The following is a 143,286-nucleotide window of genomic DNA, read 5'->3' on the forward strand; positions in this document are numbered from 1 at the left end:
CCAGGACTTGCAGTACAGAGCCAACAACCTTATGCTCCAACTTCAAGTCAGCCATCTTGTCTTCATCCAACTTCAAGTCAGCCATCTTGTCTTCATCCAACTTCAAGTCAGCCATCTTGTCTTCATAGTCAGCCATCTTCAAGGCATCCAGATGTCAAAGACTCTTTAGCACCATCTAGTGGCTCATCATTTGGAAAGCATCAAGAAGATTTAAACTCACTGATGCCACCTACAGATCCTACAGCAATGCAGCCCATCTGCAGAACCCAAGCTTTGGAAGCAGCTTTGGGACAAATAGACTTTAGTGCTGATCCAATGCACATCTTTCCAGTGATTCGTGCTAATGGAGGACAACCTGCAAGATATCAAGCCATTCCTTTTGAAACACTACGTGAACTGCGAAAAGCCATACGCGAAAATGGACTTCAAGCTCCTTATACTAGAAGTTTACTTGAAGGACTGTCCACTAGTAGACTTCTGCCATCTGATTGGAAGTTGATACTTCGCACCTTTCTGTCGCCTACAGATGCTCTTCTGTGCCTGCAAGAGTGGAAAGAAGTAGCAGCCAGACGTGCAACGCCACTTGCCACAGAAGATATGCTCACAGGATCAGGACATTACTCCAATCTCAATCAACAGCTAGCCATACCTGATGCTGCACTTGTCACCATAGCAGACATTGTAGTCAAAGCTTGGCGCAGACTACCCAATCGCACAGATGCTAGCTCAGTATCAGGATTCGCTGCAGTTAGGCAAGGTCCAAAAGAACCTTATGGGGACTTCGTGGATCGCCTGATTGTTGCAGTGGAACGCCAGATAGAAGATCGTCATGCCAGAAACATGCTGACAAAACAACTTGCCTTTGAAAATGCCAATGATGACTGCAAGAATGCCCTAACAGCAGTTGCAGCTCGTCCAGATGCCACATTGACTGAGATGCTACGCGTCTGCCAGAATGTCGGTACCCACTCCTACAAAGCACAGCTCTTGGCAGCTGCGGTACAGATGCCACGTCAAGACAGCTCTACGCCAGTCAAGAAGTGCTATGGGTGTGGAGGCGATGGGCATTTCCGGTCGCAGTGCACAACAACGCCAAGGCCTTCTGCCAAGCCGCCAGAGAGATGTCCCATCTGTCAGAAAGGATTTCATTGGGCGAATGATTGTCGCTTGAATCCACAAAACACATCACCTACCTCATCTCCAGTTCAGGGAAACGGTTCTGCGGGCCGCGCCCCGGCCCCGGTAAAACAATAGGGTGCAAGTTCAAGAACATCATGAAGGTCAACCATCCCAGAAAGGTGAACAACGCTACTCCTTATCCAGGTCATCAGGAAAAAAGAGTGATCCAGAGAGATATCTACTCTTCAGATGTCCAGAGAAAAGATGTGACCTCATCAAGCATTCAGGTTCCAGAGGTTTCATCATCTGCCTTACCTATTCAAAGGGTTCCAGTAGAGAACACAGCATTCAGTTCACCTTCTGCTGACCGCCCTTCAGTTCCTGCTGATGTTGATCCTGCTTCACAGCAAGCAATCACAGTCAAGCCTCTGATCGCAGAATTGCCTTCAACGTTGAGAAGACATCCTACTGAGATCAATCTCGCAACTCCTGAGCTTTATTCATCTTCAAATCAAGGTCAATCTGTCATTGAAGGACATTTGCCCTTGATGAAACAGCAGTGTTCAAGTTGCAACCCAGCTGATGATCACTTTCCATGTGGCCAAAGAATGCAAGTGAGTGAGCCAGCTCCCTCTTGTGGGAGCTTAAACATCACTCCAGTTAACAATGTCCACACCTTTGTGTCACCTCCAGCTTTTAAGCTCAGCCCGCCACAACCAAACAACTATCAGGAACAACAACTTCTACTGCCTCGTGTCAAAGAAGAAGCTCTATCCTGCCAGTTTGATGCACAACTGACTGAATGCCAACAGGTTCAACAGCATCAGCAACTTTTACCAACAGAGGAACCTCAAGTTTGCCAACTCAACGCCAAGCAGCTTCAGAGTTGCCAACTTCAGCAGTGCAAAAAACCCGAAGCCAAAAAGATATCTTCAAACACTGCCAACGAAGAACAAGAAGAATCTTCTGTCCCAGGTATACCACTCTTCTTAACAGAGGACTGTTACTTCTCAAATCCATGGTTTGCTCAGCAATTGCCAACATCCATTCGTGGTCCATTCCCAGACACCTCAATTTGCCTTATCCTGCCTAGGATGGATCGCCTCCCTGCCACAGTCACACTGACTGCAGGCCTAGTTCGAATCACAGATTCATCGCAGTTGCTGATTCCAGGATTTTCAACTGTTCCTTGTGTCCTAACAAAAGGTTTGGAAATTGCCAGACTCTATTTGCTTACTTCTACGCCTACAGCTCCTGTAGACTCTTTGCCTCCTCAGGCAGCAATGGCGCTAATCAAGATTACAGAAGAACGCCCTCATCTCGTCTTAGAAATGGGTGGACGAAAGATCAAGGGTCTTCTTGATACAGGCGCAGATGTTACAGTGATCGCCAGAAAAGATTGGCCTGACCAGTGGGCAACGACTGTCACCCAGGAAGTCTTCGGAGTCGGAGGTTTCGAACCCGCCCACCAGAGCGTGCATCCGATTACCTTCCAGTCAGACTCAGGCTCCATGGTGCAGCTCCGTCCACTTGTTATGGATGTGCCTATCACCCTTTGGGGTAGAGACTTATTGTCTAAAGCAAGAACTGTTGTCCATACGCATTTTTGATGTGGGCCTTTGCATCAGCGCCAGTACATGCTCTTCCACTCACATGGAAGGAAGGACCCCCTGTATGGGTCGACCAATGGGCGCTGACGTCAGAAAAGCTCGCTGCAGCAGAGGCCCTAATCAAAGAGCTGCTACACCAGGATCGTGTGCAACCCTCTAATAGCCCTTGGAACACTCCAATTTTCGTCATCAAGAAGAAAAGTGGAAAATGGCGTTTGCTTCAAGACCTGAGAAAAATCAACGAAAGAATTGTTCCAATGGGTCCCCTTCAATGTGGACTTCCTAACCCTAACCTCATTCCTAGAAACCATCAGCTTGCAATCATCGATCTTAAAGATTGTTTCTTTACCATTCCACTGGCACCTGCAGATCAAGAAAAGTTCGCTTTCACTCTACCTGTGTTCAATAACACCAGACCAGCTTCCAGATACTCTTGGAAGGTACTCCCTCAAGGAATGGTGAATTCGCCGACTCTCTGCCAGAACTTTGTAGATAAAGCATTACAGCCTTTCAGAGCACAATATCCAGCCTTAGAAGTTTGTCATTACATGGATGACATCTTGATCCATGGAGAAAAGGTCTCAGAGCATCATATTGAGCATCTTACGCGCATCCTGAACTCTTTTGGGCTTTGTATTGCCCCAGAAAAGGTACAGCGCACTGCTCCATTTCATTACTTGGGTCACAGACTGCTTCAAGATACAGCCCTGCCGGAGATGCCGAGCATAGTCATTCCAGAATCCTTTACTTTAACACAATTGCAGCATCTCTTGGGACAGATAAACTGGGCTCGAAAGTCTCTAGCAGTTCCAACATCTGAACTCTCGCCATTGTTTTCTGCTCTTAAGGGACATACATCTCCTTCAGATGTTATTCCATGCACTTCTGAGATGCGTCTTGCTTTACAAGGGGTAAACACAAAACTGCACCAAATAGCTGTAGATCGTGTGCCAACAGCCAACTGCGCTCTTTCATGTGCTATCTTCACTACACCAAGATTGCCGACAGCAGCCTTATACGTTCCGGATACTTCCTCAAAGGTGGCAATCGTGGAGTGGATTCATCTTTCGCACACGCCTCAAAGGAATGTGTACCCCAGTATGGACGCTGTTGCTGATCTCCTTGTTAAGTGCAGAGGCCGTGCAATTCGCCTGAGTGGAAATGATCTGCTTTCCATCTACCTTCCTTTCTCTCAAGAACAAGTACTAACTTTGATTCAGTTTTCAGATAGTTTCCAAATTGCTATTGCAGATTTTGTCGGTTCATTCTTGTATAATCCTCCTAAGGACAAAAGATTCACTTTGTTGCAACAAGTAAACTATCACCTTTCATCCATGTTGGTGCTTCAGCCTATTCCCACTGCAAAAACTCTGTTCACAGATGGCTCCTCTTCCTATGGTGTCCTTGCATGGAAGGAGGATGGACAATGGAAAACTGTGTTTACAGAGAAACAACTTTCAGCACAAAGATCGGAACTGGCAGCAGTGATTCTCGCTTTTAAAACTTTCACTACAGAAGCATTCAACCTCGTTGTAGATTCTCAGTATGTATATAGACTGTTATCATCGCTTCCAGTTGCTTATCTGTCTCCGTCCATGGACGAAAATCTCTTTAATCTGTTCGCACAGCTTCAAGAACTACTACAGAGACGTTCATTTCCCTTTTTTGCTGCACACTTGCGCTCTCATTCTAACCTTCCAGGATTCCTGGTGGAAGGAAATGCAGTAGCAGACGCTGCCCTCAGGACTCTAGCTTTCTCCTTGTTCGACAATCCTGTGACAAGCCATGAAACTTTCCACCAATCAGCAAAGGTTCTACACAAGACCTTCAACATTCCAATGTCACAAGCAAGGGACATTATTTCATGCTGCCCTTCGTGCTCCAAGTCTCCTATCTGCTTGCCATTTGACGCTGTAAATCCTCGAGGCACGGAGGCGAATCAGCTGTGGCAGATGGATGTGACACATGTCCCAGCCCTTGCTCCAATGTCTAAGTTGCATGTCACAGTGGACACCTTTTCAGGTTTCATTTGGGCTACAGCACTGAAGGGAGAAACTACGAGGCACGTCATACAGCACTGCATGAGAACCTTTTCAGTTATGGGAAAACCTCAAGCCATTAAAACAGATAATGGCCCGGCCTATGCTTCTCAGGCCTTTAATGACTTTTGTGTGCAATGGAATATTTCCCTATCCCACGGGATTCCGTTTAATTCGACAGGCCAAGCTCTCATTGAAAGGACACACCTCACTTTCAAAACTCTGCTCCACAAACAGACCGCAGGACGTCACCTTCCAGCCTCGGAGATCCCTTTGGCAGTTGCAAAGGTGCTGTTCACCTTAAATTTTCTTCTCTTTCCACATAACAAGCCTCATTCCCCAGTGGATCTCCACTTCAAGAAAGAAGAACAGCTTCCTCGACCTTTGGTCTCTTATCGCCTCTTGCCTGACATTGAATGGCGAGGACCAGTTCCACTCATCACTTGGGGTCGTGGGTATGCTGCCGTTGCCCTTGAAGAAAAGGCTGTTTGGGTGCCTGCCAGATGTGTGCGCCCTTGGAGAGCTAAGGAACCAAGTTGAGAATATCCACCTCGTTGTTTGGCTGCACTAGTTTCCAGTGTCAAATGCAGCAATTCTTCAAAAGTGCTCAACTAACAGCACCAGTTGAGTTCTGGGCAGTTTGCCTTACCCTCCTACTGCCTATGCCTTTTGTTTGCCTCTGGGCGGCCTCTGGTTCCTGGCTGCCTAGATTTGTTCCAGTTATTCCCATACCTGCACTCACTAGCAGATTACCTTGATTTGCTTGCTTAACCTCCTTTCTTCTACAGGTATCGTTGTTTCTTCAGAGCTCGATGTTTCAGTACTTTCCTGAGCTCCATGAACTTTTCCTGAGTTCCAGGACTATTTCTTCTACATGGTCATGTGTAGTCGGAGAAGAAGACGACCGGCAACTCATTCATCGTCTTCATCCTCCTCTCCAACACCATTTTGCAGTTCTAAACCTGTCTTGTACTTTATATTGTACTTGTAAAAATTGCATATTTGCCTTTGTATGCTTCTTGAAATATCCGCCTCGCATATTACATGTGTTTTCCATATAGCTTGGTAATTAATGATATGGGTGTTTATATATATGATAATTTTTCTGAAATAATTTCCATTTAGAGCGTCACAACTTTGATGATATGGAAATGTTTATGTAAGGTTAAAAACATCATCTTTGTGCAGTTCTAGTCATAGACATATTTATACATATATGTTTTATTTCAGTAATCCTAAATCTCCACGTTGTGCTTGCAAAAGTTGTAGTTCAAAATGTGGTAACACTATTATGCCTTATTTGAAATATTTCCTTTGGTCAAAGAATTGGTCATTCTCGGATTTGTTCAAGATATATGTGTCAAGTCTGGTGGCGTCCTACCCTTTTGGTACCCCTATTTTCTTTGAAGAATACCCCTCTATATGCTACCTTTTGGCAGTAAACCAGGTTCCCAGCTTTTCCCTTCACTCTGTTTCCTGCTGTTGATGGGAGACCTTTATGTAGTTGGTTTAATTCCCATCTCGTTTCGCTGGAAACCCTTGCGTAGATGGTTTAAATCCTCATCCTGGCTGGGACACCTTTATATAGGTAGCTTAAATCCCCTCTTGTGGCAAAAACCACTTGTACTTAGGTGCCTTAATCCCCTTTCTGGAATCGGACCCTAGTTCCCCGTTACCTGTGGTCGCTGTGGTAAGTCCAGAATCTGTCTTCCTGAAAGTTCCCTCGATTCTGTAGCCTCAGAGCCACAACCCTTTTATGTTTCCTTATCCATTTCTCTTAGTTTCCAAATAAAAAATTAAAAAAAATGGGGGAGGGGTCTGGGTAGGCCATGTAGCCCCAGCTCTAGTTATACTTTAATTTTGGGTCCCGGATCGGGACCTCTCTTATGTTTGGGCAGTCGTTATCCGTTATTCTTAATTTTGGACCTGTATCAGGTCCTCTCTTGTGTTTGGGGAGTAATTTGTTGTTTTACGCTGCACGCGAAAGTATACATGCTTATGAGGTGATTTGTTGTGTTACACTACATATTGAAGTATTTATATATGCCTAGAAGGTTTATAGTGTATCGGATCGATCATTTTTTATGTTCGGCTAGTGGTTTGTTATTTTCATGACTTTATTGCTACATTATTGTACAAGTATTTCCTCCGATGAAGGGGATGAATATTGATGGTGTTGCTAGTGTTTATATCACAGTTTTGATGTGGACACTGTTGGCACTGTTGATGCTCTGCCCTTTCATGTCGAGTTCTATATCTAAACAAATGGTAATGTTTGTGTCAGATAAATGCTTATGATATTTCTAACCTTCCTTTTTATATAACTAAATCAAAAATAATTTAATTTAAAACAAAAAAAGAAAGATGATATGTCGGAATACGTTTCACGGATCCGCCATGGATTCATAATTAATTGGTTATTTTATGGGTTTTTTAAGGTCTACTTTTGGTATAATTGCGCGCAAAAGTGAAAGTGAAAGCATGAATGAATAGTGTGATTCACTTACAAGATTAATCCGCCTTTATTTTGTAGATCCGGTCATGTTCAAAGTTGTTAATGAGCGTTAAACTTGCTTCCCGCCCTTTTGGAGGGCAGCAACAGTGATTTTATTGGTTAAAGTATTAATGATGATGTCACGTTTGTTCCCTAATAAAAGGCAGAGGCACCCCGCTTAGGCACGAGACCGCACGTTCTTTAGGGGAAGTTCGTTTATGTCTTTTAGTTGGGTTTTAGTTGAAGTCAAGTTTAGTTTAAGGGACTAGGAGCGGGCTGGACGGGTTGGATGGGTTTTTCTTTAGTTAGAGTTAGATCGCGGAAGATCATTCGGTTTTAGTTTTAGTTAGGTTCTTTTAGGTTAGCCTAGGGATAGGCCCGCGGAAGATATTTCGGTTTTAGTTTATTTAGTTAGCCTCGCGGAAGATTGGGCGCGCAGGGTCTTTAAGCTTAGGAGAACTTAGCTTAGGGGACGAGCCTACGCGGGTTCTGCCGAAGCCACTAAAGATACAACCGGTGTCTGTCTTCCTTTGGGGTTAAAGGGGGGAGTAAAGTAAAATTTTTATTTCTTTAAACTGGTCCGTCTATTCAGAGTCAGGGTATATATTTTATTTCACGAGGCAACTTTTCTTTAAAGAAAGCAACTAGGAACTCACACACCATCAGAGTCTTCAATTGGCTTACTCATCATCCTTCAGACTGTGAGGCTTGGCCGGCGACCGTGCTCAAAAGCACGCGGAACGCTGGCCGCTTTCCCCGCAACTGGTACCTCGTGCATAACCAGTCCAAGGCCGTGCACGAGGAGCTCCAGCACCCATACCCCGACAAACATGTTTTCTTTTTCATGTCTCAGAGAACCTAGAAGCCTGAGTAGTGATTATTTTTCCTCTAATTACCAGGTTAACTGTGATAACATTTTCTCCAATTCCCTGGATACCTGTAGTGGGCACTAGCAAAATTACAAACCAACAGTGAAATATACAGGAGGTTTGTATTAATTCCACTTAGAACTAAGGCTGGAAACGAACACAACTTCATCAATCTGTTTGCTGCAACTTCACACTGCATAATATTTGCTTGAATCGGTTCCATACCTAGTGAGTTGAAATTAGGTCCCATGGAGAACAAGATGACAAACTCGTAATTATTTAAGTCCGTTTCAGTTTAGTAGCCACTAGCTGTATATTCAATTAGTCTAGATCAACTGAACATTTTCATGGAGAAGTTGCAGTTCTGAATAAGTTTATCATATCCTCTGTAATTATCAAATCAACTATGATTAATTCTCCTTGTTTTCAAGGTTCCATGGGGAATGTCCATGGCCATGAGCAAAACTATCTGCTGGCACTGAATAAACCATCCATATCCCTTCCACCATTCAGAAAAGAGAGACAGGCAGGGAGAACTCCGTCATTCTGAAATTCAAATCATCGCATCTGCTGAATAAGTAGCCATTTGAATCTAATTCCAGGATTCTCAGCGCCTTCAATCAGAATGCTGAAATAGGTGGAATTCTTTCCAGAAATCAGATTTTAATAGAAAATGATGGTGTTAGTTGTATTAGTATTTGTGCTGTTGCCTCAAGCAGTGTGCAAGCTTCCAAATGCAGCTAAATGTAGTATCAGGGACCCTCTCCCTATTCTCCACAAGTATTATCAGCCTGGAGATCTCAATATTGCTGGCATTTCTTCGCAAAACTTTGTGTTTTCAAGTCCAATGACATTTGAAAAACCTCCCACTACTGAGCTCTTTGGTGATATCATGTAAGGAGATATAAAATGTACCTGTTCCGATAATCGAAACAAAATAGGAAACAAAATAGGAAATTCTTTCCAGTAGCACCTTAGAGACCAACTGAGTTTGTTCTTGGTATGAGCTTTCGTGTGCATGCACACTTCTTCAGATACCAAGTCTGTACCTATGCCAGTTCTTGGTGAGATTGATGGACTTCCATTTCATGCGGCTCAATGTGGTGCCTTCCATAGTTCCAGTTACAGGTGGGTAGCTGTGTTGGTCTGCCATAGTCGAAACAAAATAGGAAACAAAATAGGAAATTTTTTCCAGTAGCACCTTAGAGACGAACTGAGTTTGTTCTTGGTATGAGCTTGGTATGAGCTTTCTTGGTATCTGAAGAAGTGTGCATGCTATGGCAGACCAACACGGCTACCCACCTGTAACTGTTCCGATAATATTACTGCAAGAATGATTTTGTGGATAAGCATTTACATTCACCATAACCTTCTTTTGAATTGTCTGCTGGAGGGTAATCTATTTCCTAATCTGCTACAGCAGTTCTCTATCATACAAGGTGCAATAACTGCCGCACCCAAGGACTGGGTCAGTACTGTATTTGCACTTCTGAACTGACTGCCTGGAACAGCCAATTAAATTGTAGAGGAATGGTATTCTAAACTGCATTGTCTATTAGATATTCTGGATGGGATAACAACTTACAGGCAATACTTACCAACCCTATGGTTTTAAATTCATCCTACTACTTTCAGTATATCTTCTTTTGTTAAATATATGGTATCTGATAACTTCAAAAATTGGAATAGACATGATTTTAGCAATACAAAGCCCCCCAAATTTCTATTCTAACTTAGCCTTCTTTAGCTTCTACCAAATCGGGCTCTACTCTGAGTAAGAGCACGTGTTGCGGTCGGGGCCTGGCAAGACACTAAATTGACCTGTAGAGAGTGGCTGGACGCTGGTCTTAGTCAGGATTGGTCAGGCAGAGTTACTGGGCAAAGTTAGATGTAGCAATTTGTGATGGACAGGTCAGCGTCCTTTATAATCCTCTGCACGCAGGGTGATCCCTCTCTTGGCTTCGAGCTTTGGATCACCCCCCACCCCCCGTTTTCTTAGGCCTCTGCTTTGACCTTGCAACTGCCTGTCATGGGGTCGTCTGCTTTGTAGCAGGGGCCCAGTAGGAATTTTTCCATCTGGCTGATTGGATGTTGCCTTTTGGTTTTCGCCTACTGCAGTAGCAACCTGTCACAACTTGTAAGGTTGGCGGTTAGGCATTGGTTATGTTTTGGATTGCTCGGATGGTGAGGCCCCACCTCCGCAATCATGTTTATGTTGGTACAGGGAATTCCGTTAAAAGAATCCGGCGGCTCTTATGCTTTGTCCGAACCCCCGGCCGGGGGCTAGGGCCGTAGTCAGAGCCCCCGGAACCGCTGGGGAGGGGGAGGTTTCGTCCCCAGCCTCCTTAACTCTCCCCAGCTGCATTCTCCTGACGCTGACTGAAGGTCAGCAGCTGTCCCATTTGGACAGATAGTCTGAACCAATGCCTACGCAACCACTCACCGAATTTGTATTTTAATAATGTTGTGGCCTAAATTATTGCCAAAAACCCAAACAAAAAAATCATGTCTCTGTGTATAATTCTTGGGGGGTGGCTTGAGGACCTCGACACGCAAGTGCCGTCATTAGATGCATATTGAGAAAATGCCAGAGGGTACATTACCATAGTCAACTCACTCTTTCCTGTATATGAGCTGTAATACATAGCTTGATGAAATGCCACAGTTAAGTATGTATTGTATAGGATTGTGCCCAATATAACCTGAAGCAGATGAACCATATTGTCTCCTTACAGGGTACTGACCCAGCTCTACCAGCACATTGTGGCCTTGGCATTTGCTGTAAGGGAAATCAATTTAAACCCCCGACTCTTACCCAACATCACTCTGGGCTTCCAGATCTATAATAGCCAGTTCAGTACAAGCACAACCTATCAAGCTTCAATGGAACTTCTCTCGACTCAGGAAAGATTAATCCCAAACTACAAGTGTGACACCCGGAGCAATCCAGTAGCAGTTATTGGGGGACCTGATTTCAATGTCTGCCTCCATATGGCAACCATCTTGAGCAACTACAAGATACCACAGGTAAACTTTGCTCATGAGCAGGATATATGAGCAAACCACGGGTTACTTCTCTTCCTTTTCAGATGTGGTTTGGAGGTTAAAATGGATGTGGCTGAAATCACATTGGAAGCCTTGCAGGAAAACTTGACTATGGGGAGAATGCCTACATTATCTCAGATCCATTTGGCATAAATAGAGATTTCTGTTGCAGAGCCTATATATGCCTTTATGTGAATTTATTTATTTTTTAAAACCCATCCCAGTCTTCAGACGGCGGTGAGTTTTCTGTACCTTTGGGTCACTACAAACAATAGCACTTAAGTTGGTGGGACAGCTGTGTATGTTCCAAGAGGTGTCAGGTCACAGAAATGTCTTAGCTGCAGGGCTGGTGGATCCCCTCTGATTTCTGAAGCACTCTCAGGTGGATTGTGAGAGAGGCTTTTTTGTGCAACCCAAGGGGCATGCTGCAGGCTACACAGAGGTTGAGAGAGACACAAAGTCCTGTTGCATGAGCAGCAAACCCCTTTGCCATTGATCGATGCAACCATGAGAGTTTAAGATGAGGTTAGATTGGCAGAAGGTTCAAAAGAAAACGTTGATGCTTCTTAGGTCAGTGTTTTTCAACCTTTTTTGGGCAAAGGCACACTTGTTTCATGAAAAAAATCACGAGGCACACCACCATTAGAAAATGTTAAAAAAAATAACTCTGTGCCTATATTGACTATATATAAAGTAATTCTCTTGAATAGGAATCAAATAAACACAAAGAAAGTATTTTAAAATTACTTTTCAATTTTTCCCACGGCACACCAGGCAACATCTCGCGGCACACTAGTGTGCCGCGGAACAGTGGTTGAAAAACACTGTCTTAGGTGATATTTTGTGAGAAGCATTATGGTTTGGTAGTATCTGTATTGCCAGAAATACACACATTCACCTACAAGAACATGGTGATATGAGAACTTACCATTTTGTTTTAATGTTTCTTTAGCTTGCATATGGTTCCGCACCAGTACTGGATACTGAAAAACAAGGTGCTTTCATCCAACAGATGTTCCCAAATGGGGCTCACCAATATATGGGGATTCTCCAGTTACTTCTTCATTTCAGGTGGACATGGATTGGGGTGGTTTATCTGCATGATAACAATGGAGAGAGGTTTGTGCAGAATGTGCTTCCCATCTTCTCCCAAAGAGGCATCTGCTTTGCCTTCGTAGAAAGTTTACCAAGACAAGGATCCTCCAATACTTTTGGTGTAATTGCAGACAAGGGGATCAACATGACTGCGGGAATCATGGCAAGCACTGCCAGTGTGGTGGTTGTGCACGGTGAAATTCAGACCATGCTAGTCTTGAGGACATTGATTGAGTTTTGGGAATTCAGTAGTGGCCTAAAGAATGCAAAACTCCTGGTTATGACAGCTCAAATGGATTTCACATCATTTCATTTGCAAAGACAGTGGGACACAGAATTCATCCATGGTGCTCTATCTTTTGCAGTCCACTCCGAAAGGGTATCAGGATTCCATACATTTATTCAGAACAGGAACCCCATTTCAGAAAAAGAAGACAAATTGCTTAGAGTATTCTGGGAACATACATTTACCTGTCTTCTCCCTGACACCAAAGTAGACATGGCAAATGAGGAATTCTGCACGGGGAAGGAGAAGCTAGACACTCTTCCAGAATCAGTTTTTGAAATGACTGCAACTGCCCACAGTTACAACATGTACCTTGCTGTTTATGCTGTGGTTCATGCCCTGCGATCCATGGATTTGTCAAAGTCCAAAAAGGAAGCGATTGCAGGACGGCAGAGAAAGAAGTTTCTCATTGAACTGCCTTGGCAGGTAAAACAAAGAGAAGAGTGGTCACTCCCTGTGCCAAGTCTGGATTTGGGACATCTGCAGACATGGTTTGTCACTGATCCATTTTTCAACTTGTTTTCTGGTGTTTCTTTCTCACAGTAAACACATTAAACGCTGGTTTCTTTGAAAATACCTAAGCATATCAACCTGGCGACCTGTCGTGCTGCAAGATTTCCTTGATTTTATTCAGGTGCCTATTAAAAATAGTGAAAATAATAAAATAATAAAAATTCTGTTTCATTCAGTGTCCAGGATCCTTTGTTTTAAAGCCTGTTTGAACTAGTCATATCCCATAGATATTATCTGGTGCGATGAAAAGCTCAGGCCCACAAGTTTACTCAGGACCATCTTTAACCACAAGGACTGAAAGGCATCTGAGAGGAGCAGTGAAGTCAAGCCACGTAGGGAATAGCAGATTCTAACCCGGCAGCTCATGGAAGTGAGACACACTTTACTTTTCACTCTAAGCACCCTGTTCTCCAGCTGCAACATGGCATTTGATACACATCTAGGGACTTGCAACACTGCTATTGGATATTGTCAGTGAACTCTCTCTAGATAGATGAAAAGCGAAGATGATGGTCCTATGATGGTACTGTATAAGAACTGGGTCAAGATTTTAGCTTGATATAGTTTTAGAGCTTGAAGAGTGTATTGCAACATCGTCTGCAAATAGGAGAACCGATACCCAATGTTGGTGTAGCTTAGGAGGGTGGTAGACTTGTCTGCTTAGGCATTTGACCAGGTTGTTTATATAGAAATTAGATAAAGTTGGGGCTAAAACACAGACCTGCTTCATGCCTCTTTAAATAGGAATGGTGTTCATTGTCGAACCATGGTTTGAATGCTTTTCCAATTCTTGATTGGGCTCAGGGATCTAACAATACAGTAATAGGTAGAGACTCTGTATTATCTCATTATGAACTCTGAGAAAGTCAGCCTGTGAGTTGAAATTTATGAAGACTGGATATAGATTCTGGAGGGTGTTTCGAGACACTCTTTAATTTGATTGTTCAGCTGCAACAACGATTTCACATGGCGGCCGGCCCACCTGGTCTGGGAATGGAGAATGCCAACTAGTTAATGATCTCAGACATGCTGGCCACAATAAGCAGAAAAAGCTCATCTTTTAAAAAGAATAAGTAAGCAAACACCACACCAACCCACCCACTGAAGCATGCTCAGTAGCCTCCAGAAGACAAAGAACATGGTGGAACAAGGGGGTTTCCCTGACTGAGCTCATAGTACCGTAGAGGAGAACATCACTGGCTTCCTGCTTGGAACAATGAACTGCCACTTCCAACACTGATCATTTAAAGAGTCCATTGATCCTAGTTTGAAGTGTGTTGTATTATTGCCTTGCTTCTCTCTTAAGATCTCTCTCTCTCCCCCCCCCCTTCTCTCTCTCTCTCTCTCTCTCTCTCTCTCTCTCTCTCTCTTTCCTTTAGCTCCAACGTTTTCTACGAAATGTTTCATTTAACAACAGTGCTGGGGAAAAGGTTTCATTTGATCAAAATGGGGCCTTACAAGCTGGATTTGACATTATAAATTGGGTCACATTCCGAAATCAATCTTTTCTTAGAGTCAGAGTTGGACATATAGACCCAGGTGTCCCCCAAGCATTCACTATTGATGAGGAAGCCATTGTATGGCCTAATATCTATTACCAGGTAAGGATCCACAAAACATTTCAGATTGTGCCCATTATTTCCCCAAAGTTTAAAAAGTGGCTTATTCTTCAGAATTGGAACCCACTTTGCCTCTTCCTCATGTCAGCTAGATGAGGCTCGTTTATCTTAAGCACAACCAAGGTGGAGGTTCAATCAATCCTACTGCATAGAAAGTAACTCATAAGACTCAAGGAAATTTATTATGCCATGCCAACATCAATCTCATTCTCAGCTGTAGATTAAACTATATCATACAAACTATCTAAATCTAATTTTTGAATGCTAAAATATTCTGTGCTTTCTTTTGTTGACAGTCACTTCCCCTTTCTCTGTGCAATGACAATTGTCATCCAGGTTATAGAAAGGGCAAGAAGGAGGGGAAGCCACCTTGCTGCTACGACTGCCTTCCATGTCCAGAAGGAAAGATCTCCAATCAGAAGGGTAATCATGATAATGTATGAAGTTCTCAGAAGAATTGCATATACTCCACTGGATGCATGTCAGGCTGACACTCATTTATCTAACGATTCTAAAAAACGTTTGCAGCTCAGTTTTCCATATATATCCATACTGATTTTTGGATTAGAACTTTATAACAAAGCTCAGAAAAAAGTAAACTCTGAAGGTCAGCAGTGTTTTCAGTTCTCGTATTATTTCAGGAAGAATTAATAAGCAATTTTTATTGGAGATACTAATATTGAACAGTTTGAAGTGACTGGATACATGAAAACAGAGTCCTTTTGGAATAAAAATGTTGTAAAGGCCCACACGTTTAATTAAAAAGTTTACCTGCAGAACATTCTTCAAAACAAAACAAAAACATCAATGATACAGTAGTACCTCAGGTTAAGAACTTAATTCATTCTGGAGGTCTGTTCTTAACCTGAAAATGTTATTAATCCAAGGTACTATTTCTGGGTTATTGGAGTCTGTAACCTGATGCATATGTAACCTGAATCGTCTGTAACCCGAGGTACCACTGTACATCAAAAATATCCACACAATACCTTGTGCTGTGCAGCTTAGAAATAACTTTAATTTATATTCAAAGCTGACAAACATAGCTCTCTCACACACAGGCTCAGCTGCCTGCCATCCAGCTGCTTTAGCCTGGATCTACTTGGAGAGCTTCACTTACATCCTCACTCCACAAAGTTTGAAAACAAAGAAAACCAAATGCAACTCCATTCAAAACGGAGATTTGCAACCAAAAACCCTTGTCACCTGATCTAATGTTAATCACTAATATGTTAACTGCTAGAGAAAAACAACCAGTTAATTATCAACTTGGTTAAATCTCAGAGGGATCTCTTCTTGCTGTTCTATAGTTTCAAGGGATGTGGGTGGCATTGTGGTCTAAACTTCTGAGCCTCTTGGGCTTGCAGATCAGAAGGTTGGTGCTCAAATCTGCACAATGGGGTGAGCTCCCGTTGCTCTGTCCCAGCTCTTGCCTACCTTGTAGTTTGAAAGCACGCCAGTGCAAGTAGATATTGGTAGTGTCAGGGAAAGAGGGATTGCTCGGGAGGAGCGGGGGGAGAGAAAAGGGGAAACTGCAGAGGAGAGAAAAGATTGTGATTCAGCCAGTAAGGGGGAGATGCTGAGATATCGAGAGCAGTTGCCTATAGTCAGTACAGATTCCTCTAGCTCTCCCAGCCCTCATCAGCAAACGTCTCCAGAAGAGGGAGAGATTTCACACACTGTCAGTAGCCAACAAGTGGGTGAGCAGAGGGGGAGACAAAAGTGTCGACGTCATATTAGAGGGCCGAGGGGTTGGCTCTGCTGGCGTGCGGGGGAAGATTCTAGTCCAGAAAACTGAAAGTAATGGAGCAGTCATGATTTCAACACTCTGTAACTTTTAATGATTAATAAACAGCTTTTTAGCTCACCACTGGAGCTGGCCGTTACTCATGAGCAACATCAAAGGCTTGTGAAGCCGTGACAGGTAGGAAGGTAAACAGTGTTTCCGTGCGCTATAGTTTCCATCATGGTGTCCCATTGCGCCAGAAGCGGTTTAGTCCTGCTGGCCACATGAACCGGAAAGCTGTCTGTGGACATATGGCGGCTCCCTCGGCCTGAAAGCGAGATGAGTGCTGCAACCCCATAGTTGCCTTTGACTGGACTTAGCCATCCAGATCCTTTACCTTTAGCTTTTACCTTTAGCTTCAATGGAATATTCGAGTTAAGCCCTTTCACCAATACAAACAGGCAGTCCCATTTCAGTATGAATTAAACCAACTATACTAAACAAATCTGTATTACAATGCAAACTGAATGAGTCCTTCCACAACAGATCCTTACAGTTTGAGGGTGAACGTTGACAAGGGAATACAGACTGATTTAATATACAGCAGTATATGATGCCACTTGACTAAAACAAAACAAATATTTTGATATATACATTCAGGCAAGATGGCAGCAGAGGCATTACTCCCATGGACAAAAAGCAGCGCTGATATTTCCCTGTGCCTCTGAGCTCTTAGCATTTGGGTGCAAGATTTTGTTTCATGTGTTGACCTATTTGCTTTCATTTGGGTTTTTCCCATACCGGAGCATGTACAACAAAATGAAATGTTTCTTGAAAACTACATTTTCTCTTTTTCAGACATGGATGCCTGCTTTCAATGCCCAGATGGACAATATCCAAACAATGGCCAGGATTCATGCTTTCCAAAATATATGACCTTCTTGTCTTATGAAGAAACATTGGGTCTCGGTTTGGCTCTTCTTGCTCTTTCCTTGTCTTCCATCACAGCTTTGGTTCTGGGAATCTTCATTATGCATAGGGACACTGCCATAGTCAAAGCCAACAATCGGAGCCTCACCTACACTCTCCTTGTCTCCCTCTTGCTCTCCTTCCTTTGTGCTTTGCTATTCATTGGCCAACCTGGGAAGGCAACCTGCCTCCTCCAGCAACTTGCTTTTGGCTTCATATTCACTGTGGCTGTGTCAAGTGTGCTGGCTAAAACCATCCTTGTTGTCATAGCTTTCCGGGCCACCAAGCCAGGGTCTAAACTGAGAAAATGGGTGGGGAAACACCTGGCCACCTCAATTGTTCTTTCCTGCTGCCTGATTCAAGCCATTATTTGTACTGTGTGGTTGTCCACCTCTCCTCCATTCCCCTATTTGGACATGCACACAATGCACGATGCAATTGTACTGCAATGCAGTGAAGGTTCCCCTCTCATGTTCTACTCTGTGCTGGGCTTTTTGGGCCTCCTGGCCATTGTCAGCTTCAGTGTGGCTTTCCTTGCCAGGAAGTTGCCTGACAGCTTTAATGAAGCCAAGTTCATCACCTTCAGCATGCTGGTTTTTTGCAGTGTGTGGTTGTCTTTTGTTCCAACCTACCTGAGCACTAAGGGGAAATACATGGTGGCTGTGGAGATCTTCTCCATCTTGTCCTCCAGTGCAGGCTTACTGGTTTGTATCTTTTTCCCGAAAAGCTATATAATTATGGTGAGGCCTGAGTTGAACAACAGAGAGCAGCTAATACAGAGGAAAAAATAATCATTGTAATGTGGTACTCAACCCAACTAACGTTATTCATCATTTAACCGCATAGTAAGCAATGGAAATTGAGTCAAAGTTAAGATCTACCTTGTCGTCCATTAAACTCACAATGCAATCCCAACCAAATATACTTATTTCAGCTAAGTTGCGGGAAGCAGTGAAAGATAGGCATGCCTGGCGTGCTCTGATCCATGGGGTCACGAAGAGTCGGACACGACTGAACGACTGAACAACAACAACAAAAAGTTGCACTACTTTTTCAGCCTCAATCATGAGAAGAAAATGAAAGAAGGAGAAAAGGGAAAAAGAAGGAGAGGAAAGAAGAAGAGAATGAGAAAGAAGCAGAAAGAAGACGGGAAAGAAAGAAGAGAAATAATTGAGAAAAGAAAAGAAACATTTTAGATAAAGAAAAAAAGACTTAATGATTTCCCATCTACTGTTTACATAAAAAGAGGAGGGGGATTAAAACATTCAGTCCATCATAGCACCATCTTCCCTACTTTCTGTTAAATAATATTTCTTTTAAGTCAAAGTGTTTCAAAGTCATTCATTTCTTTCTCCCATGAAAAGTCCAAGAGGAGTTCCCAAATTATTATTATTATTATTATTATTATTATTATTATTATTATTATTATTATCATTACTATTATTATTAATAATAAATGTCAACCGTGCTTTTTCCTAGTTATCAAATTTACTTCATTAATCCCCTACGCCATTTCTCCATACTGAGTAATAGCATATTCTCCCATCTGTGTCCACAAGTCTCTCCACTTGTGATCACATATTGGAATAATATTCCATAATTCTTGTCCCATGTCTTTAAGAACTGTGTGGCTCTGCACGCTTTGCTGTTGGTTTGCACCTTTCGCTAATAAAGGATTAGATCTGGCTATTCTCATGGTTTTGCTGAAACCCTCCTTTGGGCCTTCGGTTCAGGACAACAAGCTTGGCTTGCCTTGTGTTAATGTCTTGATTGGATTAGGCCAAGAAGGCTCACCAGAACTTTGGCAGCGATCATCTCACCCTAAAGGCCGAGGGAGCCGGTGTTTGTCTGCAGACAGCTTCTGGGTCATGTGGCCAGCATGACTAAGTCGCTTCTGGCGAAACCAGAGCAGCGCACGGAAACGCCGTTTACCTTCCTGCTGGTGCAGTACCTATTTATCTACTTGCACTTTGGCGTGCTTTTGTACTGGTAGGTCGGCAGGAGCTGGGACTGAACAAAGGGAGCTCACCCCGTTGCAGGGATTTGAACCACTGCCTTTCTGATCGGCAAGCCCTAGGCTCAGTGGTTTAGACCACAGTGCCACCCGCGTCCCTATAGGGTGGTATGTAAATTCAATAAAATCATCCTCATCATCGTCATCATCACTATCCTGAATTAGTGATAGGATTTTTCCTGGAATCCGACCACAATCCTGTCATTTCATAGAGCTGAAAGGCCAACACAACTTTGTGTTAGTCTTTGTTTGTTTCTTAATGCCTCTCTTTTTTGGTGTCCTTGTAGATGCTTTGGAGTTTATTGTTGCCACAGTGGGGAGGGCTGTGAAGCCTACTGACTTCTGCTGATATGTCAGGGGGGGAATATTCTTCTGCACCTCCACAGTAAATGCTAAACATGTCATTAAATCCCCAGTAATTAAAATTTAAAAAAGCTTCATTTTGGCAGACATAAGTGATCACACATATGAAATAACATGAGTTTGGGGGGGGGTAGGCCCCCTTTTAGATGAAAACTGAAGGGAGACTGCTTTATGTTGGACAGAAAAAGTTTTGACATAGTTCTACATATAAATATATTGCAAAATGATGTTTATTTGAAAGACTCTTTTTTGAATACTTCATTTTTCTTGTAGAAAAGAAAATTATGCTGAGTTAAACATGTTTTCTTTTTCATGTCTCAGAGAACCTAGAAGCCTGAGTAGTGATTATTTTCCCTCTAATTACCAGGTGAACTGTGATTACATTTTCTCCAGTTCCCTGGATACCTGTAGTGGGCACTAGCAAAATTACAAACCAAAAGTGAAATATACAGGAGGTTTGTATTAATTCCTGTTCCACTTAGAACTAAGGCTAGAAACGAACACAACTTCATCAATCTGTTTGCCGCAACTTCACACTGCATAATATTTGCTTGAATCAGTTCCATACCTACCGGTAGTGAGTTGAAATTAGGTCCCATGGAGAACAAGATGACAAACTAGTAATTATTTAAGTCCCTTTCAATTTAGTAGGCACAATATTCAATTAGTCTAGATCAACTGAACATTTTCATGGAGAAGTTGCAGTTCTGAATAAGTTTATCATATCCTCTGTAATTATCAAATGAACTATGATTAATTCTCTTTGTTTTCAAGGTTCCATGGGGAATGTCCATGGCCACGAGCAAAACTATCTGCTGGCACTGAATAAACCATCCATATCCCTTCCACCATTCAGAAAAGAGAGACAGGCAGGGAGAACTCCGTCATTCTGAAATTCAAATCATCGCATCTGCTGAATAAGTAGCCATTTGAATCTAATTCCAGGATTCACAACTCCTTGAATAGCAATGCTGGAATAGGTGGAATTCTTTCTAGAAATCAGATTTTAATATAAAATAATGGTGTTAGTTGTGTTAGTATTTGTGCTATTTCATCAAGCAGTGTGCAAGCTTCCAAATGCAGCTAAATGTAGTATCAGGGACCCTCTCCCTATTCTCCACAAGTATTATCAGCCTGGAGATCTCAATATTGCTGGCATTTCTTCGCAAAACTTTGTGTTTTCAAGTCCAATGACATTTGAAAAACCTCCCTCTACTGAGCTCTTTGGTGATATCATGTAAGGAGATATAAAATATACCTGTTCCGATAATATTTCTGCAAGAATGATTTTGTGGATAAGCATTTGCATTCACCATAACCTTCTTTCAAATTGTCTGCTGGGGGGTAATCTATTTCCTAATCTGCTATAGCAGTTCTCTATCATACAAGGTGCAATAACTGCCACACTCAAGAACTGGGTCAGTACTGTATTTGCAATCTGAACTAACTGCCTGGAACAGCATATTAAATTGTAGAGGAATGGTATTCTAAACTGCATTGTCTATTAGATATTCTGGATGGGATAACAACTTACAGGCAATACTTACCAACCCTATGGTTTTAAATTCATCCTACTACTTTCAGTATATCTTCTTTTGTTAAATATATGGTATCTGATAACTTCAAAAATTGGAATAGACATGATTTTAGCAATACAAAGCCCCCCAAATTTCTATTCTAACTTGGCCTTCTTTAGCTTCTACCAAATCGGGTTCTACTCTGAGTAAGAGCACGTGTTGCGGTCGGGGCCTGGCAAGACACTAAATTGACCTGTAGGGAGTGGCTGGACGCTGGCCTTAGTCAGGATTGGTCAGGCAGAGTTACTGGGCAAAGTTAGATGTAGCAATTTGTGATGGACAGGTCAGCGTCCTTTATAATCCTCTGCACGCAGGGTGATCCCTCTCTTGGCTTCGAGCTTTGGATCACCCCCCACCCCCCCGTTTTCTTAGGCCTCTGCTTTGACCTTGCAACTGCCTGTCATGGGGTCGTCTGCTTTGTAGCAGGGGCCCAGTAGGAATTTTTCCATCTGGCTGATTGGATGTTGCCTTTTGGTTTTCGCCTACTGCAGTAGCAACTTGTCACAACTTGTAAGGTTGGCGGTTAGGCATTGGTTATGTTTTGGATTGCTCGGATGGTGAGGCCCCACCTCCGCAATCATGTTTATGTTGGTACAGGGAATTCCGTTAAAAGAATCCGGCGGCTCTTATGCTTTGTCCGAACCCCCGGCCGGGGGCTAGGGCCGTAGTCAGAGCCCCCGGGACCGCTGGGGAGGGGGAGGTTTCGTCCCCAGCCTCCTTAACTCTCCCCAGCTGCATTCTCCTGACGCTGACTGGAGGTCAGCAGCTGTCCCATTTGGACAGATAGTCTGAACCAATGCCTACGCAACCACTCACCGAATTTGTATTTTAATAAAGTTGTGGCCTAAATTATTGCCAAAAACCCAAACAAAAAATTCATGTCTCTGTGTATAATTCTTGGGGGGTGGCTTGAGGACCTCGACACGCAAGTGCCGTCATTAGATGCGTATTGAGAAAATGCCAGAGGGTACATTGCCACAGTCAACTCACGCTGTAATACATAGCTTGATGAAATGCCACAGTTATGTATGTATTGTATAGGATTGTGCCCAATATTACCTGAAGCAGATGAACCATATTGTGGCATGTAACTCTCCTTACAGGGTACTGACCCAGCTCTACCAGCACGTTGTGGCCTTGGCATTTGCTGTAAGGGAAATCAATTTAAACCCCCGACTCTTACCCAACATCACTCTGGGCTTCCAGATCTATAATAGCCAGTTCAGAACAGGCACAACCTATCAAGCTTCAATGGAACTTCTCTCGACTCAGGAAAGATTAATCCCAAACTACAAGTGTGACACCCGGAGCAATCCAGTAGCAGTTATTGGGGGACCTGATTTCAATGTCTGCCTCCATATGGCAACCATCTTGAGCAACTACAAGATACCACAGGTAAACTTTGCTCATGAGCAGGATATATGAGCAAACCACGGGTTACTTCTCTTCCTTTTCAGATGTGGTTTGGAGGTTAAAATGGATGTGGCTGAAATCACATTGGAAGCCTTGCAGGAAAACTTGACTATGGGGAGAATGTCTACATTATCTCAGATCCATTTGGCATAAATAGAGATTTCTGTTGCAGAGCCTATATATACCTTTATGTGAATTTATTTATTTTTAAAAACCCATCCCAGTCTTCAGACGGCAGTGAGTTTCTGTACCTTTGGGTCACTACAAACAATAGCACTTAAGTTGGTGGGACAGCTGTGTATGTTCCAAGAGGTGTCAGGTCACAGAAATGTCTTAGCTGCAGGGCTGGTGGATCCCCTCTGATTTCTGAAGCACACTCAGGTGGATTGTGAGAGAGCCTTTTTTGTGCAACCCAAGGGGCATGCTGCAGGCTACACAAAGGTTGAGAGAGAGACAAAGTCCTGTTGCATGAGCAGCAAACCCCTTTGCCATTGATCGATGCAACCATGAGAGTTTAAGATGAGGTTAGATTGGCAGAAGGTTCAAAAGAAAATGTTGATGCTTCTTAGGTGATATTTTGTGAGAAGCATTATGGTTTGGTAGTATCTGTATTGCCAGAAATACACACATTCACCTACAAGAACATGGTGATATGAGAACTTACCATTTTGTTTTAATGTTTCTTTAGCTTGCATATGGTTCCGCACCAGTACTGGATACTGAAAAACAAGGTGCTTTCATCCAACAGATGTTCCCAAATGGGGCTCACCAATATATGGGGATTCTCCAGTTACTTCTTCACTTCAGGTGGACATGGATTGGGGTGGTTTATCTGGATGATAACAATGGAGAGAGGTTTGTGCAGAATGTGCTTCCCATCTTCTCCCAAAGAGGCATCTGCTTTGCCTTCGTAGAAAGTTTACCAAGACAAGGATCCTCCGATACTTTTGGTGCAATTGCGGGAAAGGGGATCAACATGACTGCGGGAATCATGGCAAGCACTGCCAATGTGGTGGTTGTGCATGGTGAAATTCAGACCATGCTAGTCTTGAGGACATTGATTGAGTTTTGGGAGTTCAGTAGTGGCCTAAAGAATACAAAACTCCTGGTTATGACAGCTCAAATGGATTTCACATCATTTCATTTGCAAAGACAGTGGGACACAGAATTCATCCATGGTGCTCTATCTTTTGCAGTCCACTCCGAAAGGGTGTCAGGATTCCATACATTTATTCAGAACAGGAACCCCATTTCAGAAAAAGAAGACAAATTGCTTAGAGTATTCTGGGAACATACATTTACCTGTCTTCTCCCTGACACCAAAGTAGACATGGCAAATGAGGAATTCTGCACGGGGAAGGAGAAGTTAGACACTCTTCCAGCGTCAGTTTTTGAAATGAGTGCAACTGCCCACAGTTACAACATGTACCTTGCTGTTTATGCTGTGGTTCATGCCCTGCGATCCATGGATTTGTCAAAGTCCAAAAAGGAAGCAATTGCAGGACGACAGAGAAAGAAGTTTCTCATTGAACTGCCTTGGCAGGTAAAACAAAGAGAAGAGTGGTCACTCCCTCTGTATTTGGGACATCTGCAGACATGGTTTGTCACTGATCCATTTTTCAACTTGTTTTCTGGTGTTTCTTTCTCACAGTAAACACATTAAACGCTGGTTTCTTTGAAAATACCTAAGCATATCAACCTGGCGACCTGTCGTGCTGCAAGATTTCCTTGATTTTATTCAGGTGCCTATTAAAAATAGTGAAAATAATAAAATAATAAAAATTCTGTTTCATTCAGTGTCCAGGATCCTTTGTTTTAAGGCCTGTTTGACCTAGTCATATCCCATAGATATTATCTGGTGCGATGAAAAGCTCAGGCCCACAAGTTTACTCAGGACCATCTTTAACCACAAGGTCTGAAAGGCATCTGAGAGGAGCAGTGAAGTCAAGCCACGTAGGGAATAGCAGGTTCTAACCCGGCAGCTCATGGAAGTGAGACATACTTTACTTTTCACTCTAAGCATCCTGTTCTCAAGCTATAACATGTCATTTGATACACATCTAGGGACTTGCAACACTGCTATTGGATATTGTCAGTGAACTCTCTCTAGATAGATGAAAAGCGAAGATGATGGTCCTATGATGGTACTGTATAAGAACTGGGCCAAGATTTTAGCTTGATATAGTTTTAGAGCTTGAAGAGTGTATTGCAACATCGTCTGCAAATAGGAGAACCGATACCCAATGTTGGTGTAGCTTAGGAGGGTGGTAGACTTGTCTGCTTAGGCATTTGACCAGGTTGTTTATATAGAAATTAGATAAAGTTGGGGCTAAAACACAGACCTGCTTCATGCCTCTTTAAATAGGAATTGTGTTCATTGTCGAACCATGGTTTGAATGCTTTTCCAATTCTTGATTGGGCTCAGGGATCTAACAATACAGTAATAGGTAGAGACTCTGTATTATCTCATTATGAACTCTGAGAAAGTCAGCCTGTGAGTTGAAATTTATGAAGACTGGATATAGATTCTGGAGGGTGTTTCGAGACCCTCTTTAATTTGATTGTTCAGCTGCAACAATGATTTCACATGGCGGCCGGCCCACCTGGTCTGGGAATGGAGAATGCCAACTAGTTAATGATCTCAGACATGCTGGCCACAATAAGCAGAAAAAGCTCATCTTTTAAAAAGAATAAGTAAGCAAACACCACACCAACCCACCCACTGAAGCATGCTCAGTAGCCTCCAGAAGACAAAGAACATGGTGGAACAAGGGGGTTTTCCCTGCTTGAGCTCATAGTACCGTAGAGGAGAACATCACTGGCTTCCTGCTTGGAACAATGAACTGCCACTTCCAGAACTGCTCATTTAAAGAGTCCATTGATCCTAGTTTGAAGTGTGTTGTATTATTGCCTTGCTTCTCTCTTAAGATCTCTCTCTCTCTCTCTCTTCCCTTGAGCTCCAACATTTTCTACGAAATGTTTCATTTAACAACAGTGCTGGGGAAAAGGTTTCATTTGATCAAAATGGGGCCTTACAAGCTGGATTTGATATTATAAATTGGGTCACATTCCCAAATCAATCTTTTCTTAGAGTCAGAGTTGGAAACATAGACCCAGATGCCCCCCAAACTTTCACTATCGATGAGGATGCCATTGTATGGCCTAATATCTATTACCAGGTAAGGATCCACAAAACTTTTCAGATGGTTCCCATTATTTCCCCAAAGTTTAAAAAGCGGTTTATTCTTCAGAATTGGAACCAACTTTGCCTGTTTCTCATGTCAGCTAGATGAGGCTCGTTTATCTTAAGCACAACCAAGGTGGAAGTTCAATCAGTCCTCAAGCTAATTTACTATGCCAGGCCAACATCAATCTCATTCTCAGCTGTAGATTAAACTATATCATACAAACTATCTAAATCTATTTTTTGAATGTTAAAATATTCTGTGCTTTCTTTTATTGACAGTCGCTTCCCATTTCTCTGTGCAATGACGATTGTCATCCAGGTTATAGAAAGGGCAAGAAGGAGGGGAAGCCACCTTGCTGCTATGATTGCCTTCCATGTCCAGAAGGAAAGATCTCCAACCAGAAGGGTAATCATCATAATGTATGAAGTTCTCAGAAGAATTGCATATACTCCACTGGATGCATGTCAGGCTGACACTCATTTATCTAACGATTCTAAAAAACATTTGCAGTTCAGTTTTCCATATATATCCATACTGATTTTTGGATTAGAACTTTATAACAAAGCTCAGAAAAAAGTAAACTCTGAAGGTCAGCAGTGTTTTCAGTTCTCGTATTATTTCAGGAAGAATTAATAAGCAATTTTTATTGGAGATACTAATATTGAACAGTTTGAAGTGACTGGATACATGAAAACAGAGTCCTTTTGGAATAAAAATGTTGTAAAGGCCCATACGTTTAATTAAAAAGTCTACTTGCAGAACATTCTTCAAAACAAAACAAAAACATCAATGATACAGTGGTATCTCAGGTTAAGAACTTAATTCGTTCTGGTGGTCTGTTTCTAACCTGAAACTCTTCTTAACCCAAGATACTATTTCTGGTTAGCGGAGTCTGCAACCTGAAGCATATGTAACCTGAAGCGTCTGTAACCCGAGGTACCAGTGTACATCAAAAATATCCACATAATACCTTGTGCTGTCCAGCTTAGAAATAACTTTAATTTATATTCAAAGCTGACAAACATAGCTCTCTCACACACAGGCTCAGCTGCCTGCCATCCAGCTGCTTTAGCCTGGATCTACTTGGAGAGCTTCACTTACATCCTCACTCCACAAAGTTTGAAAACAAAGAAAACCAAATGCAACTCCTTTCAAAACGGAGATTTGCAACCAAAAACCCTTGTCACCTGATCTAATGTTAATCACTAATATGTTAACTGCTAGAGAAAAACAACCAGTTAATTATCAACTTGGTTAAATCTCAGAGGGATCTCTTCTTGCTGTTCTATAGTTTCAAGGGATGTGGGTGGCATTGTGGTCTAAACTTCTGAGCCTCTTGGGCTTGCAGATCAGAAGGTTGGTGCTCAAATCTGCACAATGGGGTGAGCTCCCGTTGCTCTGTCCCAGCTCTTGCCTACCTTGTAGTTTGAAAGCACGCCAGTGCAAGTAGATAAATTGGTAGTGTCAGGGAAAGAGGGATTGCTCGGGAGGAGCGGGGGGAGAAAAATGGGGAAACTGCAGAGGAGAGAAAAGAATGTGATTCAGCCAGTAAGGGGGAGATGCTGAGATATCGAGAGCAGTTGCCTATAATCAGTACAGATTCCTCTAGCTCTCCCAGCCCTCATCAGCAAACGTCTCCAGAAGAGGGAGAGATTTCACACACTGTCAGTAGCCAACAAGTGGGTGAGCAGAGGGGGAGACAAAAGTGTCGACGTCATATTAGAGGGCCGAGGGGTTGGCTCTGCTGGCGTGCGGGGGAAGATTCTAGTCCAGAAAACTGAAAGTAATGGAGCAGTCATGATTTCAACACTCTGTAACTTTTAATGATTAATAAACAGCTTTTTAGCTCACCGCTGGAGCTGGCCGTTACTCATGAGCAACATCAAAGGCTTGTGAAGCCGTGACAGGTAGGAAGGTAAACAGTGTTTCCGTGCGCTATGGTTTCCATCATGGTGTCCCATTGCGCCAGAAGCGGTTTAGTCCTGCTGGCCACATGAACCGGAAAGCTGTCTGTGGACATATGGCGGCTCCCTCGGCCTGAAAGCGAGATGAGTGCTGCAACCCCATAGTTGCCTTTGACTGGACTTAGCCATCCAGGTCCTTTACCTTTAGCTTTTACCTTTAGCTTCAATGGAATATTTGAGTTAAGCCCTTTCACCAATACAAACAGGCAGTCCCATTTCAGTATGAATTAAACCAACTATACTAAACAAATCTGTATTACAATGCAAACTGAATGAGTCCTTCCACTACAGATCCTTACAGTTTGAGGGTGAACGTTGACAAGGGAATACAGACTGATTTAATATACAGCAGTATATGATGCCACTTGACTAAAACAAAACAAATATTTTGATATATACATTCAGGCAAGATGGCAGCAGAGGCATTACTCCCATGGACAAAAAGCAGCACTGATATTTCCCTGTGCCACAGAGCTCTTAGCATTTGGGTGCAAGATTTTGTTTCATTTGGGTTTTTCCAATACCAGAGCATGTACAACAAAATGAAATGTTTCTTGAAAACTACATTTTCTCTTTTTCAGACATGGATGCCTGCTTTCAATGCCCAGATGGACAATATCCAAACAATGGCCAGGATTCATGCTTTCCAAAATATATGACCTTCTTGTCTTATGAAGAAACATTGGGTCTCGGTTTGGCTCTTCTTGCTCTTTCCTTGTCTTCCATCACAGCTTTGGTGCTGGGAATCTTCATTATGCACAGGGACACTCCCATAGTCAAAGCCAACAACCGGAGCCTCACCTACACTCTCCTTGTCTCCCTCTTGCTCTCCTTCCTTTGTGCTTTGCTATTCATTGGCCAACCTGAGAAGGCAACCTGCCTCCTCCAGCAACTTGCTTTTGGCTTCATATTCACTGTGGCTGTGTCAAGTGTGCTGGCTAAAACCATCCTTGTTGTCATAGCTTTCCGGGCCACCAAGCCAGGGTCTAAACTGAGAAAATGGGTGGGGAAACACCTGGCCACCTCAATTGTTCTTTCCTGCTGCCTGATTCAAGCCATTATTTGTACTGTGTGGTTGTCCACCTCTCCTCCATTCCCCTATTTGGACATGCACACAATGCACGATGCAATTGTACTGCAATGTAGTGAAGGTTCCCCTCTCATGTTCTACTCTGTGCTGGGCTTTTTGGGCTTCCTGGCCATTGTCAGCTTCAGTGTGGCTTTCCTAGCCAGGAAGTTGCCTGACAGCTTTAATGAAGCCAAGTTCATCACCTTCAGCATGCTGGTTTTTTGCAGTGTGTGGTTGTCTTTTGTTCCAACCTACCTGAGCACTAAGGGGAAATACATGGTGGCTGTGGAGATCTTCTCCATCTTGTCCTCCAGTGCAGGCTTACTGGTTTGTATCTTTTTCCCGAAAAGCTATATAATTATGGTGAGGCCTGAGCTGAACAACAGAGAGCAGCTAATACAGAGGAAAAAATAATCATTGTAAAGTGGTACTCAACCCAACTAATGTTATTCATCATTTAACCGCAATGGAAGTAGGCAATGGAAATTGAGTCAAAGTTAATATATACCTTGTCGTCCATTAAACTCACAATGCAATCCCAACCAAATATACTTATTTCAGCTAAGTTGCGGGAAGCAGTGAAAGATAGGCGTGCCTGGCGTGCTCTGGTCCATGGGATCACGAAGAGTCGGACACGACTGAACGACTGAACAACAACAACAAAAAGTTGCACTACTATTTCAGCCTCAATCATGAGAAGAAAATGAAAGAAGGAGAAAAGGGAAAAAGAAGGAGAGGAAAGAAGAAGAGAATGAGAAAGAAGCAGAAAGAAGACGGGAAAGAAAGAAGAGAAATAATTGAGAAAAGAAAAGAAACATTTTAGATAAAGAAAAAAGGACTTAATGATTTCCCATTTACTGTTTACATAAAAAGAGGAGGAGGCGGATTAAGACATTCAGTCCATCATAGCACCATCTTTCCTACTTTCTGTTAAATAATATTTCTTTTAAGTCAAAGTGTTTCAAAGTCATTCATTTCTTTCTCCCATGAAAAGTGCAAGAGGAGTTCCCAAATTATTATTATTATTATTATTATTATTATTATTATTATTATTATTATTATTATTATTATTATTATTATTATTACTATTAGTAAATGTCAACCGTCTTTTTTTCCTAGTTATCAAATTTACTTCATTAATTCCCTACGTCATTTCTCCATACTGAGTAATAGTATATTCTCCCATCTGTGTCCACAAGTCTCTCCACTTGTGATCACATATTGGAATAATATTCCATAATTCTTGTCCCATGTCTTTAAGAACTGTGTGGCTCTGCACACTTTGCTGTTGGTTTGCACCTTTCGCTAATAAAGGATTAGATCTGGCTATTCTCATGGTTTTGCTGAAACCGTCCTTTGGGCATGTGGTTCAGGACAACAAGCTTGGCTTGCCTTGTGTTAATGTCTTGATTGGATTAGGCCAAGAAGGCTCACCAGAACTTTGGCAGCGCTCATCTCACTCTAAAGGCCGAGGGAGCCGGCGTTTGTCCGCAGACAGCTTCTGGGTCATGTGGCCAGCATGACTAAGCCGCTTCTGGCGAAACCATAGCAGCGCACGGAAACGCCGTTTACCTTCCTGCTGGTGCAGTACCTATTTATCTACTTGCACTTTGGCGTGCTTTTGAACTGGTAGGTCGGCAAGAGCTGGGACTGAACAAAGGGAGCTCGCCCCGTTGCAGGGATTTGAACCACTGCCTTTCTGATCGGCAAGCCCTAGGCTCAGTGGTTTAGACCACAGTGCCACCCGCGTCCCTATAGGTTGGTATGTAAATTCAATAAAATCATCCTCATCATCGTCATCATCACTATCCTGAATTAGTGATAGGATTTTTCCTGGAATCCGACCACAATCCTGTCATTTCATAGAGCTGAAAGGCCAACACAACTTTGTGTTAGTCTTTGTTTGTTTCTTAATGCCTCTCTATTTTGGTGTCCTTGTAGATGCTTTGGAGTTTATTGTTGCCACAGTGGGGAGGGCTGTGAAGCCTACTGACTTCTGCTGATATGTCAGGGGGGGAATATTCTTCTGCACCTCCACAGTAAATGCTAAACATGTCATTAAATCCCCAGTAATTATCAAATCAACTGTGTTGTCCCATGGAAAACAAGGTGGCAAACTAGTAATAATTTAAGTCTCTATATTGAATTAGTCAGATCAACTAAACATTATCATGGAGAAGTTGCAGTTCTGAATAAGTTTATTATCTATATGTTGGCACTGAATAAACCATCCATATCCTTTGCACCATTCAGAAAAGAGAGACAGGCAGAGCTTTGTGATTTACAGGAGCTTGGCCTATAAATCACAAAGCTACACCGGCAACTTTCACTCCCACCATATGGGAAACTTTGCAAAAAAAAAAAAAAGCTTCATTTTGGCAGACATAGTGATCACACATATGAAATAACATGAGTTTGGGGAGGTGTAGGCCCCCTTTTAGATGAAAACCGAAGGGAAACTGCTTTATGTTGGACAAAAAAAGGTTTTAACATAGTTCTACATATAAATATATTGCAAAATGGTGTTTATTTGAAAGACTCTTTTTTGAATACTTCATTTTTCTTGTAGACAAGAAAATTATGCTGAGTTAAACATGTTTTCTTTTTCATGTCTCAGAGAACCTAGAAGCCTGAGTAGTGATTATTTTCCCTCTAATTACCAGGTTAACTGTGATTACATTTTCTCCAATTCCCTGGATACCTGTAGTGGGCACTAGCAAAATTACAAACCAACAGTGAAATATACAGGAAGTTTGTATTAATTCCACTTAGAACTAAGGCTGGAAACGAACACAACTTCATCAATCTGTTTGCTGCAACTTCACACTGCATAATATTTGCTTGAATCAGTTCCATACCTAGTGAGTTGAAATTAGGTCCCATGGAGAACAAGATGACAAACTCGTAATTATTTAAGTCCCTTTCAATTTAGTAGGCACAATATTCAATTAGTCTAGATCAACTGAACATTTTCATGGAGAAGTTGCAGTTCTGAATAAGTTTATCATATCCTCTGTAATTATCAAATCAACTATGATTAATTCTCCTTGTTTTCAAGGTTCCATGGGGAATGTCCATGGCCACGAGCAAAACTATCTGCTGGCACTGAATAAACCATCCATATCCCTTGCACCATTCAGAAAAGAGAGACAGGCAGGGAGAACTCCGTCATTCTGAAATTCAAATCATCGCATCTGCTGAATAAGTAGCCATCTAAATCTAATTCCAGGATTCACAGCTGCTTGAATAGCAATGCTAGAATAGGTGGAATTCTTTCTAGAAATCAGATTTTAATAGTAAATAATGGTGTCAGTTTTGTTAGTATTTGTGTTGTTGCCTCAAGCAGTGTGCAAGCTTCCAAATGCAGCTAAATGTAGTATCAGGGACCCTCTCCCTATTCTCCACAAGTATTATCAGCCTGGAGATCTCAATATTGCTGGCATTTCTTCGCAAAACTTTGTGTTTTCAAGTCCAATGACATTTGAAAAACCTCCCACTACTGAGCTCTTTGGTGATATCATGTAAGGAGATATAAAATGTACCTGTTCCGATAATATTATTGCAAGAATGATTTTGTGGATAAGCATTTACACTCACCATAATCTTCTTTTGATTTTCTGCTGGGGGGAACAGCCAATTAAATTGTAAGGAATGATATTTTAAACTGCATTGTCTATTAGATATTCTGGATGGGATAACAACTTACAGGCAATTATTACCAACCCTATTGTTTTAAATTCATCCTAGTGCTTTCAGTAGATCTTCTTTTGTTAAATATATGGTATCTGATAATTTCAAAAATTGGAATAGACCTGATTTAAGCAATACAACCCCCCCAAATTTCTATTCTAACTTGGCCTTCTTTAGCTTCTACCAAGTGCCGTCATTAGATGCATATTGAGAAAATTCCAGAGGGTACATTGCCACAGTCAACTCACGTTGTAATACATAACTTGATGAAATGCCACAGTGAAGTATGTATTGTATAGAATTGTGCCCAATATAACCTGAAGCAGATGAACCATATTGTGGCATGTAACTCTCCTTTCAGCGTACTGACCCACCTCTACCAGCACATTGTGGCCTTGGCATTTGCTGTAAGTGAAATCAATTTAAACCCCCGACTCTTACCCAACATCACTCTGGGCTTCCAGATCTATAATAGCCAGTTCAGTACAAGCACAACCTATCAAGCTTCAATGGAACTTCTCTCGACTCAGGAAAGATTAATCCCAAACTACAAGTGTGACACCCGGAGCAATGCAGTAGCAGTCATTGGGGGACCTAATTCCAATGTCTGCCTCCATATGGCAACCATCCTGAGCTACTACAAGATGCCACAGGTACGCTTTGCTCATGAGCAGGATGTATGAGCAAACCACAGTTACTTCTCTTCCTTTTCAGATGTGGTTTGGAGGTTAAAATGGATGTGGCTGAAATCACACTGGAAGCTTTGTAGGAAAACTTGACTATGGGGAGAATGCCTACATTATCTCAGATCCATTTGGCATAAATAGAGATTTCTGTTTCAGAGCCTAGATATGTTGTTGTTGTTTAGTCTTTTAGTCACGTCTGACCCCATGGACCAGAGCATGCCAGGCACTGGTGTCTTCCGCTGCCTTCTGCAGTTTGCTCAAACTCATGTTTGTAGCTTCGAGAACACTGTCCAACCATCTCGTCCTCTGTCGTTCCCTTCTCCTTGTGCCCTCCATCTTTCCCAACATCAGGGTCTTTTCCAGGGAGTCTTCTCTTCTCATGAGGTGGCCATCTCGCCCTCTGTCGTCCCCTTCTCCTTGTGCCCTCCATCTTTCCCAACATGCTGCATGCTACACAGAGGACAAGAGAGATACAAAGTCCTGTTGCATGAGCAGCAAACCCCTTTGGCATTGATCGATGCTACCATCAGAGTTTAAGATGAGGTTAGATTGGAAGAAGGTTCAAAAGAAAATGTTGATCCTTCTTAGGTGATATTTTGTGAGAAGCATTATGGTTTGGTAGTAGCTGTATTGCCAGAAATACACACATTCACCTACAAGAACATGGTGATATGAGAACTTACTGTTTTGTTGTAATGTTTCTTTAGCTTGCATATGGTTCCGCACCAGTACTGGATACTGAAAAACAAGGTGCTTTCATCCAACAGATGTTCCCAAACGGGGCTCACCAATATATGGGGATTCTCCAGTTACTTCTTCATTTCAGGTGGACATGGATTGGGGTGGTTTATCTGGATGATGACAACGGAGAGAGGTTTGTGCAGAATGTGCTTCCCATCTTCTCCCAAAGAGGTATCTGCTTTGCCTTCGTAGAATGTTTACCAAAACAGGGATCCTCCGATACTTTTGGTGTAATTGCGGGAAAGGGGGTCAACATGACTGCGGGCATCATGGCAAGCACTGCCAGTGTGGTGGTTGTGCATGGTGAAATTCAGACCATGCTAGTCTTGAGGACATTGATCGTTTTTTGGGAATTCAATAGTGGCCTAAAGAATGCAAAACTCCTGGTTAAGACGGCTGAAATGGATTTCACATCATTTCATTTGCAAAGACAGTGGGACACAGAATTCATCCATGGTGCTCTATCTTTTGCAGTCCACTCCGAAAGGGTGTTAGGATTTCATAAATTTATTCAGAACAGGAACCCCATTTCAGAAAAAGAAGACAAATTGCTTAGAGTATTCTGGGAACAAACATTTACCTGTCTTCTCCCTGACACCAAAGTAGACATGGCAAATGAGGAAATCTGTACGGGGAAGGAGAAGCTAGACACTCTTCCAGCATCAGTTTTTGAAATGAGTACAACTGCCCACAGTTACAACATCTACCTGGCTGTTTATGCTGTGGTTCATGCCCTGCAATCCATGGATTTGTCGAAGTCCAAAAAGCAAGCAATTGGAGGACGGCAGAGAAAGAAGTTTCTCATTGAACACCCATGGCAGGTAAAACGCAAAGAGAAGAGTGGTCACTCTCTGTGTGAAGTGTGGGTTTGCGGCAGCTGCAGACATGGTTTTTTCACTGATCCATTTTTCAACTTGTTTTCTGGTGCTTCTTGTTCACAGTAAACACATTGAATGCTTGTTACTTTGAAAATACCTAAGCATATCAACTTGATGATCTGCCTTTCAGAGCCACCCTTCTTTCTTTCAGGACCAAGACTTGCAGTGGTCTCTAATTTGAATGCACAATATCTACCTATTACTAGATATTTGGCCATCCAAGTTTTTTGGAGCATGATAAAGTCAAATGCTTGATGAAATAGTTATCCACACTGTTGGGAAGGTAGGTGAACTAGCCTGTCATGTTCCAGGAGACAATTTCGAGGGGCATAAGCGCCCAATGAGTATGCTGGTCTTTGCACCTTCATAGCATTTGGTTAATGCCACTGTGGTTGAAGATTGTTTTTCATGTTGGTGAACTCCACAATAAGCAGAAAAAGTTCATCTTATTAAAAGAATAAGTAAGCAAACACCACACCAACCCACCCACTGAAGCATGCTCAGTAGCCTCCAGAAGACAAAGAACATGGTGGAACAAGGGGGTTTTCCCTGCTTGAGCTCATAGTACCGTAGAGGAGAATATCACTGGCTTCCTGCTTGGAACAATGAACTGCCACATCCAGAACTGCTCATTTAAAGAGCCCATTGATCCTAGTTTGAAGTGTGTTGTATTATTGCCTTGCTTCTCTCCTAAGATCTCTCTCTCTCTCTCTCTCTCTCTCTCTCTCTCTCTCTTCCCTTTAGCTCCAACATTTTCTACGAAATGTTTCATTTAACAACAGTGCTGGGGAAAAGGTTTCATTTGATCAAAATGGGGCCTTACAAGCTGGATTTGACATTATAAATTGGGTCACATTCCCAAATCAATCTTTTCTTAGAGTCAGAGTTGGAAACATAGACCCAGATGCCCCCCAAGCATTCACTATTGATGAGGAAGCCATTGTATGGCCTAATATCTATTACCAGGTAAGGATCCACAAAACTTTTCAGTTGGTTCCCATTATTTCCCCAAAGTTTAAAAAGCGGTTTATTCTTCACAATTGGAACCAACTTTGCCTCTTCCTCATGTCAGCTAGATGAGGCTCGTTTATCTTAAGCACAACCAAGGTGGAAGTTCAATCAGTCCTACTGCATAGAAAGTAACTCCTAAGACTCAAGGAAATTTATTATGCCATGCCAACATCAATCTCATTCTCAGCTGTAGATTAAACTATATCATACAAACTATCTAAACCTATTTTTTGAATGTTAAAATATTCTGTGCTTTCTTTTGTTGACAGTCGCTTCCCATTTCTCTGTGCAATGACGATTGTCATGCAGGTTATAGAAAGGGCAAGAAGGAGGGGAAGCCACCTTGCTGTTATGATTGCCTTCCGTGTCCAGAAGGAAAGATCTCCAACCAGAAGGGTAATCATGATAATGTATAAAGTTCTCAGAAGAATTGCATATACTCCACTGGATGCATGTCAGGCTGACACTCATTTATCTAACGATTCTAAAAAAAACATTTGCAGTTCAGTTTTCCATATAAATGCATACTGATTTTTGGATTAGAACTCTATAACAAAGCTCAGAAAAAAGTGAACTCTGAAGTTTAGCAGTGTTTTCAGTTCTCGTATTATTTCAGGAAGAATTAATAAGCAATTTTTATTGGAGATGCTAATATTGAACAGTTTGAAGTGACTGGATACATGAAAACAGAGTCCTTTTGGAATAAAAATGTTGTAAAGGCCCATACGTTTAATTGAAATGTTTACTTGTAGAACGTTTTTAAAAAACAAAGCAAAAACATCAATGATACAGTGGTACCTCAGGTTAAGAACTTAATTCATTCTGGAGGTCTGTTCTTAACCTGAAACTTTTCTTAACCCAAGATACTATTTCTGGTTAGCGGAGTCTGCAAACTGAAGCATATGTAACCTGAAGCGTCTGTAACCCGAGGTACCACTGTACATCAAAAATATCCACACAATACCTTGTGCTGTCCAGCTTAGAAATAACTTTAATTTAAATTCAAAGCTGACAAACATAGCTCTCTCTCAAACACTCACACACACAGGCTCCACTGCCTGCCGTCCAGCTGCTTTGGCCTGGATCTACTTACTTGGAGAGCTTCATTTACATCCTCACTCCACAAAGTTTGAAAACAAAGAAACCCAAAGGCAACTCCTTTCAAAACAAGGATTTGCAACCAAAAACCCTTGTCACCTGATCTAATGTTAATCACTCACATGTTAACTGCTAGAGAACAACAACCCGTTAATTATCAACTCCGTTAAATCACAGAAAGAGCTCTTCTTGCTGTTCTTCAGTTTCAAGAGATGTGGGTGGCATTGTGGTCTAAACTACTGAGCCTCTTGGGCTTGCCGATCAGAAGGTTGGTGCTCATATCTGCACAAAGGGGTGAGCTCCTGTTCCTCTGCCCCAGCTCATGCCTTACCTAGCAGTTAGGTCTCTCTTTCCAGGCTCCCTCAGCCTGAAAGCAGGATGAGCGCCGCAACCCCATAGTTGACTTTGACTGGACTTACCGTCCAGGTTCTTTACTTTTACCTTTTACCTTTAGCTTCAATGTAATCTTTGAGTTAAGCCCTTTCACCAATACAAACAGGCAGTCCCATTTCAGTGTGAATTAAACCAATTATACTTAAAAAATCTGTATTAGAATGCAAACGGAATGATTCTTTCCACTACAGACCATTTCAGTTTGATGGTGAACGTTGACAAGGGAATACAGACTGATTTAATATACAGCAGTATATGATGCCACTTGACTAAAACAAAACAAATATTTTGATATATACATCCGGGCAAGATGGCAGCAGAGGCATTACTCCCATGGACAAAAAGCAGCATTGGTATTTCCCTGTGCCTCTGAGCTCTTAGCATTTGGGTCCAAGATTTTGTTTCATGTTTTGACCTATTTGCCTTCATTTGGGTTTTTCCAATACCAGAGCATGTACAACAAAATGAATTTTTCTCTTTTTCAGACATGGATGCCTGCTTTCAATGCCCAGATGGACAATATCCAAACAATGGCCAGGATTCATGCATTCCAAAATATATAACCTTCTTGTCTTATGAAGAAACATTGGGTCTCGGTTTGGCTCTTCTTGCTCTTTCCTTGTCTTCCATCACAGCTTTTGTGCTGGGAATCTTCATTACGCACAGGGACACTCCCATAGTCAAAGCCAACAACCGGAGCCTCACCTACACTCTCCTTGTCTCCCTGCTGCTCTCCTTCCTTTGTGCTTTGCTATTCATTGGCCAACCTGAGAAGGTAACCTGCCTCCTCCAACAACTTGCTTTTGGCTTCATATTCACTGTGGCTGTGTCAAGTGTGCTGGCTAAAACCATCCTTGTTGTCCTAGCTTTCCGGGCCACCAGGCCAGGGTCTAAACTGAGAAAATGGGTGGGGAAACACCTGGCCACCTCAATTGTTCTTTCCTGCTGCCTGATTCAAGCCATTATTTGTACTGTGTGGTTGTCCACCTCTCCTCCATTCCCCTATTTGGACATGCACACAATGCGTGATGCAATTGTACTGCAATGTAGTGAAGGTTCCCCTCTCATGTTCTACTCTGTGCTGGGCTTTTTGGGTTTCCTGGCCATTGTCAGCTTCAGTGTGGCTTTCCTAGCCAGGAAGTTGCCTGACAGCTTTAATGAAGCCAAGTTCATCACCTTCAGCATGCTGGTTTTTTGCAGTGTGTGGTTGTCTTTTGTTCCAACCTACCTGAGTACTAAGGGGAAATACATGGTGGCTGTGGAGATCTTCTCCATCTTGTCCTCCAGTGCAGGCTTACTGGTTTGTATCTTTTTCCCAAAAAGCTATATAATTATGGTGAGGCCTGAGTTGAACAACAGAGAGCAGCTAATACAGAGGAAAAAATAATTATTGTAAAGTAGTGCTCAACCCAACTAACGTTATTCATCATTTAACTGCATTGTAAGCAATGGAAATTTAGTCATAGCTAAATATCTACCTTGTCGTCCATGGAACTCACAGTGTAATCCCAACCAAATATACTTATCCTCAGCTAAGTTGCACTATTATTGCAGCCTCAATCATGAGAAGAAAAAGAAAGAAACAGAAAAAAGAAAAGAGAAAAGAGAAAGAGAGGAAAGAAGAAGAGAAAGCGAAAGAAGCAGAAAGAAGACGTGAAAGAAAGAAGAGAAATAACTGAGAAAAGAAAAGAAACAATTAAGAAAAAGAAAAAAGGACTTAATGATTTCCCACCTACTGGTTACATAAAATGAGATGAGAAAGAGAAATGAGATGAGAAAGAGAAAGAACCAGAAAAAGACAGGAAAGAAAGAGGACGCGGAGAAGGAGGATTAAGACATTCAGTCCATGATAGCACCATCTTCTCGACTTTCTGTTAAATAATATTTATTTTAAATCAATGTGTCTCAAAGTCATTCATTTCTTTTTCCCATGAAAAGTCCAAGAGGAGTTCCCAAATTATTATTATTATTATTAGTAGTAGTAGTAGTAGTAGTAGAAAATGTCAACCATGCTTTTTCCTAGTTATCAAATTTACTTCATTAATTCCCTATGCCATTTCTCCACACTGAGTAACAGCAAATTCTCCCATCTGTGTCCACAAGTCTCTCCACTTGTGATCACATATTGGAATAATATTCCATAATTCTTGTCCTGTGTCTTTAAGATCTGTGTGACTCTGCACGCTGTGCTGTTGGTTTACACCTTTCACTAATAAAGGATTAGATCTGGCCATTACCATGGTTTTGCTCCAACCCTCCTTTGCGCCTGCGGTTCAGGACAGCATGCTTGGCTTGCCTTGTGTTCATCCACATTTGAGTGGAGAAAAATGATTGGTGAAAAAAGGTAATGTCTTGATTGGACTAGGCCAAGAAGGCTCACCAGATCTTTGGCTGGAGCTATCCAAACACCCCAGCTAAATTAGAAAACTGCCTCTGTACCAGGCCTTGCGTTTTGATATCTGAGGATTGGGTCTGTTGAAACAAAAATTTTACAACCACCAGAATAAGTCTAGTGTCATGAAAGAAAAGCAGGATTGTTCTCCCCCGCAAAAAAGGTTTTAAATGTTTTAAAAACATCTGGCTTAAAGGAAATAGTGATGGTGGTGAGAATGTTACTATATTGTGAACACACACACACACACACACACACACACACACAAAACAGCAGGATTTAATCACTAACATAATTTAATGTTTGGCATATGTATCTATGGAATAAGTCTCCTTTTCTTGGGCGCTGAATGCCAGAGAAAATGCCCTGGTTCCTATTATCTGATGGTCCCATGGGCTGAGATTAGGAAATGAAACTTTTTAAGGTACCATTACCATTTAATGCCAGATTATTCTGTGAACCGCCCTGATATTCTGTGAACTGCTCTGAGACCCCCGGGTATAGAGTGGCGAGGTACCCTTAACCGTTAGGCCCAGTCGCGGACAACTCTGGGGTTGCAGCGCTCATCTCACTCTATGGACCAAGGGAGCCGGTGTTTGTCCGCAGACAGCTTCGGGTCATGTGGCCAGCATGACAAAGCCGCTTCTGGCGAAACCAGAGCAGCACATGGGAATGCCATTTACCTTCCTGCAGGAGCAGTACCTATTTATCTACTTGCACTTTGGTGTGCTTTTGAACTGGTAGGTGGGCAGGAGCTGGGACCGAGCAACGGGAGCTCACCCCATCTTAGCGGGGATTTGAACTGCTGGCTTTCTGATCAGCAAGCCCAAGAGGCTCAGTGGTTTAGACCACAGCGCTACCCGCGTCCCTATAGGGTGGTATGTAAATTCAATTAAATCATCACCACCACCATCATCATCACTATCCTGAATTAGTGATAGGATTTTCCCCGGAATCCGACCACAATCCTGTCATTTCATAGAGCTGAAAGGCCAACACAACTTTATGTTAGTCTTTGTTAGTTTCTTAATGCCTCTCTTTTTTGGTGGCCTTGCAGATGCTTTGGAGTTTATTGTTGCCACAGTGGGGAGGGCTGTGAAGCCTACTGACTTCTGCTGATATGTCAAGGGGGGGGGATATTCTTCTGCACCTCCACAGTAAATGCTAAACATGTCATTAAATCCCCAGTAACTATCAAATCAAATGTGATTACAACCACTTCTGCAAATATCATGGGAAATTCTATTGGCCACTAGCAAAATAGTAATCTCAGACTCAAGCTAGATATTAACATCCGCTGTGCCGTCAGTCTGAGTGCTAATAAACTGCACTCTTGGAAGTCCCAGCTTTCGAGCTCAGCTGACTGAGTGATTATTTAGCTCAGATGATGAAAATAACAGGCACTCAAATGATAATGTGGGAAGTGATAAAATGGTTTCTTACTGGATGGTTTTCATCCAAGATTATTCTATTTGGAATACTGGCATTAGTGTGGCTGCCCCAAGCTGGTTGCAGACTTCCTGTTCTTAAATCTTGCAGGGATGGGCATGCTCCTAGCCTTCACAACTATTATCAGTCAGGTGATCTCATCATTGGGTACATTATTTCGCAGATCTACATTTCTTCTTACCAGATAACATTCACAAAACATCCTTCTCAGGACGTAGTTGATGAGCTCATGTACGGAGCTAGGTTTTGATGATGGTGTTGATGATGATGATAGTAATAAGAATATAAAAATCTTTTCAGATAATATTCTCAGGATGGTTCTATGAGGATGAGTTTGAGCTTCAATAGTTAGGGGGATGAGCTCATTCCTTACTTCCTTTTCAGAAAGGCATCCTGCCTCTACCGCTACCTTTTGGTATATTCTTATTTGCTGTGCTGGTGTAAATGATAATATTAGTATTAAAAGTAGTAATGAATGCAGATATTCTGTAACATTACTTCTCTCAGTAACGATGTGGCTGATTTCTGATGCTGAGTGTGCAATTGCTAAGCCCAATCCTATTATTTGTAAGTACTGTATGATCAATCCTGAGACCTCACTGTTGCTGGCATTATTTCTCATATTTACATTATAGTAAGCTTTTAATGGATTTTATGTCTGTTGAATTTCTTGAACTGGCTGCACACTGCTGAGAGACTCTTGTCAAAACATGTGCTACCCCCCATGACATATTTAGAAGGCATCTGGGCTGCTACTGACTTTAGATAGCTTCCACTTGATGTTAGAAATGCACTTACTTCTTAGTTTTCATGGCCACTATTATCAGTTCCTGTTGTTGATCATGTGATCTTGAGGTATCTTTTTACCTGATTTTTTAAAAACCCAACGGCAGCTGGATTTTCTTGATTACAGGTGACAGCCAAATAAATCATACTGAGAGTAGACCCTTTGAAATCCGTATCTGTTTATTCTAATGGATCCGTTCTGAATATGATCAGCATTGTCTCTCACCCCATATATTTACTAGATATTGTCTTGTATTTTCATGATGTGACCGCCTTGATATTTATCATAGAAGTGGAAAGCGGTCTAAAAAAATAATCAAATTGCCATTGTAGGTTTCTGACTCAGAATTACCAGAACATCCTGGCCTTTGCATTTGCTGTTAGGGGGATAAATTGCAACACTCATATCTTACCCAATTTCACCCTGGGTTTCAACATCTATGAGAACTATTTCCAGCCAATATCGACACTTCAAGCCTCTATGGAACTTCTCTGCACAAGGGGAAGATTTATCCATAACTACAAATGTGAACCCCAGAACAGTTTGGCAGCGGTCATTGGGGGACCTGACTCTAATGTCTGTCTCCACATGGCAGTCATTCTGAACAACTATAAGATTCCACGTGTAAGTTGGCTACCCAAGGAACTGGGAGCTTATAAATCTGGGGTGGGGGCAGGAAGAGGAGTGTCATAGAGAGTCGGACTGCAAGCTGCATAAGGAACAAATTTAGACCAAGGAAAAATAATCCTTAAACTGGCTTCATGTGCAGTTCCAAACTGCCAGCGTTTGTGTCCCCGCTCCTCCACATGCAGCTGCTGGGTGACCTTGGGCTAGTCGCACTTCTCTGAAGTCTCTCAGCCTCACTCAGCTCACAGAGTGTTTGTTGTGGGGAGGAAAGGAAAGGAGATTGTGAGCCGCTTTGAGACTCCTTAAGGGGAGTGAAAGGCAGGGTATCAAGTCCGAACACCTCCTCCTCCTCCTCCTCCTCCTCCTCCTCCTCCTTCTCCTCCTCTTCTTCCTCTTCCTCTTCTTCCTCCTCTTCTTCTTCTTCAAACTAATGTTCATTTTATGACCACTGTAAGTCCAACTCCCTATTCACTGCAAGAACCCACAGCATTCCTGGCAAGTGGACACCGAGCTCTCCTTAAATGCCTCAGATGATTGAGAAATGCAGAGGCAGTGCTGGAGAGTCAGGCAGGAGTGCAGGTCAAACATAATTGTGGAATCTTTACTGCCAATCCATAGGGGTGGGGAGTCCTCTGCATCAACATTTATTTTTTTAAGAGGGTCCCTTAGACATAGTAACACAGTCATAGGAATTGGGGTGGGGTGGGGAAGAAAGATGTGTGAAAATGGCGTCTTGGGCACAGCAGCTGTGTTGATAGCCTGGTCACCATTTTGCAATATGCACAATGCCCCAGATCCAGCATTGTTCCAGGGATTTGCAATGATGTTGGGAACAGGAGAAGAGGATGGTAAAAAATAAATATTCTGAGGAAAACCCTGCAAAGTTGTTTTCTCTTCCTACAGGGATAGATGAGGGGAAGAATAACTGTGTTTTGATAATGTCCAGGTCCTCTCTAGAGGGGGGGGGGGAATCCTTTCCTTCTGCTTAATAACTAGCCATCAAAGACACAAACATTGAGATCTGTTTATGACCCCAGTGGATGACTGGAAATAAGCATTACATTTTGGCAAATGTATCACTATATTTGGTGTGGGAAATCAGGTAATAGACATCAGGGGAAGACATCCCCTCTCTCTCTTTGATCTGTAAAGGTAAAGGGACCCCTGACCATTAGGTCCAGTCACGGACGACTCTGGGGTTGCGGCACTCATCTCTCATTAATGGCTGAGGGAGCCGGCGTACACTTTCCGGGTCATGTGGCCAGCATGACAAAGCCGCTTCTGGCAAACCAGAGCAGCTCACGGTAATGCCTTTTAACTTCCCGCTGGAGCGGTACTTATTTATCTACTTGCACTTTTGATGTGCTTTCAAATTCCTAGGTGGGCAGGAGCTGGGACCGAGCAACGGGAGCTAACCCCGTCATTGCAGGGATTCAAACCGCCAACCTTCTGATCAGAAAGTCCTAGGCTCTGTGGTTTAACCCACAGAGCCACCCGCGTCCTTCCTTTGACCTGTACAGCAATATAAAAATGCAGCTCAAAACACAGCAAGGAGAACTGACTTCACTGCTTTTTCAAACCACTAATGTGTACATAGCCAGAAAAAGAAAGTTGCAAAATCAACATTCAATTTTTTTTATTTTTGAAAAAAACCTTTTCCACTCTTCTTGGTTTTTCTTGCTTTTCTTTAGCTCACCTATAGCTCCGCTCCAGAAACCAACAGCAACCCCCAGGCTGCTTTTGAGTACTGGATGTTTCCAAGTGCATCCAATCAACACAAGGGTCTTCTCCAATTACTGCTGCATTTTGGGTGGACGTGGATTGGAGTGCTTTATTTCAGTGTTGCAAGTACGGAGATATTTGTACAGAACATGCTTCTCATGTTTTCCCAGAACGGTATCTGCTTTGACTTCATCGAGAAATTACCCCAAATAGATTTTTCCAGTCAGATTGAAAAAATGTTGCAGAAGGCGATTGAAACATTTAGAGTCATCATGGGGAGCGAAGCCAATGTGGTGGTCTTCCATGGTGAGACTCATACTATGATAGTTTTTAGAAATTGTATTCAGTATTTACAGTTTTATGATATGTCGGTGAACACCCAGGGTAAAGTATGGCTTATGACAGCTGAGATGGCTTTCACGTCCCTTCCTCTTCAAAGAAGATGGAATGTAGACATCCTGCATGGTGCGCTGTCCTTTGCTGTCCACTCAAAAGAGGTGCTGGGGTTCCATGAATTTCTTCAGATGAGAAATCCTGCTTTAGAAACAGAAGATGGCTTCATCAGGGTCTTCTGGGAAAAGGCATTTGAATGTTTCTTCCCCATATCCATGGTTGACAACGAGGTTGATGAAATCTGCACTGGAGAGGAGAGGCTGGAAACTCTCCCTGCATCTGTTTTTGAAATGAGCATGACTGGCCACAGCTACGGTGCCCACAATGCAGTCTATGCTATCGCTCATGCTTTGCATGCCATGCATTCATCCAGATTCAAGCGCAGAGCAACAGCGGGTGAAGGAAAATGGAAGTTTCTTAATCTACATCCGTGGCAGGTAAAGTTCTGAACTTAAAACTATTCTAGATCTCACCCTATCCATGGGTGAAGAAACAAACCGACCTTGATTGTTTAGAAATTAGTGGTGGGCAATCTGGCTCTGCCTTAATTTGCAATTTCCTCAATGAGTTCAGAATCTGACATTATAAACTCACACAGAAGTTGTATTTCATAATTACACTAGAATTAAAATTTGCTCCAATATGAGGTGGCCTGTGGACCTTTTAAGCCAGGCATAGGCAAACTCCGGCCCTCCAGATGTTTTGGAACTACAATTCCCATCACCCCTAGCTAACAGGACCAGTGGTCAGGGATGATGGGAAATGTAGCCTCAAAACTTCTGGAGGGCTGGAGCTTGCCTATGCCTGTTTTACGCATTCCACTCTTCATTTTCTTTAACTTTCTTAATTGTAACTGTCCTTGGGTGTCACTGGAATGTTTTACCAAAAGTAAGACAGCTTTCATTTATTATTGTATATGTATATTAGATTTCCCCCCCTTAAGAATGCATCCTTGACATGTTCCCTTGACATGGTCTTCTCCATGGTACTATGTGCATTGGCTCACAAGTGATCATCGCCATTGGCTTCATACCCCAGGCACCTCTCTCTTGTTTGAAGATATATGAAGCTTAACAGGTGAAGGCTTCTCTGTGCAACTGGGAGCCCTGGTCATGAAAGTCTTCCAAATTATATTTGACTGTATGTCCACAGCTGTATGTCCACACTATAATTTTGCCTAATAAGTGGAGGTTTTTGGAGGTAGAGCTTATTGGAATGTTCACACAGTTGGAAGAGTCAGCAGAGGGTAAACCAGGGTTTCCCAAACTTGGGTCTTCAGCTGTTTTTGGACTACAGTTCCTATCATACCTGACCACTGGTCCTGCTAGCCAGGGATGGTGGGAGTTGTAATCCAACAACAGCTGGGAACCCAAGTTTGGGAAACCCTGGGGTAAATGAATGGAGGCATACAAATGAAGATTTTTGGTTTAGCACAGAATTGGTTAAGCAGACATTGAGTACATGCCCTCCTCTTCCCCTGCAAGTCTTCACCTTTTTATTGGTCCATGCTTACATAAGCCCAATGATTGGATCAGGGAACAAATCTACAATAACAGCACCTCTTTTATTTGCTCTTCTATATTGCCTCTAATTTGATCGTCGGCATTTTTACAGCATAAATGTGTTTCTCCCCTCTGTTTAGATGCTCCACTTTCTGAGAAGTGTTACATTTAACAACAGTGCCGGGGAAACGATCTCCTTTGACCAAAATGGGGAATTATTAGGTGGACTTGATATTATCAACTGGGTTACTTTCCCCAACCAGTCTTTCGTTAGAGTAAAGGTGGGAAAGATAGACCCTAACGCTCCCACAGACAAAGTGTTCACCATTTCAGATGGTATCATCATATGGCCTGACAGATTTAACCAGGTAGGGCCAGTGGCAACGCTACCTGCTCCGACAGTGGGAGTGGCGTACATCTGGGGGCGTGGCTGATGCGCATCCCAGGGGGCATGGCATGCGTTGGGGGGGGGGGTTGTGCGGTGAGCACCGAGCATCCCAGGGGGGTGGGGTGTGTGTGAAAATGTTGGGGACTTATGGAATCTAGGAAAGGGGATATTTGAGGAATTTCATTGATAAACTTATCACAGTAGTGTTTGAAACTCTGTCCAGCCAGCAGTCACTAGACTAATTTTTCACAAAATGCATTGGTAGGCACAAATAAATGGCAACCCCTTCTTCTTCGGTCGCCCATTTCTTAAGAAAACATCACGAGGCTTTCAAAACACTATTTCCCCATAACGGTTAAAACAAGCCCCTCTTTCATTTATCAACAGGCCCAACCTCTTGCTCTATGCAATGACAAATGCTCTTTGGGTTACAGCACAAAGAAGAAAGAGGGAAAGCCACCTTGTTGCTATGATTGTCTTCCATGTCCAGAAGGAAAGATTTCAAACCAGATAGGTAAGAAATGGTTTGTTTGTTTCTTTAATGGAATATGTCAAGCATTTGGGCATACGGTTGTATTAGAAATTCATTTCACAGGTCTAAAAATTCATTCAAAGTCCAGAAGGAGTGGGGTTTGCTGATGTGTCTATACCAGTCCTACTGTTCACAATAGGGAAAAAGTATTATAGGCTGTACAGAAAATATGGTTGTTTCAGAATGGCCAGGGATGACGCACAAAAAAGGATACCCATAATTTGGGAATTATTTGTGTGTGTAGCAGGGTTGACCAAAATGCTCATATCAGCCATATCTCTCTCTCTCTCTCTCTCTCTCTCTCTCTCTCTCTCTCTCTCTCTCTCTCTCTCTGTGTGTGTGTGTGTGTGTTTCTGTCTGTGGTGATGACAAAGAGTATACAGTGGTACCTTGGGTTAAGTACTTAATGCGTTCCAGAGGTCCGTTCTTAACCTGAAGCGTACTTAACCTGAAGCGCCACTTTAGCTAATGGGACCTCCTGCTGCTGCTGCACCGCCAGAGCACGATTTCTGTTATTAAGCAGAGTTCTTAACCTGAAGCGTACTTAACCCGAGGTACCACTGTATAATGATGATTACGCATAACAAGGTCTGGTTGTGCTGGTAAGAATCTGTTTAAACTACATGCAGATTTTGTAAGGTCTAAAATCAAAGTAGAGTTATTTATCACTATCTATTTATGTATGCTATATTGTTACAGCAAGGAGAATATAGATTTTACATATTTGGGTCTTCCTGGTGTTTTAATTCTTTTTTGGGAGATCCTTATTGTATTTAGGAATCGTATCTACAGTATATCTATATACATACACATTATACTCAGGTTTTCAAAAGCCCAAGGTAGTTGAATGTGCATGTGTACTCTGTCAATTTCCCTCCCTCCCTCCCACCTGCTCAATGCTGCCCCGGGTGCTGGCAACCCCTGCTACGCCACTGAAGCACATTGAGCCAAATGCACCTGGAATACCCCTTTGCTGTTCAATATATGATGTAACAGTGAGTGGGCATGGTCAACATGCACTGGGAGGTGGGAGCAGTGCATTCATGACCAGTCCCCTACATATTTTAAGCCCATAACTACATCTGTAAGTAGACATTGCATGTTAGGAAATCAACTCTATGAAACCAATGTCATCATTTGTATGCTAGGCCTGAAGAAACAGAAGAACATTCACTGGCTTTGTTTTACTTTTCATTTTCAGACATGAACGACTGCTTTCAATGTCAACAAGATCATTATCCAAATAATAACAAAACTTTATGCATTCCAAAATATATAACTTTCTTGTCCTATGAAGAATCTTTAGGCAGCAGCATCGCCATTTCTGCCCTCTCTTTTTCTTCCACCACAATCTTGGTGCTTTGGATATTTATTAAGCACCGAAACACTCCCATAGTCAAAGCCAACAACCGGAACCTCACCTACACTCTCCTCATCTCCCTCATTCTCTCCTTCCTTTGTGCTTTGCTATTTATTGGCCAACCTGGAAAGCTGACATGCCTCCTTAGACAAGCTGCATTTGGCATCATCTTCTCAGTGTCAATTTCTTGCATCTTGGCCAAAACTGTCATTGTGATTCTCGCTTTCATGGCTACCAAGCCAGGATCCAGTATGAGGACATGGATGGGCAAAGATCTGACCAGCTCCATTGTCCTATCCTCCTCCTTTATTCAAGCCACCATTTGCACAGTGTGGCTAGTAACTTCTCCTCCATTCCCAGATATGGACATTCACTCCATGACTAAAGAAATTATACTGGAGTGTAATGAAGGTTCCACTATCATGTTCTACTGTGTCCTTGGCTTTATGGGCTTCCTGGCCATTGTCAGCTTTGCTGTGGCCTTCCTAGCCAGGAAGTTGCCAGACAGCTTTAATGAAGCCAAGTTCATCACCTTCAGCATGATGGTCTTCTGCAGTGTTTGGTTGTCTTTTATTCCAACCTATCTGAGCACCAAGGGGAAGTACATGGTGGCTGTGGAGATCTTCTCTATCTTAGCCTCCAGTTTGGGGCTACTGGGTTGCATCTTCCCCCCAAAATGTTACATCATTTTGATAAGACCCGAACTGAACAACAAAGAACAGCTTATGAGGAAAAAGTAAAGAATTTTAAGCCCTAATAATCTCAAGCCAGCTCTTTGGTTCAAATTTATGATTCAAGTCTATTTTCAATGAAAGCCTAATCATACCTGTAAGGGAGTCATGTTGAACTCAAAGCAATTTACTTCCTATTAAACATAGGTTGAAATGGTGCATTCCCTTGTAATAAATGGGACTTTATTGTTGGCTCAGTTATTTCCATTAAAAATCATGATTAATTTTAATTGAACTGGCAGCTAAGTTTTCTTACTTACTTACTTAATTTGGTGACTTCGTCCACCTTTCATCTGTTGATCACAGGGTGGGATGAAGGTTGGTTGGCATCGATCTGTTTGAGAGACAATAGGGTGTGCATCCAGAGGTGAAATCAAACCACTGCATTAGCAGCACCAAAGCCACTTCCCTGGGGCACGGACCTGAATGGTGTGCATGGAGGTCCTGGGCTGCCCAGAAGACAAAAAACCTCTCTCAGCCTCACTGATGTGATCCAAAGGAATGGAAAGCAATAGATTTGGCATCAGCTTGCCTGCAGTCGTTGCAAAAAGGAGGAGTACAAGGTGCCAGCCAACCACCTTAGGGACTCCACTCTGGATTTGTGTAGTGTTTACTCCTTAGCCTTTTCTTCAGCTGAAGATATCCTGCAAGGCAATGCAGGTTGATGAGCCCTATCTTCCTCTCACTTCTCTCTGCAGCCCATAAGCTCATACCAAGAACAAACTTAGTTGGTCTCTAAGGTGCTACTGGAAGGATTATTTATTTATTTTATTTTGTTTTGATTATGGCAGACCAACACGGCTACCTACCTCACCGGGTTTATCCAGATAGTCGAAGGGACACAACAATACATTTTTGTTGTTGTTCAGTCGTGTCCGACTCTTCGTGACCCCATGGACCAGAGCACGCCAGGCACCCCTATCCTCCACTGCAACCCACAGTTTGGCCAACAATACATAAGATGCTACATAAAATATAGACAAGTGAATCCTAAAACCCTTGATATAGAATATTATGCAGTGGAGTCCCTCAATACATTTGGAACATCAGATGTAGTTCAAACAGATTTAATAAATAACTGAACATAGTAAATAGCAGTGTGTAGCTTTGTCTTATGTCTGGAGAAAATAAACACTTTGTTACTTTGAACTGTGAGGGAGAGGAGTTTACCGCTTAACCAGGGACTCTGGAAGAAACAGTCTGCTGTTAAAAATGTCTGCTCACCTTCTCTGGTGGGCACCATTGTGGGCTGGCATTCCCCCACATGCTGGGGTCCGATGTGGGAAGTTTCCCAAGCAACAAATGAAACCTCTGGGCCGAGCTTGCTGCCTGGGTAGTTGGCCCCACCTGCTCACTTAATCAATGAATCATGAGTGGGCATGGGCCACCAGTAGATTACATAAGCACATGGCTTGCTCTGCAGCCACTTTTTCTTGGTTCTCCCACCTTCCCACCATTTATATATTGCACTTACATGTTGCTCTGCCCAATCTTGCTATGGCATAGCCGGTCGCCATATTCAGGGCCAGTTGGAATTTTCCCAGTTGGCAAATTGGCTCCATCCCTCTTGTTTTTGCCATCTTCATAGCAATCGCCACAACTTTGGTGGTTTAGGCATTGCAATAGCATAGTGTTGGTCAGAGGAGAATTGGGGTATCCAGTAAAAGAGATGCCTTTGTTCGGACAGCCAGGCAGGGGTGAGTGACCACAGCACTCCCCAGGTGCAATCCATTGGGGGAGTTACCCCTTGATGTAGGTCAAGTACTCCCTCATTTCCAGTTCACCACAAAATTCAAGTTCTTCCGGCAGGCAGGCCAGAAGGGGTGGGGTCTTCCCAATGCTTAGGGCAAACCTCTTACATCTGTTGTCAATAAACTTGTGGTCTGGCTTCACAAAAATATTGGTTGTCATGTCTCTTATTCTTGGAATTGGGAAGTACAGAAGAGTAGGTGGGGGGAATGCCTTGATACACAATCATACATTTCCCACAAAAGAGACACAAAACCTTTGAATTGAACTCTGGAAGTCTAATGATTAAGTGAGATTGTATCTCAGCTAGATCTGTCGTAATGTGTTTAGCTTAGATCACATGAAAAAAGGATACAATTACAGATCTGTTTTTATATGCTGTTTTATTATTGGTTATAAATTTCCCCCAGTAATATAGGGTTGTTGTTTTTTGCATTGTACACCACATACGAATCACAATAAAGGTACAATAAAAGCTCCCCCACACACAAGTGTTTCATTGTAAGGAAAACTTGGTGGCATGGTAAACGTTTTAAATTGCTATTTCGACACTTTCTTATTTGATGCATGTGAAGAGAGTGGATCAAATGTTTCAACAGGATACAACAGAGTCATACTTTATATAAAGCCACATATGAATTTATCGGATATTTTACAGGAAACAAAAATAGAAATGAAGGAAATATTTGAAACGTTAATGTTTCCTCCTCATTAACTGCTCCTTTTTGTTCAGATCAGGCCTAAAAATAATAATGTAGCATTTAGGAGTAAAGATGCAGCTCAGTAAACCTGAGCCAGATGACAGGATGGAGAAGACCTCCACGGCCACCATGAATTTCCCCTTGGTGCTGAGGTAAGTTGGAACAAAGGATAGCCACACACTGCAGAAGACCAACATGCTGAAGGTGATGAACTTGGCTTCATTGAAACTGTCTGGCAACTTCCTAGCAAGGAAAGCCACCGTGAAGCTGACAGTGGCTAGAAAGCCCATATAGCCCAGGACACAGTAGAACATGGTGACGGACCCTTCATTACATTCAATTATGGTTTCTCCGTACACTGAGTGATTGTCCACATCTGGGAACGGGGGAGAAGAACCCAACCAAAGAGCACAAACGGCGACTTGGACAAGGGAGCAACACAATACGACAGAATGTGCCAATCTTTTCCCCACCCATTTCTGGAAAACGTTTCCTGGCTTGGAGGCCATGAAAGCCACAACCACTGTAATAGTCTTAGCCAACACGGAAGAGACAGCAATTGAAAAGATGATGCCAAAAGCTGTTTGTCTGAGGAGGCAGGTGGTTTTATTGGGTCGTCCGATGAATAGCAAAGCGCAGAGGAAGCAAAGGAGGAGAGAGGCAAGGAGAAGGTAGGTGAGGCTCCGATTGTTGGCTCTGACGATGGGAGTGTCCCGCTGCTGAATGAAGACTGCAAGCACCAGAGCTGTGATCAGGGCACAGAGAAGAGCCAGAGAAGTCAGAGTAAGGCCCAAAGTATCTTCAAAAGAAAGAAAACTTTGGATCTTGGGGATGCAGTGATCTCTACGATTATTAGGGAAGTGATCTTCGGGGCATCTAGTACAGTAGTCCAGATCTGAAAGAAAAAGATAATATGCATACTGCAAAGATGCCCATAATTGTTCTCTCTTATAAGAGCCACTTTTCTTAAACAATCCACCTAAATCCAGTGTTTAAATCTTCTGGATTCAACATTGTCCACCAGTGACCTTTATCCAGCACTGAAGTGAGAGAATAAATCTACTGAGTGAATGGACATCAAAATGGCAAGTGAAATTCAGCGTTAGCAGATGTAAATTGCAGCAAAAATCCAAATTTCACATTTTCAGAATTTCAGTCTGATCTGGTGGTTATTGACTAGTAGTAAGATCTTTAAGTTGTGGAGGATAGCTTGATTAAGAATCTAACCTAGTATGTGGCAGCTGTGTGTTAGGGAGTGTTAGGAAAATTATTGGGAAAAACCCAGTCAGCATCATTATATAAATCTATAGTGTGACCACTTTTGGAATATTAATGTGGTGCTGTAAAAGTTTCAGAAAGGGGCAAGTAGAATGGTCAGAGGGTTGGAACAACTCCTTTTTGAGGAATGTTACAATTGCAGCTTCGAACTTCAAAGAAAAAAAGGCATGGGAAGGTGGACACTACAGTGTTTTGATTATGCATGGTGTGAAGATTTGGAAGCCCACTGTGTTTACCTGTAAGGTTTCTTTGCAGGTAGTTATATTATTATTGTTGAGTTTTTGGGTTTGTGTGTGTAGTTTTTTTATCAATTTTCTGAAGAAGGAATTAAAAAGTAAATTATTTAATTGAGTACAAAACAAAAAAGCAGAGTCAAGGATTGTCAAAGATAAATACTCCACAGCTAAGCAACCCATTGGAAGAATTGTACAGAAAAATAAATAAAATCTATCTTGTTGACAATTTCAAATTAATATTCAATGTTCTTGCATGCTCCGGGATATTGTTTACTCCCTCCCAAACTAGATGTTATTACTCTAACCACAAATGAGAATATTCTGCAAGTGGCAGCAGCTAAATCTGAAGAAATCAGAAATGGTTCTTGTTTACACTACTACTATCCATACTTTTCATGACAAACATATTTCTTAAAAATATTTCTCCTACCCTCCTGGTTCGAAATCATATCCTCTGGACATGGAGAACAGTCATAGCAACAAAATTTCTTTCCCTCCTTTTTTTCCCTGCTGTACCCAGGGTAGCACTGATCGTTACATAAAGAGAATGGAGGTACCTATTCTTGAACAAAGGAAGGATCGAGTATTAAATGTTTGGATTTCTTTTCTTTTCCAAATAATAACCGATAAACAAAGGGCTGATGAAATGAAATATTAACACCTGTGATTGCACAAATGGCAAGTTCAGTGTAAGAAATGCTGTACCAAGGGTCTTTAGGTGGGGGTGGGTCTACTCCACCACAATGAAGGAGGAAATCTATGCTGCTGCCTCCACCCAATTACCATGAAAATTATCATTCGATATAAAGTGAGAATTTTCCACACCTGAGACAATTCTCTGTGCCATTCAAGTCTCTCTGCATTAATAGTGAGCACTTCACCATGGGTAGCCTGAGGATCCAGCCTTCCCACTTTGACTTTGACATAAGAGTTATTTGGGAAAGTGACCAAGTTGGTAATGTCAAATCCAGCTACTATTTCTCTGTGTTCATTAAACCTGATTTCATCACCAGCGCTGTTATTGAATAGAAAGTCTCTAAACAATGAATGAATCTGGACGGGGGGAGAAAAAGAACGGAGGAAATACCAAGACGTCAATTATTTTCAGAAACATTACTCTGGGACACCCCGCCACTGTACCAGAGAGCTTGCAGTCACAAGGACACTTTCCTTCATGTGTGGTGGGAGTGCGAAAAATGAACAGCTTATTGACTATATTCATGAATATTTCTCAATAACAAGCCAATCTATAGCCCTGCACTTGGCTGTTAAAAGTGATCTAAATTTCACCCTTGTTTATAAAGAGCTGCTAACTCTGCTGCTGGCTGCAGTCAAACTTGAAATTGGAACAAAATAGAAAATTCTTTCCAGTAGCACCTTAGAGACCAACTGAGTTTGTTCTTGGTATGAGCTTTCGTGTGCATGCACATTTCTTCAGATATCTTCTTCAGAGTATTGAAATTGATGAGTGGTACCAGGGGTTTAGACATGTTCTAAATGGATTTCAGAGGCATTACCTTCCAGGGTTCCACTTTCCAAGGATGCAGCTTGCCTCCATTTTCCATTTGTTTGTAATTTAAACTGTTTGAATGCATGATCTGCAATACATGTGCCACAGCATACACAGCATTATAGATACTGTAGCTGTGACCTGTCATGCTTAATTGAAAAAATTGCCCAGGAAGGCTCTCCAGCTTCTCCTCACCACTACATGTTCCATCAATATCTGTGAAGCCATCAGAACTTGGAACAAAGCAGTCAAATGCTTGTTCCCAGAAACCTTTGATAAAACCGTCTCCTTTGGCTTGAGTAGGTTTTAAAGTTTGAATATATTTTTGGAATCCTTGAACCTCATTTGAAGGAATTGTGAAGGAAATAGCACCATGGAACATTTGGATATCCCAGGTTTTTTGTACTATAAAGAGTGCAAAATCAATCTGTGCTGTTGTGATCCATACTTTCCCAAAAGATGCTGTCTCATTGTACTGAGACTCAGCTGCTAGTGACTTCTTTATCCCCAAGATAATGGCTGCCAACCATCTAATATTTGCAGTTTCTCCATATAGAACAATCACATTGGCTTTGCTGTTCTTGAAAACTGGCACACTCTTCATAATGTATTTGTTCATTTCACTCATTTCCAATATTCTCATATAAATTGGAACTTTATTTGTGAAGGCTGAACAGATTCCATTCTTGGAAAGGATTGCTTCCATGACCTGCAAGAAATGTTCTCCACCAGCATCGTCAAAAGTCATCAGCCCAACCCATTTCCATCTAAAATGCACTAGTAGCTCAACAATTCCTTGGTACTGGAGGGCTTCATTGGGGACCATGCGGTAAAAGGAAGGGAAAGCTACTTGATCATTCATTGCTGGTTGAAATGAGCCGTATGAAAACTAGCACAAAGAAAGAAACAGATTTTAACTGTAATAGCATCCTGAAAAATGAGCCAGGTTGTATTTTCCCCTGCCTCTTTTCCAAAGCAAACTATTGGTCCAAAGAAGCAAAACAATATCCATCGCAACACCAGATCTAAAACCTGGACGGTACCATTTAATTGGATCCATTCCTGGAAGTCACAGTCCTCTGCCAAGAAATCTAGGCACAAACAGAAGTGTGGGTAAGCCCTTAGACTCCTTCCAGGAAAAAAAAAGATTTTATTGTTGTTGTTGTTCAGTCGTTCAGTCGTGTCCGACTCTTCGTGACCCCATGGACCAGAGCACGCCAGGCACGCCTATCCTTCACTGCCTCTCGCAGTTTGGCCAAACTCATGTTAGTAGCTTCAAGAACACTGTCCAACCATCTCATCCTCTGTCGTCCCCTTCTACTTGTGCCCTCCATCTTTCCCAGCATCAGGGTCTTTTCTAGGGATTCTTCTCTTCTCATGAGGTGGCCAAAGTACTGGAGCCTCAACTTCAGGATCTGTCCTTCTAGTGAGCACTCAGGGCCGATTTCCTTGAGAATGGATAGGTTTGATCTTCTTGCAGTCCATGGGACTCTCAAGAGTCTCCTCCAGCACCATAATTCAAAAGCATCAATTCTTCGGCGATCAGCCTTCTTGATGGTCCAGCACTCACTTCCATACATTACTACTGGGGAAACCATAGCTATAACTATATGGACCTTTGTCGGTAAGGTATTGTCTTTGCTTTTTAAGATGCTGTCTAGGTTTGTCATTGCTTTTCTCTCAAGAAGCAGGCGTCTTCTAATTTTGTGACTGCTGTCACCATCTGCAGTGATCATGGAACCCAAGAAAGTGAAATCTCTCACTGCCTCCATTTCTTCCCCTTCTATTTGCCAGGAGGTGATGGGACCAGTGGCCATGATCTTAGTTTTTTTGATGTTGAGCTTCAGACCATATTTTGCGCTTTCCTCTTTCACCCCCATTAAAAGGTTCTTCAATTCCTCCTCACTTTCTGCCATCAAGGCTGTATCATCAGCATATCTGAGGTTGTTGATATTTTTTCCGGCAATCTTAATTCCGGTTTGGGATTCATCCAGCCCAGCCTTTCGCATGATGAATTCTGCATATAAGTTAAATAAGCAGGGAGACAATATACAGCCTTGTTGTACTCCTTTCCCAATTTTGAACCAATCAGTTATTCCATATCCAGTTCTAACTGTAGCTTCTTGTCCCACATAGAGATTTTTCAGGAGACGGATGAGGTGATCAGGCACTCCCATTTCTTTAAGAACTTGCCATAGTTTGCTGTGGTCGACACAGTCAAATGCTTTTGCGTAGTCAATGAAGCAGAAGTAGATGTTTTTCTGGAACTCTCTAGCTTTCTCCATAATCCAGCGCATGTTTGCAATTTGGTCTCTGGTTCCTCTGCCTCTTGGCAGGGATACTGGAGTGGGGCAACCCACTCCAGTATCCCTGCCAAGAAAAGTCCATGGACAAAGACAACAGGCATATAAAATATTTTATTACCCCCTATGAATGCTACACATCAATCCTACCTGTGGAATCTTGTAAAGTCCTAAAATATCTGCCATCTGTGAAGATGTATCAGATCTAAGTCCACCAATGATGCCCATTAGATGTGTCTGGGTGTCACATTTGTAGTTGGGGAAAAACTGATGGAATTTGAAAATAAGATCCAGTGTGGTGCGGTAGGTCATCCTTGCATCATAGTAGCTATCATAGATGTGGGACCCAAGAGTGACATTGGGCAAGATGTTGGAATTCTTGTTGATCTCATGTACAGCAAATGCCAAGGCCAGGATGTGCTGGTAGAATTTTGGCACCATCCTGGAAACAGATTTACAAGCTCTTCTTATGAGAAAAATCAACATTAAAATATGGTTCCACTCTGCTTTTAAGATCATTTAGCTGTCCAGTGAAAAGGAAAAGCTACAATTCCCAGAAGATGGTTGTGGTAAATAATTTTAGTTGGACAGAAAATGAAATTAACATTGGCTCACTTTTACTGGATTGCTTTCTTTATTATTTACATTAATAGAAGATCTTGAAGTGTTTTTTTTTAATCACCCACTATTCCACCATGCAGCCCAAAGCTTCCAAACAAAAACATGGCAAGCCAAAGGCTTACACCGCCTAACAGACTTCTACAAAAATGACAAACCCATACCAACAAAAGAAATACAAGAAAAAACTAGCAGACACGCAAATACCCTAGCTGACCCAACAACAACTGCACGACTTCTTAAATAATCCACCAATCATAGCAGCAGCCATTAGGCCTCTGACAACCTTTGAAAAACTTCTCCTGACAACAGAGGGACACAGCAAGGGGATGGTATCCACACTATACAAAAGACGACTCCAAGACCCTACAAAATCCCTCACTACAATTAAAGACCAATGGGAACATGATAGAGGTTACAAAATAAAGGTAAAGGTAAAGGGACCCCTGACCAGCTTACGAAATAAACCCTACCAAATTATCTAAACTGTGGTCTAAACCACCCTTTAAGTCCATCTCAGCCAAAAGAAGGAACCTCACTTTGAAATTAATTTATAGATGGTACCTAACACCTCGGAAGCAGGTGCTGACACACCCAGGAACTTCACCTAAATGCAGGGGAGGTTGCCTCACTAGAGGAACATACCTACAAATGTGGTGGAATTCCCACCAAATTCAATCCTTTTGGACATCAGTCCTACAAGAAATATGCAAAATAGCAAAACAGGTATTAGAAGCCACTCCAGAACTGGCCTCACTGAATATCTTCCAAGACAACAATGCACACTCACACTACAAAGAACTCATAAGCCACCTGCTCTCGGCAACTAGGAGCATCATAACTAGACACTGGAAAGACCTTGCTAACAACAAGGCCAGTGGAAGTGATGATATTCCAGCTGAACTATTTAAAATTTTAAAAGATGATGCTGTTAAGGTGCTACATTCAATATGCCAACAAGTTTGGAAAACACAGCAGTGGCCAGAGGATTGGAGAAGATCAGTCTACATCCCAATCCCAAAGAAGGGCAGTGCCAAAGAATGCTCCAACTACCGCACAATTGCACTCATTTCACACGCTAGCAAGGTTATGCTTAAAATTCTACAAGGCAGGCTTAAGCAGTATGTGGACCGAGAACTCCCAGAAGTGCAAGCTGGATTTCGAAGGGGCAGAGGAACCAGAGACCAAATTGCAAACATGCGCTGGATTATGGAGAAAGCTAGAGAGTTCCAGAAAAACATCTACTTCTGCTTCATTGACTACGCAAAAGCATTTGACTGTGTCGACCACAGCAAACTATGGCAAGTTCTTAAAGAAATGGGAGTGCCGGATCACCTCATTTGTCTCCTGAGAAATCTCTATGTGGGACAAGAAGCTACAGTTAGAACTGGATATGGAATAACTGATTGGTTCAAAATTGGGAAAGGAGTATGACAAGGCTGTATATTGTCTCCCTGCTTATTTAACTTATATGTAGAATTCATCATGCGAAAGGCTGGGCTGGATGAATCCCAAACCGGAATTAAGATTGCCGGAAAAAATATCAACGACCTCAGATATGCTGATGATACAACCTTGATGGCAGAAAGTGAGGAGGAATTAAAGAACCTTTTAATGAGGGTGAAAGAGGAAAGTGCAAAATATGGTCTGAAGCTCAACATCAAAAAAACTAAGATCATGGCCACTGGTCCCACCACCTCCTGGCAAATAGAAGGGGAAGAAATGGAGGCAGTGAGAGATTTCACTTTCTTGGGTTCCATGATCACTGCAGATGGTGACAGCAGTCACGAAATTAGAAGACGCCTGCTTCTTGGGAGAAAAGCAATGACAAACCTAGACAGCATCTTAAAAAGCAAAGACATCACCTGCCGACAAAGGTCCGTATGGTTAAAGCTATGGTTTTCCCAGTAGTGATGTACGGAAGTGAGAGCTGGACCATAAAGAAGTTGCAGCCAATCAGCAGCTATGATCTTCTTCTCTACCAGCAATTTCAGTAAAGCAAAGGGTTGTGGCAATTCAATGTCTATTTGCTCAGAAGGAAACTGACAGAAGTTAAGAAAAGTTACACACTGATTTTTAAAGCGCTTCTTTAACTTTGATCATTGACCTGTTTTGTATAGATTTTAAAAAGAGAGAGAAACAAGCCAATAAAGAAATCCATGCTTCTTCTTTGTTTAAAATGGGAAGCCTCAGCAGGCAAGACCATCACCTCAGCTGAGTGAAATCATCTCACAATATTTGAATGATTCAAGTGGGTTTTTAAAAGAATGATATATCTAGTTAATGTGTTCTGGTCCTTATGAACATTCACTCAGTCACAACAATTGATACTGTTGAATATAAACCAACCTTTGGTGATTCTAAAAGGATATAAACACCAAAATAAAAGCAAAGCTCACTTTTATGCTGTGTGGAAAAAAATAATTTCTTACAATTGGACACCAATCTCCTCCTCCAAAGGGTGTTTCAGGAAATCAACATCAGTTAAAAGGAAGTAGATATGAGACATTATTCCTCCAATGTGGATTTCACTTGACGGGTTCCATTCATGCGGAACATGTACTGGATCATTCCCAGTGCAGTTGGAATTTTCTACTTTGCAAGCCATGTGTGGTAGCAACAGCAAGAAGAACATCTCAAACCTCATCCAGATGGCCATGGGAATCTCTGAACCTAGATTCCTCTCTGATGCTCTAGAGTCTATGGTATAGTTACTACTGCTAGCTTGGATTGAACAAATTACCAGTAGCTCTGATGCCAGTGTGGTGTAGTGGTTAAGAGCGGTGGACTCGTAATCTGGTGAACCGGGTTCGTGTCTCCGCTCCTCCACATACAGCTGCTGGGTGACCTTGGGCTAGTCACACTTCTTTGAAGTCTCTCGGCCCCACTCACCTCACAGAGGGTTTGTTGTTGGGGAGAAAGGGAAAGGAGAATGTTAGCCGCTTTGAGACTCCTTAAGGAGAGTTAAAAGCGGGATATCAAATCCAAACTCCTCCTCCTCCTCCTCCTCCTCCTCCTCCTCCTCCTCCTCCTCCTCTTCTTCTCTTTTGAAAATACACTTTTAGGGACCTGTAGCTCGTATCTACCTTGCATTTACCATCGAGAGGGTGAATGTCCCTTCACATCAATTGCAAGATAATAATCTGACTCTTGACTTGTTAGATCTCAAGCCCTGCCTCTCTCCAACCACCCTACCTGTAGCTGGCAATTTTACAGTGGGGTGATATAAAATCATTTCAGGTATGCTTATTATCTCCATCACCACCCCACTGAAAAGTCCCTGCAGAGTTGGCCCAGCTGAATAAAATACAGTAATTTGGGTAATTACAGGGTGACATCACCACCTGCTGATTCAAGCATGTTTGTGAGATGTCAAATCAAACTTCTTCAGCTCTCTAGTTGGTCTTCAGCTGGGTGGTGACTTGAAAGTGACCCACACTGACCACAAGGATGCAAAAGGTCTGGATACATGGATATTTCTATTAGATATGTCCAAGTTACAGTTGAACTCCTCTCCAATGGCACTATGGCAAATAGCAAAGCACCCTTGGTGATGAGTCATTTCCCACACACCCTGCCCTGTCCCTTGTCCTCAATTTCCACTGGTTATCACAAGATAATTCCTCATATCAAATTAATATGTATTTTGGAGTGATATATGATCACTGGAGTCCTCTAGGCTTTTATTAGTAGATTTTGTATTTGTAAAAGTACATGGAATGTGAGCTATAAGCTATGAGCCAAGGGAGCTATGATTTTGAGAATGTATATGAGCACAAGTAACAAAATAGCAACCATTCTATCCTTCACATGATACACAAATGGCTTCCAATAGAGGGCTGGCATGACATGAAATATCTGTTGTGGTTCTAAAACACAAGTGCAATTTTGTAGTTAAAGACTCACATATACACAAAAAATAAGAATGGGGAAATAAGGACACTATGGATTAGTCTGTTCAACATTTTACTTCCAAATTCTATGGTTTACTATACTTCACCAAGCAAACAGGAACAAAATTCAATGCTGAGGAAGGTATTACTCAAAAAATGCACATGAAGGTTTCATTCTACATAAATTTCACCTGCTGTTTGTTTTGTGTATGTGAGAAGAATGCTTCAGATATTTCAAAAGGATGGTCCAAAATCAGACATTGCACAGGGAAACTGACTTTCACAGAAAACAAATTAAAATGAAGAAAATGATTTGAATATTTGAAAGTTTAAAATTTCCTCCTCATTAACTGCTCCTTTTTGTTCAGATCAGGTCTAAAAATAATAATGTAGCATTTAGGAGTAAAGATGCAGCTCAGTAAACCTGAGCCAGATGACAGGATGGAGAAGACCTCCACAGCCACCATGAATTTCCCCTTGGTGCTGAGGTAAGTTGGAACAAAGGACAGCCACACACTGCAGAAGACCAACATGCTGAAGGTGATGAACTTGGCTTCGTTGAAACTGTCTGGCAACTTCCTAGCAAGGAAAGCCACCGTGAAGCTGACAGTGGCTAGAAAGCCCATATAGCCCAGGACACAGTAGAACATGGTGACGGACCCTTCATTACATTCAATTATGGTTTCTCCGTACACTGAGTGACTGTCCACATCTGGGAATGGGGGAGAAGAACCCAACCAAAGAGCACAAACGGCGACTTGGACGAGGGAGCAACACAATACGACAGAATGTGCCAATCTTTTCCCCACCCATTTCCGGAAAACGTTTCCTGGCTTGGAGGCCATGAAAGCCACAACCACTGTAATAGTCTTAGCCAACACGGAAGAGACAGCAATCGAAAAGATGACACCAAAAGCTGTTTGTCTGAGGAGGCAGGTAGTTTTATTGGGTCGTCCGATGAATAGCAAAGCGCAGAGGAAGCAAAGGAGGAGAGAGGCAAGGAGAAGGTAGGTGAGGCTCCGATTGTTGGCTTTGACGATGGGAGTGTCCCGCTGCTTAATAAAGACTGCAAGCACCAGAGCTGTGATCAGGGCAGAGAGAAGAGCCAGAGAAGTCAGAGTAAGGCCCAAAGTATCTTCAAAAGAAAGAAAACTTTGGATCTTGGGGATGCAGTGATCTCTACGATTATTAGGGAAGTGATCTTCGGGGCATCTGGTACAGTAATCCAAATCTGAAAGAAAAAGATATGTGTGTGTGTATATATATATATATATATATATATATATATATATATATATATATATATGATACCATCAGTAATCAGAACCAACCAATTTAGGTCCACCTAAATCAGTATTTGCAGTCTTGGTAATTGTTTTCAGGGATTAATTCTAATTCATTCTGCTTAAGTAACATGTGGTTTGCCAGGGTTCTTTAACGCTTTTGAGTAAAGAAAGACTTGTGGTGTGGCAGGCTATTTGGAGATGGGAAAATGGGGTTGATTTCAGTTGAGATTTCCTGAGCCTTCCCTTCCCTTTTACAGTATAGACATATGACCTTCTCTTGGGAAATAAACAGAGATAACCAATACCAATGTAATGAATCAGTACGCATTTCATTTTCCTCCTTCTTTGTTGTCTATTCTTTTTCTAGGTTTTCTACTTTTCCCCATTTTTGTCAGTGCTTTGTTGTTGTTGTTCAGTCGTTCAGTCGTGTCCGACTCTTCGTGACCCCATGGACGAGAGCACACCAGGCACGCCTATCTTTCACTGCCTCCCGCAGTTTGGCCAAACTCATGCTAGTCGCTTTAAGAACACTGTCCAACCATCTCGCCCTCTGTCGTCCCCTTCTCCTTGTGCCCTCCATCTTTCCCAACATCAGGGTCTTTTCCAGGGAGTCTTCTCTTCTCATGAGGTGGCCAAAATACTTGAGCCTCAACTTCAGGTTCTGCCCTTCCAGTGAGCACCCAGGGCTGATTTCTTTAAGGATGGATAAGTTTGATCTTTTTGCAGTCCATGGGACTCTCAAGAGTCTCCTCCAGCACCAGAATTCAAAAGCATCAATTCTTTGGCGATCAGTCTTCTTTATGGTCCAGCTCTCACTTCCATACATTACTGGACTGGTCAGTGCTTTGGGCAGCATCAAAAGCTCACTAGACCCCTTGCCTGGCTCCTTTGGGTTAATTCAGCCAAAACTTTCTATTGCGCAGATCTGTGATTTTCTCCGCTACCCCCCTCTTTTTGGTAGAGTTCCAAGATTTCAACAAATGATCAATTGTTTCAAACATGATTAAAGGGTCATACAATATGCTGTTTATTTGCTGAAGCAACCTTCCCATCTCCTTCCCATCCATAAAAACACTATTGTAAATAATGTACAGGCTACATCTCATGCATCCGCCTCCAAGAACTGCCTACACTTTTCATTAGAGATATTTAAACATGTCTCCTACCTTCCTGTGTTGAGATCATTTCCTCTGGGCACGGATAACAATCGTAGCAACAAAATTTCATCCCCTCCTTCTTTTTCCTGCTGTACCCAGGATAGCATTTATCGTTACATAAGGAGAATGGAGGCACCTATACATTGACGAAGGAATAATTTTCCATTAAATTAATTGTTTTTATTTTTTTTTAAAAAAAGAGGGTTGATTAATTTTATACATTAACATATGTGACTACAGAGACAGTGCAGAGAGTGTGGCCAATGCTTACTATTGGAATAAGAGGAAAAACGTGATAAACAAATCTCTTGCTATGTCAAACCCTGTACTATATTTTTTTCAATAACTAGAAAATACCCCAAAAATAAAACGAAATTAGAAATAGCACGACAAGATGGGCTAAAATATCTACAGTCTCTTAGCCACCAGCACCAGTCTTCTGCAGTGACTTCCTGTTTGCTACGAAGCCAGGTTCAAAATCTAGGTCTAGGAACTTGCTGAACAAATATAGCCCAGCTGAGTGTCTGTCAGAAGTCCCGGTTCTCAGCTTGATAACACAGTAAGCATAGGTAAAAAGGAGGATTTATTGCAAAAACAAACAGATAGCTCCGGATGACTTTAACAAAACCTCCGGCATCATTACTCAAGATGACCCTTCTGAAGACTTCTTCCTATGATGACAGAAGATATTGAACTTATGAACGTCTCTTGTTTTGCTCCCTGTCTAACAGCCCTCCCCTTCGCTGATTCTCCACACTTATTGGATTAGCTCCAGCCTCTTCCTTTTCTGACAAGCTACCCATGTCTCTATTCGCTCCTGTTTGAATTTCCTGAGCGCTTTGGCTGTGCTTCAGCCCATTCCCAGTTGTTTACTTGGCAACTGGCATTCCAATGTTCGGAGGAGTCAAATCTGAGCCTCTCTGTTCTGCTGCAGGCTCTAACATTCCACTAGGAGCTGGCTCATTCCTGATAGTGTCACTGGTTGACCCCACATTGATGAGGTTTAGTTGACATTGACAAGAAATTGAGTGCCATTGGCCCAGCCTTGTAGAACACTCTTCCAATGGAGATTCAGAATGCAGCTTCTATATTGACCTTTAAATGCATACTGAAAACTTTTATTCGGATGCTTTCTGTAATGGTTTATGATCTGATGATGGTGATGGCATGATGGTTTTTATTCTTTATATATAATTCTGTATATGTAAACTTCAGTTCTTTTCAATGAAATTGAGGTATACAAGCATTTTAATAAATAGTTAAAGAGATTTCACAATGGATATCTTCCTTAGGGTGCCATTTCTCTAGTAATGGTATCACTCAATATGTGTGTGTGTGTGTGTGTGTGTTTGTGTTTAGTTGTAGGCTGCCTTGTTCTATTAAAAAACCCCCAGCAATTATTCTAAAAAGCAAACCAACAAATTACCACCCTTATTCAAGATACGTTGTTATTTATTAATTGGAATAATGTGCTAATATTATGCCAAGCCAATGAATGTCATTGATTGTATGAAACAAAATGTGTATCCATTTATTTTAAACGGATGCCAGCCCATGGATGATGTCAATGATGTCATACAAGGGGCTCTGCCAATGCTCTACACCTGAGACAAGTCTCTGTGCCACTCAAGTTTCTCCTCGGTGATGGTGAGTGCTTTCTCTGGAGCTGCATGAGGATCCAGCCTTCCCACTTTGATCCTGACATAGGAATTGTTTGGGAAGGTGACTATGTTTGTAACATCAAATCCAGCTACAAATTCCCCGTGTTCATTGAACGTAATTTCGTCTCCAACAGTGTTATTGAGTGGGTTGTTCCTAAGCCATGAATGGAGCTACACGAGGAGAGAAACAGAACAGAGAGCCCCATAAGAGACAGAATATTCTCAGCAAGATATACACAAAGCATTTCCAGCTCATTCTAAGCATATCTGCTCAGAAGAAGTGTATCTGAAGAATGCACACGAAAGCTCATACCAAGAACAAACTTAGTTGGTCTCTAAGATGCTACTGGAAGGATTTTTTATTTATTTTATTTTTTTGTTTTGCTGAGAAATATATCCTAGTAAATTAAAGGTAAAGGTAAAGGGACCCCTGACCGTTAGGTCCAGTTGCGTCCAACTCTGGGGTCGCGGCACTCATCTTGCGTTAGCCTACTGGCCGAGGGAGCCAGCGTACAGCTTCTGGGTCATGTGGCCAGCATGACTAAGCAACTTCTGGTGAACCAGAGCAGTGCATGGAAACACCATTTACCTTTCAGCTGGAGCGGTACCTATTTATCTTCTTGCACTTTGACATGCTTTTGAACTGCTAGGTTGGCAGGAGCATGGACTGAGCAATGGGAGCTCACCCAGTCGCGGGGATTCGAACTGCCGATCTTCTGATCGGCAAGCCCTAGGCTCTGTGGTTTAGACCACAGCGCCACCCGCGTCCCTATCCTAGTAAATTAATTAGGGCTAATTCAATTTCCTTAGGTAAGAACAAAGTAATACACAATAGTTGGTTTTTCCTGGTCTGAGAGCTGTGTCGTTTTGTGGGAACACCTTCCTGAGGATACGTTGCCAGTGGCAGGAGGAGTAGGAGGCGAAAGTGGACATACGCAAAACAGTTTACAAAAAGATGAGAGAAGGAAATCAAGGAAAATTTGCAACCCAACTTTAAAACATACTAAAGTTAAAATCTGAAACAGATTCAAGTTACCTTAACTTTCTAAGCAACTGAGCAGGTTTGTCTAAACCAAGCATGTCCAAGGTCTGTTTGGGGGGCCTAATCTGGCCTGCTGGCTGGTTTAATCTGGCCCCTGTGGCAGTTTATTTCCTGGGGTAAAATCCTAAAAAAAACCCTCAACAACTTCAATCCTAAAAGAAGCTCAACAAGTTCAATCGTAGGGGAAAAAAAGATCAACAACTTGGTTTGGCCTTGGGTTGGCCCCCACAGCCCTTCACTTCATCAAATCTGGCCCTCTTTGAAAAAAGTTTGGACACCACTGGTCTAAACAATATATGGAAACTACAGAACGGAAATTGATGTGATGAGTCTGACCAGCTGCTTGGACCTATTTTTTTAAGAGAGCTAAAAACTAAATACATGCATACTATTCCATGTGCCACTATAATGCTCTAGCCCAAGTCATAGACGTTTGTAAGTGAGGAGACATTACCTCCCAGGGCTGCGCTTGCCAAGAATGTGGCTTGCCTCTACTCTTCATTTTTCTGTAGTTGGAGCTAGCTGAGTATTTGACATGTAAGGCATGGGCTACAGCATAAACAGCATTATAGATACTGTAGCTGTGGCCTGTCATCTTCAACTGAAAAAATTGTGCAGGAAGGTTCTCCAGCCTCTCCTCGCCAGTACATGCTCCATCAATATCTGTAGAGCCACCAGAATTTGGAACAAAGCAGTCAAATGTTTGCTCCCAGAAATCTCTGATGAAGCCATCTCCTTTTGGTTGGGTAGGACTCACACTCTGAACGAATGTTTGGAAACCTGGAATGTCTTTTGAAGGAATTGTGAAGGAGATGGTTCCATGGAACACCTGGATATCCCAGTTTCTTTGCAATATAAAGAGTGCCAAATCAATCTGGGCTGTTGTAATCCATACTTTCCCAAAAGGTGCCTTTGCATTGTAGTAAAGATTACCAGCAAGGGACTCTTTGATCCCAAAGATAATGGCGGCCAACCACCTGAGGTTTGACGTTTTGCCATATATAACAACTGCATTGGCTTTGCTGTCCCTAAAAATCGGAATGCTTTCCAATATGTATTTGTTCATATCACCCATTTCCAATATACGGATATTAGCTGGAACTTTGTTTGTGAAGGCTGAGCAGATGCCATTCTCTGAAAGCATGGCTTCTATAGTCTGCAGGAAATGCTGTCCCCCATCATCGTCAAAACTCATCAAACCAATCCATTTCCATTTGAAATGCAGAAGTAACTGGACAATTCCTTGGTACTGAAGAGATTCGTTGGGAACCATGCGGTAAAAGGAGGGGAACCCAATGTGATCATTCACTGCTGGATGAAATGAGCCATAAGAAAACTAAAATAAAAAAAGTAATGGACAGGTATTTATCTGAAGACTCTTTAAGGAATCACTGCTGTCTGACACTTACCATTTCCTGCTTTTCACACTTACCATTTCCTCTAAACAAACATCTGACTGGTGTCCAGCCTGTGGGTTCTGTATATTTGTTCAATAGCAGTCCCGTACAGATTGTATTGCGATAATCTGCTCAGGAAATTATGAAAGCCCGAAGGAGAGTGGCAAGCTAATCATTAGTCAAGCAGCCAAGAGAGCTAGAGAGTTTGGAAGGGGGGGGGGGAGAGAGATACCACCTGGGCATTCAGAATCAGACTTCTTGCCATATTACCTTCAAGGTGAGGTGGGCAGGATTATCTAATAAGACTGTCCTCCAGCTCCATGATCAGACTAACTACCCTACTACCTTCCCCATCTTCCATGATTTCATGTATTTATTGACTTCAATCCATCCTCTTACTCACAACACACATTTTCCGAGGGCATTTGTAGGACAGTTTTGCTATTAGTGATTGTTGCTTACTGACTGTGTTTCGGATACAGGTGGGTAGCCGTGTTGGTCTGCCATAGCCGAAACACAATAGAAAATTCTTTCCAGTAGCACCTTATAGACCAACTGAGTTTGTTCTTGGTATGAGCTTTCGTGTGCATGCACACGAAAGCTCATACCAAGAACAAACTCAGTTGGTCTATAAGGTGCTACTGGAAAGAATTTTCTATTGTGTTTCTGATAGATTCTGATTTACTTGTTGGCATCCGTCTTCCTTGCGAGACAATGGGTTGAAGCCAAACCACTGAGTTAACAACACAAAAGTGACCTCCCCAGGGGGCAAGCCTGGGCAGTGTATATGGTGGTCCTGGGCTGCCCAGATGACCAAGACCCTCCTCTTGACCATGCTGTTGTGGTCCAAAGGAAAGCAGAGCAAGATGTTAGACACCTGCTTGGCTGCAGGTGTTGCTGGAAGGAGGCATACAGGGTACCATCCAACCATCTTAGGGACTCTGTGTAGGGTTTACTTCTGAGCATTTTCTTCTCCTGGAGGTATCCCACAAGACAGCGGAGTTTCAGGACCAGAGTTTCCCTTCTCCTAGATGGGCTACCTTCCCAGGTTGACAAGCCCCATCTGCCCTTTCATTTACTAGCTTTATTATAAACAATTGCATGGACTGTGCAAAAAAAATGGAATATAAATCTAAGAATAAAATATTAATCATTTTGAAAATACTTCCCCATGAACTCCATACCTGTGGAATCTTGTAACGTCCCAAGACATCTGCCATCTGTGAGGAGGTATCAGACCTAAGTCCTCCAATGACTCCCATTAGGTGTGTTCTGCTGCCACATTTGTAATTTGGGAGAAAGTGGGGTGATTTGAAGAGCAGTTCCAGAGTGGTACGGTAGGTCATCCTTGCATTGTAGTAGCTATCATCAATGTGCAACCCAATTGTGGTGTTGTGCAAGATGTTGGGAAACTCGTTGATCTCTTTTATGGCGAATGCCAAGGCCAGGATGTGCTGATAAAACTTTGGAACCATCCTGCAAATAGAGACCTGCATGGTCATCATTAAAGGGAGAAATCAACATGTTGTCAATGTAGTGTTCAGCTCTAACTCGCTGGTGCTGAGCTGCAGATACTATATAACATGAAGGTGAGATCCATCAAATATAGTTTCACAAACGATACATTCTCTTGCCATTCATACAAAGTGGAGTGTGTGTGTGTGTGTGTACCAGTTCATGAGAACTGGCAAATTGCTTTGGTCCAGGAGCCAGATTGCCGAAATGGAACCATTTTTGGTGGGTGGGTGGGTGTGACACATACCGAAATGGTTGAGGCTACACCCTCCTACATTTCAACCTTCTCAACCCAGAGAGCATTTTCATTTTCATCATAGATTTTTGTTATTGAAAAGTTTGAAGAAGAAAGGAAACCAGCTGTTCCAGCAGAAATTTGGGGGGGGGGGTCAATGATATACAAGTCCGTTCTTAAAACTGCAGAAAACCTCAAACGTCATGGTGAAATTTCATTCTGAAAAGTTGTGTGCATGTAGTTGCAAAATGCATGGACAACTTTTAAAAAATATGTGCAAGAAACATAAGTCTGCTGAAACGTTTCTCCTCTGTTTTTACTTCATTTCAACAGATCTTCCTGAAGAATCCGTAATTTTAAAACAAATGAAACAAATATGGAAGCAAATAAATTAATAGGTATCATAGCCATTCCATATATGATTTAACTTATATGACATAACCGGAGTAGAGTAAAATTGTCTTTTAGAAATGTAATGACTCAAAGGTCCTGTTATTAAGGCCGTTTATTGTGTACTTCATTAATTTGAAAGGAACTTAATTTGGAGACAGTAGCAGAATACATGCAGTGTATAAGCACGCAGTCTTGCAATCTCCAAGACCTACTCCCTTCCCCCTGAAAACATCCTGTGGAGTTTGGGAGGAAGTGAGAAGGTGGTGTTTGTTCATTGGCAGTTCTTGCTTCAAATCTGATAAAAGGCACCTTCACTTTATTCATTCCATTGCGTTCTTAGAACATTCTTGGTTCGCTGTTTGTTTTGGAAAGCCTAATCCAAATGATACATTTCATTAAAAAAAAAACTGTTTTAGCTTATTGTTTACTTAGTTTTGAACGTTTTTAAATATCTTTTTAAAGTGATTTTAAATATGTGTGTGACACATACCGAAATGGTTGAGGCCACATTTGTTTTCTGTATTTTATTAAAATCAAACAAATGTCAGGTACCACCAACAAGTGCATTTATCAATACCTTTCTATTTTATTTGAATCAAAATTTTAAGATGCATCAATTTACCCTGGCCTTTGTCAACCGAAATAGAGATTCTCGCGACTGTAATTTATTTTAATCTCTGTTTAATATTTTATCATTATTATTCTTGCAATCTGCCTTGGATTTTTAGGGTAAAGGATGAGTCAGAAATCATCGTCAACAGCAATTCCATATTTAAAACCTAATTATTCATTCATAGACATGAAAACGTAAATGAAAGCCAAAATAAACTCAAACCTCTCTTCAAAGGTGCATGGGGGAAATAATTTCTTACAGATGGGCATTAATCTCTTCCTCTGAAGGGTGCATCTGGAAAGAAACTTCAGATAAAAGGAAGATGAGATGAGACATTATTCCGCCAATGATTATTTTGCTCGGCTGATACCATTCCTGTGAAATGTGCACAGGATTATTTCCTTTGCATTGACAATCTAATACTTTGCAGGTCATATGAGGTAGCAAAAGCAAGAGTAACATCACAATGCTCATCTTCCTGATGGAGTGAGTGCCAGACGTAATTCCCTCCACACACTCTACAGCATGGTAAATCTTGCAAGCCTAGTTTGAACAAGATGACTTAGATGGCTGCCTGCTCTGAAATTATTTGACCTGTATCCAGCTTACATTTAATATTTAGTGGGTGAACAAAGCATGTCTTGAATGCCAGTTGGGAACCTGACCTACACAACTCAAAGGTGGAACTATCTGCATTTAATTTCTGCCTGTCTCAAGTCCCTAACTGTATCTGGCAATGAAACAGTGTGGTTATAAAATCATGTCAATGTGAGTTGTTGTTTTTTTAGGTGTGTTGCCTGTTGTATTCTGGAAAGCCACAGAGCTTTGGCCAGCTGAATCAAACATAGTAATTTGGATAATTACAGAGGAGATAATCGGTACAGCAAAATATTTGTGCTGTGGGTGGCATCATCCATAGCAGGCCTGCTGGTGCAAAAATAGTTGTGGAAAGGTCACTCAACCCTAGTGGGACAGCAACTGAGCAGTGAGTTGAGGATGACCTACAGCGACCTGGATGATGGATTTGGTCTGCTGCAATTTATTGTTTGCACTAGAAATGGCAATGGTACAATTTTCCTCCTCTTCTCCACTGACGTTCTAGTGAATTACAGCAATCTCTGTGATGTGTAACCTAAACCATTCCTCCCACTGTGCAGTTCAAAATAAATCGTTGTTTCAGATTAACACATAAGCAACTGAGGCTTCTGGGATTTTATTAGCAAGACTTTGCAGGTCAGTTTTATAATAAAAGTAAATAAGTTGAGGGCCAAAACGCTTATTAGGTGAATTATTTACAACTACTCAGAGGACACTGATGGCTTTATACGAAAGACAGTAAAAATATTTCTATTTCTATTTCTTTTCTTTTCTGGGGTGACCTCCTTCATTGAGTCATTTCATGTTTTGAGATTAGCAACCCGATTTGTTCCAAGGCAAAATCACAAATCAAGTGTGCAATATTGGCCCATCAAGGATCAATGATCTGGGAGCCGATTCAGTTTATCTAGCACTCCGGATGGTGGCAGGCTATTCAGTACTCTCATTGTCTGAACCGGCTAATGGTACTCCTATCACTTTGCACTTCAGGCTGGGGGTCACTTTCCCTCCACCTATTTTGGTAGTATAAACAAACAAACAAACACTGGACTTTTAGAAGACATCTGAAGGCAGCCCTGTTTAGGGAAGCTTTTAATATTTGATGAATCATTGTATTTTAATATTCTGCTGGAAGCCGGCCAGAGTGGCTGGGGAAACCCAGCCAGATGGGTGGGGTATAAATATTATTATTATTATTATTATTATTATTATTATTATTATTATTATTATTATTATTATTATTATTGCCAAGATAAAACATAGAACCTTTCCCAGGCTGGTGATATTATGTTTTGTAAGTTCTCTCTGCTCAATTTCATTGTGTCACATCGCTCAGTTCTTAGGTTTCTTGCAGACATGACTAACTGCTGGAATTAATACCACTGCCCACTGTCATTAAGTATGCAGTGTGCACAAACAAAACAGACAGCATTGTGTTAAATCCTTTTGACAGCATTCATTTTGATAGAACCCAGAGAATCTTCTCAGTAAGTAAGTAAATAAATCTTTATTTCACAGGTACAGTAGTTATGTTTGGATATAATCATGACAGATCCAAATAGTTACTAGATGGACAAGTATCTAAACAAGTGAAAAAAGTCAAACTATATTTTATATTAGTTTATAAACTAATAAACACACACACACTCTCTCTCTCTCCCTAAACCAGCCCTTTCTCTCTCTGAGGAGCCAGTCGGAGTGCCCCAGGCTTCTATCTCTCTCTCTCTCTTGATCAACCAATCCCATGATCAATCCCATGATCGACCAGTCAACTGTGACCGACATGTTGCATGCACATGCCTGATTTAGGAGACTAGGCTAGTTCCACTGTCTATGGACTGCACACCAGTGCTGTAGACAAAGTTGACAGAAGGAAGCTTCTCCCCACATTATAATTTGTTGTAAATGATGCTTGAAACCAGGACATCTCTTAAATATGCATGCTCCTGGAAGAAGTGTGGCTTATCAAGCTGTTATAACAGCAAGGGAAATTTGCTGTGATTACTACATTAGACCCTGTCCAACTCTACAATTATATGAGTCTATATTCATTAAAGTTCCCCAATGTTCAACATGATCCCTATTCCACTAATAGAAAGGATCCAGAACGGAGTGTCTCAATGCTAATGTCACACTATTGAGCAACATGTGACTTAATCTCAAATATTTATTTAAAGGTACCATATAGACTTGATCAGACAGACTTGTGTGGCGGTCCGCTCAACCTGCACAGGTCCCCCAGACGTTTAACGGTCCGTTGATACCTGCACTCACCACTTTATTACTTAACCGCTGCCACCAACCAGTTTGTCTGGTATTTACTTCACTCAGTTCAGGCAAGGAGAATATTGGAACAAAACTGTTTTATTTGAAGTTTAGTACATAAGCATGTGGTTTCTGAATAAACAGTACTTTCTTGGTTGTGTTCTTGTTAACAACAGTGCCCAACGAATTCTCCCACCCCTGCTCCTACTCCTTCCCTTGCCACCCTTCTACCAGGCTCTCAATACCCACAACAAGCCCCCTAGCTAAAGACCAACGACAAGCCTAAAGACTAACGAACCAAAAATACCTAAGAACTAAGAACCCCAGACCAAAGAACTAAGACCTAAAGAACCCCTTTCTTTCCCCGGGAGGGGTTTATATCGTCCACATAACTCCGCCCCCTCAAGGTTCTTACTGGTTATTCCCTTTTAACACCTTCTATGCCACTCTGAAGTTTGGGTGAACGCCACATACCTCCCCCCTTTAGAAAGTTTGATTCAGGAGGGTACACTTTGCCAAGTGACCTCCTGATCAAACTGCATGGCACCTTAATTTAAACAAACATTTTTCTATGCTTACTAACCTTAACCTCTCATATCATACCGGCATAAAATTGTGTTTGTTTGTTTTTTATTATATACAATAGTTCATGCAACATTAGGTCTTTAGTTCATTGCAAGAAAAGTTGTAACTGTCCATTTTAACCTTTGCCTTTGGGTCTTCGGGATAAGGCATCTGCGATGATGTTCAGGATCCTTTCACACTCCTTATTGTCCTTAAATGCTGCAAGAAGTATCTTTCTCTGACACCAGTCTTTTCTCTGCCGTACCTGATGTGATGCAAGCTGTCTTCCTCTGCCGTATGACACAGTCCAACTCCGCTTCCTGCACTCGAGGCGTCTGTAATGATTGTGGATTCCAAGCTGTGTGGAGTCCTTGTATCTCAGGGTCAAAAGCTCTCTTGGACCAACTTCTCCCTCCTTCTGGATCTCTGTTAAGGGTTCAAGCTCGAGGTCTTGTACACACATCTCCACGTCATCAACGGCTGCATAAGAATTGGTTGTCTGGCTTTTAAACGTACTGGGAACTGTTTTCATAAGTTTATGGATAGCTTCTTTTTTAGTCAGCTTGCTGAAGCTTTCTATACAAGCGTGATCACTTAATGAAAGTAGGCTAAAAGCTCTGATTGCTTATTGCTCATAACAATCTCCTTTGCTGTCAGTCCATCTTTGCTCTGTATTGATTTAACAGTTCCCACTTTGAGCCATTTGAAGACTACTTTTTTATGTCTTTGCTGTGGTGGCCACATTAACGCTGTGTAACCACGTTTATCTTGGACATTTATTTGTGTTGCGTAAGCAGCAGGGTACCCATCTTCCCACCACACAATCTCTAGTGTAGGAAACACTTTCACTTTCATAGAAAGTTGATGGGACACCATGCCAGCTATAACTTCCAGGACGTTTTTCTTTCTATATTTCCAATTGCTGAATGGTTTATCATAAATATGACTAGTTGTTCTAACTGATCTCACAGATAGGTCACTGGTCACACTGCAGGTATACCCTTCTTTACCAACTTCACGGGCTTTTTCAACCACGTGACTACTGTAGTCTAGATTGGGTTCATGGTTTAGTGAATTAACTGGCCTTGAGGCATTCAGTTGGACACTAGGGATTTCATCGTCCATCCTGAATGTCAGGTATTTTGTGCTATTAATCCCCATGGGTGCGCTAAACACACTGCTGTGCATGTTTTGCAGGATCTTGCCCCTATATTTAGTTGGAACCACCAATCGTTGTTGTATCTCACCACCACCCCTTGCTGGGTTGATAAGAATTTCTCTATATAATAAACCTTGGTCCAACTTAAATTGTTCTGGGCTCTCAGGAGTTAAGCATTTATTTACCTCTGCCGCCCCAAAATAGGGTTTTAATTCTAAATCCTCCTTTTGTTTTTCCATAAAGCTTGAGGCTTGACTATTAGTCAGGGGAAATAATAAAGCGTCTCTTGTTTCCATAGACACCCTTCCCCCCAGCTGCTCTCCTTCCTTAGTTGTTACAGCAACTGTATCATTTTGTTCAGGCCTGGGCAACAATAACTTCTCTTGTGCTCTGGTGACTATAAAAGCACTTTGCACATGTTCTACTATATCCCAGCCAATAAGAACTGCAGTGGGAATCTCTTCAGAGATCGCTACTTCCCACTGTCCTGACCAACTCTGACATCCAATTTTAACTTTTGCCATCGGTAGTGCCTCAGGATGTTTGAAAATTCCCTTTATTCTTATAGTCTTCCCGGGAATGATGGCCTCCGATTTTACTATATCGGGGTGAAGGATTGTGATTTGTGAGCCCGTATCCTTCAGCCCACGGTATCTTTCTCCCTCTACCCAAATGTTTTCCCCAGCACTTTGTAATAGGTGTCCATCATGTTGGATTGTATTACAATGTAGCACCTTGGCCTCAGCTACCTCCTTAGGCCCCTGCTCAACTGTATTCCAGTTGGTTGCCACGACAACCGAGTCAGTTGGGCCCTGCTCTACAGCCTGGACACCAAATGTCTTCTTTGTAGTTGTGGGACTTTTTATTTTCTCTTTTCCTTGCCAACATTCATCCCTCCGATGACCCTTTTCCCCACATTTCCCACAAAAGATTTCAGGAGGATCTGTCTTGTTGGGTTTATTAACTTTTCCCTCAGCACTCCCTGATTGTAGGGATGTCTTTTCATTGGGCCCCTTCTCTGAGGAGTAATTTCCCTTAGTGGAGTCTGAGGTGAATTTTCCTCGATTTTGTTCAGTTTTATTTTTATTGTTCTCCCAATTCCTCCCCCCATATATGGGTCCATCATACACATAGTCTCGGATTTCATTAATTTCATCTCCTAACCGTGGAGCTACTGCAATGCTTGTGGGGTATCTATCTTTATATTCTGGGAAACGTGTTAACTCTATTTTCACAAGTGTTTGCCCATTGGTATTGTTACTGTTATTCTGCTTTTTTATTGCAGTCACTTCCAATCTTCTCATTTCTAATTGAAACTGCATTTCTTTTTCCCTCATTCGCTCCTCTTTCTCAGATTTCATTTTTTCTGCTTCTAATTCCTGCTCAGCTTTTAATTTTTCTTTTTCCTGCTCAGCTTTTAATTTTTCAAGCTCTAATTTGAAGTTATATTCTTGTACTAATTTCCACTTTTCAAAATCCTCTGAGAACTGTGGAACCTCTACCTCGGGTGGGGTTGTAGTCATTTCTTCTACTCTAGTTTCCTCCCCCTGAGGATTCCCATTCTCTTCACCAGAGCTTTCGTAAGAGGTTTCTCTCACTGGGTTCTTAGTCTTTTTGGGTGGCATTTTCTTAAAAATAGGAGTTCGAACAGTCTATTAAAGAAAAGAACGTTTTTCTCTCTCTGTTTTCTGGGCTAGGTTCTCCAAGACTATGGTCTCAAAGTCACGCCTAAGGTTCTTTCTCTAACCTTTTCCAGCGTACTTTCCCCCGACCACAACTTAAACCTTTCTGCCAGAATAACTTTTGAGATCACCAGTTCTTAATTCTTTCTCAGCCTCACGGTGATCAAGAGTCTCCACAATTACACCCTAGGACGGGATAATATCCTTTCCAGATTTATCCTCTCCCCCTTCCAGGTGTATTGCTCCTCTCTTTCCAGTCACTGGACTTTTTGATCCCACCGCTGTGCCACCACTTGTGGCGGTCCGCTCAACCTGCACAGGTCCCCCAGACGTTTAACGGTCCGTTGATACCTGCACTCACCACTTTATTACTTAACCGCTGCCACCAACCAGTTTGTCTGGTATTTACTTCACTCAGTTCAGGCAAGGAGAATATTGGAACAAAACTGTTTTATTTGAAGTTTAGTACATAAGCATGTGGTTTCTGAATAAACAGTACTTTCTTGGTTGTGTTCTTGTTAACAACAGTGCCCAACGAATTCTCCCACCCCTGCTCCTACTCCTTCCCTTGCCACCCTTCTACCAGGCTCTCAATACCCACAACAAGCCCCCTAGCTAAAGACCAACGACAAGCCTAAAGACTAACGAACCAAAAATACCTAAGAACTAAGAACCCCAGACCAAAGAACTAAGACCTAAAGAACCCCTTTCTTTCCCCGGGAGGGGTTTATATCGTCCACATAACTCCGCCCCCTCAAGGTTCTTACTGGTTATTCCCTTTTAACACCTTCTATGCCACTCTGAAGTTTGGGTGAACGCCACAACTTGTTATCTATTTTAATTCTTTCTTATGTTCAGCTGCTCTTTGCTATTCAGATCAGGTCTGAGTAAAATGACATAGCATTTTGGAGAAAAGATGCAGCTCAGTAACCCAAAACTGGAGGACAAAATGGAGAAGATCTCCACAGCCACCATGTACTTCCCCTTTGTACTCAGATACGTGGGAACAAAGGACAGCCATACCGTGCAAAAGATCAACATGCTGAAGGTAATGAACTTGGCTTCATTGAAACTGTCTGGCAACTTTCTAGCTAAGAAGGCCACCGTGAAGCTGACAATGGCCAGGAGACACATGAAGCCCAACACACAGTAAAACATGATAGTCGAACCTTCATTGCATTCAAGCACAATTTCCTTCGGCATTGAGTGTATGTCCAAGTCTGGGAATGGGGGAGTGGTTGCCAGCCACACACTACATATTGTGGCTTGAATCAGCGTGCAGGAAAGGACTATGGAGATGGCTAATTGTTTCCCCACCCATTTCCTGATCCTGGACCCTGGCTTCGTGGCCATGAAAGCTAGAACCACAATGGTGGTTTTGGCCAATACGCAAGAAACTGCCATGGAGAAGATTATGCTAAAAAGTATTTGTCGAAGGAGGCAGGTCACAACCTCTGGCTGTCCAATGAACAGCAAAGCAGAAAGGAAGCAGAGCAGGAGGGCGATGAGGAGAGTGTAGGTGAGGCCCCTGTTGTTCGCTCTGACTATGGGTGTGTCCTTGTTCTTCATAAAGATTCCAAGCACAAAAGCTGTGATGCAAGACAAGGAGAGAGCAAAAGTGTCCAAGCTGATCCCCAGAGCCTCTTTGTGAGAAAGGAAGGTTATTGTTTTCAGAAGGCATGTATCCTGAGCAATGTTTGGATATTCATCTCCTGGACATTGAAAACAGTCATCCATGTCTGGAATCAGAATACAAAGAACATAGCATGCATAAATGAGAATCTCAGCCCATGCAACATCCATCTATGCATTTATTCATTTATTTCTCCCTTTGCAATAGCGTTGGTAGCACAAAAGTATCCAAGTTAAGGATGCAGTAGGAATTGTATATATCCCTGTTCCCAGATACAGGGGTATGTTCAGATCACGTGTTTTAAGGGGATGGTGATTTTTTTAAAAAAATGCATTTCCAGAAGGTTTGAAAGTGATTGAGAAAATCATACACTTCAGACTTCATACTTTCTGCATCACATTTCTGTGCATATGCACTTTTAAAAATATTTATATGTTTATTAAAAGTTTTCAGTGGGAGAATACAGTAGTGCCTTGGAATTCAAACAGAATCTGTTCCAGAAGTCCATTTGACTTCTGAAATATTCAAAAACCAGAGTGCAGCTTCTGATTGGTTGCAGGAAACTCCTGCAGCCAATCGGAAGCCACTGAAGCCCCATCAAACATTAGGCTTCCAAAAGAATGTTTGAAAACTGGAACATTCCTTTATGGTTTTCAATTGTTCAGGAACCAGAATGTTCAACTCCCAAGACGTTCGGGGGCTGAGGTACGAATGTAATGTGAAAGAAAAGAAAGGAGAAGAACAAACAAAACACAACTGAAATTATGATACAATCCAGCGTATGAGTATGCAAGTAATACAAATTATTCTAATAAATGTAAAATTATTAACAAGACATTACGATTTTATAAATGGATCCCAAGTATTCTATATTTATCCGTGCACAATCAGTGTGTAAAAGCATTCCATTCATGTGTTGCAGCAGATCATGTCTTCTCCTCATATGCGCTTGTAGGGAGTTCAATATTATATAGGCAAGTCTTCATCAACCTCATGCGTCCAAATGCTTTCAGCTACAACCCACAGCAACCCCGCAAGAACAGCTTTTCAGCATGGGACCAATGAGAGTTGTAGTTGAAATCATCTGGAAGGCACCAACAACAACAACACCACAAACTAATAATCCCCCCTCCCACAGTTCATTTTAAAGGGCATTGTATGTCAGGCAGCCCAAAGCCTGGTTGAAGAATACAACAACAACCACAGACATAGCAAGGTCAATTCAATGAGTAAATGCAAAATTCCTGGAGTGGGTGTGTGGGTTGGTGTAATGAAGAAGAGCTGGGTGTTGGGGGCTGGAGCAGGCTGGTTTAAATCCCCCGGGTGAAGACCTGGTGGTTCCCTCAAGCCCACCTATGGAGAGCCCAGCTCTCTGCACCAGCCTCCCATTGGCTAATTCGGCAGGCTGACGTGGAGCAGGATGTCAAGGCATCCTGACGTGGAGCAGGATCAGTCCCTGACACATAGCCTAGTATCATTGGCAAGGAGGGCGCTGGTTGTCCCACAAAGCCACTGCTCCCCTAAAAGGGGGGGGGGGGTAAGGAGACTTGTCCTTGAAGGAGTTAGGCACTTCTTGAAGAAGAAAAAATGCACATTTTGAAAATTGGAGTTGCAAATCTCCTTGAACCATCATCCAAGGGGGTGGTGATGTGCTATGTTGTCTTGTACAGAGAATAAGGTTTTAATTAGATCATGTTTGCTTCTAAAAACTGATGTGAATAAGCAAAGTCATAGCTGTTCAATTTGATGAGCTACTGATTAGGTGGATTACTTATAAGAAATTTCTGACCTTTCTGGTTTGAGATCTTCCCTTCTGGACATGGAAAGCAATCATAGCAGCAAAATTGCTCCCCTTCTTTCTTGGTCCTACTATAACCCGGATGGCAGTGGTCATTACACATGGAAAGCGGCTGTGACTGTGCATAAAAGAAAGAACAATGTCCTTACATTGAGATCTTTTATTTTGGAAATTTTATCTCAGTCTTCTCTATCCAGTTAAGAAATGGCTTCACAGTGGGGTTGTGTAATAACATCAGTTCCGGAGGGCATGTCTGGGCCATTGAGAGATGTGACAGGAAAGATCAGGGAATGGATTTGATACAAAGAATTAAAAGCCACTTTCATCCTCTGAAATACCCCCAAATTGAACTAAGATTTATATCAGCATAGGAACTGATCTAAATCTCTACCGTGAAAGAGAAGAAAATTGAAAGGATAGAGGATTTCAAAAATGCTCTTTGGCCACACCAGTGAGAGTCCAGGATTGCTTTAGATGGGTGGTTGAACAGTCATCAGTTTTTCTCTACTACCAGCAACCTTCGACTAGAACAATTAAAAGGCCAAAGGAGGTTGCATAGTAATGAAATTTCAGCATTCTGCAAGGTAAATGTTTTAGTACAAAAGCATCTTTTCACTGGGGAGTTCAAAATTTCAAGAACATTGAACTACAACCATTTGAGTATCTAGAAAACTCACTTCTTGAATATTGAGGAAATTAATCAATACAGCTTGAAATATGCAAGGACTGCACCTGGTTAAATTGTTTGGGCCATATGATGAGATCCTCATGAATGGTGAAGACGTTGTCCAGGGAGGTCACAACATCTTTCTTATCTTGGAGAGTCGGAGGGTCTATCTTTCCAACTTTAACCCTCAAGAAGGTCTGGTTTGGGAATGTGACCCAGTTTATAATGTCAAATCCAGCAGCCAATTCCCCATTTTGATCAAAGGACACCATTTCCCCCACACTGTTGTTGAATGAAATACTTCTAAGAATGTGGTGGAGCTATGTTAGGAGGAAGAGAAATTGTAAGTGTGTAAAGGTGCAAAACAGGGAACTATGAAATATGATGATAATTTTTTTTACTTCGAGTGTTCAGATTGTGTTCCCTTGAAATTTTTTATACAGGCCAATGGCATCAACAGTAACAATAAATCACCTAAAATTCCAGATGAGCTCCATTTCTTCTCAACAATGCCTCTGGGGTGATACTAAGGTGCTACTGGAAGGAATTTTTTATTTTATTTTGTTTTGACTATGGCAGACCAACACGGCTACCTACCTGTATATGATGATTAATTATTCTTCTAAATAAGTCATTGGGGGGGGGGGAATGGTGACAAGCCGGCTGTTCATGGAAGTACAAACAAACACTTGTAATGATGATCAAATTACATTTTAAAGAAAAGGGGTGGGAAGCTGTAAGAACTCTCTTCTCCTTTTCTGGTAACTGCATCCCACAAAGCACACAAAAATCCATTATGTGCTTTGAAATAGTTCCATTACAAAGCTTTGCCATCACTAGTTATAGTCAAACCACTGCTCAGCTTTTTATAACTTGCTATGGGCAGCGGTTTTTTGTTTTTTTTTAGAAGACAGTCATTTCTTCAACCACCATTTAGATGCCAAAACTCTATCCTTGATAATGATGCAAGTTTCTGAACAACCTAAGGGATGATTTTGCACAAAATATGTGGTGGTGTCTTCCACCTGATCAGGCCATTACCTGCCACTGTTGAAGCTTCCACCTTCCACCACGTGGCATTCCTTTGTATTTGAATTGTGACAAATAGCTGGCATGCAAACTATGCGCTATTGCATTGACAGCATTGTAGACGCTGTAACTATGAGCACTCATGCCCATTTCAAACACAGAAACAGGAAGCATCTCCAGCCTCTCATTCCCAGAACACCTTTTCCTGTCCATCTTGTGTGCCGCAGAACTGGGAAATGAACAGTCAAATGATTCTTCCCAGAACTCCTGGATGAAGCCATCTTCTTCTTCTGAAGCAGGGATTCTGTTCTGAAGAAATTTGCGGAAAAGTAGAACCTCCTTCGAATGAATTGAAAGGGACAAAGCACCATGGAGTAAATCTATGTCCCAATTTCTTAGGAAGGGGAATGATGTGAAATCCATCTGGGCTGTCATAACCCAAATTTTAGCCATTGTCCTCCATGGCATATTCTCCATTTCTGCAATCTGGGGCATTACTCTCAAAACCATCATGGTCTGAATTTCTCCATGCACAAGCACAACATGGGCAGTACTTGACATAATAACACTGACTGTCTTGAAGCCCTCTCCTACCATGTCTCCAAAGCCACTGGAAGAAGTTATTTTGGGGATTTTTTCTATGAAGTCAAAGCAGATACCACCCTGGGAAAGCAGAGGAAGTATGTTCTCTATAAAGCTCTCTGTATTGTTGTCATCCTGGGAAACAACTCCAATCCACGTCCACGAGAAATGCAGAAGTAAGTGGAGAATTCCCTTGTACTGAAAGGCACCATTTGGGAACATGCGGTGGAAGAAAACAGCCTGAGTTTCTTTATTCATGACTGGGGAAGAGCCGTATATGAGCTAGATTTGGAAAGGTAAGAGAAGAGAAACATTTGCTTCTTTGTGAGTATAGAGACATGGCAAATTGTGCTTTCCACCCAAATTGTTTTATCCTTGAATACCAAAACCAATCCAGTACTAAATATCTATAAAGATTGATATGCGTGTAATGAATCATGTATATAATCTTAGAAAATATATTTGACCTGTGGTCCAGCTCACCCCATTCCTCACCCACCACCACTCTGGTGGCAGCGTGGCTGTATAAGCTAGGGAAAACTTTCACATTCAATATATCAGATGGGTAAAACATCTCTGGAACTGAAATCATGCTATATTTAAGTGGCCTGGGAAAAATTAGCTAATGGTCCAGCAAAGAAGGACAAGGAGTATGAAACTTACCTTGGGTCACTGAGCCATGAGGCCTTGCCCATTTTTTAAACTATGGGTACCAAAATGAATAAGGTTGATAGATGATAGATAGATGATAGATAGATAGATAGATAGATAGATGATACAGTAGATAGATAGATGATAGATAGATAGATAGATAGATAGATAGATAGATAGATAGATATAGATAGATGATAGATAGATAGATGTGATAGACTACAAGGTTTATTTTATTTCACTAATATTCTGAATGTGTGTCTCTGTTTCAGTGACAACCATTCCAGTCCTCAAGATGCATCAAGATGGAAGTGAATGAAGTTCAAATGACTTGTTCAACCTAGAGGTGCTCCACACACACGTCTTACTTGTGGCATCTTGTACATGCACAGGATAGTTGCCATGTGAAGACAGACATTAGAGTTTGGTCCCCCAATGAATGCTACTGGAGTATTCTCAACATCACACTTGTAGTTCGGGATGAACGTGGCCCTTCTGCAGAGAAGTTCTATGGAGGCTTGATAGGTCCAGCTGGCACTGAAGTGACTGTTATAGATGTGGAATCCAAGGGTGACATTGCGCAGGATTCGGGGGTCGGCATTGATCTCCTTCACAGCAAATGCCAAGGCCAGGATGTGCTGGTAGTTCTGAGTCAGGACCCTTTATCAAGTGTCATATGGTGAGAGTCATGTGTTACATTTTACACCATCGGCTTCAGTTCATCACATTCACAACATTTCAGTTCAGCGTATAATTAATTGCACATATATTGCACATAAATAGTTTTTAAGGCCAAGGTCAAAAGTAGTGTAAACAAGGACCTCCAATTTCTAACATCATCTCATTTACAAAGATACAGTCATTGTGTTTCAAACAGAAGCAGCAGCAATAGACATTTGCAGCACAACCATATAGGCCAATGGGAATGAAGAGGATGTTAACTTATACTCCGACCTGACTTTCCATGGCTGCACTAGTGCCTACTCCTTAAGCCCTATCCAGGCATGTCGCTTCATTCAACAGCAAAATATGCAAGGTTTTTAGCGGAGGCAATGAGATTAAGATCCATTTTTTGATTATTGATGTAAACCGCTAAAATGTTTTTTGTAAACTTAAGATTTTACCTCTATCTGCAGTATATTTTACTTTTTTGCTATGGCTAGTTGCTGCTGCAGATAAAGATTCTTCTGATCTAATCGTGTGAAACAGAACAGAACAAGCAAGCTAGACTCCCTGATGTTATTCCCATTGCCCTCTTGAAACTCAACTTCAAGCTTCAGAAACAGTTGATCCTCGACAAATATTTTCATTTGTCAAGACTCCTCAGAGCATCACTCTTCCAAAACTCTTGGAAATCAGCAGCTCCCACAACAGCTATAATGCCTGTAATGTTGATGAACAAACCCTGAAATATTTCATTGAAACTCAAGACATTACATGTAGTATACCTGTTTATATCAGTTCCAAGAAATGTCCCACATATTTAGCATCAAAATGGAGAGATGGTGATCATCTCTATAAAGTACAATTGAAAGCCATATGCTGTCCAGACTACAACATAACGAGAAAATGATTAATCTGTAGTTTGTTCATCCTCATGTTACAAAGAGGGATTGAGATTTCAGATATCCACAAAAATAATCCCCAAAACTAACTGGCTGACCCTAAAGGCAATCAATACAGCAACATACACGTCCCACAGTTTGCTCCCAAATCCCCTACAAAAGAGTAGCATTTCTGGGAATAGTATCATTAAAACAATACAATATGGCTTTAAAGCAACATACATGTGGTCATCGGAAAGTTCCTGAGCCGGGTGTTTTCCAAAGGATATGGTGCTTGAAGGAATGTAGATCAGAGAAATAATGCCAGCAATGATGAGGTCTCCCGACTGATAATATTTGTGAATAATCGGAACAGGTTCTTTGATAGAACATTGAGGAAGAGGAGCCAGCGTGCATATCCCATGGGACAGCAGAAGGAACACCACCACCCCAAATACTACCATCTTGCAGAGAGTTTAATGGTAGACACCAAGCCATCTGCTCTGTAATTCTTATTCAGCTAAGTTTGAATGATCACTCACCCAGCTGATTCAAAGGCAAACAATACAGAATAAAGAATAGGTGGCCATTCAGAGCTGTGTCTACAGGCCCAGCTCTGAGTGACTCTTAGGTATTAATAACATCCCTTAGTCTTTGATTGTTATTTTGCATGGGACTGGTAGACCACCCCAAGGATAGGGGGAAGAAGTAGTAATAATGATGATTAATCTGATAATTGCAGGTCTGGTAGGAACTTCATCTGATTCATTGTTTCTCTACTATATTGCAAAAGAAAACATGTTTTTCGCATCTCAGCTGAAGTCTTCTCTGGGCAATGCTCAGTGGAAGGAAGTTTCAACTTGTTATAGTTACAGGTGGGTTCACAACTGAGGTCTTAGAAAGAAGAACACAGGCATGTAGCTGGTTTGAACTATATTTATTCACTGAGGTGGAGTAGACTTTTGCAGAAGTTCCAAATGGACCTGTACTTTCAAAACTTGAATGTTTTAGAATCCAAATGAAAAACCATATTTGGACCTTCTTTGGACTGCATCTGGGGGGAGGCAGCCAACAGAGCTTCTTGTGCCACCATGCCCACTGATTAGATAGCTGGCACATGGGCTCTGTCTGGATGAAGGGGACAAAGCCTAGAAACAGACCAGAGTGGAGACTCTACCTCTACGGTCCACTCTGCAGGTGTATTTTATTTTTAAAATTCATCACCCACCCTTCACCATGAGGTTACAGCAAGCTGCAACAAATAAAAAAATAAAATTTTAAAATAGATACAAATGAGTAGAATTTCAACGTCTCCAGTTTCTCCTCCTCTCTCCAGCTGATCCAGCCTTTCTCGGATAACACATGCTTTGAATATGAACACTGAAATGCTTCCCTAAAAAAACCTGGAGATGTTTGGACTGTGTTGCATAGTAATCACGTTTGGTGCTCCTTGTTGTGGTCTTCACTGCAAAAGAGAGAGAACCCTGAAGATACTGCGAGTCATTAGGAGAAATCGAGAAGTCAGAGCTGATTTCATGGAAAGCTGTTGTGATCCAGACTTTTGCCCCTATTTCCTTCTCATACACATTGCGTATTGAGCAGGATACGATGATTTCCATTACATTGGTTACACAGCAAACAAATATCCCAACTTCTCTCCAGAGGAGGAAAGGTTCCCTTTGGCTGATCGGGTTCAAATTACTTTCTTTCAATTTTTTGGATAAGGCAATGCAAATCCCTCTGCTGTGGCTGAGGCCTTAAGCAACTCAGGCCTGCGGCGCATGTCTCAAACTTCAACACTTGTACACTGACATCAGCAGAAGTCACGTAAATCTTTTCCAAAGTACAAAACTTAAACAGACTGGCATATACTGTATATACTTGAGTATAAGCCTAGTTTTTCAGCACATTTTTTGTGCTGAAAAAGCTGCCCTCGGCTTATACTTGAGTGAGACGGGCGGTGGGGGCGGCGAGAAAGAAACCCTTTCTCTCCGCTCGTGCCGCCACCCACTCTCCCCAGTCAACCATTCCTTAAGAAGCGTACAAGAACAGCGGTTCTTTACTCTCCCCAGGCAGCTTGTTCCATTCCTGAACTGCTCGCATAAATGCAAACTTGGCAAAGGAGGAAGAGAAAGGAGCAGCCCAAAGGGCTGCTTTTGGGCTGCTTGTTCCTCCTCCTCCTCCACAGCGGCAAAGGTGAATCGGCTTATACTCGAGTCAATAAGCTTTCCCAGGTTTTTGTGGGAAAATTAGGTGCCTCGGTTTATATTCGGGTCGGCTTATATTCGGGTATATACGGTACTCACCTTTTCCCCACACAAGCTATTATAGCAACAATTATGGATTATTTTTCTGGAAGTGCAATAAGTAGACAGTTGCTTCTGTTGATTAAAAAAATCAACAGACAGTTTTAGCAGTTTGGCCTATTTCACTCAAAGATAAGTATAATTATGAGTTTGGATCCAGCCCAGTATCTCACATACATTTTCTTTTGTCTAGATATTGAGAAGTCAATTAAGCACAAATATTGTACATCAATGAGATTATTCTATGTTTCATTTTTTTCAGTCTATTCTAAATATGCGTATGTCTAGATCCAAACCGCAGTTCACATTGCATTTTATCTACAGTAAATAAATAATAAAGAATGCAACAGTAACATAGGTCTCAGTCCAATAAATCACAGCATAATTTAGCCCATGTGTATTATTTTTCTTTATTAGATTCCTAGACTACCCTTCCTCCAAAGATCACAGGGCAGTTTACAGTATGAAAACATAAAAATACATACCAAAATGACAAAAACAATACACTCCCTCTCCGTATAAAAGGCCATAGGAATGAGTTATTTCTCCCTGGCTTAATTCCCGTCACTTACACATTGCTAATTTAAAATGTACCGGGGCCAAATAATTTAGAATATTTCATTGTTTTGTTCTTCTTAGCTGTTCCTTGTTGTTCAGCTCAGGTCTCAACACAATGATATAGAGCTTTGGAGAAAAGATACAAATCAGTAACCCAGCGCTGGAGGCCAAGATGGAGAAAATCTCCACGGCAACCATATATTTCCCCCTTGTGCTGAGATAGGTTGGGACAAAGGTCAACCAAACGCTGCAAAAGACCAACATGCTGAAGGTGATAAACTTGGCTTCATTAAAACTATCAGGCAACTTACGCGCAAGGAAAGCAACACAGAAGCTGAGAGCGGCAAGCAAACCCATGAAGCCCAAGACACAGTAAAACATGGCGACTGAGCCCTCATTACATTCTAGTATAATTTCTTTAACAACTAAGTGCATGTTGAAATCTGGGAATGGGGTAGAGGTTGAGAGCCACACCGTACAAATAGTGGTTTGAATCAGGCAGGAGCCAAGAACAATGGAAGCAGCCAGTCTCTTCCCCAACCATTTCCTCATTCGGGATCCAGGCATGGTGGCCACGAAAGCTAGAACTACAATGGTGGTTTTGGCCAGAACACAAGACACAGCTACTGTGAAGATAATGCCAAAAGCAGTTTGTCGAAGAAGGCACGTCAGCGTTTTTGGCTGGCAAATGAACAGCAAAGCACAAAGGAAGGAGAGCAGGAGGAAAATGAGGAGAGTGTAGGTGAGATTCCGGTTGTTGGCTTTGACTATGGGAGTGTCCCGGTGCTTAACGAAGATGCCAAGCACTAAAGCTGTGATGAATGAAAAGGAAAGAGCCAAAGTGGCCAAAGTCACCCCCAAAGTTTCTTCGTAAGACAGGAAACTTATGACTTTTGGAATGCATGAATCCTGGGCATGATTTGGATACTGATCCTCTGGACATTGCAAACAGTCATCCATGTCTGGAAAAGAAAACATTAGGTTTGAAAAAAGGAAGCCTTATTTACAGCGGAATAATCAAGAATACAGAAATAATAATAATAATAATAATAATAATAATAATAATAATAATAATAATAATAATAATAATAATAATAATCACTAAGTGGACACTTGGGGTAGCCAATATGAATTTTACTATATATATATATATATATATATATATATATATATATATATATATATATATATATTCAGGACACTGTACTGAGAGATAGTAGGTGTGGAACCTAGGTGTGGATTCCACTCAGAAGGGGATAATATTCCTGGAATTTCCATCCAGTTCTGTAAAAAATGGTGGTTATAATCAATTTGTAATTTCCACATAATGATGAATGGAAGAGGTATGAAACTTCTTTTCTGAATCAGAATTCAGTCTCAGACCTCTGTAGTATCAACTTTGCTACTACTTCTACATATAATAACGGCAATTTAATTTCCCAGAAGGTGGAAGCAGCAGCAGCAAGGGGATCTTGTATCTTGGACCTGGTCAATGAAGTAGAAGTACTGAGAAACTTGGGAAGAAGTTATCATCTCCTCCTGGGTTTCATGATATATAGGCAAGAGAAAGCCGAGTGCAGTGAGACATGCACTCTGGAGTTTAAGAAAGCCAATTTCAAAAAATTTAAGGAGCTACTATTTGAGAGCCCATGGTCAGAAATACTCAAAGAGAGAGAAAGGAGTCCAAGATGGATGGGAGTTTCTTAAAGGTGAAAAGTTGGAGGCCCAGGGGGTTGCTGTGGGATATAAATAACACACACACAAACACACACACACAGCAGCTTTGTATTTGTAAGTCCAGGTTACATAAAGTCAGGTTGAGCTGTTGGCTGAATGAGATGGGGAGGTTTATGAGATAAGGAAATGTATTTTGTTTAGAAAATATGCAGAATTTGGTGCTGTTAATAACATTGATTGCAATTCAGATTACCCATGCAAAGTAAAATTAAATAAAACAGCATGTGCAAAGAGATAATTAAACATCTTGAGATTACCGGTAAGTTATTTGTGAAAGTTTTCCATTATACTACTTACCTTTCTGGTTTGAGATCTTCCCTTCGGGACAGGGAAGGCAATCATAGCAGCAAAATGGCTCCCCTTCCTTCTTGGTTCTACTATAACCCAAATGGCAATTGTCATTACAAAGAGAGAGGGGCAGTGCCTGTGCAAAGAACAATAAAAACATGTATGCTACAAACGTGACTTGATGTCCCCAGACTGACTCCAACATCTGCATCCCTTAGGACAGGTATGGGGGACCTTCAGGTCTTGGCAATGCTTGCTGGAAATACGGGTGTTGCAGTTCAGAAAAATCTAGAGGGCTGAAGGTTCCCCACTCTTGCCTTAGGGGAAGGGCCATAGCTCAACAGTAGAATATCTGCTTTGCATGCAGAAGCTCATGGGTTCAATCCCAGGCATCTCCAGTTAGGGTTCAGAAAGACCTTGGTCTTGAACCCCAGAGACCAGTTGCCAGTCAGTGGCAACAGTTCTGAGCTAGATGGGTCAGTTGTCTGACTGGTTATAAAACAGCTTCCTGTGTTGCTGTGTGTTATGTACTGAGAACAATAGGATTGAGATCGCAGCAGTCTGATTGGTCCCAGAACAATAGGATTGAGATTGCAGCAGTCTGATTGGTCCGCAGGAGCCACCCAATCCAGCTCCAGGTGGAAGTGAATCTGCACTCTGATTGGCATACAGGAGTATCCCTGAATTAGCCAATCACGTGGGGCCCATTGTGTAAATAGTGTATATAAAGCAAACGTTTTGGGGGAACTACATTCCTCACTACTATGAGCTGAATAAAGAGCATGAAATTCACACTCGACTCCGAGTATCTTTCACTGTGCATATTGAATGGAATGTAAGAAAAGCGGTGTCTAGAAACATCTCATCATATCATGATCATGATTACCATTAAACTTATTTATTTCATTTATCACGTTGATACAAAACAGCCTGAAGGCATCTTACAATATACAGAATAAAGTAAAAATGCAAGAATAGGGTAAAACACTACAAACAACAAAGCACTAAATATCATCATGCGCTAGTTTTCATAGAGTTGTATGCCTTATTCAGTTAGGACATCTGTATGATCAGGGTCTTCATTGCACCAAGTCCCTATAAATAGATACAACCATGTTCACATCTGCCACCCAACATGCAAACATGGCGGACATGTTTAGCAATAGCACAGTTAGGTTTGCAGCATGCTCCAAAGGGTGTGGGCCTACCTGCCAGTGTGTAAATGAAGGTGCAAAGGAAGATGACTACAGACAGATGTAGTGCCATGACACCTTTTAGATAAAGCCCACAAAAAGGTGCCTGAACCGTACCTGGTTAAATCTGCTGGGCCACACAATTGCATCCTCATGAATGGTGAACTGCTTTCCCAAGGGGGCCTGTGGGTCTATCCTGCCAACTCTTACTCGAAGAACAGACTGGTTTGCGAATGTCACCCAGTTCATTATATCAAATGCAGACTCCAGTTCTCCATTTTGGTTGAAATAAATTTCTTCCCCAGCACTATTATTAAAGATGCTACTTCTCACCAAGTGGCTGAGCTAAATTTGGGAGCGGGGAAGAGGATGGGAGTAGAAGGGTAATTAGTAACTATATAGGTAAAGGACCCCTGGACGGTTAAGTGCGGTGACTATGGGGTGTGGCACTCGTCTCGCTTCAGGCCAAAGGAGCCAGCATTTGTCCACAGACAGCTTTCCAGGTCCTGTGGCCAGCAGGAATAAACTGCTTTTGGCACAACAGAATACCGTGATGGAAGCCAGAGTGCATGGAAACGCCATTTACCTTCCCAACACAGCAGTACCTATTTATCTACTTGCACTGGCGTGCTTTCGAACTGCCAGGTTGGCAGAAACTGGGGCAGAGCAACGGGAGCTCACCCTGTCGCACAGACTCGAACTGCTGATCTTTTGATTGGCAAGCCCAAGAGGTTTAGACCACAGTGCCACCCACGTCCCCTAAAAATAACCATATATAAGTTTGTTGATGAAGCTTTCCCACTTGAGGGATATGAGGAATGGGTCCTTCAACAAAGGATTTATAAAGGCTAGTAGTGGATGCAGTTGTAGCTATCAAGCACTAAATGCCCCCATCTGCACCCTCTTCTTTGTCATCACCTTCCTTCCATCAAGAAGAATGCGTAACAACCAAGCAGCACAAGAGAAAGAAGAAGGAAGGAAGGAAGGAAGGAAGGAAGGAAGGAAGGAAGGAAGGAAGGAAGGAAGGAAGGAAGGAAGGAAGGGTTATAACCTTTCAAGCAGCCTTTACATCTTATGAACAAGTAATGCTTGTTACCACATTGGGGGCTTCTTTTGTTTAGAAAAAAGTAGGGTTAAGCTCTCATAAGCTATAATGAAGTCCACCAACTGGTCAAAAGGGATGGTGACCATTTGCGAACGCTATTCCCTACCAAACTTTGCCGCTTTGACCTCTTGGGATAAAGACAAAATCCGCAAATGGATTTTAGACAGGGACGAAGCGTTGGATGTTGTTCTACCTAACTTGGCCAGCCTATCTACGTGGTTCCCCCCGCGCAAAGGCAGTAAGATCTCTGGCCCACTATCTGAGTGACCTGACGAACCCTATGCAAAGAAGAGCCTTCACACTTGCCCACTTCCACTCCATTCCTACAGCATTCCTACAGGGTATATTTTCCAACACTCCTCCTGATCTTCGCCTTTGTCCGTGCAACAAGGGAAAGACTTTATTCACTTTTTCTTTCACTGCTCTTTATATGACTCAATAAGACCGAGGCTCTTCCTATTAATTCCCCCGTCCATCATCATGGAAGATGACTGGATGAAATACTTATTGGTGGACGCCAACCCCATGGTTACCCGCGGTGTGGCCATCTATATTTTGCAGGCCCTGAAACTCAGGGCCACCTCAATAGGTTAACTTTTTTTTTAAGCCCTGGACTTTTGTAAATATTCTGAAATAGCCATAGCCACATGATTTATTACTGCTTTTCCAAGGATATGGTGAGCTTTCCTCCATTATTGCGCTCCTGATATTACCTTCCACACCTGTTGATTCCAAAACGTCAGCCATCCTCCATCCACGATTGCTCTGTGTTTGAACTGAGATGAATGTGCGGCATGCAAGGCATGTGCCACAGCATAGACTGCATTGTAGATGCTGTAGCTGTGGCCTGTCATGCTCGTTTGAAAAATAGACCCCGGAAGAGTCTCCAGCTTCTCGTCCCCAGTGCAAATATTGCCATCCTGCACATTTCCCTCAGAGTCAGGGAAATAACACTTAAATGCCTCTTCCCAGTATACCTTCATAAAGCCATCTTCTTTTTCCAAGATGGGATTTCTTGTCTGAAAAAAATCCTGGAACCCCAAGACCTCCTCTGAGTGAATCGTGAAGGATAGAGCACCATGGAGGAAGTCAATGTTCTGATCTCTTTGAAAGGGAAGTGATGTGAAATCCATCTGCACTGTCATGATCCAAACTTTCCCTTTAGCCTTCATTGGTATGTCTTCATATTCTGAGATTCCAGGAACTGCTAACAAAAGTGTCATGGCATCAATTTCACCATGAATGAGCCACACATTGACAGTACTTCTCATGGCAATATTAAATGTCTTGAGCCCATCTGTAACCACGTCTGTAAAACCACTAGAATATGTAATTGTTGGAAATCTTTCTATGAAATCAAAGCAGATCCCTCTCAGGATAAATTTTGGAACCATGCTCTGTATAAACCTGTCTCCATTCTCGTCATTCACAGTCAACACACCAGTCCATGTCCACCTGAAATGTAGCAATAACTTGAGGATCCCTTCATACTGGTGGTCTATATTTGGGAACATTTGGTGGTAGAAAGCAGCTTCAGTTTTCATTTTCCCCACTGGAGCAGAGCCATAGATGAGCTAAATGAAAGGTGGGAAATGAGGAGATGAGGAGATTTTACCTGTGGAATCTTGTAGATGCTCAGTATAGTTGCCATGTGGAGACAGACCTCAGAGTTAGAGCCTCCAATGACTGCTACGGGATTATTTTGGAGGTCACACTTGTAGTTGGGGATGTGTCTGCCATATGTAGAGAGGAGTTCCAAGGAGACACGATAGGTCCAGCTTGGACTGAACTGGCTGTTATAGATGTGGAAGCCCAGGGTGAGGTTGGGTAAGATTTGGGAGCTAAATGAAAGGTGGGAAATGAGGAGATGAGATACTTTTTAAAAAGGGTGTAGTGGTTTACTTTTTAACTTGTATTGGCAGCAGTTGAAATCCAACCTAGATTTCGGATTTGTTGCTGTTGTAGTTTAGTGCTGATGACCTGGGAGCTTTTCAGTTTTTCTCAAGCTTAAGAGAAAGTGTTGGAATTCAAAGGTACAGATGTGCTGACCAATTCTCTAAACCAGAGCTTTCTGAACTTTTCATGTTGGTGACACACTTTTTAGAGATGCATCATTTCGTGACACAGCAATTCAATTTTACCAGCAAACTGGAGGTTAATCTAACCCTTTTCCAGCCCTGGGAGGAGTGTGGGGAGCATTCGTGCGACACAGCGACACACTAACATGTTGGGACACACAGTTTGGAAAGCTCTGCTCTAAACCAACTATCCTAGCTCTGCTCTAAACCAACTATCCTAGCAAAGGAATTGACTTTGTCCTCGCTTGTGAAACTATAGTGGCAGAAAGCATATACTGAAAGAGGGTTGTGCCAGTCTACTCAAACAATTGTGCACATTTGCCTTCCATGGTAGTGCCATGTCTTACATGACGTTGGCATAGCAGGGCTTCCACCACATTCTGTTGTTGGATTAGAATGCCCATAATCTATGAGCACTGACCACGCTGTCTGGGGCTGATGAAAGTTGGATTTCAATAACATCTGAAGGACAGATGGCAGTTAACATATATTTAAGCAATAAGGGGGAAAAGCAAAGGGAAAACAAACGAAAAGGGATAAACACAGAGACAGTTGTAAAGGTACAGCTGATCACCAGAACTTGCAAAGTACTATGCCTTTGCCTCAAAAGAAGACCCAATGGCCTGGGTAGTTTGACACCATGAGAGGTGCTCTGGGAGAATTTTACCTGTGGAATCTTGTAGATGCTCAGTATAGTTGCCATGTGGAGACAGACCTCAGAGTTAGAGCCTCCAATGACTGCTACGGGATTATTTTGGAGGTCACACTTGTAGTTGGGGATGTATCTGCCATATGTAGAGAGGAGTTCCAAGGAGACACGATAGGTCCAGCTTGGACTGAACTGGCTGTTATAGATGTGGAAGCCCAGGGTGAGGTTGGGTAAGATTTGGGGGTTTACATTGATCTCCTTTACAGCAAATACTAATGCCAGGATATGTTGGTAGAGCTGGGTCATGATCCTGAAATGATAGTTACATGCTGTGCCACAGTGCGTCTCCTTCTGGATGGGACATCTGCTACACTTCAGTTCAGCTAATAATATTTTACAGATCAATCTATCTCGGTCTAGGGAAATCTGGAGGAACATTAGCACACACAGATTCCTAGCCCTAAACTGGGGAACTAAGCCTTTTTAAAAAAAAGAAAAGAAAAAGAAAAAGAGAGTTTGACTTACACAATCCCTTTTGCTAATGCTGCTTCCACTGGGATGTTAGGTCATTTGAAGGAAACCCAGTGGAGTATGGAATAGATCTCCACCTGCCCCAGCACTGCCATGCACCTGGAACACCTTCCTTTTTGAGGGCTTACCCTGGCCTTGTATGGGCCAGGTGAGCTCCAAATTAGCTGGAATGGGGGTCTAACATCAATATATCTCTGTCTGATCTGGGGTGAGAGGTTTCAGTGGGCTGAGCCCAGGCAGATCCACCTTGCAGATCCTGGCCTTGAATTGCTCCTTAAGCTGCTGAGTGAAAAAGGCTTGAGATGTTAGATTCATGGCCGCCACAACTAAAAATGCAGATGGAAGGTGATGATTAATATGGCTTAGCTACAGGTATGATGCAATTATTTGACAAAGGCAGGGAAAGTTGAGCTGCCACTCTTCTCCCATTCATTGGATCTAACACTGATTTATGGGCCTGGCTCTTCCAGGGAAAATATAATAAATATGTGATACCGGAGGATTTTAGAAAACAAATCTTACACAATGTCATCAAAGAGGTCACGAGCAGGACATTTCTTGAAGTCTATTGAGTTGAAGAATATGTAGATCTGAGACATAATGCCAGGAATGACGAGGTCTCCTGGCTGGTAGTACTTGTGAAGAATAGGAAGGGGATTACTGATGCTGCATTTAATATTAGGAATCTTGCATGTCACCTGAGGCAAAAGCATTGATAGCCATAGTACAAATCCAACTATCTTGCATGAAATAATTCTTCTTGTACGTAAATTGTCCCATCCCCACATTATCCTTCGCTGGGTCCTGTACCGAAGCCTGCACAGCCTAGGGGCTGATTTGTGGCTCAGATGGTGTAGGATAAAGTCTCTGTTATCAGACTGACCAAGCGCTGGCTATCTCGTCATACCTTGGAAATGTACAACGGATATTAGTAGCATCCTCCTATTTTCATTAATAATAATGCAGCTCATATTTGCAAGTCCCTTTATATGTGGAGAAGTGTCTTCTGTTCGTAATTGAATAATTACAGGGGGGATAATTATATTATTAAGATTTACAGGCACTTAGATGTGGTGGCTGTAATCATCCAGTCTATGTAATCATCTAGCTGTGTTATGGAAATTTGTAGCAAGAAACTAGATGGATGTCACTATAGTCATTATGGGCAGATAATGTTTACATTCTCAACCTTGCACAATCAGGGACCATTAAGCAAATAATATGCTAGATTCATTATACTTGAAAGTGAAGTTGGGCTGCTTGCTCTGTGCAGGTCTTACTGGTCTTCATGAATGGAGAGAATGGGGGTATTTTGTGGGCATTTTCCAGAGTTCACAAGTAGCAGGAAAGTTTCAAAAGATTCCGTATTTATTATATGATGTTTGAAATCCCCTTGAAAAAAATATTGTGGAGGGTGTTTATATGTGTTTGTGAGGCAGAAAGAGACTGAAGATTCATATACACCAGGATCAGAAAACCTCAGACTCAGCTTTGGATGGTGTGACCTGCCAATGCTCTCAAACTAGCCCTTGAAACTCTCCCTGGAACAACCACCCCACTAGCTCTGCTACACACCTTCAACAGAGATTATGACATTTTATTTGTCTGGATGGAAGATGTGATCTCCTGTGCAGAAAAAATGACCCTTAGTCAGACTCTCCTCTTGTCCCTAAATATATGCTGGTTGCAAAATCACTTCCTTCCCCACCATTATGTGAGACTGGGGCATACAGCACATAATGCAGTTATTTCCATATGTTTACTTATTTTATTTTTTAATAAAGGATAATAAAAAATATAAATTTTCAGATACAGTACTTTGCAAGCAAAGTGTGTTTCGTACATCTTATTAGAACTATGAAAGTCAGACTAGGTGCCCATGAAATAAAACACCAGGAGAAGAATCATACTGCTGGGGTTTTTGAACTGAAAACGAGGCAGTTTGGAGAGAGGTCAATGTGACAGACCCAACACACCTTTCTTTGTTGACTCCTAAAATTTTGAACTTCTGCCAGAATGATTGTCTCATTTCACTGAACAGTGCTTTTTATTTGCTGAACAACAGGAGAAAAACATACATGTATTTCAATCCAGAAATGATACATGACGTTGCTACTTGATGCACTTTGGGCAGAAGAATTTGAAACACTCCATGAGTAAAAACACAAGGTAGGCTTCTGTTCTTGAGCATGAACCATTCTGGTTCTTACATGATCATGCATTCATTTTCAGATGAAGAAACATGTGTCAGTTGTCCGGAAGACCAGTATCCAAACAGAGGCCAGGATCAATGCATTCCTAAGATGCCAAACTTCCTGGCATTTGGTGACACTTTGGCCATTGTTTCAACTTCCTCTGCACTTTTGTTGTCTCTGATCACAGCTGCGGTGCTTGGCATCTTCATTAGGCACCGGGACACGGCCATAGTCAAAGCCAACAACAGGAGCCTCACCTGCATCCTCCTCATCTCCCTCCTCTTCTGCTTCCTCTGCTCCTTGATATTCATTGGGAAACCCAATGAGGTGACTTGCCCTCTCCGTCAAACTGCTTTGGTATCATCTTCTGTGTGTCCATCTCTAGTATCCTGGCCAAAACTGCATCTGTGCTTTTAGCCTTCATGGCCACCAAACCAGGATCTAGGATGAGGAAATGGGTGGGGAAACGACCAGCTTATTCCATCCTTCTGTCCTGCTCCCACATCCAAGTAGGGCTCTGCGCTCTCTGGCTGGCAAGGTTTCCTCCCTTTCCAGATAGAGACGCACACGCAATGATTGATCAAATTGTACTCTTATGTAATGAAGGGCCGGTCACTATGTTCTACTGCGTCTTGGGGTTTATGGGTTTCCTGGCCATTGTTTGTTTCACTGTAGCTTTTGTAGCCAGGAAGTTACCTGACAGCTTTAATGAACCAAGTTCATCACCTTCAGCATGTTGGTCTTCTGCAGTGTTTGGCTGACCTTCATTCCAACTTACCTGAGCACAAGAGGAAAAGACATGGTGGCTGTGGAGATCTTCTCCATACTGGCTTCCAGTGCTGGGTTACTGAGTTGCATCTTTACCCCTAAATGCTACATCATTGTGGTGAGACCTGAGCTGAACAACAATGAACATCTAATAGTTAAAAAGAAATGAATGAGATATTTATCCCCTCCCTCAAGAGATATCCCTCTCCCCTCCCCATAAAATGGGCAACATTATTCCTGAGTTGAATGTGTGAATCCGGTGGGTGCCACTGTTGTGTGATGTGCCATTCAATATGCAATAAAAAGATACAATGCCTCTATGAAATTATCCTCATCTCTATTTCCAGCTAAAGCCTGAGCTTCCTTGATCAATTTTTTTCTTAAATGCTATGATCCACACTTTCTGTTACCACATTGGCATTTAGAAGTGCTCACACATGTGCTTGCATGCACACACACATTGAAAAAAATAAAAATAATTGCCAGACACAAAGTGTTCCCAGATCCCCTCTTTTGGAAATAGGTTATATACTGGCCATTTTCCAGTCCTCAGGTGCTGAAGCTGATCTGAAAAGTTGGCCGTGATTGCTCAGCTGGAAATATGCCAGTGCAAGTTCCTCACCCTGATTCATCCAGAGCTCATCCTGGCTAATTTAAAGTAGATTAATTTATGCTGGTGTAAATAAAATGAAATAAACAAATAAACCCCATTAATGTACTGGGGGTGAGGGAAACATGGCAGGGCAAAGAGAGAGTTACATCTGTTTCAGATCCCACTCAGTTGGGTCATAGTACCTAGGGCCTGATCATGACAGTTTAGGGTTACACTCGTTTATCAGTTTAGTTGGCAGTTGCCCCTCCCAGAGGCTCCAGAATGGAGTTTGGAATAGGGATAGTTTGAATTATACTGGTTTCTATATTTAGGGTTGCTCTGTCCAAGGTGTATTGTGGCATTGACATGTCTAGGCCATTTCTAGGCTACCACTTCTTTGATTATTTGTAGAATTATATACTAATGGATTAACTGGGATTTCCCTGTAGCTTCACCATCTGACATTATGTAACACCAGAATCAACCAGATCCATCTGCTAAATGTGGCACACCAGGAAGATATTTCTGATGGCAAAAAACTACTGGGGCAATGGCCTTCCTCAGAGGGTGGTAGACTTCCCTTTGTTAGGCCATTGTAAGCAGAGGATGAACGCCCACCTATGTATAAGGAATTGTAGTGGACTCCCTGCAGAGGCTGGGGTGGACTATATGGCCTTTGAGGTCCCTTCCAACTCTATGATTCTATTATAATATAAATAAACAAGCAAACTATTATATGAGAAGGGTGTTTGCTCTGGCAGTTCTACTACCATTGAGTCAACATCACTGAATCAACAAATTAGAGAAGTAATTATCTCCCCTGTCATTATATGAATCACTATAATTGACCCAAAGCACCAGCAGCTTTCTTTGAAGCTACTGGGTGTGTGTGTGTGTGTGGAATCAACAAGAAAGCCTGGAATGGTTATAAGTACCGCAGTGCTTCTGATGCAGCCAAGATTCGGTTCCAGAGGGGGCTCTGTCAGTTTCCCTCTTTCATTGTATTTAGCATATTCTTCAGATCTTGTCCCTTGACAATGTAGATGATGAAGTTTCCATCCAAGACGTAATACTGAAATCAGGCTGGTGGTCAGAATGAGGTTTTGACCTGAGAAACACGGGAGCCTCGTTTGCAGAAGGACGTTTCCCATCCAGATGTTGGTGCTGCTCCTGCTACTGCTCCTGCTGCTCCCAAACATGGTGTTCAAAGTACATACCAGTAAGTGTGTCAGAAGTAATCCAGTACACATTGCGCATGACTGGTATGAAACAAGTGATCTCCTCATTGGTGGGATGGCATCTCTTATGCATTACTTTTCCCCTGAAATAGTATTCAACAAGCACCCTTCTAAGGCCTCGATACCAACCCCAACGTAAGAAAACTGCCTGTCATTTTATTTTAGTGGTGTTTAATCTTTATATATGCATGACCAACTGCAGATCACACTGCTTTGATAAGATATTAGAATTTTTCAGAAACGGCGGGTGGCTGGATAAGAACCACTGGTTGAAAAGAAAATGAAATTCTCAAATATCAATGAGTGTAAACTGTGCCTTTATGGTCAGTTGGGCATTTGGAAACATTATCCTTTGATTATGCAATTATTCTTATCTCTTATATATAGGTATTGAAGGAGAAGCGTTTTTATTTTACGAAAAATGTACACATTCAGGCACATTGAACCTACAAAGTTCTGTATTTCAGGAGTGGGCAATTTGCAACCTTTCAGCTAATTGTGGCAAAGGGGAGGAAATTGAGAGAAAAGAGGGTGAAACAGAAATCTCTCTCTGTGTGTGTGTGTGTGTGTGTGTGTGAGAGAGAGAGAGAGAGAGAGAGAGAGAGAGAGAGAGAGAGAGATGGCAGTAATTCAGAAAGAAAGGAGAATTGAATGGCTGCATCTTCAGTGGACAGGGCTGCAGTAAGACAGGGTGCTGGCAAGGACACAATTGTGGGAGAAAGAGTGTGTCCTGCTGGTGTGTCCATACAGCCCCACACTCCCCACAGCCCTGTCCTTTCTCACCCCATTCAGGTAAACTTCAGCCACACTGGTGTGGGGAGAGAGGCTCAGCACCACTTCTGCTATTCTGTGCTTGTTAGAAAGTGCAGGGAAAGAGAGAGAGAGAAATGAGCGGAGTGAAGAATGCCAGTCAACACTTTGTCCCCATTGACTACCTGTTTCCAGAGAAAACCAGAACAAAGAGAAACTGCTGCCAAACACCAGCCTATGATCTCAAGCTGCTCCTTTGAATGATCCATTTGTGTCATGAAACAGGTTGCTAAAGAAAAGCCTGAAGCATGGGAGCAAACAGTTCTCTGGTAGAGCACCCCATGCCTTACACGCAGAAGCTTCCTAATACAGGGCAACGTAATGTCAGTAGAGTTGGAAAATGCTCCTCTTCAAAACTTTTTGAGCACCTGATAGAACAGACCAGGGCTGGGGAGCCTGTAGTTTTTATACTGCTGCTGGACTCCAGCCCCGTCCTCCCTCTTCATTAATCACGGTGGCTGTGGCTGACAAGAATAGGGAGCCCAGTGTCATCTCAATGGCCACAAGTTCCCCTTCCTCTTGTACAGACAATGCTGAAATTGAGGGACTCGGAAGGAAGCAGCTTCCCACAGTGCAGTGCAGCAAAAGTTAGCCCCAACACATCTTCCTCCTTCCCAACAGGACTTAAATGGTGAATAACGTTTCTGGTCCGATCATCTTCTTATAGTCAGGTAGCTGAATTCTGAAGAAGAGTACTGTGAGGAGATGAATACTGTGATGAGATATTTTGTGCAATGCATCATTATCCTGTGAAATACCAAGTCCCTTTGTTTGCAGCCTGGTGACCAAGTTCTACCAGCACATCCTTGCCTTGGTGTTTGCTGTTGATGAGATCAATGAGAATCCCAGGATCTTGCCCAATGTCACCCTCGGGCTCCACATCTATGACAGCTATACTGATTCAAGGATGACCTACCGCACCACTATGGACCTACTCTTCAAATCACATCACTTCATCCCCAACTACAAATGTGGCACCCAGGAAAAGGTAATCGGAGTCGTAGGTGGATTCAGCTCTGATACATCTTCACGCATGGCAGACATCTTAGGTCTCTTCAAGATTCCACAGGTAGGATCTGAGAAGTAGAGGAATGGGGACTTCCCTTGATCATTCACCCTAATTTAATCAGTTCCTCTCTTTCTAGTAGGATTCATAGTTATGGAAGTGGTGTAATGAGAAAGGAAAATTAATATGGTATGAATCATGTGGACTTGCATTATGGAATCTCTTGTTTTAGTTGACTGTACTCTGGAAGCATTTTTGACTTAAAAGGGAGGTAGAAATGATCAAAATAAAAATGGGTATCCAACTATGAGAACGAGATGGGAGAAGTTCCAAAAATGTGCATTATACATGTAGAAAAGAATTGCTGCAAGCCAAATAGGACTGATTACCTCAATGAAAAGTTGATGAAGTTAGTGTATGTTGATTATGTGCATGTTTGTAAAAGGAAACATCGGCTTAAAAAGAAGTAAATTGCACTGTATTGAAATATTTAGATGGATGGGATCAGTATGAGCTCCTGTTTCCACTCTGCATGTACTGCCTGGCTTTTGTTTTTCAGATTTCATATGGCTCTTTTCAGCCAGCAGTCAATTATCAAACCAAGTCCCCTTCCTTTTATCGAATGGTTCCTAGTGAAGATTTTCAGTACAGAGGAATCGTCCAATTGCTTTTGCATTTTGGATGGAAGTGGGTCGGTCTCATTGCCCAGGATGATGAAGGTGGAGAACATTTCTTGCAGATCATAGAGTCAATGCTCTCCAAGAGTGGGATCTGTTCTGAATTCACAGACATAGTTCCAACAAATGCGCGCTACTCCAAAAGTCTGTTTCATATGTGGGTAAACCGAGTCAGAAATCTCCCAGGTTTTCTGGTGAGCAAAGCCAATGCTGTTATTGTATCTGGAGAAAGTGCACCAGTTACGTGGTTGGCAAATACTGTAGCAACATTCAAAGTCTATCAACAAAACTATCCTTTGTATAAACTCTCTGCGGCAAAGGTGTGGATCACGACAGCCCAAATTGATTTCAAGTTCTTTAAAGTTCAGATGGTGACTGGCCTTTCAACCCAGATGTTCCATGGCGCTCTCTCTTTCACAATTCACACAAAGGAGATTCAAGATTTCTATGACTTTCTTCGGAAAGTAAACCCTTCCTGGGCAGATGGAGATGGTTTCATCAGCGATTTCTGGGCAGAATCATTCCGTTGTTCTGCTTCAGACTCGGGAATTTCTAAGTTCTTCGGATCTGAATGCACAGAAGAGGAGATGCTGGAGAGCCTTGCTACACCATTCTTTGAAATGCACATGACTGGCCACAGCTACAGTATCTATAATGCTGTCCATGCTCTAGCACACGCCTTGCATGCCTGGTACTTAGTGAGAGCCAGCAACAGAAGAACGGAGGCTTGGGGCGGACTGTCTTCGTGGAACGTGGAGCCCTGGCAGGTAGTGATTCTTTACAGACAAGTTGTTGTGCCCTGGGTTTAGGGCAGTGGCGTTTTGAAAATGCTACAGCACTCTAAGTGTGGGGGGATATTGAAGAATACCCCTCCAGCTGTGGCAAATGTGAAAAGTTGGAAAGAGGCATACACATGCCTCCCATTGTGCAGGAGCTGCAGACCAGGTACCCATTTAGTTAACTTACAGTACAATGGTCTAGGTGAGCGCAGGATTTCAGCCTCGGCTTGAGACTCGCATAGAAGGGAGGAAGCGAGGTTATGGTGCGTTCAACAGTTGTGTGTCAGGGCAGGAAATCAACATGTTGAGAGATTTCTTATATGTAAATATAATACAGTGGTACCTCGGTTTACGAACAGTCCTGTTTGCAAACTATTCGGTTTATGAACTCCACAAAACTGGAAGTAGTGTTCCGGTTTGCGAACTTTACCTCGGTTTACAAATGGAAGCCGAACAGTGGAAGGGCACTGGTGGTGGGAGGCCTCATTAGGGAAAGCATGCCTTGGTTTAAGAACGGATTCGATTTAAGAAGAGACTTTTGGAACGGATTAAGTTTATAAACTGAGGTGCCACTTTAAAGGGGAAAGCTTCACCTGTTTACATTCTGTGCATTATATTTATTACATTTTATTATAAAATAGAAACAGTCATTACTGTTTTTATTTTTGGACACCCCATTCCATTATTATTGCATATGTCAAAAGGCATACACTTAATTTCTGCATAGATTTTTTTTTTAAATCCCTTTAAAATATGTGCAGAAGTGGAACAGGATGGGCTGAGTTCCTTCCTCCTGTAGAACCAGGGCTTCTAAAATCCATTTTTCATAGGCCGTAGTTTCACTTTGAGTTCTACATGTCCAAAAATAACTGATTCCAGTTCACATTTTTTCTCTACAAGATGAATTAGTGTTGAGTTCACAGTGGAATTCAAGTTCATTCAACATCTGCCCCTCCAGATATTGGTGAGCACTGATGGGAGTTGCAGTCTGAAAACATCTGGAGGACCACAGCTTCTCCATCCCCACACTAAGCCCCATTTTAATATTTCAACATTTTTTTATCTTTCTCTTTTTTCCAAGCTCCACTCATTCCTTCAGCAGATCTCATTCAATAACAGCGCTGGAGATTTAATTGCACTCAATGAACATGGGGAATTAGCAGAGGGATTTGATGTTACAAACGTGGTCACTTTCCCTAACAATTCCTACATCAGGATGAAAGTGGGGATGCTGGACCCTCACAACCCTCCTGGCAAAGAACTGACCGTTGATGAGGACAGTCCCTTGGAATGGCACAGAGGCTTGGCTCAGGTTCCAAGTATCAACATTCATCGTCATGCAACGAAGTGGGAGGGTTAAGAGATGTTAAGGAGGGGCGAATAATTCATTCATGCAATGCACAGCTTTGAAATTCAGCCCAATACCACATTGTGTTGACAAATAAGAGTGTGCTGAAAATGCCGAGGAAATAAATATGTGGAGGGTGGGCATTCCAGTGGAGACAAACTGCCATTATCTACTTCATTAAACTGCTGTATCTAAGTGATTTACAGTAAAATAAGCATGTAAGATGCACAGGTTAAAGCATAAATCACAAATCACTATTGCGGCAGGATGTATTGAAACATGACCAGTGGTGGACCTAGGGGCCTCAAATTTCAGCAGCACCTGTGTGACACCAAAGTTCAGTGCCCCCACCTTTTGTCTTTCATACTGCACCACAGTTTCAGCATCCCCTGGGGTGCCCCCAAGGATCATAGAATCATAGAGTTGGAAGAGACCACAAGGGCCATCCAGTCCAACCCCCTGCCAAGCAGGAAACACCATCAAAGCATTCCTGACAGATGGCTGTCAAGCCTCCGCTTAAAGACCTCCAAAGAAGGAGACTCTACCACACTCCTTGGCAGCAAATTCCACTGCCGGACAGCTCTCACTGTCAGGAAGTTCTTCCTAATGTTTAGGTGGAATCTTCTTTCTTGTAGTTTGAATCCATTGCCCTGTGTCCGCTTCTCTGGGAGCCTCTCCCAGTGTGATCGAACCCATCGCACACCCCTAATTCCGCCTCTGACATAGCAACAGGATCAAAGTGTGAAGAAGGAGCAAAAACACAATTCAGATTTAATCAGAAAATCCTCAGATAAAAAAGAAAGTTTCCAGCAGCCCTCAAAACGTATACTCAGCCTCTTTCCCTCCTGGTACACATCATCCCTAAGGGGCAACAAAGGCTCATTCATTAACGAAAGCAGGCCGGTACCTAGTGCACAGGTGGTCTATTCATGGAGAGGAATACTGTATATTCTGGCGTATAAGACTACTTTTTAATCCAGGAAAATCTTCTCAAAAGTCGGGGGTCGTCTTATACGCCAGGTGGAGAGTCTGCGGCCGAGTATATCTCAAACTCTATATTTCAACTGGAAAAGTTGGGGGTCGTCTTATATGCCCAGCCGTCTTATACGCCGGAAAATACGGTATATTACAATTGCCTCCAGCTACATCCAGCTGCATAACTCTCCAAAAGAATTGTAGTTTACTCCTCACAGAGCTACAGTTCCCAGCACCTTTAAAAGAACTACAGTTCTTATTATTCTTTGGGGTGGGTGAGTTTTATGTGTGCTTTAAATGTATGGTGAACACAGACACAATGTGACTGGCAGAACCTTTTACCGAAGGATCATCTGATAGAAGATGAATTCTCTGAATGTATTTTAATCCTAAACTTTCCTATACTTTTTTGGATAGGTACCACCCCTTTCGGAATGCAATGACGAATGCCGCCCTGGTAATGGGAAGAAAAAGAAGGAGGGGGAGAAGTTTTGCTGCTATGATTGTGCTCCATGTCCAGATGGGATGTTCTCAAACGAGAAGGGTAGGAGAAGTCATGTTAAGATGAACCGAGCAATACAACTGATTGCAGTAAACTGTGACCAGTTCTTTTGCAAGCTTCTTTTAATGAGCTTTGTAAGTTTTGTGAAGTAACGGCATTTTATATTTGTTCTCACTGCTTAAATGTATACTGTATGTTTGCACTTACTTTCTCTTAATCGAGTAAGGAAAAGATTGCTGGAATGACAAGTGATTCATGTGATCTATAAGACATAGAATGACCTTCCATTACTAGTAATTGCACCTCAGTTAACCAAGAAAGGATATTGAGGTAGGCATTTGTATACATTCTCCCAAATGAAGAGGCAGCAATCAGCATGATTTTGAATAAGCAACAACACTGTAAACTTTTCTGGGAATATGCAATGGCTTAAGAATGAATGTAACAGGAATCTGTGTCCTCCCAGTGTAGGTACCCTGTCAAAACGAAGAAGAGGAGTTTGTTATTGAGCCCTCTCTAGGAAACCTCAGGACTTTTAATGGTCCTGACACATGTATGTAATAAGAAACTCTCACACATTCATATGTCACAAAACGTTTGCTCATAGCTCTCAACTTTCCCATTTTTGCGGGAAATTCCCTTATTCCAGCGCCATTTCCCAATGCAAAAGAAAAAGAAAAAAAAAAGAAAGGAAGGTTGACAGATCTGCGTATGCTCTGCTCAGGGTAAAATCTTAAGAAAACATTTCATGTATCAAACCTTTTTCGTCCATGGTTAAAGCAGCCTCTTAGATTATCCTAGAAACAGCTGTCATGGTTGTGGGGTAGTTAATTCTCCCACACTGTATTGAAGGCTTGGCAAAGAGTCTCAGTTTCTAAAGTTAGTTAATGAATGGGTGTCTTTAATTAAGCAAATCGGCTGCAGGACTGGCAATGAGGCAAATATAAGGTTAGTCAATCAGAGATAGAAATTTCATTAAAGAAGAATGCAACATGATCAAAACTCTTGTATTGCTGAGGCAAAATACATGACTGATTGAGGAGAAACTTTTATTATTATTATTATTATTATTATTATTATTATTATTATTATTATTATTATTTACTTCTATCCTGCCCATCTGGCTGGGTTTCCCCAGCCACTCTGAGTGGCTTTCAACAGAACATTAAAAAAAGAATAAAACATCAAATCTTAAAAACTTCCCTAAACAAGGCTGCGTTCAATTACAGAAGACTGATCTGATATCCAAAAGATTGCAGTTTTCCCCCCTCCATCTTTCTTTTGATTAGGAAATATTTTTAGAGGATATCTATGATGAGTGATGAAGGCTATTTTCTCTACTTCCCTACAGAGAGCTCTCCCACCTCCCCACCCTCTCCCCAGCCCCCACTGCCCAACCCCCTGCTGTGTCCTCCGCCAGCCACTCACTCGCAAGCTTCTGCAGCTCAGTCACCTGCTCTCTCAGCAACTTCAGCCGCCCAGGCGCCACTCTCCCACTCATCAGCCTCCACCGCTCAAGTAGCCACTGAGATTGTTGCCACGTTATATTTCTCAGTGTCACCTATCAGTGGGCACATTAAAAAGAGCTGGATAGAATTTGGCTGGGGAAAGGTAGGCAATTTGCATATATGATGGGTGGAATCTGTTTTTGAAGCATCTTGGCCAGAAAGGGTTGGCCTTTTCCCTTGGGAAATATACTCAGGCAGACTCCTGGGAAGGCTGTGCTTAAGCCTTAGAACACTGTTTTTTTATTCACTTTTTTATAGAAAAAGAAACTTGTCTCAGATGTCCAGGAGATCAATATTCAAACAAAGCCAAGGATCAATGCATCCCCAAAACACCAAATTTCCTATCATTTGATGACATTTTGACAATCGTTTCAACTTCCTTTGCACTTCTGTTCTCTCTGATCACAGCTTTGGTGCTTGGCATCTTCATTAAACACCGGGACACTGCCATAGTTAAAGCCAATAATAGGAGCCTCACCTACATTCTCCTCATCTCCCTCCTCCTGTGCTTCCTGTGCTCCTTGCTGTTCATTGGAATGCCCAATGAGGCAACCTGCCTTCTCCGACAAACTGCTTTTGGCACCATCTTCTCAGTGGCCCTGTCCAGCATCTTGGCCAAAACCATATCTGTGGTCTTGGCATTCATGGCCACCAAACCAGGATCCAGGATGAGGAAATGGTTGGGACAAAAGTTGGCTTATTCCATAGTCCTCTTCTCCTCCCTCATTCAAGTAGGCATCTGTGCTGTCTGGCTAGCAACCTCTCCACCAAAACCAGATTTGGACATGGACTCAATGGCCGAAGAAATTGTTCTTTTGTGTAACGAAGGGTCGGCCACAATGCTATATTGTGTCTTAGGCTATTTGGGCTTCCTGGCCATTGTCAGCTTCACTGTGGCCTTCTTAGCCAGGAAGTTGCCAGACAGCTTTAATGAAGCCAAGTTCATCACCTTCAGCATGTTGGTCTTCTGCAGCGTTTGGCTGTCCTTTGTTCCAACTTACCTGAGCACAAGAGGAAAACACATGGTGGCTGTGGAGATCTTCTCCATCTTGTCTTCCAGTGCTGGGTTACTGAGTTGCATCTTTTCCCCTAAATGCTACATCATTCTGCTGAGGCCTGAGCTGAACAACAAAGAACAATTGATACGAAGAAATACATAAATGCTAGAAGAGCTCGCTATTTTATTTATGTTTTTGGTTTTCATAGATATGCACATGAACTGGGTCCATGAGGATTTCACAATCTCAGCAGTTCTGTGTTTTATTTTTTGGCAACTCCCCCCCCCCCTATATGCTACATGATTGAGCCAATGCCTGAGCTGATTTTTAAAAAAGGATCTAAAACAAAGAGATAGCAACAGGATAAAAATTATTTCAATTGTAAGAATTAATACATTAAGTTCTATTAATAATAAATGAGGTTTTTTGTTCCGTTTCTGTTATATTTATTTATTCTACATGGTAATAAAAGGAGGTGTACGTCCAATGAAACAGAATTAAACTACTTTTGTGCTTTATTCCTGAGCTGTAGAACTGTTGTCGTTTTGTTTTAGACTCTGTTGTGGCAGAGGGGTGAGTAAAGGGTGTAAGGATGTGAGTAAAGGGGGTGATTAAAGGGAGTAAGGGTGACCAACTCCCCATCCCTATCTAGGCAGCTGAACCTGCAGCTGAGGACTCCTCTCCCAATGATGAACTGGCCCTCTGCCAACACTCCTCTCCTTCTTGCAGAGCTGCTGATCCCCTCACCTGCTGCAAGCACCCAGGTAGACAAAAGGGGGAAAATATCTTTCTTCACCCATCCCACCTCACTGCAATCTGGCTCAGATGTAAGCATAAGTGGAGGCATCTGGTGCTGCTGCAAATGGAGAGGCTACAGAGAAGGCAGATTGAACCTTCTGTTGGGATCAAGCCCTGCCTCCCTCCTTGCGACGACCTTAGGAATACACCAATCAGAACCAATGATTTTCCCGCTCTGCCCCTCCCTCTCTGATGATAATAATATTTCCATTTTAACAATCCAATAAAAACCACATTAAAAACATTCCAAATTGTAAAATAATCAAACAATCCAAATTTTATGCCAAATTATAAATCTTTGGTTGACTTTCCATGCTCTGAGGTTGGGGGTGATGATAATCTCACATTTGTGCTGCTTCTCTTAATGAGTCTTATTTTCTCCCGCTCTGCCTCTCTTGCTCCAGCAGCCTGCCAGCCATATTGGCACCATCAAGGCCGTTAGGCTGAACATTCTCGTTTTCAACCTTTATAAATAATCTTCACCCAACCTAAATTTATGACTCAAGGACAGAAAAGCAGGAAATGGATCACCACCCATCCATTCTGGAATGTGGTTGCCTTTACTTTCCCGTAGTTGATGCTACACCTAGCCTTGTAACTGTGAAGACCTGTTCTCCAAATAGAAATAAAACGTCCCACAGGCAGCTTCTTCAACTGTTTGCAGGTGTCAGCTTTCATTCTCCAACCCCCGCCCCTAGTAGGACTTCCTACCACCAGATACCCTTTGGGAATGATCCCAGGAAATGAAAGTAGGTAGGTCAGGATGACACCAATCTTCCATCTGGACCATCTCCTCTTCTTGTCCTGTGAGAAATATCCCTGTGACTTTCTCTATATATAATGGAATTAATAAATTACGATGCTACTTGCAATCTGTACCAAAATTATTTGTATTCTAAGCTGAGGATAAAATTAAATGCGTTTAACGAACAATGATCTAGTTCTAAGGCAATTTGCTGTTTTGGGACTCTCGGAATGAGCCTAATGAGTTATAACTTCACCCTGAAATGGGAAAATTTATCTTGGAGGACACAATGGGGTAGCAAATAAAACTGATGTGTCATATTAAGATACAGTATGTTTGCTGGACCTCTGCTCCTCTTTCAGCAAATGATTGCAAAGAAAAGCACCTTCAAGTACGGTTAGCTTTGCAGTTTCTTTTCATTGAGGCTAAAATACACGTTCTATAACCTTTGGAGGAAATAGACGGTTGTTTCACTATGAGAGCAACATCTTACCTATCAGCAGTTGTGGGCGAAGGAGTTGCAGTGTTCTGCTCACATTTGGAAAAGATCTCCTGCGTGCTACCAGGGCCAAGCCACCCATGAAGTGGGATGAGGCAGCCACCTTAGACAGCAGAAGCCTTTGAGGCAGTGTTCCTGTGGGCAGCTGACCTCTCCCACCACCTCTGACACCAGCATAGAAGCAGAGCCAGCATTGGCACCATTATCTGGCAAGATCACATGAGATCTCACTGAGAGCAAGGGATCTTACAAGAGTTCAGCGAGATCACGTGAGAGCTCGCAGGAAATTTTCATCAGTGCCAGTGGCAGAGATGGCAGGGTGGGCAGAACAACAGGGCACAGATGCAATTCCTGATTCTCCTCAAGCAGTGAAACGGGAAGCATCACCTGTGGTTCTAGCCCACCCTGGCCACCAAAGCTAGATATAAAGTAGCATTCACCTGGAGACAAGGGGCCTGGGCTAGCAGAATGAAGGTGGATATGTTGAGTGAGATGAGTCTGCAAGAATTTTCTGAGTGGTGTTTGCTTTTAAAAGCACCTATCCAATACCTGCCCATTCCAATGAATGAATGAATATATTACACATATATGCAGGCCATTGCTTCTAGGAAAAAAGATACTGGAACTTGTTAACCTTTTTTTAGGGGGAGCAACCAACCCAAGTTGTTGAGCTCTTTTTGAAGGGGAAAACTTATCTTCTTCACCTGATTGCCTTCCACCTCCGCCCTGCCACCCCATTTGCTGTGCTGCCCACTGCCTCTGCCACACAGCTCTGACAGCCATGCTACCCTACTCCTCCATCCTGCAGTCCTGTGCGCTGTGCTTGGGAATGGCACTGCAATGCTACAGAGGTGCCAGAACTCACCAAAGAGATGCTGGAACTCAGTTCCGGTGGGTTCTGGCTGAACAAAAGCCATATATATATGCAGAATGAAGAAATGGACACAATAAATTTCATGGCAATGTTTATTCATATAGTTTATTTTCTCTAGGATATATTATTTATTCTCAGTTATTCAACTGGGCCCCAGCACAACGATGTAGCATTAAGAGGGGAAAATGCAAGCCAGCCGGCCACAAGGTGAGAATATGATAGAGATTACAAGAATGAAGAGGTGGACATATGCCTTCATTTTATTTTCCTTACTAATCGCTCCCTGTTGTTCAGCTCAGGTCGCAGAAGAATGATGTAGCACTTAGGGGAAAAGATGCAGGCCAGTAACCCCAAACTGGAGGACAAGATGGAGAAGATCTCCACAGCCACCATGTATTTCCCTTTGGTGCTCAGGTAGGTTGGAACAAAAGACAACCACACACTACAAAACACCAACATGCTGAAAGTGATAAATTTGGCTTCATTGAAACTGTCAGGTAATTTCCTGGCAAAGAAAGCCACCACGAGGCTGATCATGGCTAGGAAACCCATATAGCCCAAGACCAAATAAAACATGGCAGTGGAACCTTCATTACATTCCAGTATAATTTCCTCATTCGCCGAGTGCATGTCTGTGTCTGGGAATGGAGGGGAAGTACTTAGCCAAAGAGTACATATGCCAACTTGAAGAAAGGAACAGGAAAGGATGATGGAATTTGTTAGTCTTCTCCCCACCCATTTTCTGATTGTGGAACCTGGCTTGGTGGCCATAAATGCCATCACCACCATGATGGTTTTGGCTAAAATGCTGGAAAGGGCCACAGAGAAGATGGCCCCAAACGCTGTTTGTCGGAGGAGGCAGATCACTTTCCCAGGCTTCCCAATAAAGAGTAAGGAGCTGAGGAAGCAAAGGAGGAGGGAGATGAGGAGGATGTAGGTGAGTGTCCGGTTGTTGGCTTTAACGATTGGAGTCTCCCTGTGCTTGATAAAAATCCCAAGAACTAAAACTGTGATCCATGAGAAAGCAATAGTCAAGGCAGCTAAGGTGATCCCCAAATCTTCTTTGTAAGAGAGGTAACTTAGAACCTTAGCAATGCATCTAGTTTGGTCCTTGTTTGGATATTGGTCTTCCAGACATTTGACACAGGCATCCATATCTGAAAACAACAAAGAGCTGTTCAAATATTTCTATAGGTTGAGCTGCATAATTCCAATAATTAATTCAGTGCAGAAGTTTGTTGTTGATTATGGTTTTTGATATTTTGGATATAAATCCTGATTGAAATCAATGTAGAAAATCAGTTTCCTCCAAGAGCACCTGGTCATCACCTCAGGTGGCCTTAAAAGAGGATTGGACAAATTAATACAGAATAGGGGTATCAATGAGGCAGGATTTTTCTGAATACCAGCTCTTGGAAATAACATAAGTGTCAGGAAACCCCCCTCCCCATGGCTGGTAGCATCCCAGGATCGTTTGCAGTACAGGGAACCACCCCCTTTGTTCAGCAGTTCGTCATCCCCCTCCTCAGGAGGAAGTGACCCTTCCTCCAGTGGGGAGGGAGAGTTGGAGGCAGGAAGTCGGTGCAGGGGCTGTGAAGGGATCGCAGAGCCTGAGCACCAAGGGGGAAGCAGGGAACAGGGACAGTTTCCCACGCCCCGAGTTTGCAGACAGGAAAGACGTGGAAGGGGGAGGCGGGGGTTTAGAATCCCGCGCCTCTTTTGCTGGACCAAGAACCAGAAGGGGTCATTCCCGGACTCTGCGGAGGGATGAGATGGACATTTGAACTTTTGCTCCACTGTAAATATCTGCACAATAAAGAACTTAGTTTTTAGAAGTTCTGCGTTTGGCTGATTACTCATGAGCAACCACTGAACATCCTTACAATAAGGAAGAGTGTTCTTGTGTTTGGGTTGTAAGTTCAAAAGATGTGCATTCTCAAAGCAAATATGATAAACCTGCTATGTTACAGAAGATGAATGATATCACAATAAGTAATTGTCTCCTACCCTTCTGGCCAGATATCATTCCTTCCGGACATGGAGCACAGTCGTAACAGCAAAATTTCTCTCCCTCCTTCTTTTTCCTGCTGTAGCCAGGATAGCAGTTGTCATTGCACACAGAGAGGGGCAGCACCTGCACAGAATAATATAAAAGGGACTTGATTAGTGTTCTTCATTAATTCAGCTCTACGATGAGAATCATGTAATGTGTATTTGAAAATACTATATTGTGCAGCTTGAAGCAACTGGATGCATAAAACCTTTTGGAAAGAAACATTTTGCAGACCCATGATATATTATTTTAAACTTTACTTGCAGAACTTTCTACAAAATGATCTAATAAAATTTATTCAGAACTTTCTTCAGAACAGAACAAAAAAAAAACATCCAAATAATTCCATATCTGGTGCATATCCACACAGGCTCAGAATCTTATAACAAATAAAAAAAGATTCCAAACAGACCACAGCTATTTGCTGTCCCTCCAGGAGACTGTGTTACACACCTTTACTCCTACAGAAGGGATGCGGGTGGCGCTGTGGTCTAAACCACTGAGCCTAGGACTTGCCGATCAGAAGGTCGGCGGTTTGAATCCCTGTGATGGAGTGAGCTCCCGTTGCTCAGTCCCAGCTCCTGCCAACCTAGCAGTTCGAAGGTGCAAGTAGATAAAAAGGTACCACTCCAGCAGGAAGGTAAATGGCATTTCCGTGCACTGCTCTATTTCGCCAGAAAGCAGCTTAGTCATGCTGCCCACATGACCCGGAAGCTGTACACCGACACCCTCGGCCAATAAAGCGAGATGAGCACCACAACCCCAGAGTCATCCGTGACTGGACAGGGGTCCCTTTACCTTTACCGTGCTCCGACAGAGCCTGGGAACAAAGACTCAAGCCACCACCCTTCCAAGATGGCAGATTTGCAATTCAATTGCCTCCCATGTGATCTAAAGTTAAATATCTCATCAGAGCTGCCAGAGAACAATCACATTTAAGTATCAAGCCATCAAGGAGCACAGAGAGCTCGTCTTGCTTTTCTTTAGCTTCAGTGCGATCTTGCAGTTAAACTCTTTCTGCAATACCGACAGGCATTCTGCATTTCAGTGTAAATTAAACAATTATACTTAATAATGTATATATAAAATATTGCTATCCTGAATAATCTAGCAGCTAAAAAGCAAACAGAAAGTTAAAGTGGCCAAAACTTTTCTTTCTGGCATGTCTCACCTGATTAAAACGTGGATGCCACACAATCTGGTCATCATGAACGGTTAACTCTTTGCCTGGAAGAGCCCGGGGTTCTAATCTTCCAATCTTTACTCTAACCACTGAACCATTGGGGAACATCACCCAGTTTGTAATATCAAAACCTGCAAACAATTCTCCATTTTCATCAAAGTGCACATTCTCAGCAGCACTATTATTGAATGTGATGCTCCTCAAATAATAATGAACCTCGATTGAAAGAGAAATGAATAACAAGACAACAAAGTGCTAAGATTACTTTAGTGAACTTCCCAAAGTCGTCTTCATAGTTGTCATCTGGTTTATGTAGGTGGCCACTTGTGAATATCAATCAGTCAGTCAGTCAGTCAGTCAGTCAATCAATCAATGAATCAATCAATCAATCAATCAATCAATCAGTTAGTCAGTCAGTCAGTCAATCAATGAATCATAGAATCATATATTTGTAGAGTTGGAAGTGACCCCAAGGGTTATCTAGTCCAACCCCTTGCAAGATGACCCCGGAGACCCCTTCCAACTCTACAATTCTAGAACTCTATGATTTTAAAAGTATTGCTTTCTAATTACTTGCCCTGATGGCACACTGTGAAACAGTCTGACCCTTTCTTCCAATCCCCTGTGTTTGGATATGGATTTGTAGATGGCGTTCAAAGCATGCGCCACAGCATAGACAGCGTTGTAGACATTGTAGCTGTGGCCAGTCATGTCCATTTCAAACAGAATTCCAGGAAGGCTCTCCAGCTTCTCCTCCCCAGTGCAGATTTCATTTTCTTTTCCCTCCTCTGGCTCTTCAGACATTTTAAAGAAACAGCCGAATGCCTGTTTCCAGAACTCCTGGATAAAGCCATCTCGTTCTGCCCAGAAAGGGCTCAGCTTCTGAATGAACCTTTGGAATCCTGATGGCTGATTTGAGTGGACTGTGATGGATATGGAACCGTGAAATGATTGTACCTCCCAGTTCTTCTGTATAGAGTGTGATGCAAAATCCCAGTGGGATGTAACAATCCACACTTTGCCCAAAGTTGGAGAAAAGAAGAAGGGTGATACAAATATCAACATTCTCAGAACCTGAAAGGATGGAGGTTCTCCATAAACAATGAACACAGTTGGGTTATCCTCAAAGACCATTGCATAGGTTCCTAAATGCTGTAAAGCAAAGTCTATCATCTCATCCACATAATTCCATTTTGGTATTCTTACTATGTAGGCATAACAGATGCCATTAGGGGAAAGGATTGGGACGATTGTCTTTAAAAACCTGTCTCCTCTGTCATCTTCCACAGCCCAAAGCCCAATCCATGTCCACTTAAAATGCTGAAGTAATCGCACAATCCCCGTGTACTGGTGGGTCTCATTTGGGACCATCTGATACAAAAATGGGAAGAACTTTTTGACACCTTTTAGTGGCAGAAATGATCCATAAACCAGCTGAAATAAAATTAATAAGCCTTTTTCAGATGGGTTACAAGCATTTACATCATAGATTTCCGTAGTAAAAAGCAGTCCTGTAGTCCATCTCATTCAATGTCCTGTGAAAATTCAGATGGGGTGACTTTGCATGAGAACCTGACTATCTTTGGTCAGGAGCCACATTGAGCCTTATGTCTCAGGCAGCAGATTACGAAGGCCGCTGTCACAAAAATGCCCCACTGGGCTGTTTGTCTGAGCAACCTGCACTGTGCCATCAGAGCCCCAGCTACACTAATCAATCACTTCCACACCCTGTTTCCAGAACCTCTAGAAGTAATATCTGAGTTATGTGTTTGGGGACATGGCAGACAGGTGCATGCAATTGGGAGATTCCTGTAGGGTTCTTGACCAGGTTGAAAACTTTGGGACTCAATGAAGGTTTCCCTGGTGTGGCTTATCTCTTGCTGAGAGAATTAGAGTTACCTGAAATATGTCGTGAGAGTAAGTAGGTTCTGTTTGGCATCATGAGTTCTTTCCCTGTCTTCTGAAGTGTTATCTATTCCCCACAGGCTTTTGTCACCTCCAAATTGATAAGGATTCTCTCCACCCCTTTGTCTCAGTGATCAATAACTATTTTGAGAAACAACACCTTCAAAACAAAGCCCTGAAACATCCCACTTGAAATATCCCCAAACTCTGACAAGAAGCTATTGATGGACACTCCATGTGTTCAGTTGTCCTACAAGTTCTCTATCCATCAGATTGTATAATCATCTAGCCCATTGGGCATTTTCCAGGGCCCGGCTTAACACTCTCCCCTCAGCTCTCTTAGTGGGCAGATACAACAAGACCCTGATTGACCAAAGACTATGCCCTTGTGAGGGCAATGAGATCGAATCCACTGGGCACGCCCTTTTATATTGCCCACTGTATCGCGACTCAAGGAAAGAACTGATCGAACCGCTCTTGGTGAAACAGCCCGGTCGATCAGAGGAAGCCTACACCAGATACCTTTTAGCTGACAAAGACATAGAGACCACTAGGATTGCTGCAAAATTTTGCTACATAGCGACAAGAGTAAGATGCACTGTGATGACAGCAAATACCAGTGACTGATACCCTAGTCGAACTACCATAGGACCACTGCAGGAATGTTGACAGGTGGTTAAGATCCATCCATAAAAATTCTATAAAACTTTTAAAAATCTGCAAAATTTTAATTGTAATCTTATTAAGTAGATGCCAATTATATGAATTGGACTGTACAATTTTCTTGCTGGTCTTTGACTGTATTAAAGATTTATTATTGTAACATCTAGCCCATATTTCTCTCATTCAGTAACTAAAAATCATGGCGAACACTGTCAGGAGAGTTTCCTGAAACCAAGGTGGTGTACCATACTTGTGAAACCTCCATGCGCTCATGCACACAACTTACCTGTGGAGTCTTGTGGATTGCTGAAATGATGGCCATGTTGGCAGAGACTTCAGAGATACATCCCCCAATGAAAGCTATCAGATTGTTTTGGTTGTCACATTTGAAGTTGGGGACAAACCTATGTTCTGTGGAGAGCAGGCTGAGGGTGGCCTTGAACGTCATCCTTGCAGTGTAGTAGCTATTGAGGATACGAAACCCCAGGGAGATATTGGATAAGATGTTGGGATTCTCGTTGATTTCTTTGACAGCAAATGCTAAGGCCAGAACGTGCTGGTAGTTCTTTGGCACTGATCTGCAAGAAAATTAGCAGCTGTTTAATAAAACCACAGCCATAACAGCAGCAGCAGCAGCACAACAACAACAACAATATCACTTGTGCCTTCCATCATCACATTTCTACAAGTTTCTAGTATTCAACTGTAGTTTATAACTGCAAAAGATTATATACCAAAGTACAAAAATTAGACCTATGAAATAAATATTTCTCCAATCAACTAATGATACATATTTCAAATTGTGTGAAAAATATTGATGCCTTACATAGGTTCGTCAATCGTGATCTGGGCAGGCTGTTCCATGAAAGAGAGCATATTAGAGAGGAGTAAGACTTGAGAAACAATTTCACCAATGACAATGCCTCCTGGCTGGTAAAATTCATGAGGAATAGGGAGGGGATCGTCATATATGCTGCAATTAATAGAATGTGCATTGCACACCATATGACACAGTAGAATGAGCAACAATATCACCACAAGCAAGATCCTGTTGATGAAATTCCCCTTCCAAAACTGTATTCCCATGATTCCAGTTGCAGAACTCAATGTGGGTGTTTTTCAGCTTTTCTACAGCCTTCCTTGAATGATAGATGTTGTTGCTGCTACACAGATTTGCAGAATGGCTATTTATAGAATCTGGGTACCAGTATCCTGCTCCTTTATTTTATTTCACCTCCTTGTCCATCGTTAATTTCCCTAAGCAGCGTATTTTCTTTATCTCCTCCCTTTATCCCCTAAGGGTGAGCGAATTTTTAAAATTTATTTCTAAACAACTTAACATGTGTCTCTACAGGGCAGGCGTCAGTAATTTTGCTGCAGTGAGCAAAGGAACCAAAATGCAAACTTGTGAATTCTCAGTCTGTTTCCCAAAAAGACAGGTATGCAAATTACTGGGCATGTGTGCTATTCTATACTGGCCAATGAGGTTCAGTTTTCCACAGTAAGAATCTGGGAAGCAGAAAATAAATAGGGCAAGCAAGAGAATGTATGAGGAACCAGGATACTCACAGTATACTTTATTTGTTAAAGATCAATGGAAAAGTGGTTATGCAGAAGAATGAAAATACCCTACATATCCCTAGATCCAGTTTGAATAACACAGGAATTATATAGGTTTTTCAATATGCTTATTGTTAATTGTTCTTACAGGCTCTGTATGTCAATCGTGTCACAAGACAGAAAACAGTAATTTTGACAATGATAGGAATGATTATAATTTCCCAAGTGTGTTTTTGGCCTCTGGAGTGGCATCATTCAATACAAAGCTCCTAGGATATCTTTTCTGAATGTTGCAACTATTGTTTTATTGTGGTTATCCTCTTTTCTTTTTCCTTATTTGCTTCTCTCTGTTATATAGTCTCATGTCCAAGTAGAGAAGACAACTCAACATGGAGACCAAGATCCAATCAACAGTTCTTGAATATGAACTACAAATCCCAATTTCACTGGTCAAAAATAGATATCAGCACTACTATGTTTTCATAATCCTCAATTTATTGATAGCCAAAGTTCAGTTTTGTTTTCCCAGTTGGCAAAAGGATAATGTTAATATATGTAAGCCAAATCAAAACAGGGCATTGACCTGTGATAATGTTTGTCCAGTACAATTGTACTCACAAGAAGGCTACCGGTACATGTGAGCAATGGTCTCTCTCTCTATTAAAGCACTAATACTAAAAATCTCATGGTTTGGACTTTCCAGTGAATTTTTAAGTGAGCATGATAAACAGATGAACTTACATCCTTGCACTTTTTCTGGCCATGATTTGCTCTGTACTGTTCAGATCAGGCCTGAATAAAATTATGTAGCATTTAGGAGAAATGATGCAACCCAGAAATCCAGCACTGGAGCAAAAAATGGAGAAGATCTCCACAGCCACCAAGTACTTCCCTTTGGTGATCAGGTACCAAACACTGCAAAACACCAACATGCTGAAAGTGATAAATTTGGCCTCGTTGAAACAATCAGGTAATTTCCTGGCCAGAAAAGCCGCAATGAAGCTGATTACAGCCAGGAAGCCCATATAGCCCAAGACACTGTAAAACATGGTAGCTGAACCCTCATTACATTCCAACAATCTTTGCCAAGACACAAGAAAGAGCCACAGAGAAGATGATGCCAAAGACCATTTGGCGTAGAAGGCAGATCCCTTCTCCTGGCAGATCCCTTCTCCTGGAAGAGCAAAGCGGAGAGGAAGCAAAGAAGAAGGGAAATGAGGAGGATGTAAGTGAGGGTCCAGTTATTGGCCTTGACTATGGGTGTGTCCCTGTGTTCCATAAAACTCCCCAGCACTAGAATTGTGATGAAAGGGAAAGAAATGGCCAAAGTAGCCAGGATAATCCTTAAGTTTTCTGTGTAAGAGAGGAGGCTTAGGACTTTGGGAATACATTGACTGTGGTCCTTGCTGGGATACTGGTCTTCGGGACATTTGATACAATACAAGCATCCATATCTGAGGGGGGGAAATGAAAACCTGGTTATTTCTAGAAATTTACTCATTTTTACCTGAACAGTCATTTAAAAGAGTCAGACTGCCTTTTTTGTCTTCCGGAAATTCTTTTAACTACTCCAAGGAAAGCACTCCCATTAGTGAGAATGAATTGTTCTGTGTTCACGTGTTCCCATTTTAATTTGTGGGTTGTAGTAGCTAAATGTTGTTCTGTGTGATGGGAAGGCGCCATGTATTCAGCTTAAGATAAAGAGGACTGGATCTGGCTTTCATCCAGGCCCACCTGCTGCAGCCTCCTTTGGCCACCCTGCCACCTTCACAATCAGGCCGGGGGTGCAGAGGAAGAGGGGGTGGCAGGGGGTGGCATTTTCTCTTTTGCCTCAGGTGGCAAAACAACCTGGGCCAGCCCTGATAAGGTATCATGCAAAAATCTGCCAGACCTTTGAAGAATGAACCCAAATGAGCAAATGGAATGTCTTGTTATTTTACTCAGTACATTCCGACTGAAAATCTTTTACGGGTAAGAAGTCATTCTGCAGAAGTCCTAAATTGCACTCGATTCATGGATTTTAATGGGCTTTGGTGAAGGAAAAGTTAGTAGTTGTTCATGCCCACATTGTAACGGAGAAGGCCGTATGAGTATTATGAATCCAAAACACTTGTTTACTCACTCCAAAAAAGGAAGTAACAAATAGCATTCCTTAGGGATGTGCTCTTAGTAATTGGGGTCTATACTTATTTTAGAATGAGAGAGGGAGATAGAACAATGACTTACACAGGTTCATCCATCAAGGTCTCTGTAGGTGGTTTTGTGAAACTGAGTTTATCTGACAGGATGACAACTTGAGACACAATCTCATGGATGACAAGGTCTCCTGGCTGGTAATACTCATGAGGAAGAGGGAGGAGATCATATATGCTGCAATTAATGGAATGTGTCTTGCATACAGAATGACACAGCAGTATGAGAAGCAACGTCAGCAAAAGTATGATCCTGTGGACAAAACTTTGTTTTCCCACGCAGATTTCCATGTTTCAAACTACAGCACTATTTCTGGCTATCAGTTTTTCTATTGCCTCTATTGATTGGAGATACTACACTGATTTACATGTTAACTGTAAGCGTCTCTGACAGGACACTTTCTTGTTCATCTCAATTCATCTCAAAGGGTGAGGGAGAACTATATGTTTTTATTCTTAACAACTTCACTCAAAGCTGTTCAGCCACAGGTATTAATTTTGACTTTGTCTGCAAAGGGGGGGGGGAGTATAACCATGGGAAATTGCTAACAATTGATCCAAAAGCACGTAAGACACATAAGGGCACAGGAAAGTACACGTGTGTGTTAAGAGTTATAAGAATCTTTGGCATAGAATATTAACTGGGCAAGCAGAAAAATTGGAATGAGGGATACTCATTTTTGAGATAAAATTAGTGGCAGAATCAACTGTATGAAGGAGAAAAACCCACACAAAAGAATGCTTGTCATGTCTGTGCCTAAATAGTGTTCTCAACATCATGAAGATTTTATATATTTTATAATTTGCTGATAATTCATGGCATTAACAGGCTCTAGGTATCCGTTGTATAAGAGGATAAAAACCAGTCATTTAAATAATGATAGGGGTTGTAATTTTTTCTAGTGTGTTTTTGGCTTTTGAAGTTGCATCACACAGGAGTCAACACACACACACACACACACACACACACACGTAACGCCTACAATTCTGAGGGATAATAAAATAGCTAGTGGCATATATCCCAGAAAGTCCAGGTTACCTCTGCCAAGAAGCAAAATTATGTTCACCCACAAATCATAACAGAATTGTTAGGAGATCCCTATTCTCATGCCAGAGCTACGATTCCCAAAATGGTTTAGCAATCCATCTCTCTTTATGGGTAACACTGGGAATTGTGGGTGGGTCTCAAGTGACAGGCAAGTGGAGTGTTGATTTATCCTCTATGTTTTACAAGGAGCAACTTTATCCAATGGGGCTCAAGAAGGTTGGAGCAAAGGATAGCCATTTCCAAAAGCAAAACCCTGTGTTGTCATTCCCACCCTGTGGAACGCCCTCCCTTTAAATGTCAAGGACTTGTATCTGCTACTAAGTTCAAAAATCATTCAGAAGTTCACGACTCAACCTGATGGATTAATTTAGGACATCTTGGGCAACAAGTGCTTGCTGTTTTTATCATCTTCAGTGTGGCTTTCCTAGCCAGGAACGTATACTGCAGTTTCAATGAAGAAAAAGAAGAAGAAGAAGAAGAAGAAGAAGAAGAAGAAGAAGAAGAAGAAGAAGAAGAAGAAGAAGAAGAAGATATTTTATTTATACCCCACCCATCTGGCTGGGTTTCTCCAGCCACTGTGGGTGGCTTCCAACAAAATATTATAAATACAATAGAACACCAGACATTAAAAACTTCTTTAAACGGGGCTGCCTTCAGATGTCTTCTAAAGGTCAGATAGTTGTTTATTTACCATGAAAAGGAACGAGTCAAATAAATGACCAGTTAATTCAAAGGGGACTTTTGGTTTACTTTTTCAAGACACAACACTCTCTTAGATACTCCCAACAAAGATGCTTAGTGCATGCATACATTCTTTAATATGGCCGAAAGACCTGCAAAAACACTTTCCAAAGTGGGCAGCTTTCAACAAATTAAAACACAATATGATATCAAACCTTAAAAACTTCCCCTGAACAGGGCTTCCCTTAACAAACTTTATTTGGGCAATTTGATTCCATTCATACCTGTATGTTGTCACTGATGTTTTCCAGAAATCATACACTGTTTTCCACAAACATTAAACATCTGGCTGAATGACAGAATATAAAACCTCTTACACAACTCGTTTGTGAGGAAGACACAAGAACTACTTCATCATCATGCAGCAAGAGTGAAACTGGTCTATCCCTCAGATATACTGGTCTACAAATGTACAATATCCGGTGATGTTAATATTGTTTACATGCACAATAAAGAATGGAGCCTGAAAACATTCTTGTCACCCACACCCCAAAGCTGGAGTACTACTTGACCGTTCTAAAGAGTTGCTACATGAACTTTTACTGAAGTCTTGTTGCATCTTCATAATTAAGTACAGCCATCCACTTTCTACACCCACCGTATTTTCCGGCGTATAAGACGACTGGACGTATAAGACGGCCCCCACCTTTTCCAGTTAAAATATAGAGTTTGAGATATACTCAACTGCAGATTCTCCACCCTGCGTATAAGACAACCCCCGACTTTTGAGAAGATGTTCCTGGATTAAAAAGTAGTCCTATAGGCCAGAATATACAGTATTTGCTATAATTTCTCTCTTAGAAATTCTCCACTAACCAGATGAATGGAAAATGCAAGATACAGGAACCATTACTTTCCCTTCATATATTGGATTAGTCATTGGAGAAATTGATGCCATTTTGATTTCAAGATCTGTTTATTGAAGGCGGAAATTTTGCATGCATTCTATGATGTAAGAGTTGGAGTTAAGTGATATTTCATTTTAGTGGGCAGACATGTCTGCTTAGCTTTGTCAGTCAAACCCAAATCCCTGGAAAGAGGTTAGTTTATTCAGTTGAAACCTTCTGATAATCCGGATCGTCTTACTTCTCCGTCAACATTCATTCAGCTTAGTGAACAAGAAGAGGGCCTAATTTCCCAGTATGAGAACATAAATACATTTACCTACAGTAATTCAAGATGGGGGGGAAGGGATTTAAAATGCACAGAATCCATACTATGTGTGTGTGTGTGTGTGTGTGTGTGTGTGCGTGTGCAAAAACCAAAAGCAAGTCTTTGAATACTTCCCATAATCTGACCCATTCAACCACTCAGTGTCTCAAAACCTCTGTGCTGGGAAGAAATGATCATACTTCTCTTGGCAAAGTAAATCTAGTTAATTTTGTTTTTGCCCCTAAGCTTGTTCAAAATTTGAGGCATAGCTTTCATGCTACTATAGGATCAGGCACTGTTGGGAATTAGTTCACATAACAGATGTTTTAATTTTATACAATAAAATTGGTTGTTGAATTAAATCCTCAAAAACGAAGTCATTCCTCATTCTTTATGTGAGTACATGGCCAACATGAGATGGGGTCAATGAATTTGGGGAGGGAATGCATCAAACATTCATACTGCAACTCCAATGACATTTCTATTGCCATCATGTCTGATGAAATATGTGTAAGAGTCAAAGAGATTAATCTGTATTTTAATTTATTTTTTCCTCCTTATCATTTGTTCTCTGCTGTTCAGCTCAGGCCTTAGCACAATAATGTAGCATTTTGGGGAAAAGATGCAACCCAGCAATCCAGCACTGGAGGCCAAGATGGAGAAGATCTCCACAGCCACCATGTATTTCCCTTTAGTGCTCAAGTAGGTTGGCACAAAGGACAACCAAACACTGCAAAACACCAACATGCTGAAAGTGATAAATTTGGCTTCATTGAAACTGTCAGGGAGTTTCCTGGAAAAGAAAGCTACTACGAAGCTGGCGGTGGCCAGGGAGCCCATGTACCCTAAGACAGAGTAAAACATGGAGGAAGAACCCTCGTTACATTCAAGAATGATTTCCCCAACCACTGAATGCGTGTCCTTATCTGGAAAGGGTGGAGAAGTACTTAACCAAAGAGCACAAATGGCAGCTTGGATGAAGCAGCAGAAGAGGACAATCGAATTGGTCAGTCCTTTCCCCACCCATTTCCTTATGCTGGATCCTGGTTTGGTGGCCATAAATGCCACAACAACAGTGACCGTCTTGGCCAACACAGTGGAAATGGCCAAAGAGAAGACAAGGCCAAAAGCCATTTGTCGGAGAAGACAGATCACCCTTCCAGGCCGTCCAATGAAAAGCAAGGAGCACAGGAAGCAAAGGAGGAGGGAGATGAGAAGGATGTAGGTGAGGGTCCGGTTGTTGGCTTTGACTATGGGAGTATCCTTGTGCTTCAGGAAAATTCCAAGTACTAAAGTTGTGATGAAAGAGAGAGAAATAGCCAACACCACTAAGATGATCCCCAAATTTCCTTTGTAAGAGAGGAAGCTTACAATCCTGGGAATACATTGAGTTTGGTCCTTCTTGGGATATTGGTCCTCTGGACAATTGACACAAGCGTCTTTGTCTGAAAACAGGAAGAGGTGCTTAAGTATTTCAGAAGGTTGCCCAACATCCATCTAAACACAAACAGCTATTTAAGTAGGCCGTCACACTGGGTAATGACAGTCAAAAGCAATCAGCCACAAGAAGATTTGATGGTGTCTATTTTTGTGTTCTTTGACAAAATCCAGGAGAAATGAATCTTATAATTTGAAACTGCATTTTGGATGGTTTTTTTATGTTCAGTGAGAGCTGGTGGCATGTGTTGAACTAGTGGACATAGTAGCTGATCCAGAAAGTGCTTAGAAAAGAATGATTTATAAGGCATCCTGTGTTTTTCCCTGTATTTACAGTACCTGATCTATGAAGAAAGACACAATTTCAGCTGCCCCATAGAATAATAAAGGGCTGGTCCAGTTGGAAAGCAGAAATCTAGCCCTAAGGTATGCATGGATTTGTCAGTCAGGTGGAAGGGCCAAATGAGTCTTCTGTCTGCAAAACAGGGATGGGGACCTCCTGCTTGTGGATTGAAAGTGACTGTCCACTTCCGGCAAGGACGCCATTGCGGGCGGTCGTGGGTCGTTTCGGCAGTGAAACGACCCAGGCCAGCCCGGGGGTAGGAGCCCCGCTATCGCACAGCGGGGCTCCGCTAAACCGCGGGTCGAGTGTCCCGCGGCACGGGCTCTCCAGCCAGCCCATTATGGCGCGGAACCCTTCTCCCGTTACCCTTGTAAAAGGGGCGCGGGAGTGAAAGGACAACAGCGCCGGGCTTTGGAGGCATGCCCCAACCGGGCTGGTGAAGCGGCGGCTGCCGCCGCACTGAGCGCATCGTTCTACCTGATCTGGAGAAAAAAAAAGAAGGAACCTGGAGGCCGTGAGTATGAAGCTAATTGGACTCAAAATTTATGATATTTGGCACTCCGGGAGGAACGTGAAAAAGGAAGCCCGTTCCTCCCTTTGTTGAATGAAGAAGATAACACTGTTGTTAGCTGCTGCTGCAGTAGCGGATACAAAGTTTCTACGGAGCTTTTGACAAGTGAGACTGGCTGAACCCCTTTTAGGGGAATTAAGTGATTGGAAATATCTCTTCTGGAAATTGTTGGATTGGAATCTTTCCACCCTGACCCGGGGGAAAATGGCGGCTAAAATTTATGGTTGAAGATGGAAAAGTACTGAAACTTGATACCCTCTGTCTACTTCTACCATGCTTGGTTTCGTTTTCAAACTGGCGTTAGACCCGGGACTGACCCATGAACAAAGGATTATTCTTTTGAAGTTAGAACTGTTAAACCAGAAGCTAATTTTGTTGAACCAGGATGTCGAGGAAAAGTTATATGCTACAGGAAAGACTCTTGAGAACTTTGGTAAACTGGAAAAAAACCTTGCTAGAGAACTTGAGGAAGTTTTTGAGAAACAAAGTACAGTGACTGCGCAACTCCGAGAAGATGAAAAACCCTGTTCGTGTGAGAGACCCAGGGTTGGAATACAATTTATATCCAATTTCTGGGGTGAGAGCCCAGGAATGATGGGCAAAAGATTTGTGAAACTAGAAGATGACTGGAATTCTAAAATGGAGATGCTGGAAGATGATGATTTGAGTTCCCTGGAGCTCCCTGCAAGGATGTTTATGGACTGCGTCTGGACCTTTGGTAAAGAAAAAGAGGACATTCTGGACAATGTTGTGGTAAAAAGATGGAGAAATGTCTGGGGGGGGCGATCCCGAGATGGCGAAGAAAAATGGTTAGAAGAGGGATAGGGTGAGAATATTTAAAATATAAGTAGCATGGCTCACCATGGTACCCTGAAGTCAGTGTGTTAAGAGTTTAAGATTTTGAACTAGTGAAGAGATATGTGAAATGGTGGCGCTGTGGGTTAAACCACAGAGTCTAGGGCTTGCCGATCAGAAGGTCGGCGGTTCGAATCCCTGCGACGGGGTGAGCTCCTGTTGTTCGGTCCCAGCTCCTGCCCACCTAGCAGTTCGAAAGCACATCAAAGTGCAAGTAGATAAATAGGGACCGCTCCAGCGGGAAGGTAAACGGCGTTTCCGTGCGCTGCTCTGGTTCGCCAGAAAGCGGCTTTGTCATGCTGGCCACATGACCCGGAAGCTGTCTGCGGACAAACGCCGGCTCCCTTGGCCTATAGAGCGAGATGAGCGCCGCAACCCCAGAGTCGGACACGACTGCACCTGATGGTCAGGGGTCCCTTTACCTTTACCTTTACCTTTATTAGCAGCAGTTTAAGTAAAATAAGATGTAAGATTGGAGTTAAGAAGTAATAAGTTATATTATGAAGTAAAAAATGAATATTAAGAAGTTTGTTTAGATATTTTGGATGATTTTAAATATTAGAGATGAGAAGTTATTAAAGTAAACTAGAATTGGAAACAAAGGAGAGAAAACGGGGGAAGTCACCCCGTTAGATTCAAACAAGAATTTTTTTTCTAAGTAAGAAAAAGAAATATTGGTGTTTCAGTGGTGATTTTTATTTGTCCCTTATTTTGTTTTGATTGCTGTATGTGTTGTTTAATCTGTTTGTTGTATTGTTGTATTGTATTGTCTTTTATTATGTGAAAACCAATAAAATTCTTATAAAAAAAAGAAAGTGACTGTCCAGACCTCCCTATTTGGCAGTGAGGACTCTCCTAAGGCCTCAACCATTCACCAGGTCACAACCCTCACCACATGTGCTTTACAGCTTCCTTGAGAGTCTTTGACTGGCTGATTGGACCTCTTGGTGTCTAGTTGAAGGATTGAGAGACATGGGAACAGAAAGTAGTCCACTGCACAAGTTAAAACCCATGTTAGTTGCTCCCTCCACTTCTGCCTCGGGACCCACCAACTACTCCTAGAAGGTTGCACAGAACAGGATGAGTCACTGAGGATGCAAAAGGTTTCCCACCCTGGCTTTAGAGTTGGCTGGAACCAGGAGAGGACCTTCTCAGTGCCTGGGAAATTGCTGGCAACTGAGGGGCACTTTGCTCATTTCTCCATCTCAGATAGGCGTCTAAACATCCATCCATCCATCCATCCATCCATCCATCCATCTACACTTAGTTATTACATTTATATCAAAGGAACTACAAGTGGCATACTTGGTTCCCTCCATTTTATCCTCACAATGTCCCACGAGTTGTGTAGGCTGCAAAATTGTGATCAGTCTATTGTAGGGCTGCCGTACGTCCAGGTGTTCCCTGACACATCTGGGAATTGAGCTGCAAAATGGCATCCAGGCAGATTTTTGCTGAAACGGCAAAATGTCTGGGGAAAATCCCTTTAGTATTAGGCTCCTGTGCATTCATCAGCATTCTCCAAACAAAGGTAATAAATAGCCTATTTATGTTTTTTAAAATCCCTTAAATGATACCCTGGAAATTCCTCCTTCCCACCTTTTTGACTAGAGATCTTTCCTTCTGGACACGGAGCACAATCATAGCAGCAAAACTTCTCTCCTTCCTTCTTTTTTCTACTGAAGCCAGGGTTGCAGTTGTCATTGCACACAGAAAGGGGCAGCGCCTGTACAAAATCATATAGATGAGCAACAATAGATTAGTCCTTTCCTGTCATTCACCTCCATGTTGTTAGACTGACTTGAGGAGCAGAGAGACTCAGGATGAACCAGTTGGCTCAGCTCCTCTGTCGCCCATTTGTTACCAATTCCCACCTGCATCTCTTGGCTTGATCAGTCAAAGATTCAGCCTTAAAGCAGATCATGAGAAAGACAATTCCACCTCCAGACCTCCCAAAATATGAAGTTGTAGAAATAAGTAAAGATACCTTGAAGATGAAAGCAAGGTCCATCTTTTTTCCTTGAAGAAATCACTACGTGAAGTGGTGATATTCTGTGAGACTTTAACAAAATCTTATATGTTACTTTCCAGTGCTTTGTAACTGGCTTATGTGAGAACATTTTTTCACAAAGAAATTAAATGGTACAGATGGCCAAAAGGACTCCTTGCTTTAATTTAAGGTTTGAAATCAATTTATGAACTCAAGTATCATAAACCATTAAATCTAGAATAGGGCACCTCAAGAACTGAAGGAATGGTGAGCTGCCCAGAAGGGAACATTCCCCTTTTATGGAGTCAAGAATTTGTAGTTATAATTCACCTGATTAAAACTTGGATGCCACACGATTTGCTCATCATTGATCGTCAACTCTTTGCCTGCAGGAGCCTGAGGCTCCAGTTGTCCAACTTTCAATCTAGTCAGTGAGCCATTGGGGAAAGTGATCCAATTGGTAACATCAAAACCTTCAACCAGTTCTCCATGTTCATCAAAGTGCACCATATCTCCAGCGCTGCTGTTGAAGACAAGGCTCTTCAGGAAGTGATGGACCTGGAATATTGAAATATTTACATGGAATTAATGATATGAATAACTGTTCTCAAAGCAATATATATGATGATGAAGTATTTTCACTAGTCCATTATTATCATCATCATGAAATTAATTACATAAAGAACTGTCTTTGGAGGGGATACATTGATTGAAAGTGTCTAGCAAACAAGATCGGTAGCTGGGTTCCTATTGTGGGTATTTGACAAGCTAAAATGACAGTGATTTTGACTCTGAGTAAATGTGCACCAGGTCAGGCAGGCTAATTTCTGTGGCTCTTGCCACCAAAGACGGCTGGAGCTCATTGGGACTGGTGAGGTGAAAACTGGGAGATCAGTGGTAGATGGAGGCAAAGCAAAGAAGTTGTCAGTTGTCATTACCTGCCACGGTTGCACATTCTGAAATGCAAATCTCGCTCCTCTTTCCAATATTCTATGTTTGGAGCTGGATTTGTATATGGAGTTCAAAGCATGTGCCACAGCATAGACAGCTTTGTAGACATTGTAGCTGTGACCAGTCATGTGTTTTTCAAACAAAACCCCAGGAAGGTTCTCCAGTTTCTCCTCCAAAGTGCAGGGTTCTTTCTGCTCGGCCTCCACCTCCTGTCCATTAGATGCTTTCAGGGAGCAGGTGAAAGTCTGTTCCCAGACGTCCAGGATGAATACATCCTCTTTGTTCCAGAAGGGTCTTATCCTCTCAATGAACTCATGGAACCCTAATGGCTGACTTGAGCGGACTGTGAAGGATAGAGTACCATGGAAATTTTTTATTTCCCAGTCTTTCTGAATAGTCACGGAATCAAAGTCCCAGTGAGATGTAGCAACCCACACTTTACCCAGTGGTGGCCATCCCATTATTGGTCCTATAAAGGATAATACTCTCAAAACCTGAAAGGATGGAGGTTCCCCATAAACCACAAACACATTAGCTTTTGTTTCAAACGCAATTGCATAACTGTCCCGATGCTGTAAAGCCAAGCGTATCATCTCATCCAGATAATTCCATTTTTCTAATCTTACTATGAAATCATAGCAGATGCCATGCTCAAAGAGTAGTGGTGAAATTGTCTGTAGAAACTGGTCCCCTTTGTCATCATCCACAGCACAAAGTACAATCCATGTCCAGTTGAAATGCTGAAGGAGTCGCACAATTCCTATGTGCTGTTTGGCTTCATTTGGAACCATCTGGTATAAAAATGGGAAGTGCATGTTTGCATCCTGTATCGCCAAAAAGGACCCATATGTGAGCTAAAATAAAATGTTTGAGGTGTTTTGTTTTGTTTTGTATGGATTGTGAGAGAATGCTAAACTATAGATTTCACAGGTACTTCAGAGGCACAGCTTTCCCAGTAAATATCTGCATAGGTTCTTCTAGAAGAAAACTTCAAGTAAGAGAAAACAGTGTGGAAGAATACCCAGTAATCTGCTTCATTATTGATAATTTCTTAATGCTACTCCTAATGTTTTAAAAATATCCAGTCTAGCCCTATGAAGAAGTAGACTACTAGTTTTTCCTCTCTTCTATGTAAGGTATTTTAGAGTACTATATTAATCTCCCTAGACTCTTCCTGTCCGGACTAAAGTTACACAGTTCTGTCAGCCATTGCTTACATTATGTGTTTTCAGAAAGAAACCATAAAAACTCAAATCCTTTACGTCCTGGACACAATCATACGCATCCACTTCAATTTACAGATACTCCAATTTTCTGGACCATTGGCTCTCAGCACTGCTTGGTCAATCCCAATCCAAAGTGCCCTCCTCAATAAAACTTTACAGGAAGCTTGTCAAGACTGTGTTGAAATCAAGCTTGTCAAGACTGTGTTGAAATCAATTTACCTGTGGAATCTTGTGGATTGCTGAAATGGTGGCCATATTGGCAGAGATTTCAGAGATGCATCCTCCAATGAGAGCTATCAGATTGCTCCACTTGTGACACTTGAAGTTGGGGACAAATCTATGCTGTGTGGAAAGCAGGTTGAGCACGGCCTTGTAGGTCATCCTTGCAGTGTAATAGCTATTGAGGACACGGAACCCCAGAGAGATGTTTGAGAAGACTTTGGGTTTCTCGTTGATTTCTTTGACAGCAAATGCTAAGGCCAGGATGTGCTGGTAGTTCTTTGGCACAGAGCTGTAATAAAATTGCAACACAATGGACTGAAATGAGGAAGAAGAAGAAGAAGAAGAAGAAGAAGAAGAAGAAGAAGAAGAAGAAGAAGAAGAAGAAGAAGAAGAAGAAGAATGGTGTTCCATAGAGAAGGAGTCAGAAGGTGGACATGGACATAAAATCACATCCTTCACGGTTGAGAAGGAACAAAGTGTGGGCAGAAGAGAAATAGTGGGACAGTGACAAGGCATGATTCCCCATGTGAAAATGCTGTAGAAGCCTTACTACAAAAAACACAAAAACTTAGTAACAGTACAAACAGTTAATAAGACAAATGAATACAGTAAAACCACAATCTGTATTCAGCTTTATATGCCTGGCAAAACAATAAGAATTTAATCCAAAGTGGGTGGGTGTCTGGGAAAAAAGACTTTGGTAATCCCATCTGGCACAGAACCCGATTTGCTTTGACTATACACAAAGTTGGCTTTCGGTGTGATTCCCTGAAGGCGGCCCTCGTGTGAATTGGGGGCTTCCTGCCTCTGTCTCTCTGTCTACCCACACCCACCCTTGCCCCTCATCATGTCATGCTGAGGTTGAGTACCACATACTTCTTCCATAAAACCGAAGAATGCTTCACCCCACTCTTACAATGTTACTGGGTTTCCATGAAAAAGAACATCAAATATGAATCACAGTACTGCTTAATGATGTGTTTTCAATCATTTCACTCTGACTATATTAGACTCGGTAAGAAGGGGAATAAGTGATGCCTTACATAGGTTCATCTATCAGTATCTGTGAAGGCTGTTCCATGAAAGACTGGATATCAGAGAAGTATATGACTTGCGAAACCATCTCACCAATTACAAGGTCTCCTGGCTGGTAAAATTCGTGAGCAATAGGAAGAGGGTCATCATAAATGCTGCAGTTAATAGAATGTGCCTTATATACAGTGTGAAGAAGGAGCAACAGCAGAAGCAGCACCAGCAGGATCCTGCTGAGAAATCTTCCCGTCCCAATGTAGATTCCCATGTTTCCACTACAGCCTTATATGTGGATGTTATCAGTTTGGCTAACGTATCCTTTGAGTAGTGGGCTGTTGGGTCATCTATGCACAAGTGCTTTGGTCTTTTAGTTAGCCAGCATATTTCCTTTTTCTTCATACATTATCCCCAGGGATGATTGGAGGTTGCGGGGGTACAAATAATAACATTATTACTCTTTTAAAAAATCACCATCTGTTATTATATAGTTATAGAATTTCACTGTCCCATTGTTTGCAAAGAAAATAACTGTATGCACAACAGTTACCCCAAAGAACAGAAAGTACATTATGGTGAAGCAGCATTTCAGTTAAACCATGCCTAGTCAAGGAAGTTCAAATTTCACAGAAAGAATATTCATTGAAATCAATAAGTGGAAGGAAGCATTTCCACACATGTAAAAGAAGAATGATGATACAAAAGACTGGCAGAGCCCTGGCTGTGCCCAGATATAGCTCTGAAGAATAGCAAGCTGTTCTGCCTTTGTAAAGATGCTGTTGTTGTTTTTTAATCCAAACAGAATGTGTATATCTACTATGTTAGGGGATGGAAGCCAGTAATTTTGACAATGATGGAGATGATTCCTCAGTGTGTTCTTCCTATTTGCAGTTGCATCATGCCTGGCCAAATTGCTAAATCCTCTCCCCCCTGAATTGTACAGCTGTTACTGTCTTCCTTGAGAGATAATAAGTAAGCAGCAATGCTTAGTCCTGAGCAAGAGTTAAGTTTACCCAGAGATCATTCTGGGTATGCACTTTCCAAGCTTCGGTGCTTGTTGACTGGGCCGTGGAGTGCATGGCGCCCATAGGCTGTCAGCCCCATAGGAATAAATAGATCCTGTGCATTTTTATTTTGCTCCTACAGAAAGTAATGAGACCATTTTGCTTCTGGAACGTACCCGTGATAAGTTTTTTTTACCAAAAAACTTCTGTTCTTTCTACTTTTTGTTCTCTTTCATCCTGCGTCTCCTTCTCTGCTCCCTTCCTTGCACCTCCAGTTTTCTGTTTGCTTTAATCTTTGATTTTAGCAGGACCACCATGTTTCTTCCTCCCTCTTCCTTTCTCCCACCTAATTTGCACATCTTACGCCCCCATTTTACACAGGGGCAAACTTGGGTTTATTGGTGCAACATAAAAAAGAAAAGGCTCCCACGAATCAAACCTGAGTCTACACTAAGGGTTTGTGTATGAGATACACACTTGCAAACCTTATCTTGCACCTCATCACAGCAGGATGGGGCTTCATGAAAGGCCATGCACAAAATGGCCCTCCAACACTGTGATGTGGTGTGACATTTCCAGGATATGACCCCCCATGGTACTGTCAGCCTGTGATATACAAGCTTCCAGCACATAGTTCACAAGGTCAGGGGTCCAACTTCAAGAGAATCACCTGTTCATGTCTTCTTACACAGGTGTATGCACTTTAAGTCTGGACTTATTATTCCTTGATTGGCTCTCTCTCCACACTTCTCCTTTCCCCTGAGAGATGACTTTGGACCAGGTGCCTTGTATCTGCACATCCCATGTGGTATCCACATATCTGGCCTAGGACTCCAATGTTCATCCTGTCCCGACATGTTTCCTCCCCATTCCTTTGTGTGTGCTTCACAGGACACAAAGTCATGTATAGGGTGCCTTCTCACTTTCCTGCTCTACTTGAAGAGGAACATATAACCCACACTGGCTGGTTCCTCTTTTCCTGTTCCCACCAAAGCTTAACTGAGAGCTTAAACACTAGCTATATTTCCTGCTAGCTCACTGTATCACACATTGAGAGAAGATCTCCCCTGCCTCCCCCCCCCCCGCCCCTCCAGACCACCACCTACGTGCCTAAATAAGCAGTGTAAAACTATTTAAATTTATTGGCACAGATTTCTCCTTTGCTGTGAGATTTGAAATCATATTCCAATCAGTCTGAAACATCATATTATTTATTTAATTTCAATCAGTTATGAATCATTTTAGCCACTCAAAGGTGTGAGAATGCTATTTCCATTATTCTTGGCTGTGGGTGATGACAAAGGGGGCAGGTTTTTTATAGAGAATTGTGTCTGTGCTTTGACAAAATGGCATCTGTTGTGACTTCATGGTAAGAATACTGAGAGGGAGCTATGTAGATAAGATGATAGAATGGCTTTTAAAGCATCTGGACATTCAAACCTCAGTTCTGTACCTTCACATTACTTCAATCTTAAATTAATCTTCACTGTACGTGAGTCCAGATGAAAACAACCTCCATACACTATGGCTCACAGCATGAATCAGATATCCCTGCCCACCCCACTCCTGAGCCCTTGAAAATGTTTATGGTGCTATGCTTGGAGTCAGCTAGTATGTAGGATCTTTATCTCCCCCACACTTACGGACCAACTTGGGCAGGCGGGGGATTCCACTCACCTGCCAATCACAATGTGCACCACAGTTCTGGGCACCACAGTTCAAGAAGGATACTGACAAGCTGGAAGGTGTCCAGAGGAGGGCAACCAAAATGGTCCAAGGCCTGGAAACGATGCCTTATGAGGAACGGCTTAGGGAGCTGGGTATGTTTAGCTTGGAGAAGAGAAGGTTAAGGGGTGACATGATAGCCATGTTCAAATATATAAAAGGATGTCATACAGAGGAGGAAGAAAGGTTGTTTTCTGCTGCTCCAGAGAAGCGGACACAGAGCAATGGATTCAAACTACAAGAAAGAAGATTCCACCTCAACCTTAGGAAGAACTTCCTGACAGTGAGAGCTGTTCAGCAGTGGAATTTGCTGCCAAGGAGTGTGGTGGAGTCTCCTTCTTTGGAGGTCTTAAGTGGAGGCTTGACAGCCATCTGTCAGGAATGCTTTGATTGTGTTTCCTGCTTTCCAGGGGGTTGGACTGGATGGCCCTTGTGGTCTCTTCCAACTCTAGGATCCTATGATTCTATGATGCTACATGCTAGACAGATTGGTTTTTCTAGCCCACGTATCAAAGCTGGCCCATGATGGAGGGGGGGGGGGAGAGATACTGCCAAAGCAGGGCTAAGGAACAGGTATGTAACTCAGGGGGCTTCCGGATGCATTAGTACCCATTACTTGAGGCCCAGGTGCCCTTGGTGGAGCAGAATGCGATCTGTCAGCTTCTGCTGGTAGCCCAGCTATGCCCCTCTCTGGACAGGGATAGCCTGACTGCTGTGGCCTGCACTCTGCAATGTGTTCTGCATGGGGCTGCCTCTGAAAGCGGGTCAGAAACTTCAGCTGGTGCAAAATTCAATGACCAGGTTGCTCACCAGAACAAGACGGTTTGAGCATATTACACCAATCCTGCCCTGACTGCACTGGCTGCCAAATAGTTTCCAGGCACAATTCAACATGCTGGTTTTTACCTTAAATGTCTCAGGACCGCAATACCTCAAGGTTGCACTTGTCACCCTTAACCCTTTTCTCTGTACCTGCTGTGCAGAGGGGGACTTATGTTATTTCATTATTATACTGTCCGTTGTTTCTCTTTTTTATTACGTTTTTATTACTGATGCTTCAAAAAATGTGTTCTTAATGTTGTAAACTGCCCAGGGATCTTTGGATACAGGGCAGTATATAAAACAAACAAACAAACAAACATATTCTCCCCCGCCCATCCGCTGGTGTGCACTTCATTCCTCCTTTCTGTAAGGTTTGGGTGCATCATCTCGTTCTCCATGGGAGCTCACTGGCACATCTGAACCAAGCAGACTCTCTCTCTCTCTCTCTCTCTCTCTCTCTCTCTCTCTCTCTCTCTCTCTCTCTCTCTCTCCCTCCCTCCCTCCCTCCCTACCTCCCTCTCTCTCTTTGTCTCTCTCTCTCTCTGTCTCTCTCCTCCCTCCCTCCCTCTCCCTCTCTCTCTCTCTCTCTCTCTCTCTCTCCCCCCCCCCCCCTCTCTCTCTCTCTGTGTGATGCTTTCTGCAGTATTTGGAGGAGCCAGCCAGTTCCCAGGAGTGACTCACTGGCACCCCAAAACCAAGCAGGGTTGCGACCTCCCCAATTAGCTATTGTATGCAGAGTTTAATCTGTACTTTCTGCAGTGTTTGGCCACGCCAGCCAGTTCTCAGCAGGAACAGGGGGGCATGATGTAACCAAGTACAATTAAACTCCCTGCAAGTCAGTTGATGTTGGGGTGGGAAGGAGAGGTCCCCCACCACCTCCAGCCTAACTTCCTGCAATTCGCTCCGCCTGCTCCAACTAAGCCTGCCAATCCAAGCTGAATCCTGTCACACACACCAATTGTCCTGATTTGAACACGACATCACTGACTGACAGAAGCCGCTCTGGCTTCTTATGTCAGGAGGGGTATTCCAGGAGGAGGTGGAGAGAAAGCCCAGCCTGCAAAGTTAAGGGCCTGAGTGGGGGGTGAGTGACATGGTGGTGGTTGGGAGTGTCCCAGAGTGTCAGTCCTGCAGGGCTCATCATATAACCTTCCAATGGCAGACAAGCCAGAGGCATAAGTGAGTGGGACAGTGGATGTAAAGTGGGCCAGTTCCTACAAGCACCCTCTCTATTGTCCAGCCAGACAAGGAAGCGGCATTATCAGAGCTCAAGTATATATTCCAGCCAGGCAGAAATGCTCAGGGTTGTATCTAATGCTAGTAGGTCTGCTTAGCCCCACTGAAACTGATGGACTCAACATAATCATGCTCATTTATTTGACTGGGTTTGCTCTGAGTAAAACTACCAGTGGATACAGCCTGTGAATCAGGGCCCATGGGGTCTGTGGCCTGGGACCAGAGAGTGTCCTGTTCAGACCCTGGGGCTGTGTTTTCCTCACCCTTGACTTGATGCATTCAAGTGACAGAGTTAAACATCTCATGGCACATGATTTTGGACTTTGGCACATAAATAGGAGTGGGCTAGCTGGATTGCAAGAGACAGTGAACTACGTTGGCAATCCTTCAGAAAACTTTCTGATCTGCTTTAAATCAGCCCTCTAAAATTCAGTTCTGCCTTGGTACGTGCACTAGTGTAAACCTGTATAACTGAATGTTGTTCTTGTCATTTGGAGCACACTCTCCCAGGGGCATCTCCCAACGGCAAACACTGTGTCAAGACCCTGCAATTAGAGATAATTGACGGAGATCCCTCACAGCCACCGCATATGCTACATACAGGTGCAATTTTCACAGACCATCATTATTCTTGATATTCAGTATTACAACTAACCTTAAAATAGCATTTGCTATACAGTTTTCTGTCCTGCATTGTAAACAACGCTTTGACTTTTATGTGGTATTAACTGTGACCTGTGTTTACCTGGACGCTGTGCTTTCCACCTTGTGCCAAGTCCCAAGACAAGGCTCTGCAATTAGCTGTAATTTTCATGGCAGAAAGCCCAATTAAACTTGACAGCCAGGATTCTAATTACGAAGCAAACTTTGGCAAACAGCTGACAATCAGGAAGAAAGGGAGAAACCTGCTCTTTTCTCTCTCTCGGACGCATCTGCTGTCTGCCGCACTTTAGTTTAATCACATCAACAAGCAAATATCTAACTGGGCCCAGAAACACTCAGGCAGAGCTGATCAACACACACAAACTGTTTCTCACTTAACAAGGCAAATATCCTATGTGAATCCCATCACAATGCCAGGACATTTTCACGCACAATTCAAAGTATCCATAAGCCCCGCTCCGTGCCCAGCAGTGTTGTGGCCCACAGAGTGCAGCAAAATACTGGGCGAGGTTTTGCCCAGTATCTTCTCTGTGTGATGGGCTAATGGGGGGAAAAGCTGTCCCATAAGCCCCTGCTGCAGAGGGGAGGGCAGGCCTATATAAGGCTATTTCCCCTGGAGCTTTGAGAGCCTCTCGCCTGCCCACTCTCGGGTTGGAGCCTTCACTGGGCAATTTTGGGTCATTGGTTGACAGGGCCAGAAAGGAATATTTTTTCTCCAAACGTGATTGGCACTTGGCTTTTTTTGGGGGGGGGGCTTTCCCTCAGTGAAATTATGCCTTTCCTTTGTTAGGCGGAAGAACTTTGTTTGCCTGAGGGTGGAAATGGGTCAGGATCAACGTAGTATAGGGGGCCCCCCATAAGGGGCCTGAGGGGAGGATTGACCACGGCAAACCCAAGTGTGGTTTCGGTATCCGCCTGGCTGGAACCTGCACCGTGGTCCCCAAGTGAGACCTTGCTTGCTTCGCCTGCACCACGGGAACGTTCAACACTGGCCGACTCCCCTTTGGAGTGATCCAAACCCAGTGGATCCATCCCATCAACACGGGGCTTGTGGAATGATGAACTGATCGTGGGACCAAGCCATGCCAACCCTTGCCCTGCCTGATGCTCTCAACCAAGACTTGGCCTGATTTTATCCCATCACTATTGTAGAGTCTGGTTATTTTGCTGCTCTCATGGGCTACATAGTGTGCCTGCCTGGGCAATGATATTTCATGTTCTAAGCAGCAGGGATTTTTGAAGGACCACCTCCTCCTAGATCAACCTAGTTGCACAATCACACCCTTTTGACACCATGATGGCAAGGTGGTTTTAAAAGGTTAACACTCTTGTGCTTTGGGATCTTGAGCACACAACTGCAATATAATCCCATGCCTTGATCTATGTCACCATCGCTGAACATCTGTGTTCCTTGCAAGATAGCTCTTTGGGACAAGGCACAGATTGACATACCATCACCTTGTAGGATTACCATCTTTTCTTTCTTCTGTGCCTCGTGTTCTCTGCTTTTTGCTGTATCATGATCTTCAAGTATTGCAGGTGACAATGTTCATGAAAAACTTCACCTGCTGATTTATATATAACACACACAGCTCTTAATATCACAGAAGCATAGGTGCCAACTCTATGTGTCTGGGGACACCTCAGCCCCTACCCCAAATATACTGGGATGGAGCTGAGCCCCCCTCCCATCTTGAGGGGCCGGGCCTCAACAGGCCTACCAGCGGTGGGCCCCATTGGATCTTTCTGCGGCAGCAGCAGGTCCTGTCGGGTTTCACTGGGCCTCCTCGCAGCCTTGCCCTCGATGTCTTCTAATTTTTTAAGTTTAAAACCAGCATCAGCAAAAGTCAATATATCTCTATAAGTGCCCAGTTTCCTTTCTATTATAATTTTCTTTAGGGCACTTGTTTGATGGGGGATAGCCATAACAGTGTTTTTCTTTCCAACAAATTCTTATCTCTCACCCAAACACCATACCGACTCTTTCTTATTCTCTTGACCAGTGGTGCAGTGGTGAATTCTGAAGTTCAGGAGTTCGTTGTGACAGCCCCCAAAGACACCCCCCAAGGGGGCAATATCCATCACAACACCTGCCTTTCTACCATTAACCTTATGCTCCATCCATTTGCCCAGCCCTCTTTTATTTATTCATTTTAATATTAATTTTTATTAGTTTCCAAATTTTAACAAATCTTAATACATTTTTTCTGAAATAATTAGGTTTCCCACTCCCTTTGCAAACATATGTCCATTGAATTCCCGATGTTACCGCTTCATTCTTCTTTGATCTTCTCACCTTATACTAGTTTTAATCCATTTTCATAGCCAGCCGATTTTGTTACCTTGCAAACAGCACCATTGTTATTTCCAAAACATACAAACATCCATTCTTGCTTGCGTAGCCTTTCCAACAATCCATAGCCTTTCCAAAATCAGCCCTCTTTTAAATCCATCCATGGTGCTTCCAGTGGGAGCACGTTCCATGGTTTAACTCTGCACTGCAGTACTTTCTCTTAGTAACTCCTGGCTGCCTAAAATCCGTAGCCCCTTTATCTGAAGACAGGCAGGTGGGGCTGAAGCACAGCCTCAGCATTCCAGTTAATGTTAGTCACCTATGGCAACCATACTGTGCCATCTCCAGACTCAGTTTGGGAGACAGCAGCATTTTCCCTGCTTTCCTCAGGTGGTGTAATGGGACAGGCCACTGCTGTGGGAAATATTTTGTGGCATAATTGCTAGTTCTTTCATGGTGGACTGGAAACCAGTTACTATGCTGCTGTTAGGTTAAAAGTATAACTGTGTTTGTCTATGTGTTCTTGATGATGTGTGCTTTAATGCCTTGGGTAACTTGTCTTGTTATTTTTTCTACAGAGAAGCTGTTATTCTGTTTGTACAGATGTCTTCCTTTTGGAGAGAAGTAGCATTGTGAGCTTTCTCTTGGTAGAGGGTAGGATGCATTCATGATTCCCTTCTGTATTCTGGATCCTGAGTTGCTTCTATGTTCTGCATCCAGCAAGTGTTGGCATCTAATGGAGGATTTCCTTGTTCATTTAGTCATACAAGGGGCATGTTGTTGTTCAGTCTTTCAGTCGTGTCCGACTCTTCGTGACCCCATAGACCAGAGCACACCAGGCACACCTATCTTTCACTGTCTCCCGCAGTTTGGCCAAACTCATGCTAGTCACTTCGAGAACACTGTCCAACCATCTCGTCCTCTGTCGTCCCCTTCTCCTTGTGCTCTGCATCTTTCCCAACATCAGGGTCTTTTCCAGGGAGTCTTCTCATCTCATGAGGTGGCCAAAGTACTGGAGCCCCAGCCTCAGGATCTGTCATTCCAGTGAGCACTCAGGGCTGATTTCTTTAAGGATGGATAAGTTTGATCTTTTTGCAGTCCATGGGACTCTCAAGAGTCTCCTCCAGCCCCATAATTCAAAAGCATCAATTCTTTGGCCATCAGTTGAACTATCCCTAAATATCTCTAACTATCCCTAAATATGTGTCATTAGTATGAGGAAGGAAGTAGATTTGTGCCAATGGGCAAATGCATGGACCCGCTCCTTCACGTGGTTGGTGGTGAGAAGGTGGGTGAGAGACAGCTGAAGGCAGGAAGCAAGCAGAAACCTCAAAGTGAGAGACATGCTTGATGTCTTCTGGAATCCAAGGCTGTAGCTATCAGAGAAACAAGGTCTTCTAGGGTGTTAATGTTGTGAGCCATTCCATGGTAGCCTAAGGTTGTATATATGTTTAAATAAACAGTATATCCCAAAGACACCAGAGCCTCTGCTGTCCCTCATTCCAAGGAAACCAAACCCTGGGTCGAATCATAGGATCAAAGAATGGCAGAGTTGGAAGGGACCCCAAGGGTCATCTAGCTCAACTCAAGCATCCATGACAGGTGGCCATCCAATCGCTGCTTAAAAACAGCTAGTGAATAAAAGGCAACTGCCTTCCGAGGAGACCATTCTCCCACTGAGGGGTAACAGTGAAAACTCAGGAATGATGTTGTATATTATCTACCCCACCCTATAAAAAGGTAGATATTGGAACTTAACCTTCAGTCACTCTGTCAATTTTGTTAGGATATTGGTACAGACCGAGCTGCAAAAGGAGCAGCAAGGCTGGTATGACTTGTGTTTTTCCCATGAGAAAGACAGCTGTTTTGTCTGCTTTCTCAACCATGTGGTGTTACTGTATATCTTTACTTTCACTTTCTGTTCTGCTCAAGAGACACTAGATGCATTATGCACAGCTCTGACATACTCTGCATCTTATCTACAATAAAATAGTTTAGCCTTAATGGCTTGTGTGTGTTGTTCTTCCCGCTGGGGAACAATCACATATCAATGTGCCACTGGACTCCAGTAGACAGGAGTGCACGCAGGCTTCGTCCCTACCTGGGGGGTCAGTCTCACAACTTGCCCCAGTGGGACGTTTGCTAACAAATTTCATGAACTTACTGCCCTTTCTCCTCCCACATCCCACAACCACATGTGTTGTATGTTTCAAGTTGTACTACTGTGGTTCCATTGTCACCTGCTGGGTCCCTCACATTGCTCTCCAACTCTAAGATGGCAAAAGGAAGTTCTCCACTTCCATAGGCATTTATCTATAAAATATATACACACACACACACACACACACACACACACACACAGTAGCAAGTCAGTTTCTGCTGTTAGCCCAAGCAATATGGGATTTCTGAATCCTTTCCTCCCTCCCCTTAATTCATGTATAAGAAACATCCCTGAAAATCATGTTTCCATTGGGGACCCATGTACATTTGGGGAAATGGTGCAGGTGTGACTGAGGAAGAGTGTTGGGGAAACTGGGAAACTCCCTTCAGGTCAC

At 42.3% G+C, this 143,286-nt stretch overlaps 9 protein-coding genes across 9 annotated transcripts; 4 read left to right on the plus strand and 5 right to left on the minus strand.

Moving 5' to 3' along the window:
* The first annotated feature begins 20,951 nt into the window (after positions 1–20,951).
* On the plus strand, positions 20,952–29,386 carry LOC117061477 (vomeronasal type-2 receptor 26-like). The gene is made up of 5 exons (XM_033174315.1): positions 20,952–20,998; positions 22,442–22,733; positions 23,440–24,294; positions 26,218–26,344; positions 28,485–29,386. Exons 1-5 carry the CDS (start codon positions 20,952–20,954, stop codon positions 29,384–29,386), a joined length of 2,223 nt encoding a protein of 740 aa, XP_033030206.1.
* Positions 29,387–32,962: 3,576 nt separating this feature from the next.
* LOC117061478 (vomeronasal type-2 receptor 26-like) lies at positions 32,963–38,856 on the plus strand. Its single transcript, XM_033174316.1, has 4 exons — positions 32,963–33,315; positions 34,056–34,910; positions 36,248–36,374; positions 37,955–38,856. The coding sequence occupies exons 1-4, from the start codon at positions 32,989–32,991 to the stop codon at positions 38,854–38,856; spliced, it is 2,211 nt and encodes a 736-aa protein (XP_033030207.1). The 5' UTR covers positions 32,963–32,988.
* Positions 38,857–41,524: 2,668 nt separating this feature from the next.
* Positions 41,525–49,361, plus strand: LOC117038925 (vomeronasal type-2 receptor 26-like). The gene is made up of 6 exons (XM_033135912.1): positions 41,525–41,559; positions 42,562–42,721; positions 44,416–45,276; positions 46,482–46,709; positions 47,117–47,243; positions 48,463–49,361. The coding sequence occupies exons 1-6, from the start codon at positions 41,540–41,542 to the stop codon at positions 49,359–49,361; spliced, it is 2,295 nt and encodes a 764-aa protein (XP_032991803.1). The 5' UTR covers positions 41,525–41,539.
* A 2,434-nt stretch (positions 49,362–51,795) lies between these two features.
* LOC117061479 (vomeronasal type-2 receptor 26-like) lies at positions 51,796–60,355 on the minus strand. The gene is made up of 6 exons (XM_033174317.1): positions 60,180–60,355; positions 57,280–57,571; positions 54,834–55,715; positions 54,100–54,369; positions 53,747–53,873; positions 51,796–52,697 (listed from the first exon to the last, which is right to left on the minus strand). Exons 1-6 carry the CDS (start codon positions 60,353–60,355, stop codon positions 51,796–51,798), a joined length of 2,649 nt encoding a protein of 882 aa, XP_033030208.1.
* A 1,614-nt stretch (positions 60,356–61,969) lies between these two features.
* On the minus strand, positions 61,970–64,201 carry LOC117061480 (vomeronasal type-2 receptor 26-like). The gene is made up of 2 exons (XM_033174318.1): positions 64,093–64,201; positions 61,970–62,871 (listed from the first exon to the last, which is right to left on the minus strand). Exons 1-2 carry the CDS (start codon positions 64,151–64,153, stop codon positions 61,970–61,972), a joined length of 963 nt encoding a protein of 320 aa, XP_033030209.1. The 5' UTR covers positions 64,154–64,201.
* A 13,842-nt stretch (positions 64,202–78,043) lies between these two features.
* LOC117061481 (vomeronasal type-2 receptor 26-like) lies at positions 78,044–81,576 on the minus strand. Its single transcript, XM_033174319.1, has 3 exons — positions 81,370–81,576; positions 80,629–80,755; positions 78,044–78,945 (listed from the first exon to the last, which is right to left on the minus strand). The coding sequence occupies exons 1-3, from the start codon at positions 81,574–81,576 to the stop codon at positions 78,044–78,046; spliced, it is 1,236 nt and encodes a 411-aa protein (XP_033030210.1).
* A 6,458-nt stretch (positions 81,577–88,034) lies between these two features.
* Positions 88,035–96,208, minus strand: LOC117061482 (vomeronasal type-2 receptor 26-like). Its single transcript, XM_033174320.1, has 6 exons — positions 96,078–96,208; positions 95,043–95,334; positions 93,011–93,871; positions 91,310–91,537; positions 90,009–90,135; positions 88,035–88,936 (listed from the first exon to the last, which is right to left on the minus strand). The coding sequence occupies exons 1-6, from the start codon at positions 96,152–96,154 to the stop codon at positions 88,035–88,037; spliced, it is 2,487 nt and encodes an 828-aa protein (XP_033030211.1). The 5' UTR covers positions 96,155–96,208.
* A 4,195-nt stretch (positions 96,209–100,403) lies between these two features.
* Positions 100,404–109,113, plus strand: LOC117061484 (vomeronasal type-2 receptor 26-like). The gene is made up of 5 exons (XM_033174321.1): positions 100,404–100,483; positions 101,936–102,227; positions 102,724–103,608; positions 104,702–104,939; positions 108,212–109,113. The coding sequence occupies exons 1-5, from the start codon at positions 100,404–100,406 to the stop codon at positions 109,111–109,113; spliced, it is 2,397 nt and encodes a 798-aa protein (XP_033030212.1).
* Positions 109,114–124,919: 15,806 nt separating this feature from the next.
* LOC117061485 (vomeronasal type-2 receptor 26-like) lies at positions 124,920–133,259 on the minus strand (the record flags this gene model as incomplete). Its single annotated transcript, XM_033174322.1, has 6 exons — positions 133,003–133,259; positions 131,957–132,248; positions 130,499–131,335; positions 129,891–130,118; positions 129,170–129,296; positions 124,920–125,809 (listed from the first exon to the last, which is right to left on the minus strand). Coding segments are annotated over exons 1-6 (2,631 nt in total), but the record flags the coding sequence as incomplete, so codon positions are not given.
* Positions 133,260–143,286: the final 10,027 nt, after the last annotated feature.

Source organism: Lacerta agilis, chromosome 17 (assembly GCF_009819535.1).
Source record: "Lacerta agilis isolate rLacAgi1 chromosome 17, rLacAgi1.pri, whole genome shotgun sequence".
NCBI lineage: Eukaryota > Metazoa > Chordata > Lepidosauria > Squamata > Lacertidae > Lacerta > Lacerta agilis.

Bases quoted from the DNA above. Each gene is read 5' to 3' on its own strand.
- LOC117061480 (XM_033174318.1), bottom strand. From the start codon at position 64,153: ATGAAATTTTGTTGCTACGATTGTTATCCGTGCCCAGAGGAAATGATC. The intron at 62,872-64,092 runs GTAGGAGACATG...TTTTTCTTTCAG, and splicing joins AATGATCTCAACACAGGAAG to ATTTGGATTACTGTACCAGA.
- LOC117061482 (XM_033174320.1), bottom strand. From the start codon at position 96,154: ATGTCTCAGATCTACATATTCTTCAACTCAATAGACTTCAAGAAATGT. The intron at 95,335-96,077 runs GTAAGATTTGTT...CTATCATTTCAG, and splicing joins GACCTCTTTGATGACATTGT to GATCATGACCCAGCTCTACC. The intron at 93,872-95,042 runs GTAAAATTCTCC...CCTTTCATTTAG, and splicing joins GCATCTACAAGATTCCACAG to CTCATCTATGGCTCTGCTCC.
- LOC117061484 (XM_033174321.1), top strand. From the start codon at position 100,404: ATGGCATCTCTTATGCATTACTTTTCCCCTGAAATAGTATTCAACAAG. The intron at 102,228-102,723 runs GTAGGATCTGAG...TTTGTTTTTCAG, and splicing joins GTCTCTTCAAGATTCCACAG to ATTTCATATGGCTCTTTTCA. The intron at 104,940-108,211 runs GTATCAACATTC...ACTTTTTTATAG, and splicing joins AGGCTTGGCTCAGGTTCCAA to AAAAAGAAACTTGTCTCAGA.
- LOC117061479 (XM_033174317.1), bottom strand. From the start codon at position 60,355: ATGGCTTGCAAAGTAGAAAATTCCAACTGCACTGGGAATGATCCAGTA. The intron at 54,370-54,833 runs GTAATGCCTCTG...CCCCCCGTCCAG, and splicing joins GGAAAGTGGAACCCTGGAAG to ATTCATTCATTGTTTAGAGA. The intron at 52,698-53,746 runs GTAGGAGAAATA...TTTTTCTTTCAG, and splicing joins TATGATTTCGAACCAGGAGG to ATCTGGACTACTGTACTAGA.
- LOC117061478 (XM_033174316.1), top strand. From the start codon at position 32,989: ATGAACCATATTGTGGCATGTAACTCTCCTTTCAGCGTACTGACCCAC. The intron at 34,911-36,247 runs GTAAAACGCAAA...TTTTGTTGACAG, and splicing joins TCATTGAACACCCATGGCAG to TCGCTTCCCATTTCTCTGTG. The intron at 36,375-37,954 runs GTAATCATGATA...TCTCTTTTTCAG, and splicing joins AAAGATCTCCAACCAGAAGG to ACATGGATGCCTGCTTTCAA.
- LOC117061481 (XM_033174319.1), bottom strand. From the start codon at position 81,576: ATGGTGTCCTTTGATCAAAATGGGGAATTGGCTGCTGGATTTGACATT. The intron at 80,756-81,369 runs GTGCAGTCCTTG...TTTTATGCACAG, and splicing joins GGCCCAAACAATTTAACCAG to TCACAGCCGCTTTCCATGTG. The intron at 78,946-80,628 runs GTCAGAAATTTC...TTCTGATTCCAG, and splicing joins GAAGATCTCAAACCAGAAAG to ACATGGATGACTGTTTTCAA.
- LOC117061477 (XM_033174315.1), top strand. From the start codon at position 20,952: ATGACATTTGAAAAACCTCCCTCTACTGAGCTCTTTGGTGATATCAT. The intron at 24,295-26,217 runs GTAAAACAAAGA...TTTTATTGACAG, and splicing joins TCATTGAACTGCCTTGGCAG to TCGCTTCCCATTTCTCTGTG. The intron at 26,345-28,484 runs GTAATCATCATA...TCTCTTTTTCAG, and splicing joins AAAGATCTCCAACCAGAAGG to ACATGGATGCCTGCTTTCAA.
- LOC117038925 (XM_033135912.1), top strand. From the start codon at position 41,540: ATGTACGGAGCTAGGTTTTG. The intron at 41,560-42,561 runs ATGATGGTGTTG...CCAGCCAATATC, and splicing joins ATGTACGGAGCTAGGTTTTG to GACACTTCAAGCCTCTATGG. The intron at 46,710-47,116 runs GTAGGGCCAGTG...ATTTATCAACAG, and splicing joins GGCCTGACAGATTTAACCAG to GCCCAACCTCTTGCTCTATG.